Source organism: Solanum dulcamara, chromosome 1 (assembly GCF_947179165.1).
Source record: "Solanum dulcamara chromosome 1, daSolDulc1.2, whole genome shotgun sequence".
Lineage (NCBI taxonomy): Eukaryota > Viridiplantae > Streptophyta > Magnoliopsida > Solanales > Solanaceae > Solanum > Solanum dulcamara.
Genome location: NC_077237.1, coordinates 4,417,301 through 4,532,300, shown reverse-complemented (window position 1 = coordinate 4,532,300; position 115,000 = coordinate 4,417,301). Strand labels below are relative to the sequence as shown.

The 115,000-nt window shown below is 32.9% G+C and overlaps 7 protein-coding genes and 2 long non-coding RNA genes across 16 annotated transcripts; 5 read left to right on the top strand and 4 right to left on the bottom strand.

The window, feature by feature from the left end:
- The first annotated feature begins 7,025 nt into the window (after nt 1-7,025).
- On the top strand, nt 7,026-10,589 carry LOC129898894 (acyltransferase GLAUCE). Its single transcript, XM_055973613.1, has 2 exons — nt 7,026-7,622; nt 9,434-10,589. Exons 1-2 carry the CDS (start codon nt 7,041-7,043, stop codon nt 10,358-10,360), a joined length of 1,509 nt encoding a protein of 502 aa, XP_055829588.1. The 5' UTR covers nt 7,026-7,040; the 3' UTR covers nt 10,361-10,589.
- Nucleotides 10,590-13,283: 2,694 nt separating this feature from the next.
- LOC129898937 (protein FLOWERING LOCUS T-like) lies at nt 13,284-17,339 on the bottom strand. The gene is made up of 4 exons (XM_055973653.1): nt 17,120-17,339; nt 16,154-16,215; nt 14,784-14,824; nt 13,284-13,727 (listed from the first exon to the last, which is right to left on the bottom strand). The coding sequence occupies exons 1-4, from the start codon at nt 17,318-17,320 to the stop codon at nt 13,504-13,506; spliced, it is 528 nt and encodes a 175-aa protein (XP_055829628.1). The 5' UTR covers nt 17,321-17,339; the 3' UTR covers nt 13,284-13,503.
- Nucleotides 17,340-30,246: 12,907 nt separating this feature from the next.
- LOC129898919 (protein FLOWERING LOCUS T-like) lies at nt 30,247-33,794 on the bottom strand. The gene is made up of 4 exons (XM_055973633.1): nt 33,527-33,794; nt 33,192-33,253; nt 32,827-32,867; nt 30,247-30,667 (listed from the first exon to the last, which is right to left on the bottom strand). The coding sequence occupies exons 1-4, from the start codon at nt 33,728-33,730 to the stop codon at nt 30,441-30,443; spliced, it is 534 nt and encodes a 177-aa protein (XP_055829608.1). The 5' UTR covers nt 33,731-33,794; the 3' UTR covers nt 30,247-30,440.
- Nucleotides 33,795-39,591: 5,797 nt separating this feature from the next.
- Nucleotides 39,592-45,249, bottom strand: LOC129898930 (protein FLOWERING LOCUS T-like). Its single transcript, XM_055973640.1, has 4 exons — nt 44,978-45,249; nt 44,506-44,567; nt 43,851-43,891; nt 39,592-39,905 (listed from the first exon to the last, which is right to left on the bottom strand). The coding sequence occupies exons 1-4, from the start codon at nt 45,179-45,181 to the stop codon at nt 39,679-39,681; spliced, it is 534 nt and encodes a 177-aa protein (XP_055829615.1). The 5' UTR covers nt 45,182-45,249; the 3' UTR covers nt 39,592-39,678.
- Nucleotides 45,250-50,820: 5,571 nt separating this feature from the next.
- LOC129898884 (chromatin assembly factor 1 subunit FAS1) lies at nt 50,821-60,448 on the top strand. Its single transcript, XM_055973603.1, has 12 exons — nt 50,821-51,548; nt 53,276-53,375; nt 53,996-54,143; nt 54,231-54,354; nt 54,586-54,950; nt 55,045-55,365; nt 56,041-56,122; nt 56,189-56,326; nt 58,545-58,958; nt 59,071-59,208; nt 59,840-59,885; nt 60,036-60,448. The coding sequence occupies exons 1-12, from the start codon at nt 51,087-51,089 to the stop codon at nt 60,197-60,199; spliced, it is 2,502 nt and encodes an 833-aa protein (XP_055829578.1). The 5' UTR covers nt 50,821-51,086; the 3' UTR covers nt 60,200-60,448.
- Nucleotides 60,449-63,903: 3,455 nt separating this feature from the next.
- On the top strand, nt 63,904-68,490 carry LOC129898904 (stearoyl-[acyl-carrier-protein] 9-desaturase, chloroplastic). Its single transcript, XM_055973617.1, has 3 exons — nt 63,904-64,130; nt 66,773-67,277; nt 67,728-68,490. Exons 1-3 carry the CDS (start codon nt 64,015-64,017, stop codon nt 68,286-68,288), a joined length of 1,182 nt encoding a protein of 393 aa, XP_055829592.1. The 5' UTR covers nt 63,904-64,014; the 3' UTR covers nt 68,289-68,490.
- Nucleotides 68,491-86,676: 18,186 nt separating this feature from the next.
- On the bottom strand, nt 86,677-113,539 carry LOC129898946 (uncharacterized). Of its 8 annotated transcripts, XR_008769453.1 has the most exons (10): nt 113,370-113,539; nt 109,514-109,783; nt 109,312-109,428; nt 108,586-108,656; nt 107,397-107,890; nt 98,871-98,932; nt 95,663-96,665; nt 95,447-95,579; nt 94,403-95,017; nt 86,677-89,352 (listed from the first exon to the last, which is right to left on the bottom strand). XR_008769453.1 is itself a non-coding variant. In XM_055973671.1 (4 exons), exons 3-4 carry the CDS (start codon nt 107,442-107,444, stop codon nt 96,198-96,200), a joined length of 516 nt encoding a protein of 171 aa, XP_055829646.1. In that variant the 5' UTR covers nt 107,445-107,890; nt 108,586-108,656; nt 113,370-113,539; the 3' UTR covers nt 96,144-96,197. The 8 variants fall into 8 exon arrangements, 5 of the variants coding, with proteins under 5 accessions (XP_055829646.1, XP_055829639.1, XP_055829656.1 ...); XR_008769452.1 differs by having other exon boundaries at nt 86,679-89,352; nt 109,312-109,783; XR_008769454.1 differs by lacking the exons at nt 86,677-89,352; nt 94,403-95,017; nt 95,447-95,579; nt 95,663-96,665; nt 98,871-98,932 and adding an exon at nt 97,010-98,049 and having other exon boundaries at nt 109,312-109,783.
- LOC129898982 (uncharacterized) lies at nt 92,647-93,223 on the top strand. The gene is made up of 2 exons (XR_008769457.1): nt 92,647-92,735; nt 92,935-93,223. It is a non-coding gene; the product is annotated as an uncharacterized LOC129898982 (long non-coding RNA).
- On the top strand, nt 104,522-106,803 carry LOC129898975 (uncharacterized). The gene is made up of 4 exons (XR_008769456.1): nt 104,522-105,558; nt 105,758-106,039; nt 106,114-106,256; nt 106,353-106,803. It is a non-coding gene; the product is annotated as an uncharacterized LOC129898975 (long non-coding RNA).
- Nucleotides 113,540-115,000: the final 1,461 nt, after the last annotated feature.

Sequence of the window (115,000 nt, the reverse complement as noted above, 5' to 3'; positions counted from 1 at the left end):
CTAGATAAGAGGGTGTGGAGGACCCACATTAGGGTAGAAGGCTAGTATATAGTCTCGTTATTCTTTCTTATTAGTAGGCGCACTAGCGCACTATAATTTCTTGTGCTCTAATTTCTATTATTATCTATTACTTTCTGTACTTTGATTACTCTATTTTATCCTTGTCGTTCTCGTTATTTGCTTTCTCATATATGCCTTATCTAATCTCTTTTATGTTTTTATTGAGCCGAAGGTCTTTCGAAAACAGCCGTTCTACCTTGGTAGGAGTCAGGTCTGCGTACACTTTACCCTCCCCAAACCCCACGTTGTGGAATTTCACTGAGTTGTTGTTGTTGCTATCTTTAATTTAAGTGTTTGGATAAACGGCTATTTCGATTAATTCTTTTTTTAAACAATTATACCAATACAACAACAAACATGTAATTGGGCTTTTTCCATTTGGGTTGGACTAACAGACCAAGCCATAGGCCCTCACTTTTTGATGGATAATCTCATAAGCCCATATTCCAATGGTAGATACTAACTACGATAGTTACCAATCAGGGTTAAGAAGTCTTGAATTTGAGTTTTGAGTATGAAATCATCTTAGTAGGGCACGTTTTTCCTCCACCCCCATTAGTTACCTTCTTTAAAGTCATTTTTTCTTTAAAAATATTTTTATTTCTATAATTACTAGTACACATAATCCTTAATGTTCTAAACTCTATTCTACATCAAATAAACATAAATTCCTACATAACGCAATACGATAATATTCCCTTAATCAAATGTTGCATTAGTTATACGGGGATTATCTTTAATTTCTCGTACGACCACCAAACACTGCATTAAAGCATAGATTATATTATTAGTCCTAATCCCCCAATCAAACGATGCTAACTATCATTTTAATGTATTTTTTTGTGATTATAACCATAAGCATCACTTGTCTCCATCAAAGGAGCTGTTATATGTTGAAGATTGATGCATCAAATTAATTAGACCTCATTTTGTTGGCAGATGTCCAGTCACCGTCGTAGTAGTGGGATGAATATAATCTCTTCATTCTTAATTATATGTTTTGATGAGTTCCTAGGTTATTGAATAAGAAAATTATCGGATTTTTTCCCTTTTATTCTTTATATTGGTACTTTTAAAAAAAATTATAAAAATATATGACATTATGTATTTTTATAGCAGATATACAAGATACATGTATATGTGTATCTAAAAAATTGTAGTAGTGAGCGATCTCTCAATAAAGACGACAAATCTGATACACATACTTGACATACACGCACAACTTGATATCTTCACATACATTCACATACATCTAGCTAATTTCTGCTTTGAAACACATATATACACATAAAATTAAATCATATATTGTATTCACGCGATTTCAATTAGAATTAGACATCTATTATATATAGTGTATGTTGCAACATTTTAAGAGAAAAATGATGCTACGTTTTGAATAAATAAATAAATAAATAAATATATATATATATATATAGTTAGTTAGTTAGTTAGTTATAACTTATATATATCAAAAAGATATGCATGAATACCTCTACTTATAAAAATTTCCAAAAAAAATATGTTGTTGAACACTTTTTCTTTAAATGGACCTTACACATATTCAATCTAAATTAATCAAGAATACTTTATAAATATATCAAACACCAAATAAAAACACGCATGCAAAAAATAAATATATTGTCGTCTAGCACTTGAAGAAGTTTGTTGAAATAGGGTCCCAAATAGCCCTATAACACTACTTTTAATTACTTCTTGGCCTTTCATTTTATTATGAGTAATTTGTGGCAAAAGAGTCTTGCATATCCAACCCCCAACTCCCTAGTAGACTGGTATCTTTCAATGTCAAATTAAAGCTTAATATCAAATTTCACAATGAAAAGGGCAAAAATTTATTCGTATCGAATATTTTATTTATGTACTATTGTTAAATATTTAATAAAGTAAAAAAATAAATTATTTTTTGCTTATTAATCATAATTAAATGAAATAAGTCTTTATGCAAATACATGTATATCATGCATTTTATTAGAAAAATAATTGAAATTAGTTAAAAATGTTACCGCGGATCTGTATATCTAATATCATTTTTTTATTAAGTAAACAACGGATGTGGATATGTTATTACACTTGGTACGAAAATAATTTCATTTAAATACTCTTTGCGGGAAAATAATATTGTATATATGATAAACTTTTATATGTATATCAAATATACACCGGATATACAGTCACATTTTCATATAGCAGTCCTTATATATAGTCCTACTACCATAGAGCAATATGACATTATCGCTATGTATTTACGTTTGATAAATGATTAAACTTTTTTTGGTCATATAATAATAACGTTACAAAATTATTCTGCTATATAAAAAGTAATTGAAGTTTATCCATAATAATGATAAATTCACAATTTAAGTTAAGCAGGTGAAAAGGGGTGCACAGATTAGGAGTGGTAAAATCAAATTCAATCTGCTCAGTTTTTTTAAGTTTGGGCTAGTTATTGACTCATCCATTCATTAGCTCAACCCATTAAAAATTGAGTTGATATGTAATCTAAATTGGCTCATGAGAAAGTTTGTTAAAATATTTTTAATTTATTTTTTTTGATTTGATATGTTATGTATAGCCATAATAAAGGAAAAAAGTTACTAGATACTAAAATAGTTTAAAAGAACAAATAAAATAATTAAGTTTATTAAAAATTGAGTTGGTTGAGTCTTGACATGTTATATAAGCAATTTTGACCTAATCCATTTTGACACAAACAAACTTGGGTTGGGTTGGGTCTTGACCCAATTATTGTTTTAACCCATTATGATCCGTTTAAATTTGACCTAACCCGCTCATTTGCCACCATCTCTAGCAGAGATGCACCAGTTAGGAGGTGTGAGAGGTTAATTGTAGGCGCAGGAGTTATGAGAGGCAGAGGTATGCGAAAAAAGGATTGGGGGAGGTGATTAGACATGATATGATAACTTCAACTTATTGAGGACACGATCCTAAATAGAAAAGTTTGGAGATCGAAGATTAGGGTAGACGGTTAATAAGCCAAGTATTGTCGAACTTTATGTTGTCACCTCCTTCTCTCCGCTATTCCTTATTAATAGTTGTGTAGTCTCTTACATATATTCTTCAATGTGTACATTATTATTTCTTATTTCATTGCATTGTATTTTGCTATTTTTTGGTGGCAAATTTTTCTTACAATTTTACTTTAAAAATATATTTTTAAGTAAGTCGAGTATCTATATAAATAATTTTTCTATTTCAAATAAAAGAAAAATCTATATATATTTTATCCTTCTTGAATATTTATCTTTTTTAAATTCCACCTATAAGACTATATGGGATATGTTGTTGTTTTGACACATTAAATTGTGGTACAAAACAATACTTTACTAGTAAGTGGCCGTCACAATAATTGATTGAAAATATAAGCACTATATGAAATGGCATTAATTAGAGTATTTAATAATATAGTTGGACTTTGTCCCTCAACTTATTAGGTCTAATTAAATTCAAGAAATGAAAGTTCTTTGTCTTTCAATATACAACCATGTGCCATTGCAAAAGAGGTCACATCCTAAAGCCCTCTTTTGTGATTCAATGTTTCCTTTTTCTTTTTTTTTCTCATTTTCATTTTATTTTTTTTAATTTTCCATTTCACATATGATATTTGTATTGGAGTTCGACTAAATCTAGATTTGTGTGGAAAAGTTCCACATTAAAGAGTAAAGTGCTTCTTGATAAAGGCGACTATGTATCCAAGGTGACTCGAATATGAGATATCTAATTAAGGATGAAATTTTTTTTACTACTTTACCACAACTTTTGATTAGTTTTTCATTTTCATTTATAGTTTGTTAATTTGGTTAATTAGTTAGTAAAAAAAACAAACAAATCCTTTTCTATTTTTAAAAAGCGCTTTTTAAAGAGAATTAAAGTGTTACGTCAAGTTTTTAATTAAAAAAATAAGTGCTTTGAACAGTTGAAAAACAAATAAATAAATTAGAAGCCGAAAAAGGCAATTTCTTCCTAGAAGTATTTTTAGAAATCTCGGCGAAACACAAATTTTTCTTTAATAATAGAAAAAATATTTTTAAAATTGACTAACCAAACACAAACTGTTATTTTCGTGTGAGCAAAGTTCCTTTTTTGAAAAATATTCTTGACAAAATATATTTTTCAAAATAAATAGATTTTGAAAGCTTGGTCCTGATAAACTATTAGTAATAGTTTTGATTTAATAGACTGACAAATGCAATTTTATTCGTTCTCGCTATTAAGGACATAGTAAAATAAATGAAAGCTCTCTCCATCCTTTAATCGAAAGTCTTGAATTTGAGGTTTTAAACCCTACAAATAGAAGAATTTTTAATAATAACATGTTTTCCTTTAAATTGTATCATACAATAAATTTTGAATATCAGATAAATTTTGATGTAGGGTTCAAATCCTATCGAACTATATTTCTATAAATTATCTTTCTTTTTTTCCACCTATCAATTTAGGGGATCAACTTTTTCAAAAAAAATATTAAATAATAATAAATGAAAAATTAATAAGGAAAAATGTAGATAGTTTCAAAAGTCAAATTAGCCATTGACTAATACAACAAAATTTTGTGGTAGTATATGACACTAATTAAAGAGGAAATAATTTGTATGTCCCAAAATTAGGAAGGACTTAGATTTAGATGAAAAGTTGGTTGAAATATTAATTAGCATGAAGAATAATATATAGTACACACACTTTTTCAATATAAATGACTTTTTTTTTTTTTATGGTTCAAAATGAATAATTTTTCAAAGTCTAATTATTAATTAATTTTTAAAAAAATTATCTTTCTCTTGAAGAGGTTTTTCAATTATTTTACATTTTTTAGAAAGTATAATATTAAAGAGAGTATTTTTCTAGACATGAAATTGCACTAACTATAAGAAGGATAATATTGATATATTATCCGTTAATTAATATCTTTTCAATATGGATGTATATATATAACTTAATAAAAATAATGACTAACATAACATAATGAGCTAAAAAAACTCTATCGTACAAAACTTCTTTTCAATATCGATGTATATAATTTAAATTTATGTCATGAATTGTGGAGTTTTAATTATATTGTAATAACTCTTAATAGCAACAATATTTTTTTCAACCAACTTCTCAAGCTGTTTAATAGACAATCATTTTCATAAACTGTTAACTCAACCAATTCTTAAAAGTTAGTAATTAATTATAAAGTAGAAAGGATCATGATGGAGTTCTCATGACTCTTTTATTGTAGGAAAATCAAATAATAATTGATAAGTTAGAACCTTAATTTTTCCTTTTATTTTCTACAAAAGTATTTATAGAAAGTTGAAGAACTCACATAAAATAATAAGTTTTTTTTCGATTTCTTGCTTGGTGTCCGAAGCTCGTGGAGCTCTGACTAAATCCAGACCACGCAGGGTCCAACAGAATCTATATCCAAGGCTCGAACCTCAAACATTTGATTAAGAGTAAAACAGTCTCATCACCATATCACAATCATGTTGGTCATATAAAATAATAAGTTTCAATATAGTAACCTCAGTATAAATCATAGTAATTAATATGGTTGATAAAGTAGGTGGAGACACTACATGATACAGAAAAGATCTATTTTCAAATTGATAGCTAGTGTAAATTGATAATCATAAATAATTAATATGATCTTCTTCTTTTCTTTTCTTTTTTTCAAAAATTAAATATTAATTTTTCAGAAAGTTACTTTTTTTATTAGAAAAAAAATTAGAATCAAGGAGAAGGATAACTCTCTGAAATAATAATTATTAGTTGAATAATAATCTGAAAAATTATTGTTTTGTCTTTACCTAGAACATCTAATTTAAATTTTACAAAATGAGATGTTAGGTTACTATAAAATGGCTCATTATATGCCTATGTGATGCCTTAAATTGGTGAAAAAATTCACTACAATTTAACCAAATTTCTTCATAAATGTAATTTTATAAGTTGTTGCATAATTATCGTTAGAAGCTAAATTCGACCAAATATGTCTAACTTATATGTGTAGGTTGGTCCAATATACCCTTAAAATACGTATGTAAGTCCAAATTAATATGTTCTTATTAGTCTTTTGTTAAGTCTTGTATGAAATATGAACATCTTTGGCCCAATTAAGTAAGGTAAAAGCATAATTGGGTCAAATTATTAACGGAAGACAAATTTAATAATGAAAAAATTCCAAACAAATACCATTCAATCATCTAATTTACTAAATATGTACATAATATATATGCAATGTGCACTTTATACTAGATATACATATAATATAAATACGTATACACAACATATACATATCATATACAATCGGAGTATCTAAGTCTATACTTCAGCCATATTAGAAAACTAGATATATGAAGAATACATTTTTATAAGTTTCATTTTAATAAATTTCACATACTTTAAAAATATTTTTGACCCTTTTCCGCAATTAAAACTATATAGGCAATTGTCAATAGTATGACATCCTTGAGAAGAAATTGAAGGCCAGTTGTACTGATAATGAAAGGCACATAAATGTAAACATATTAGATTTAAACCAGTACACTTCTTACAATTGCCACATATCTAGCTTTATTTATCTTTATGAAATTTTTTTCTTATTTACTTTTTTTTTTTAACCTAAAATACACGTGCAACCCATGTAACTGAAAAAGATCTAATCACTTCCTTTCCCCTTCCCCCTCTTTTCGAAATTCAATGGTTCAACTAATTCAGGTTCATATTGATAATTTTAGCGAAAGAGTAAAATAACGCTTCCAGCTATAAAGAATAAAGGTAAATTTAAAATATAAAGTTTATGAATTCTCATTACGATCTCAAGTTGAGAAAAAATTACTAAATTTACATAAACCTGTATATTATAATCTAGATACTCTTCTGACAAAAAATTGAAGTTCCCTATCGAATCGAAACCTCTCATTAATTAAGGTGACGGGATCGAAACTATATATGACCCCATGCACACATTGGTGGTCCCTTTCACTTTATTTAATTTTAGTATAAATACACAACTCCTAGCCACCAAAACAAAACACACCACACACCACAACAAAGAAACAAAAATTCAATATTTCAATATGGGAACCCTATACCAACCCCTTGAATCAACAATCCAAGACCTAAAAGTCACAATCCATGACACTAGCTTAGTCTTCCCATCTCAGGAAACTCCAAAAAAACCTATGTTCTTATCAAATATTGATCAAGTCCTCAATTTTGATGTCCAAACACTACATTTTTTCAATGCAAATCCTGAATTTCCACCAGATATTGTCATAGAAAGGCTTCGAATCGCGTTATCAAGAGTCCTAGTCCATTATGATTTTTTGGCTGGGAGACTTACGATGAATCAAGAATCAAAAAGATTGGAATTTGATTGTAATAGTGATGCTGGGGCTGTATTTATGGTTGCTTCAAGTGAATTAACATTAAAGGAGATTGGTGATTTGGTTTACCCTAATCCTGCTTTTAAACAACTAATTGTTCATGAGAACATTGATCACTTGGAAAAGGATGATAAACCACTTTGCATTATCCAGGTATAAATAAATTCATGATACTCATCCTTTAATTACTAGTGCTTTAAATATATTATATTCTCTCGTGTCCATATTATCTGTCTTCTAAGATTTTTACACATGTCTTCAAAAAAATATTTAATAGTTGGGATTGATGTAGGTTTTGAACGATAGATTCAACTAAACCTTATATTATATTTTTGACACGAAACACACACAAAAGCGTGCACATGCACACACATATACATGTTAATATGAAAAAAGTATTGTAAATTCTGGATCTGCCTCTGGTCATAAAAGATATTTATCTAAACTATCTTTTATCTCTCCTTTGAACGTTTCTCTTAATTAATTAACATTCACTAGTTGGTGTAATAAAGGTAGATTTGAAGGGGGGAAAGATAACAATGATTTTTTTTTTTTGATTTTTCTAAAACGTCAAGCATTTTGAAACATAACAAAGCTAATGAGTTCTATCCAACTTGTACTGCAAATAAAGGTGAATGTAGACTTTTGGTGATGGGTTAATTTGGACACAATATATCTGTCCTTATATATTAGTCATTAATTAATTCCTTTCGACTTTTCACCATATGTACAACTACTCAATGCAATAAGTAATGTGCCAATGTTTTTTTTAAATGGGGGTCGGGAAAGAAGTGATGGGGGAAGAAATTACAATGTGGAGAATCGAACCCTTATCAACAGAATGGGTGAAAGTTAGAATAAGCTACTATAATTACCATAATGCCAATGCTTTGGGCTGCCTTCAATCAAGAAAAATAAATGATGTTCATCACATCCTTTGATTCAAATAATAGTAATAGGTTCAATCTTTTTCTTTTTTTTTCTGGTAAAAAAGATATTTATATTAAAAACTTAATATACGCCATTACAAGAAAGTGACAGTGCTAGACTGCTATTAGTTTTTGGTAGAGGAGGGGTTGATATACTACTATTACTATTACAAAAGTTTCCATCACCAGGCGACTTTGTAAGTCCAACAAAAAAAAAGCTCAATCTTTTTCAACTAAACTATGTGAAAAATTGTCATTCTTTTTTGGCTAGCTCCGGCATTCGGGTACTCACGTGGAAGCCTAACTAATTCAAATTTGTATTGAAAAATACTATTTCGGATAGTACAACAATCTTTTACCAAAGACGATTAGTTCATTTTAGTGCTCAAACTTAAGATCTATAATTAAAAATAAAGGAATACTTAACGATTATCTTTGGTATGTAATTGCTAGTCTTTAGTTGAGTTTAAACATTAGTTAGAAAGGATAAAAGTGCACAAAATTGTCACTTATTAATACTAAATTTAGCCATTTACTTTTTCATAGAACAAATAGAGGGGTAATATGTACTTTTCAAATAATTAAGCGTTCACCTACCCCAGCAGTACTTTTCAAAAGTTAAAATAAACACAAAGATTAATGACAGACAAGCATGAATCTAACATTTATATATAATCAGTGAGTTCAGAATGAATTTAATTTGTATATGTATTCGTATTTTATTTTATTTATTTCATATATACTTATAGATCGAGTTAAAAACAATATTGTATTCCGTTGAATTCATTGAATTCGCTCTATATCTGCCTCTATTTATTGGTGTTGAATGATATAAATCCAAATTAAACACATTTTTTTAGATTACTAATTCTAACTTTTTGTAGACAGTTACTTATAATTATCTTTTAGGTGATTTGATAACACAAAAGTTCTCATAATATATAGTCAACATGCATGTATAAAAGTTGAATTCTTCTTTAATAATATATTTGGTCCATGACAACTATAACCATTTAATTTTCTTACTTTTTTTAGGTGACATCATTTAAGTGTGGTGGTTTTGCAATGGGCTTTTCAACAAATCACATAACCTTTGATGGAATAAGCTTCAAGACTTTCTTACAAAACTTAGCTTCACAAGCATTTGATCACGATGACAACAATAATCCTAAGCCCTTAGCCATTGTCCCATGCAACGATCGTACCCTCCTAGCTGCTCGTACGCCACCACGTGTCACGTTCCCACACGTTGAATTACTCAAATTGGAAGTCCCCATTGGTGAAGAACTAAACCCTAAAGTATTTGAAACTCTACAAGAAGAACTCGACTTCAAAATATTTAGTCTCAATTCAAGTGACATTAATTCCTTGAAGGAAAAGGCAAAAGACAAAAATGCCCCCAATGCAAAAATTACGAGTTTTAATGTGGTGACTTCTTACGTATGGAGGTGCAAGGCGTTATCGTGCGATGTTGAGAACAATTCAGAGCGGATTTCAACAGTTTTATTCGCAGTTGATATTAGACCAAGACTAAATCCGCCGTTGCCACAATCTTACGCTGGCAACGCTGTGCTGACGTCCTATGCGTCAGCCACGTGTCACGAGCTAGAAGAAGGGCCTTTTGGTAAAATTGTGGCTTTGGTGTCACAAGGGGGTAAGAGAATGAATGATGAATATGCGAGAAGTGCAATTGATTGGGGTGAGATTTATAAGGGATTTCCAAATGGGGAATTCTTGCTTTCTTCATGGTGGAAATTAGGGTTTTCACAAGTTGAATACCCTTGGGGCAAACCAAAGTATAGTTGTCCTGTGGTTAGTCATACAAAACATATTATTTTGTTGTTCCCAAATATTGATGATGGTATGAGCAACAACAATGATGGGGTTAATATTTTGGTTGCTCTTCCTCCCAAGCAAATGAAGAAATTTGAGTCCTATTTTCACAAGTTCTTGTTGGATTGATATATATATATGTATACTTTTTTTTTAAACAAGTCTTTTATATATGTTCTAAACATGATGATGTGAGTGCTGAATTTTAATAATCTTGTATGGTAATGCTAAAAGTGTAATAAATGATTATATTTGTATATCTTTTGGATCGAATGGGCTTTTGTGAAAGACGACAGAATGGATATTAATGTAGTAACGATTTAAGTGACTATATATGGAGTGAAGTGATTATTCTTAATTTTATTTTTCTATTTCTCTCTTTTTTTTCCTTTGGATATTACCAACTGACAAGGCTTGACCCAACATCGGATTCGTTTGAAATCTACAAAGGTGTCAATAACTGTAACACCCCAAAAAAAATTACGCTAAGACCCGAATCATTTTTTGTATGCGTATAGGATCGAATCCAATAAATTCTATTGTAGTATAATTGTTATGACTTATTCTTTAGTATTTGAGGTGTATTTGAAGTGAATTTGGATCACAATGATCTTCCAGCACCAAGTTGTGTTGAAAGATTTCTCACCGATAGAGTTTCGACATAAGATTTTACTTAGGTCAACTTTAAACGACCATATATCCTAGAATATGATGAATTAGGTGGCCCATTATCTATCAAATTAAAGGTCTTTGAGTCTTCTTTCCAACTCTACCAAATTTGCCTCATTTCGAGTTTGGAGTAAAAAGTTATGACCATTTTACTAGAGGATGTCAGATCATCAGAAGTTACGGATCAACATTACGATCCATAGATTTTTGTATGGGTCATAGAAACGACCCGTAAAACCTTGAAACTATTAGAAAAATTTCAGTTTTTGGGGTCTTTTCTACAAGGCTTGATTAGGCTCGTAGAAATTTTGACGACTCGTAAAAAGGACCCGTAGAACCTCCAAAACACTTAGAAAAAATCCAAAAGTAAAGTCATTCCCACGAGTGATGATGAAGACTTGTCAAAAAGTCTACAAGTCGTAGAAGGAGAGATTCAGAGACCCAATTTTCAGAGTTTGACAGGACGAGTGGATCCTATGACTCGTCAAAATTTCTACGAGTCGTAGAAACGACCCATATACGACCAAAATCATATTTTTGTGAAGGGTAGCTTGGTATTTTTCTACCCTTTTTCAATTAAAATCTCAACGTTTTGGTACTATTTTGAGTCCCTTAACAGTACCCTATATGCCTACGCTCTCACTAACACTTAGTTTATTTGAGAGCAAGGATTGAAGAAGAGAAAGAGGCTAAGGTTCAAGTGTTCACTCCTACCTTTCAACTTTTAATTTTTCTTCGATTTCCAGGTATGTAACGCTACTCAGAGCATTGGGTTGAGTCCACCCACACGTCCAGCATGTAATTCTTCAAAGGTGAGTTCGAGTTAAGTTTACCCTAAATCTAGAATAGAGTTCTTGATGTCCATTGATGCTTCCTTGAAGTTTTCTGAATTTATCTATGTATTGATAATGTCTCTGATGTTGGGTAGTCATTGAGACGTATATCCATGTATTCATCCACATGAACCTTAATTGAGTCATGGTCATATTTTTTCCATGTATTACTTGAGGTCGAGATTGATTATTTCTTGCATAAAATAAAGTATTATTTTCAAATTGAGATGAAGCATATTTTAAATGAGTTTGATGAAATAAAAAATAGAGCTAAATGAGGATTTTGAACAAGATGTTTTGATGACAACGTAAATGATGTTTTCTTTTAACCAAGCAGTGTAATGATTAATGAAGAAAGAATGATGATTTTTTTTCTCTTTATTCAAAGTAAGCAGATCGAAAGCACGAAAAGGAATGTCTTAGCGTGCCCTTACTCGATGTTTTGAGATGAGTTTGAGGTTTAAATAAAAAGTCCAATGAGACTAAATGATGATGTTAATATGAGAAAATGTTTTGGGAGTAGTATTGAGCACTAAGTTGGGTAAGAGTTTGATACACTCAAACCCCATAACTGCATAGCCAATGTAGGATAGAGGCTACACCTCTCTTGTCCCAAAAGAGGACTTGATGATTGGATCCATAGTTTTTTATGTCCATTACTCTAGCAAGGTATTGGATGAATGTATCAACGACGTCGCTTCGTTGTATCATCACTAGCTCATAAGTGATGGTTGTCGGTTAGAGAAACTCCCTAATAAAATAAAATATTATATTTATTATATATACTGAGTTACATTTACTTATTCCTATCTTTTAAAGAGTTCTTTGTACATATGGCTTGATTATTTGAGTTTAACTATTTCAGAGTGAGTCTTTGAGTTGAGTTGAGTATCTTTGAGTAAGTTTCTTTCAGCTATATTACATATTCGTACATTCCATGTACTGATGTCATTTGGCCTGCATTGTTTTATGATGCAGATATAGATGATAGAGGTCCTCAATAGACGCATTGTTGAAGACTAGGTCCCACTCAGCTTTTGGTGAGATCTTCTTGCATCCGGATGGCTTCTTTTATGTTCTTTCATTCGTTATTCTTGGATGGTCATTTGAGATAGCCTTGGACTTGTCTTGACACCTTTCTAGTATTGAGTTAGAGGCTTCATGGATAGAGTCAAAGTTGAGTTAGATGGGTCTCTTTCAGTGTTTTTAAAACATAATTTCATTACTGAGTATATGACATTGAGTCACTTCATGCTTGATTATTTTTTTCAGCATATTATTTTATTATTCATGATGTTTTGAGTGCCCACTTGAGTTATCTGTCTTTTGAGTTATATTAAACTTTTCGCTGAGAGTTTGGATGTGTGATTGGACCAAGTGGTTCGCTTGAGGACCAGAAATGGTCTTCAAGTGCTGCCCACGTCTAAGGTACCCTCCTGAGGCACAACAATAACAATATGTAACAAAACTATTATTGATTTATAAAGATTGAAATACAAGATATATAGAAGAAAGATTCTTCTTTAATTTTCTTTAATGATATTCTAAACATGTATATAGTAATCACCAATAATTGATATTGCATGATATGATGACTACTAAGGACTTTATAGTTATTATTGGATACTAATTAACTAGCAAGCTTCTATATTTATTGCTCTGACTCTTGAAAAATATTGATAGGTGAACATCAAATAATCCTCCAAAAGTCGCGTGTTTGTTTTAGGATTCAACACAACCAGTATTATTTTTAACGACTCTGAGGCAAGATTACATTCGACGGCCACCGGTACCATTTTCTCTTTGGCAATTGAAATAAACAGCAGCTACCGGCAATCCAAAATTATTGAGTTTTGCAAAATCTCTCGTATCGAAATTGTGGCGATTTTCAGGAGCATGGACGATTTCTCGACGCAATTGACGAAATAAAACAAGAACAAGTCGATGTATTCCCATTGTAGGACTTGGGCACTCATAAGATACCACTTCATTGCCTATATGACACAAAATAAACAATCAAATATATAAAAGATAAAAGAAATTTCAAATGCGATCTAAATATTTCTTGAACAAAACTTCAATAAGCGAGAGGCATCACACATCATTAATTGAATTAAATCTTATTTAATTTGCTAGCTACTACTATAAAAGGAACAAGTCTTCCAACTTTCCCCTCAACAACTCCCATCATCCATTATTAGTCCCAAAATTTTGAAATGGATATATCATCAAAAGATCAAAGCAAGAAAATTATGTCCAAAGAAGCATAAGACATTTTAAGTGTTATGCAATTACCAATTGGTTTAGCCCTAAACATGGTCTTGAAAGTCACTATGGAACTTGGTATTTTTGATCTATTGTCACCAAATGCACAATTATCCTCTTCTCAAATTGCATCCAAAGTTCCAACAAAAAACCCTCAAGCTCCAATTATGATTGAAAAGATTTTGAGATTTCTTGCTAATCAATATTTGTCGAAATTTACTCCTTGCAAAGAGGATGAAAATGGACCATTTTATAGTTTGACACCTTTGAGTAGAAATTTTGTCTCTAATAAAGATGGGGTGTCAATTGCTGCCACATTTCTCTTCATTAATGACCAACCCATGGTTAATTCTTGGTACAAACTACAATTTTTTTTATACTCTTTTCGTCTCAATTTATGTGTTCGTGTACAAATTTTGATAATTAAATGAGTTTTTCTTTAACCTAATTTTTTTATGTCTTTTAAATATTGTAAATTATTAATTATTGTGATTTATAGTATTTTTTCGTAGGCTTAAAATATGTCAATTTAAAGATTGTATGTCCAATTTTACGATCAAAGTTAAAAAAAATTAACTTTCAAAATTCAAATCAAAATACATAAATTGGGACAGAGGATTCTTGTCTTTGTATTTAGCATGTTATAGTGTATAGATACACAAACTTGTTTTTAATATATTACTAATCTCACTCTTTTATGGTAAGTTAGCTATAAATATTTTTTATTTGACTTGATAGCATAAAAACAATCGGTATCTCATTATTAGTATGAAGAAAAGACTTACCAAAGGTTACTCCTGTGGTTGCTGGGATATCAGTGACCAACCTAACAAATTTACTCAGAGAATTAGATGTTGTAATTATTATGTATTTTGAATAATGATTAAATATATGTTTAATTCAAAGAATTGAAATGAAAAATAAAATATTGAAGTTCAAAAAAGAAAATCTAAAATATTTGCAAAAAGAGTATTAATATTCTGGGGCGGAGCTAATATAGTCATTGTGGTTCGATAAAACTTAATAATTTTGATTCAGATCATGTATTTGTATTGCTTAGGAATTTTATTTAATCATACAAATAATTAATTTGGAACAATAAAAAAAAAGTATGATCCAAAATTCTTGATAATTATTAAATTCTGATTTCACATCTGTTAATGATATGTAATATATGAATATGTCATTTGACAATCTTTCAAATTTAACAAGTTTTTCCATTTCAAAATTTGCCAATGTAATAAACGAGAGTCAAAATTTCAAGATCACCCATTTTTAAACTCATTGAACACGATTTTCTTCTTTGGACACAAGGTGCTAGCCTTGCCCACGGGCCAAAGACTAGTTTGCCTTAGAAGGAGTATCGATCGCTTTGGGCCTTTATCAAGAATTTAATGAGCCTATAATTGGTATAGCGCCACTCATTACGGGGCTGATTTATGTAACTAATATTTATTCTCAACTCATTAAATCACTTAATTGTGATTTTTTTTGGAAAAATTTCTAGGAAAAATATTTTTTAATAAATCATTACTGATTTTAGCTATAATTTTTATTTATTATCATTTATAGTAATATATAGCAATATTATGATATATCTACTATGTATTAAAAGTGAATCATGCATGCAATATAAATGTTTCATAATGTATTATAAGTGTATTAAAATATGTGATAATTAAATTATCCATGAATAAAACTTGTATTATATGAGTATTATAAATTATTCTCGTTAATATGTATTAAAATTGTATTATAAGTATTCAGTGGGAAAAAAATATTATTGCTATAAATGATAAATATTTTCTTAATATAGTACGTTAATGTAAATTTCCCATTTTTTTCATTTTCCAACCCAAAACTGTATTTTCTTATGCAAGAAAATCCACTTTAAGGAGTAAAACACTTCATGTATCAAAGACGCAATTTCATCGCCTAAAGTTTGAACCTCAAATCTCTGATCAGGAACTTACTTTCCCACCATATATTTAGAGGTACTTAACTATGATAAGTTAAAAACTTCATGTAGTTTGTTATGTTTTTACTTAAATGGAAAATTGAATAAAGCCATCACACATATTTGACAATTACTACGGATCGACGTTTCTAATATGAAAGTTAATATTAAAATTTAAAAAAGAAGAAAAAAACTAACCAGTGCAAATACTCCTTGTGGTATGGGTTGCTTGGAGTTGGAGCATCAGGATCCACCATAACCTTCACAAACAAGAGTGATCTTATTATATAAATATTTTTTATCCCATTACTTATTACACAAAACTTACAATTTTCCTCACAACAATCTTAACGTTCAATTTTATATTACTATTCTTCCAACCAATGCTTAAACATTGTTATCTATTTTTAATGCTCAAAAAATTCATCACAACACTCTCTAATTTCTAATATCATTATTATTTTTTTAATAATATACTCTTTCAAAAAGTATTTTCACTCATTAATTAATCAAATCCTAAAAAGCACATTTTCTAAGAAAATGCTTGATTCCGATCAAGAAAAATTTTCATTAAAACGATTTTTTGTCTCATTTGTGGAAGATACAATTAAAAATAAGTGGGCTCATATGAAAATAATCATACACTTCAACTAAGTATTAGAACATGCATATATCATAAATAAAAGCCTCAAGACTCGCCCATCAACAAAGCAATGTAATTTTATATGTCAGGTTTGAAGAAAAGTGGTGTATACGTAACCTAAATTCTATCTTGTGAAGGTGGAGATACTGTTACCGATAAACCCTCAGTTCAAGTAAAACATATTAAAATGAGTAAGAAAGTAAGAGAGTAATAATAATAATAATATTAATAAGGAAAAACTAGACAACACTAGATTATCTACTAACCCTCTATCCTAATCATCGATATTCATATCTTCCTATTTAGGGTCATATCCTCAGTAAATTTCTAGAGTGTCATGTCTTATTCAATCATCTCTCCTCAATACTTTTTCGATCAGCATCTACCTCTCCTCAAACTCGCCATCATAAAAAATAAAACAAGGAAAACAATGACAATAATTTGTATATCAAAGCAATATAGCTAGTGCAATATATATTAAGTGTATGATTGTATATAAATTGTGTATATATAGTATATACCAGAGTGTAAAAAGTTCGAAGATCATCCCCTCCAACTTCAACCCTAGGTTGGTTGATAACCATAGAAGGCCTCAAATCACAACCATTTCTAACCTCCTTATTGTTATAAACAACTCGTAGATTAATAGACGTTGTGAATGGATCCAAAACATCCCCTATCACTCTAGCAAGTCTCAATGTGTCTCTTTGATCTCTTTGCATGATGAATAATTGATGAATACTATGCAATGAGTCAATGATCATCATATGAGCTAGAACTAAAGGGTATTTATACAAGCTAGTTTTTGGTATATCCACTTGTATTGTAGTTTTTAGTACATTCCAACTTCCAATATTCTAAATCAACCTCATTCTTTTTGTTCATTTGGTATATCTTTTTTTCTCCAACTTGATGATAGCCCTTTTGCATATGTGACACTTTGATCCACTTGCAATTTTAAAGCACAAACAAGAATCTTATTTGTAATGACCTATTAGGTCGTTTTGAGTATAAGAATATTTCATAAAAGACTCATAAAGTAAATATTTAATGGGTGTTTTGGACTATTCGATAATTACTATTAATTAGTTGACGGACGATTTTAGATAACTAATTTAATCAGTGGGCTAAATTGATAATTTATTTTATATCTTATACCACTTATCTCATATATATTAAAATATAATAGAATAGGATTTAATATTTCTATTGTCCATTGCTACGCACGAACTGCAAAATAGAAGGGACAGTTCGGCGGCACAAAGAGAAGCAAGCGCTTCAGGTAATGGCTAAAATTTCATTCTTGTTCTACATATTAGTTGCTAGGATATACATTATATATTAGTATATTATTTGGTAATAAAACAATATTGACAGGTGAGTGGATACTTATGACATTATGATGAGCAAAGAAGTGATTGGCCTTAAAATTGCATCTAGTGCCATTTTTCAGGCTGAAGTGGAATCCTCGTTGACTTACTTAATGCATGTTGTATTACTTGGATTGCAGCTGCTTCTTGTTGCACAGCAAGTTGGTAGAACTTGATGTGTCATCGGTACAGGTGGCTAAGATGAAGACCCAACCTCTAAGTATATCACATTATGATTTATGTTTTGATATATTGATATAGGTAATTAAATATTAGGTATACTCTATTATATAAATATCATTAAATTTATGTTATTTGGAGGAATTGAGACTTAACCATGGACTTGAATTTAAGAAATATGAGACTTGACAAATTAATTGGCATCAAAAAATTAGGAACGTGATTTTATAGATTCATACTGTAGGATTTTTGGAATTTAGGATTGAAGTATAGTAATATAGGTGTCTACGAACTCGTTACTTACGAATTATGCATACTTGATAGATTGAAAACATTCAGAGACATGGAAAAGGGGAAAAACATTGGTAAATTAACTTGCTTGACTTCGGTTCTTTGGTTGAGGTATGTTATGATTTATTCTATATCATAAATAGACTATTAATAGCGATTGATAGTCATTGAGTAATGTGTGAAGTTTACTATGCATTTACTATGGTTTGAATGGTTAATATGTTGTTGCGATTGGTCTGCAATTCCAAGACCGTGAAATCCATAATCTTGAACTTGTCCCATCAAAAGTGATGTCTTGAATAAAGAAGGCTTGATGAAATATTGTTAATGAAGTGGAATGTGATAATAAAGAATGATAAGTTAATTATATTTGGATCGGGTGTCACCTTCCGACATGGTATATTTGGATCGTGTGTCACGTTCCAACACGATATATTTAAATCGGGTGTCACATTCCGATACGGTATATTTGAATTGGGTGTCACATTCTGATACGGTATATTTGAATCGGGTGTCACGTTCTGACATGGTAATATTAAAGGAAAATATTTTAAAATTACTTAATCTACTCAATCCCAAAGAACTCATTTCCCAAAAGAGCATGGCGTGGAGGCCTGAGTTCTCATGTATACTTTGGATATTGTTGACTGATTACGTAATTGTTCCATTGTGTTGTCACTTGATCTTAATCTTGTTGTTTGCCACATGTTAAGTGTTATGGTTGATTTCCCTCTATTACTTTATGCATATTGATTTTTATTTCGAGTCGGCCAATGATACCTACTCAGTACATGTTGCCTTGTACTAACCCCTACTTGTATTTTTCTTTATTTTATTTTGTGGACTGGAGCGAGTATACCATCGACTTCGACTCGACCTCAGCTATAGCCAGTGTCCAACACATCAGGTTCCAGAGTGAGCTTTTCCTTCTAGCTCGTGTTGGATTCTCTCAGTCTTGACATAATGTCCTTAGTTTTGGACACGAACTATGTTATTTATTTTATTCTAGCGTTTGATATTTTTAGACTTAGTATTTTAAAATTTAGATGTTCTTGATGTGATGACTTTTAAATTTTGGGAAACGTATGTAATAGACTTTAGTGGTTTTGTTATATCTTGCTTTCATAAGTTGAGCTTCCACATTATTATCGTATTTTATAAGTTAAGTCGCTAGTATAAGTTGGGGTTGTATTGTTGGTTCTCTCACCTAGGAGATTAAGTGTGGGTGCCACTCATGGCCTATTTTGGATCGTGACATTATCAATTCCACAAGTTTGATTTTGGGGTAAAGTCAAAGTGTCATGCATAGTGATTTAATGAGCAATCACTTTATTTACTTGCATTTGTATTGTGTTGTATTGTATCGTATTGTATTCTATAGTTTTTAATGAATACAATGTTTGCAGATTATATCATCCTCCGTTGTTATGTAATGTCATACATCAATAATTTGAACAATAAATTTATAGAAAAAGTAGAATATGGAATAAAATTACTATAAAAAGATAAAATAAAAAAATATATAATTATTAAATAACAAACAAAGACAAAAATCTTATCAATTCCACAATTTTGATTTTGGGATAATGTCGAAGTGTCATGCATAGTGATTTAATGAACAATCACTTTATTTACTTGCATTTGCTTATACTAATTAATTGAGTTTTTAATCCACCTCTTTATGAAATTGGCAAAATAGTTGTTTTAGCTTTGGGAAACACTATCGTGATTTTTTATCAAAAACACAAGTCAAAAACTTGATTGCATGATTTGCCTTTTTTTAGCAAGTTGAGTTCTAATTTTTATGTTTCAAGTGGACTGATTTTTAATTTTTATTTTTAACAATCGAACTTGTATCTAGCAAAGCATAATTTTTTTCAAAGGCGCGAAACATAACGTATAGAATATTAAAAATCTAAACTTTTTCCAAAAAAAAAATTGATTTGAATTTTTTTTTGCTCAAAACCATATTACAATATTCAATGTCTCAATCAATGTGGAATAATCTAAACGGTATTGGTGAAGTTATAATGGGTCAATTGGAATCATTATAACTACAATATATATATATATATTAAAATTTGATTTCAAATTTTTTTAAAAGTGTCCTAAATTCTGAATTAAGAACAAAATTAGTAGTGCTGATCTTTCGATAAGAAAAGAGGGAGTTGGTTGTAATTGAGACATTTTTTGAATGAACAATATGAATTTTTTTAAATGCATCTTTATATAAATTAATAATGGTCCATATAATAATATGAAAAAATAGGAATAGTTGGCTTGCAAGAATTATTAACATTATTCTAAACGTGCTTAAGACATTCGAAAAGAATTTAAAAAAATTGTCTGTTTCATTATTAGGAGTAATTATTTTCCCATCAACTACAAAGTCATTTTCCTCTTTACGTAAGGATAGCAAAGAGGATAAAAACAATACTTTTGTACAATTATTTCCTTTTTAGATTATCCTATAGATTTCTAATTTTTATATATATTGACACTGTAAAAATTTATATTTATTTTAACATATTCTAAAAGTTAGTTTATCTTATTTTTCACTTTATTAGTTCATTTTTTATGAACATTTTTTTTTTGATAATTATATTTTGATGACCTGATTGTATAAAGAAAAAAAAGTGCTAATATATGAATGTTAATCTTTTTTATTTTGTAGTCACTAAATAATGGGTGAGATTTATTTGGACGATGCATTACACCTGAAAAATATTTTTAGGCAGTCCCTGGATAGGTCTTGATTCTTGAGGGTGAGTTTAGCACACCCCTCCAAACAAATGACTCCGAAATAAATAAAAAGATGTGTGCCGCACTCGCAAAAAACTGCCAATGATATATTGGAGGAAGGTGAGAATGACGTCAAGTCCGCACGGTCCTTATGCGCATTTTCCAAATGGAAGGAGGAACATTGGTCCCATTTTTCTTTAGGATATTATTCGTTTGATCATAAAAAATATTATTTATTTTTTGGAATATTTTTTACATTCAGTATCTTATATGGCATATTTAAAATTATAAAATTTAATAAATATTTTGGTACACTATACACATATTTAATTTATGATCACAAGATTAAGAATTTTTTTTATTTTTTAAAATTTCATATCAAGTCAAATGAAAGACAAACAAATTAAAATTCCCCCATTTCTGACAATCACATTTTTTTTTCTAATCTATCTAATATTTCGACTGTGCATTGTTCCATTATTCGACAATAAAGTATTTTCTAAAATCTTGGTAAATGACAACAAAGAACCTCTTTTCTTTGATTCTGGATAAAAAAAGTTGAAATTTTTGTCAAGAATATTATTTTGAAAAGCATGATAGGGATCGTCAAACAAAAAAAATGAGGGGGTGGGGGGGTGGGGGGAGGGGAATTTTATGATAATATGCCGCTAGATATAATCAGCGATGTAGTATGATGAAGACGATGACGATGATAACAATAATAATAACAATAACAATAATAATAATAACAACGTCACGTCAGTACACAGAATGTACGAGTATGTAAAATGGTAGGAAGGAGAAACAGTCAACAAATACTTACCTGTTGAGTTGATTGATGAGCTTAAGGTAAGTATTTGTCGATTGTTTATCCTTCCTGCCATTTTACATACTCGTACATTCTGTGTATTAATTTCATTTGATCTGCATTATTTCATGATGCAGATACAAGTGTTAGAGATCCTCAACAGACTCATCGTTAACGATCACTTCTACTCTCAGAGTTGGTGAGTCCTCCTTGCATCAGGAGGCACTCTAGATTAGTTATCTTTTCTTTGAAGTATTTCTTTTGGGTAACTATGAACTTGTCATTGGCACCATCTAGCTAGTGATAGAGGTTTCATAGATGGATACTGATGATGTTGAGTCTTCGTTCTGGTTTTCAAACTTTTTCCTTGAGTTGAAATTAAGTTGAGATTGAATTTAAATTGTTTTATACTTCTTCAAAATATTAAGTTGGTTAGCCCATCCGAATGCCTTTTAAATTGCATTGAGTCTTCCACTGAGTGCATGAATGAATGAATGAATGGATGTGTATTTGGACTAAGTGGTTCGCTTGGGGACCAGCAATGGTCTTCGAGTGTCGATCACGCCTAGGATACCCTCCCGGGGAGTGACAAGATACCAATTGGAATCAAGTTATAGCATGAAGAAAAGAAAACAATGAAACTTTTCCTAAAATCTGTAGCCTCTTGAAGAAAAGTACAAACGTCTCTGTACCGTTTCGCAAGACTTTACTAGACTCATTTTGGTACGACGAGATCAACGAATCTAGGCTCTGATACCAACTTTGTCACGACCCCGACCCGTCGTGACTGGCACTTACACTAACTCTTGGGTGGGAGAACCATTCTAAACAGCCCAACAATACTAATCGCAAAGAAATCCCAAATTTAAAGATTCCAAACAGGTGTAAAACAAGAATAAATGATGAGTTCTCATAAACGCAGAAAAACAACTAGTTATCAACCCAAAATATGCGGAAGTAAATACACCCTAGGAACTGAAAGTCGTCCGTACCAAAACTCTAACCAAATATCAGTATAGAAAAAGGGAAATACTCTTAAAATAAAGTAACAATACTAAAACAGTTGTCTGAACATCTGATTCCCGAATGAAGGACTAAGATAAATAACAAAGTCCACGACAGCATGACAGAATAGCTCACCCTTGGACTTGAACAAGATTTCTATTTCTCTAGGTGAGGTCTCTCCGCAGCTGGCTGAATATGCCCTGTACTCAATAAAAGGTAGAGCAAGAGTAGTATCAGTACACAAAGACAATGGTGTACTGATAGGATCACACGGTTAGGCAGTAAGCGGATCATAGACAAGTAAACTCAACATAACAAACATATAGATATATATATATATATATATATATATATATATATATATATATACAAAAAAAGTTAACTAATCTCACCTCCAACCATATTCAGGAAGAACACAATCAATATTTTCAACATGCTATAACTTCACATGAGGGTCCTCTCACGGGACCTACAAATAATCAACCGTGTGTCGGAACGTGATACCTGATCCAAATATATGTAGAAACTATGGTATAGAGTGTAATTGAGAAGAATCAATATGGAATTTAGATAAAATTTACTATATTTTTTACACATAAAATAGCCCACTTAAAAAAATAAGTCATTTATTATCATGAATGGTCATTCGACACTTTGTCCTAGCAAAATTTGGCCCGCTTCTTTTTCTTCTTCTTGTTGTTTTACTGCTGCTTCTTCTTCTTGCTGCTGATTTTGTTGTTGCAACTTCTTTTTTTCTTGCTGCTTCTTCTTCTTCTTTCTCTTTTTTTAAAAGATAAAAATAAAAATTGGTGTATCATAAACGTAAATCGTTTCAAGTGAATTATATATCAAAATATTCAAAATATCAAGAGTATTTCATATCTAAAATTTGGGATGGTTTAGAGGTGATTTCGACTTGATCGAGATTGAATAGTCAATGTATATTTCATGTACAGTTAAGCTTTCTTCAATTTTTTGAGTGTATCATAATGTATAGTCAATGTATAGCTCATATATAGATACACTATATTGTATAGTCAGTTTATGTATACTTCCTAAAACATTTATATATTTATTTATTTTTGTAAATTAATACCTTAAAACATATCATGGTGAAAACCCAAAGGCAAAGATCAATAGCTCATTTTAATACACAGCCCATTTAGAAATGAAAAAAATAAAAATGTTCTACCAAAAGATGGTAAATAGTGTGTGAAGGCCCATGACTATGATCCAGCCCAACAAAGCTAAACCAAATTATCAGCTCATTTCTCAAGCCCATTATACGAGTAAACCAAGGGAAAATTACGTGATATAACGACTTAAGCTCATTAATTATCCGTTTTAGTAATTCCTAGTTTTTTAAAATAAAAAATAGTTTAATTTTCATTTTTGTATGTATGTATGTATATTTATATATGTAAAAACAATTGGTATATTTATAGAGTGTAATTTCGATTAATGAATGTCAATTGACTCCGGTTGAACAAGAATAGCTCTGCTCTATTTTCAAGGGCTTCCTATTGCAACAATTTTAGCAATCATGATCTTCCAAACAAACTGAACTGGGGATATTCATGGGGGCATGAAGGAGGGTTTTACTGTTATTATTCTAAGAAGTTTTTTCAGTTAAAACGTGATGCAACTCGAATGACATTAGATTTCTGCCTCATCGGATCCTTCTGCCCCCACCGTAAGGAGTGATTAATCAAGCATAATCTCTTGAAGTCCATTATATTCAAATAAATCTTTATAGCAACTATTTAGTTAAGAAATTAAATACTGTGTTAATTCAACTATTTATACCTATTGTGAGCCTCAAATTATAGTTAGGGTTAAAGCCAGTTGTTTATTAATCCATGTCTTGTTAAAATAGTAATATTTAAATTATTGCTTCAGAATATGGATATATTCAAATTGTCCAAACATGATGTTTTTGGACAATTCAATATGAACGATCTCTAGAAATATCAAATTGTCTCTAATGGCTTGTCCCTAGTGCATTTGAAGAGAGGGGAAACCACCAAAGGCATTTCAAAGAATTAAAAGTATTTAAGAATATTATTATTTTTTATTTGAATTGAATCTTACACATGTGGAGCTCCTCAAATATCAAAAAAGTTTATGCGCTCTCTCTATATACTTTCTAACACGAATATGAATATAGACAATACTTCTTAAAACTCTTAGGTCAAAGGCGAATGTAATGTTTTAGTTACGAGTTTAATGGACTAGATAAGAAAATTTTCGGATGAGAAAATAGCCAAAAGCCCTCTCAATTTATATACGGATTTTTAACTATATATTTAAATTTTACTGGGATCATATCACCCCCTGAAGTGTTTAAAACTGAAATTATTACACCCTTAAAAAGTCATAACCACATCTATATTGACACGTGAGTTTCGCAGGTTTGATAGATAATTTTGTTTTTTATTTTATTTTATAATTTTTTATCCTTTTCGCTTATATTCTCGTCATTCCTTCATACGATACTTTCACCATTAATATAAACACCAAAATTTATTGGAGTTGCACTTGTGAGGAAGAGATGTGAATAATGACGGTGGAATTCATTGGGGGATATTCGAGCTTTGCTCGTCTGAGAAATTGAAAAACAAACTTTAAAAAAGTGAGGAAAAAGAAAAGAGAAAGGACAAACGGAGGGAGTGGTGCTGCCATTAATGGAGGTCTCAGCATTATCCTCTCAAGGAAGATGAAGAGAAGCCGACGATGTGCTCCACGTCATCGTTATCAACTCCGGCGGCAGAAATTCACCGGCAATTGAACAATTAATAAGATTGATAACATGCCGATTCTAAGATGTAATTGATTGATTGAGAGTTGAGATTGATAATTAAAGGATCTATAAGTTTTATAAATAAAAAAAAAAGTTTTTCGGGTTCAATAGAGGTTCAAATGGATTTAATTAAACCCAGATCAATTTCTTCCAAATTCGATCCAAAGCCTTTTGGGTTGATATAAATATATGTTATTTTATCTACAGTTGATTAAATTGATTTTGTAAGTTTTTTTACATGAGAGTTTGAAAACTTGTTTGGAATCAACAATGGTGAATCTGGTGGAGATGGTAGAGCGGCGGAGGCTTAGAAATGGTGAGTGATGGAGAAATTTAGTCTATGTTGCTATGGAGAAGAAAGAAAATATTTTTTTTTTCAAAAAAGGATAATTAAAAATACATATATTTATGAAAAGAGCTATTAAAAATAAAGTTTTCATATTTATTTTTTGTGCTCACTTTTTCAAAGAGAGTGAAATACACTCACCTTGGCAGCTAAGCATTTAAAGAAGTAATAATTTCAATTTTAAATACTTCAAAACGATAATAAAACACTCGTAAAATTTAAATATATAATTGAAAATCCGAATATAGGTTGAGGGGATTCTGGCTATTTTCCCTTTTAAGTATAGAGTGATACCTAATTATCACCCCCACCACGATCATACAAATTTATGTATTGCAAGTCCCTATTCGAGAGCTAATTTCCTCTTTATATTTCTGTTTTCTTTTGTTATTTCATAATGGTGGGACCCTTCTATATCCAAAGAAAATTAAAGTAACTTTTAGAACAAAATCTTTAGAGGAAGAAAACAAAAGGTTGGTGGGGCGAGGGTTAAAGTATTTTGTGACTTGTGAGTGTTTTAGACACCATTGAAATGTAGGTTCGATTCTATGGAAAAGTTAATATTTTTTTCAATGGTCCTATGAAACATCACATAGAGACCATTATCAATATGGATTGTGGTACACTGATGGGATTATTTCATTCTTAATTCCAGAAATTTCGGATTCGAGCCTTGAATCTGAAAAAAATCATGTTGGGAGCGTCACCCTCATATGGACCCTGAAAAGCACAATCTAAATTTAGTCAGAGTATCACAGGTTTCGAACACCGAATGAGAAACTGGGGAAAAATTGACATAGAGAACATCAAGATTTTGGAAGTAAAGATGGTTAGGAATAGAGCTATAAGTATGGACACGGACGAACCCAATAATTATGTTTAGACCCTATGTTTACTAAATATGTATACATATTAAATTATGAATCTAATAATTAAAATGGGCCATGAATTCAATAGCAAATTCGAAATCAAATAAACTTTAAATTCTAATTTCGACTCTGAACATAATGATTATTACTATCACACTCACTTGTCAAGATTCCTTCAAATAATTATACAATTTATTAATGGGAGAAAAGGGTTTATTCTAAACCTTGAGAATGATTAATCAAGGTTCCTCTTTTAGTCAATTATCTAGTCTTGCATAACAGAATGTAATAGAAATAAAGACATGGAATAAGTTATTTATCTTAACGAGCGAAACAATTTTTTTTATTCTAACTCAAAGAATTTAAAATCAATCAAATCATCATAAAAAGGAATTAAATCTATGACCAATCAATCAACAATTGTTTCTTAAATTAAAGCTTGAATTTTTCTTTTAAAAAAAAGTGTGTTTGTCCTTTGGGAGGAGGGCCAACTTGTAATCCAAGAGTTGGACTACTTGTATTCATGACTTGAATCCAATAAAATATAGTACTTCATTAGACAATGGAATTGATGTAACTAACCTAAATAGTTAGGTTGATGGCTAATTACACTACAAAAAAAAAATAGTTATTTTTTGACCATGTTTCTTAAAATAGTTTATTGGAATAATTACAGTTGATGGTCATTCGGTTATTTTAATTACCAAAACAATGATCATTTGGTGTATATTCGGTATATATGTATACTCAATATATATATATTTTATGTATAAAATGTATCATAATATATATTCAGTGTATAGCTCATATATAAGTAATCTATATTATATAGCAAGTATATATTGTTGACACCCAATTTTGGCCTGACCTTGTAAAATTAATACTTTTAATTTTTATTTTGTTAAATAGTTCAAAAGTGCATTTTTATAATTTTAAATCAATTTTATCGATAATTATCCTTAGATGAGGATTTTATCAGGTTATTTTTTTAAAATTTTAGTTATAGCTATTTTTATCATAGTTTGTTAAATTGCATTTTTACATGTCATTTGTTATATTTGTTCATATTCATTTTAGTATTTTTAGCACAATCTAAAAATACATTAAAATACATATAAATATTAAATTTTCCCCACAATTATACCTACCCCACTAATCACATAAATTTTTCACACAATTTTACCTACCCCACTAATCACACAAATTTTTTCACAATTTTTAGTTAATTTGGACGTCTTTAATATTATTCTTTTACCTCAATTTTGTTTGTTTCATTTTTAAACTGTGTGCAGATCCATCGCCAATGAAAAAATCTCTCCATCGGTTTTTGAGGTCTCCCCATTTTAAAAGACAGAAATTTAATTTAAGTTTACATATGTTGTATTGTTTGAACGGACTAATTTATGTTTTTATTTAGTTATAACTTTTGCTAATTGACTAATTTTAAATTTTCTTCATTTTCTAATGAAGTGTCTAGTTATAGAGCATTAATTTTGTTTTGTTTTATGTAAAGTGATATATGTTGTGGGTAAAATTATTAATTAATTCATAATTTCACATATATGATATTTTTATTGATATGCGTTTATTGTATCATTGTTTGTTCTTGTTTTTTTATAATTACTGCTATTACTGCTATTACTTTCCATATTGTTAGACTATTTATTAAAGGGTTTAAAATTATTATTATTTTTCTTGTCCTATCATTAATGATATATGTATATTTTATTGCTATGATTAATTTTGGGTTGACCCACTTTGGTTATTGCTTTGTATTTAGGGAATTGTTTACCCTTTGAAATTTTTATTTAAATCAACCGTAAATATATATTATATTTTTGTAAGTTAAAATTGACCAATGAAAAAATCTCTTCGTCGATTTTCGAGATCTATCCATTTTTAAAGACGGAAATTTTAGTTTAAGTTTACATTACATATTATATATTACAAGTTGAAATTGGCCGATGAAGAAATTACCGTCGATTTCCAAGGCCTGCCATGTTCATAATACGAGTTTTATTTTTGTATTAGTGTTATTATTATTATTAATATTATTATTATTTATTCATTATTAACAGGTTTATTAAGGGTCTTTACAGATGTTGGAGCACAAACCGACCGATATACAGTTACTGTATATCTGATATACGAGAAAATGGGTGGATGTATACGCTGATATACGGTATATATACAGCTGTGATATACAACAGAATTGAGCCGAAAGCTCAAAACGCAGATGGCCCAACAACTTAGTCCAAACGTATAGAAACTAAGTGTCAGGCAATATTTTTTATTGTTTATTTATATTGATTCGAGTTGTAATAATTTATTTACTTATGTTTTTTATGCTTTTTTAGATATTAATTTTAATTTGTTTAAACTTAATTAGATTTCCCTAACGATAAACCAATTCATATTAATTTACTTTTTAAATGATTTCTACCTTTACTTAGTCATTTCATAAACTTTTCACTTTATTTTTATACACATGTATATTATTTTCAAATGTTTAAGTTTGATCATTTTTCTAAAACAAAATAATTTTAAAGTTTTCGTGTCCTTTTAAATTAATATTTTCAAAAGTTAGTCAAATAATTTTTCAAATCGTCGGATAAACGTGCGTTAGCGGCCACTTTGAATGCTTAACACCTTTTCAAAGTGGAAATAAGAACTTCGTAACTTTTTTTATGAATTTTTAATACTTAAATCTGTTAGGGTTTTTTAAATTAAGTTTTCTTAATTTCTTTAAAAAATTAAGTGGTGACTCTTCTTTTCTAAAAAAAAAATTTCTCTAAAAAGTTGAAATTAATTTTAAACCGTCTTTTTCCGACATAACATATACTTTTTATGACTTTTGACAAGCTATATTATATAGTCACTGTATATTTTCTATAATTTTTGGCTATTTTTATGTAAATAAAATATGACTACATTTATTATAAACTAATTAATTTATGGAATTGTATATATTTAAAATTGTCCTAGTTTATTCAATAATTTCAAATTCCACAAGTTCGAATATACTGAATTTCTCATGTGAATTTTGAAACTTTAGGATAGCGCCTACTTTTTAGTTGTATGTGTCGAAAAGTGGCCAGTAATAGCTATTTTTATACTATGATTTATTTAAAACTGTAGAACAATAACTACAAGTACTTTTCAATTGCAACAATTGAAAATAATATACATAAGTAAATCGTATCGATGAATATCATTATATATTAATACTTATTCAAATTTGAGAAAATAAAGATTATAATATATATTAAAAAGGCATCACAATTAGAACTTATTTCTCAAATGAATTTTTAATTTGCAACAATAAGAAGCTTTTAATTCGAGATCGACATTTGAGTACGATAATTGAGATTGTTTTTTTTATTATATGATATTTCTCTCTCGTATCACATTTGAGATTGCTCCTGTTATAATTATCCACCGCGACGACCGCCTGTGCCATTTTCCCTTTGGCAATTGAAATAAACAGCAGCAACAGGTGATCCAAGATTGTAGAGTTTAGCAAAATCTCTTGTATTGAAATTTTGACGCCAATTTGGTGCATAAACAGTTTCTCTGCCCAATTGACGAAATAGAGAGAAAACAATCCGATGTATTCCCATTGAAGGCCCTGGGCTCTCATAGCATATAACTTCATCGCCTGTAAAGCAAAATAAACATTAAATTTTTTATAAATAACACTATTTTATGCCCTTAATAACAAATAAACATTAAAAATTTTATAAATAACATTATTTTCGATGAACACCCTGTGAACCCCAGACCCGTCCATGCATAAGGTGGTTGTGATGAATGGAAGAAGAACGGTATATGGACGGGACAAAAAGGTAGAAGTAACAATATTAAATGGCAAAATAATTTGTAGGTGACATAAAATTAAATTCTATAATGTCTCAAAATTTGATAACCAACAAAGAATTTAAATCAAGGGGGGGGGGTGAGTATCATTAAAAAGAGTATATCGTCCCCTACCTAATATTTTTGTTTGTTCAATAGACTATATTCTTTTTTATTTAGTACGTAGAATCTATAATAATTGTACCCAAAAAAAAAAGGTGCATTATGTTAAAGTTGTACCCCAAAAAGTAGAATATATAGTAATTGAGAATCCTTTTTTACTTTTTAAAAGTTCCATCAATGGAATTTATTTTGACTTAGTAAAAATAGAATCATTCCTCCTATAATTTTTCTCTTTTTTCAGAGTTCGAAATCGAAAATTCTATTAAAGATGAAGAAATATGCGTTTGACATATGTTCATACAAATATCATAAAAAATCACATTGTTGGCAACATACATTATTATTGCAACTTAAAGAGGAAACACATAAAATCATCCTCAAATTTGACAGTCAGATTTACTTTAACATTTTAATTTTACGGATAATTTTTTATTCCTTTAATTGTATTTCAAGTGAATTTAATATCACTTGCACAGCTGAAATGAAAAAAAAAATAAAAAATAAGCTTATAAAAAGCTAAAAAATATAGAGAAATCAAAAAACAAGTGGACCCTTTTCTTTTCTTTTCAGCCAATAGGTTTTTCATTTTGCGTCCTCACACCCACGCATAGCCACCCCCATCAATTTTTTCCATTTTTTCTTTTCTTTTCAATCACCACCTACATTCCTTCTTCTTCCTCACAACCTCCAAACATCTGCCACCACAACCAACGGGTGTTTTTTCAACGATCAATGTGGCTAGCGATCGATCCTCTCGGTCAACTGATCGTACCCCAAATCGACATACGGGGAAACTACGAAAAACACGACTTATTTAAATAACTCAGTAACCTATCAATTGTAGAAATAGAATTTTTGGCCCATTACAAATATTGAATAAAGAAACGACCGATTCAGTTTTCTCGAAATCAACGAGTGCCCCCCTCCCCCCTCTTCCATTTCAACCATGTTTTCTTCTTCTTACCCTCATTCCCTTTCTTCTTCTTTAAACCACACCACATATAAAAATATTATCAATTTTCATTAAATACACATAAAAGTCATATGTAATTTTAACACCCGCATAATTTTTTTATTCTATAATTTCAAAATTTGATTATTTTTTTTTTGAAAGTTTTAAATTTCTTGAAAAATAAAGACTCCCAATAGAGAAAAACGAGATTCTATCGAACAATTCAATATTAAGAACTGATGGCGGCAATGACGTGCAAATGATGAGTAGGACTATATCCAAACAAGAACAAAGTTTGAATCTATTTTCCTATTGCATTTAGCAAGCTATCGGATTATTATTTTTTTTTAAAAAAAATCTCTATTTTTTCTTAAATTAATTAGCTTTGAAAAATTTAAATAAACAAAAAGAAATAACAAAATCACAATTAAAATAATTTTTGACATGATAATGATGTGGCAATAACGTAGCCATGATATGGCGTGTGTGTAATGTATTTTCTATTGTGAGAGTGGTATTATATTTTTAGGGTGATATTTAATTCACTTCAAAGTTGTTAAGACGATATTTAAATGTCCGTTTAATTAAAATGCTAAAGTAAATTTTATTATCAAGTTCAAAAATGATTTAACGTACTTTCTCCAACTTAAAACACACACACATATGTATATTTGAATGGAGATAAAAGTCATTACAAACACATTTCCTATTAAAAATTGTATAGATTACTCATCATACACATATTTCAATATTATTTATGTTATTTTAGGAAAAATTGTACTAATTGACATGAATACACACTTATATATATATATATATATATATAAACTCAAATTTGAATGAAATGAAATATATAAATATTGCATTATTAATATAAAAAGACTTACCAAAGGTTACTCCTGTGGTTGCTGGGATATCAGTGACCAACCTAGTTAACAGAGTTGATCATAGCATCATATTAAATTTGAGTGAATTTTATATTTCTCTAATTTTAGAAATTACATATAAAAAAATTATATAAAAATCTTCTGCAAATGAATTAAAAAGATTTGCGAAAATTTTGAAAAAAGATTTAAGTTATATATACGAATAATATAAAAAGTTTTATATATCTTAGTGTAGAATTGCAAATTGGAATTAGTCTCTATAATTAATATTAATCCTAATTTGAATATTTAAAGTGCAGTAAATCACTTGTTTTAACTATCTAGAATACATTAATAATGTAAAAAAAATGAAATAAATGACTGACCAATGTAGATATTCCCTCAAATTTGGATTGCTCGGACTTGGAGCATCAGGATCCACCATAATCTTTTACGATGAAATAACAAAAAAGTACAAGTCTTAAATATCATTCCAAGATTAAAAATATTAAACTAAAAAAAGTCACATGTCAATATTTAATGAATCTTATTTATCTCACATTTAATCAAATTAATATCTTTGTTTATCTCGCATATAATCACATAACTGAATTAGTGATTTTAGCTTTAAGAATCTAAGACCTCTTGATAGAGAGTGCATTACGAAAGTTATTCTGGACGAATTCAAAGAAAATAATAAAAAATATGATATGAGATTTACCAGAGTGTAAAAAGTAGAAAGTTCATTTCCGCCAATCTCAACCTTAGGTTGCTTTGTAATTTGAGAAGGCCTCAAATTAGTGCCATTGATAACTTCCTTACGGTTGTAAACAACACTTAGGCTAATAGACCTTGTGAATGGATCCAACACATCACGTATAACTCCACAAAGTTCTAAAGTGTCTCTTCCTCTTGTTGATGACATGAAAGATTGATAGAAGAAAAAATTAAAACATATATAATTAATACACAAGTCATAACTCTAGTGAGTGAGCTAACTATGGCTATTTGTACTAGAATTTTGATACTTCATCATGTGTTATTGGGTATTTATTCTTTTTGTCTTCTTTTAATTTGTGAAATCCATATCCCAAGAATCTAAATACTTTATTATTGTCTTCTGTGTCCTTTCTCATTTCATATTGCAAAACAATAGAGAGGTTGAGAATAAGATAGATTCACAAATAGGAAGGAAAGTCTTATTCTTAGGTACGTTAAATTCTAATTCATGTGTTATTGGGTATTTATTCTTTTTGTCTTCTTTTAATTTGTGAAATCCATATCCCAAGAATCGAAATACTTTATTATTGTCTTCTGTGTCCTTTCTCATTTCATATTGCAAAACAATAGAGAGGTTGAGAATAAGATAGATTCACAAATAGGAAGGACAGTCTATTCTTGGGTGCGTTCAGAAGTAAAGGAAAATATTTTTCAATTTTCCCATGTTCAGTTGGTTAAATATTTTTCAACTTTAATAAATAGTTTTTTTTTCAAAAAATATCCACCAATCAAACGTCATAAATATCACAATCTAAATAATCGTAAATGGTACTTGCGCTAACCCTTCGATGGAGAACTAACGAATCTAAAATTTATCCTACTTTAGACCATTTAGAATTAAATAATATCCAAATCCAAACAAGTTTTTCATAAACAAATATTACGGTCTAAGGAATGAATTATATCAACAACTAAACAACTTCCCAAGAATTGAAAATCATCGTACAAGAACTTCTAATTGATCAAGTTTAATAGAAATGTTCAACAACTAAAATAAGATAGAGTGTCTCTTGGTCCGGAAGATGGACAAGGACTGCTAAGATGATCCTTCGTAGCATGAAAACGGAGTGTTCATCATTGGATCGAAATCAATTGACTATGTTAAGTAGCACTGGGTCTCGAAGGAACCTCTGGAACACAATTTGCACTCAACAAAGAAGAGTACATGATCGTATTAGTACAAATCACTATGTATTGATAGGCATCATAGGCCGATTCAAATTAAAAACAAGCAACACGTATGCCAAATAGCAAGTAAACTACACTTTAGCACATAGTAACAACTCATAATAGACAAGTATAGTCAACACAAGCTCAACCATATCAATAACAGATCACACAGTCATTCAATACTCAATGCACCATGAATTCACACAACAATAGTAGTGTGTACATATATGCTAAGGATCTTATTTATGCCAATAGTCATGACCTACAAGGGACCAGCTATGTCCATGTATTGTACCGATGTGGTACCTATTCCATAATAATAATATTTTTTGTGTGTGTATATATATATATGTATGTATGTATATATGTATATATATACGTACCGACGTAGTACCCAATCCGCTCTTGCATCTCAAGCATTCAATTTATATCATCAAGTTCACACATGTTCGAAGGTCAATCAACAAGCATTTAACTCAATAGTATTCACATACATGCATATATTTTTATTAGATACATATACACTTAATCACATATATTGATAAAAATTAGATAATGTATCATATACATCAATAATATACCAGGCATCATGTTTGTCACGATCAAACACATCGGATCGTGCGGACACCTACTCTAATATCTAGACAGGAGAAGCCTCAACCGCTAAGTGGTTACAACATGCAGAAAATGAACGAATTGTGAGATACACCTTAAATGATTATTAAATTACCATGAGTTGAATTAAAACTCCAGAGTTAAATTATAAAGAAACATATTAGCGCCCCCAAGGAACTAGTCTAAACAGGTACAAGAGCTTCTAAGAATACAATTTAGAAAATAAATAGAAACACAACTCTCACCACAAGGAAGAAATGAGTAGAAGCTGCCAGAGATCATCATCGTCTTCACCTATGAGACATCATTGATCTTACAATCAGATTATGCCAAATGGCATAGCAAGAGTAGTATCAGTACAACAACACGTACTGATAAGTATCATCGATCGTTCTGAAACGTACCACATAATATAAAGTAAACATTCAGAAGAAGCATGCAATACGAGAAAATACTACCCTAACTACTCTAGTTGTCACCCGCACACTTGAATTCAACTCTTGTCTTATTCCGCTATGGACTTTGATATTTATCATACCACCTCTCTTAACCTTCTAATACTTTTTCAAGTCTAGCACTTATCAGATCATAGCCTAACTCTTCTACCACATAGAGGAGTTTTCGAATACTGGTCACCACTAACTCTATCTAACTAGTTTACCTCTTCTACTCACACTCTCACACCAACACTCTAGCCCTTGGCTATTTAGTAAACTGCAAAGAGACCCATCATGTAATAAGCAGACAATACATTACCTCATCATGAAAATAGACCACTCGGACTTTTAGTCTCTACCTTTATTTTATTATACACACATAAGCATGATCAATCATAATATAGTAGTGTCAATTAATGGTCCTCTCACGTAACTCACATCTAAACTATTAGTGTACCGATGTGGTGTCCAATTTCAAATATAAGTAGTGTATCGATGTGGTGACCGGCCTAATATATTGCCATGACACCCGTTTCAATTGTACCATTGTGGTAATTCAAATATGTGACGGCATGGCACCCGATCAACATGAAATCACACATCACAATCACAACTACAACCATACTTGAAACCGCAAATAAATCATACAAGTTCAATGCAAGAGATTATTAACATGATGTTATTCGCATTCAATAATTATTCCCTAAGTATGCATTACACCAATATTCACATGGGCAGTAACATAAACACACACGTATGTGCATATCATATGTCTACACATAACCATAGGCTAGTAATGGACCCCTTTATAGACACGCTCTTGTTCTCAAGAATTACCAACCATCTCAACAAGAGTTATTGAGGTTATCAATCAAGAACTAGCTACCTACTTCTAGTTAGAAGGAAGTCATACCCACATAATATATTCCCGCCATAGGCAACAATAAATAGCAACCTTTAACTATTTAATCTCCATACTCGAGGGCCTAAACATGAAATATCTCGTCAATCTATGATATATTATGCAATGAAAAATGGGTCTATAACTACTCAATTAAAAAAACCTAACCTACCTTAGCACCAAGCAGTTGCTGAAGAATTCTAGCATAATTTCTAACTTCCAGAAGGTGAAATATTGAAGGTAGGCCTGAAATCCGTGGGTTGTAACCTTTTTGCGCTAAGATTCTTTCTCTCTCTTGTTTTCAAGCCTAGAGAAGCTTTTTGAGAGTTTTTAGGGTGACCCCTGTCTATTTTACCACTGAAAGAAAGAAGGAGAATAAAAGGATTCGCGCTTCGGAGTTTCTGCCCCGACGACCCCGCTATAGCAACCTAGATTCCGCTATAGAGGCATCTCCATAGCGGGTGTAAGTCTGCTATAATGAGACAATCCCAGTTCAGAATAACCTAATATAGTAAATTCCCGTTACGTCATTCCAATTGCTTTCACATAAAGTGCCCTTTTTTCATAACGACGGTTCAGGTCGTCACAATGTTTATCAAATACAAAAAATTTACTCAATACAAATATATATATTGTCAGATACATATTCAAATTCTTACTCAGATACAAATATATATATTTTGTCAGATACATATTCACTTAGTTTGATACATTGATTGAAAAAAAGACTAAAATATATTTTTTTGTCTTAACTCAGAAACATGTACACTTTATCATATTCATGAGCTCTTATTCAAATACATACGTATATTTTGTCAAATACAAGTATACTTAATCGCATACATTAATAAAAAATAGATATGCATAATCTTAATTCAATAATGTGCTAGATACATGATAATGTGCCCAATATATGTTGGCAGCATATTTTGTCATATATCAACAGATGGACTAGGAGGACCAACAACAGAAAAGAACTCTGTAATAGAGTGTTCTTGAGTGAAATTCAAAATATAAAAAGGTCTATTTTTGTTAGATTCATGATAGTGTGATGTACCTATATTAATAATCATCTTGATTGAAGATTCTTTAACCATCAAATTAGATTAAGAAAAAACAAAATCAGTGGACTTTCAAAAAATAATATGGTACAACTATCCAAAATTAGAAGAAAATAACAATTAAAATCTATAAGAAATCAGATACATGACTTAAATAATGGTTAAATCAGTAACAAACCTCAATAATTTGATTTGTAGCGCTTGAATTTCCATTCAATTTTAGGTGAGTTTAGCATAAGAAGATCGTGTGAGGGAGAAGGAAGAGAGAAATGATGAATAACATGGGAGGGGAAATTTGGAGAAAGAGTAGGCTACTTGGGGTGAAAGTGTGATTTGAGGGTTGGGGTTGGGTGATTAAGTGGATATATATATAAGGGCTCTATTTTAAGCTAATTTTAAGAAATGATGTATCTCAATGTATCTCGCTCTAAATTTGATATAAAATTATTAAATAGTGAATAATATGCGATTATTTAAAAATATATTAGATCAGTAGGTATGATATATAAATGTATTTCTAATTAGGTAGTTTATCAACAAAATATAGTTCATTACAAAATGGGCTAGAAAAAGAGCATCGAATATGACACATCAATTTGGATCTTGGGACATTATATCCTAATTAGGTGATGATGAAATTTATACCATGCTTGTGTGTAGTAATTGATGTTACTAGAGAAATTTTATGAATAGTTAAGAGTAGAAACATAATCGGGACAAATAACTATAGTTTGCTTAATTATGATTTGTAGCTACACGTTAGAAGGGAAGAAAGGAGAGAGAGATTGGGAGAGGGAGGAGAGAGGCGAGTGAGAGAGAGCGCAAAGAGGGGAAAGAGGCTAATTGTATTTGTATATCTGCTGGATAATTATATATAACTGCTGAAATATACAAATCAAATGTATAAAAATAATAAATACTAGACATAAATATACAAATTAAATATATACAAAAACATTCACAGATAGAATCGTAAAATATATATAATTTAAAAATACTAGACAACTATTATATATATACAATTGATGCATAAATACAAATAAGTAAATGTATATAATTATCAAAAATATACAAATAAGACCTAGAATGTATAATTGCTGAAAGTATACAATTAATATAAAATACAAAAAGATACAATAACACTGATACAACAAATTCATAAAATTGTATACAACATAATGTGAAAATTATTGATATAAAAACAGCTCACAAAAATATTCAATTTGTATTTGTATATTGATTATTAACATTTGTATAAATGAATGACACTTTTATTTGTATATTTATATTTATTACCATTTATTGCCTTGAGAAAGTTACCATTTGTATATTGATTGTTAACATTTGTATTTATATCATTAACAATTACTATTTATATTTATATTAAGAGAGAAAAAAGGAGAAGAGAGAGGAAGAGAGGAGAGATAAAATTGCTATAAAGTCGTAACTATAGCTACAAATATTAATTCTTTCATCACATATTCGCCTTAATACATAGGATAGGTTTGATACTCAACTACACTATAAGACTAGCTATTTTTCAATTATCTTTTTGAAATAAAATATTCTTTTCAAATTTCACAAGTGCTGATATATTGAAAAATCTCGCGTGACCGCTAATTTCATAGTATAGCTAGTTTGAAATTTTAGAAAAATAACTACTTTTCAATTGCAACAACTGAAAGATGATAGATATAGCTAAATTGTATCGACAAGTATCATCATATATCAATCATCGTAGCCAGAGGTTGATCTCTTATTAAAAGCTTCTTGTTGTTTACAAATATATATATTTGAAAACAACAAGAAGCTTTTAATAAGAGATCAACCTCTGGCTACGATGATTGAGATTGCTCCTGTTATATAATTATCCTCTCTTGTATGATAACTGATATTGCTCTTGTTATAATTATTCGCTTCGACGACCGCCAGTGCCATTTTCTCTTTGACAATTGAAGTAAACAGCAGCAGCAGGTAAGCCAAGATTATAGAGTTCAGCAAATTGTCTTGTATTAAAATTTTGACGCCAATTTGGTGCATAAACAGTGTCTCTGCCCAATTGACGAAATAAGGAGAAAACAATTCGATGTATTCCCATTGATGGCCTTGGGCTTTCATAGCATATAACTTCATTGCCTATAATGCAAAATAAACATAGATGATCAGGCACTCATCATCTATTTTCATTGTTAAATTTTTTAACAATACGAAAAAAAAAACATTGTTCAACTCTTTAACATAATGAAAAAAATCAAAAACTCTACCCTCCTTCTATCTATCCCAGGGATAGAAGAGCAGAGGCTGAATTTCATAAATAACATTATTTATGCCGCCAATAACAAATTAAAGTCATATTATTACGAGAAAATACATAAAATTTCTCTTGAACTTGTCCACTAAATTTACTTTAGTACTGTAATTTTACGTGGTAACTTTTCATCTCTTATTTTCATTAGTGAAATTTAATGCCTCCTTAAAAGTACAGAACAACAGTTGTGGTGGGAGGTATTCTACATGCACCTCCCCCTGTCAAAAATATATTTATTTTTTATATTTTCTTAAATTATTATTTTATTTTTTTCACCCACCCTAGCCTACGTCCTTCGGCACAACCCACAAGTTGAGCAGTTGGAAAGCTTTCTGGTAATCAATAACCAACAATCAAATTTTCAAGGGGTTCGAAAAATAAAAATATAGTATTTAATTTTTTCAAAGAGTTCGAAAAATAAAAATATAGTATTTATTTTTTTGAACTTGAAATTTCAAAGTAAATGTTTGAACCCTTTATCAAAGTCTTAAAGGGGTCGAAAAATATAATTATTATTATTTTTAATTTTTTTTTAAAAGGAGCTGGTCAACACATTATCCCCTTTTTTCCTTTCCACACGAATTTGGAATTAAGAATGATAACACTTCCATTGTGTATATAATTTTTTGAGAAGGAATTAAATTCACTTGAAATTACATGTAAAGTTATAGTACTGAAGTAATTAAAGTTCATAGATACATATACACTAGCGGGTATACAACTATACATGCATACAGTCATACGGTATCAAAAATTTCACTAACTTGATTTTTTCGAATTCATATAGCACATGACTCGAGTAAAGGCGTAAGTGTAACGATCGAGCCCGTCTTTACCTAAAACTATCTGCTATAAAGGTATACGAATCTCATTCAACATAAGGTTAGGATCAATACCTTGGTATGTGAGTGTATTAGTTGTGAATTAAGGTTGTGCTATGCTCCTATCTCAAAGTTGTGCTAAAAGTGTCTTTCCGATTTAGTTTTAGACTTGAGTTTAAACTAAGGTCAAATTCAAACGACCATATCTCTCAGCTTATAATGAATTAGGTGGACCATGATGTATCAAATTAAAGGTCTTTGAGTCTTCTTTCTAACGCCACCAAGTTTGTGTCATTAGGAGTTCAAATTAAAAAGTTATGACCTTTGTACTGAACACTGTCCGGACTGAGCTGTCAGAGCGGGACTTAGGCCGTTGTAGCGGGACCGCCAGAGTGGGCTACGCGTAGTTAAATATTATTTTCAGACCTAAAACGTTAATTTACTCCCAAAACTCATCCAAGGTCAGGTTAGGACAAGGGAGGAGTGATTTCTTCAGTTTTCCATTAATTTCCTCCTTCAAGGTAAGTCATTTCATCAATCTAACACTCATTTGATTATTTAGTCCTTAGAAAACATAATTGTGGCATTAGGAGATGGTTTAAATTCATTCTAAGGTGGGAAAAATATGGTTTCATGAGGATTTTAGGGTGTAAAATCTTGAGCTAATCTTAAGAATGGTTAATCACGATTTATTTATCACAATTCTCTAATATTACCATGAAATTGGTAGTTTAGGTAAATTAATGGTAGAAAAAATCTAGTTTGGCCGGAAAAATCATGAGTTTGGCCTAGGTTTGGGATTTGCATATAATCTCAAAATATTTAGGCCATTTGTGATTGATTTTGTATTATACCATTATTTTAGACCAAGAACAAGCTAAAGTTTTATTAAAGGAGTCAAGGTTCGCAATCAGCCTTCTGCAGCAGTTGATTGGCGCCTAAGTAGGCTAGGTTTCTCAATTGAGTAGTTATGAATCTGTTTCCGTTGCATAATGTATCGTAGATCGATGGGAGATTTCATGTTTAGGCCTTCAGACACAGAGTCTGGATGGCTGAATGTGTTGCTATTGTTGTTTATGTAGGAATGTGCTATGTGGGTTATGATTATACTGTGACTAGTGATGATAGTTTAGTTCTTGATTGTTAACATTAATACTTTTCGTTGATATGATTGATGGTCCTTGTAAAGTTAATGTGCAAGAAAATTGCAGGAGAAGAGTGAGATCCTGAGACTTGTGATAATCAAGAGGGGTCTAGTATGGGACTATTGATCAATATAAATATAAAATATATATATATATATAATTATATACGTGGGTGTTCATAGTGACAGTTACATGTGAAATGTTTGAGTAATGCGCGTTCATGCAATAAAGTGAAATAAAACTAATGAAATGATTATTTGTGAACAACTACATGCAATGAGCCTGATTATTTAATTGTGCAAGTATGTGAACTATTGTTGTGGACTGTGATTATGCATTGTGATTGTGATATTGGATTAGGTGTCGCATTCCAACATATATATTGGATCGGGTGTCACATTTCGACACATATTAAATCGAATGTCACGCCGACACATTAATTGTTTGGGTATGGGTTCCATGAGAGAGCCATTATGTGGCTATCATCTGTAAATTGATCTTGACTATATGTATGATGATAGAGAAACTGACTTGATGAATATTTGAGCATGCCCATTTTGTATAATAATTGATATGAAAGGACCGAAGGTCCAAGTGTTGTCATGTTAACAGTTGTAATTGAGAATTACACGGTGAAATGTATATTGCTCTTAAAATGGTAAATTGGTAATGTGCTTCTATAAATATGCATGTTCAGTTATGTTATGGTGGCTAGATGTATCTGTATCATAGGTGTGAGACTGTGGTAAACAAGAGGAGAGCAATTAATGTGTGGTTTAATAAAATTAGTGACTTAGAGTCAGATATTGATGGTGTCCTGTTGGTATATGTGAAAAAAGGGGGATTGAGGGAGAAGTCAGAGTTATGGTCTCCGGCCAGGCCACTCTGGCGGGAGAAATACCGTTGTGGCGAGGCCGCCAGAGCGGGATAGGTCCCGCCACAACGGGCCAGTACAGTTAAGGGGAAAGTCTTAGTTCGCTCAAATGTTTACCTCTTCCAAGTGAGATGTTAATTATTCTAGGGACAGGTGTTGGTGTGAAAGCTAAAGGTAATAGACTTGTTAGACAGAGTTGTCGTGGCCCGTAGTTTGGAAACTCCTCTATGTGATAGAAGAGTTAGGCCTTGATTTGTATTAGAGTTGGCAGCGGACCAACTAGAAGGGATGAGAGTTAGGCTTGAACAAATTTAATTAGGTTATCGAGAATAGTAAGAGTTGCACATAAAGGTTTGGCTGTGTATTTCTTAAGAGCATGTTTTCTTCTCGTTGATTTCCTTATATTATGCGGTGGGTATCAGGTTGACCGATGATGCCTACCAATACGTATTGTTTGTACTGATACTATTCTTCATATGCCACTTGCATAGTCTGGTTGTAGGGTCAGTGATGTTTCTTAGGTAAAGACGAAGATGATTCTCCAACATCTTCTACTTTTCCTTTCTTATAGTTGGAGTTGTGTCATTACTTTATTTATACTTTGTATCTTTAGAAGCTTTTGTACCTGTTTAGACTAGTACAAGAGCATGTGACCGCACGGCCCGATGGTTTGGATCGTGACAGTAAGCACCTCCTTCATGCATTTCTCTATTTTCAGAAATTGAAATTGAAATTGAAATTTTTAATTAAGAGTGGAGAGCTATTCGTTGGACACATGTTCATAAAAATATCATAAAAGATCAACATACATTATTACTGCAACAACAACAAAATAAATAAATATATCTATAAATATATATATATATATATATATATATATATATATATATATATATATATATAATATTGTATGATTAATATAAAAAGACTTACCAAAGGTTACTACTGTGGTTGCTGGGATATCAGTGACCAACCTGGTTAACAAAGTTGATCATAGCACCATATTAAATTTGAGTGAATTTTATATTTCTCTAATTCTAGAAATTACATTAAAAAAGAATAATATAAAAATATTTTGCAAATGAATGTAAAAATATTCTCGAACATTTTGAAAAATAATTTAAGTCATATACGGATAATGTAAAAAATTATATATCTTATTGTAGAATTTTAAATTGGAATTAGTCTCTATAATTAATATTACTAACTACATTCAGTCATTTTAATTATCAAAAAAATGGTTATTTGGTGTATATTCGATATATATTTATGTATACTCGGTGTATATTTTATGTATAGAATGTATCATAATGTATATTCAGTGTATAGCTCATGCATAAATAATTTATATTGTATAGTCAGTGTATATTTTCTATGACTTTTTGCAAGCTATATCGTATAGTCACTGTATATTTCTTATGATTTTTGGTTATTTTTTTATGTAAATAAAACATGACTATATTTGTTGTAGACTAATTAGTTTATTGTATATATTTAAAACTGTCCCTGTTTAAAATCCAATAAATAACTTATTTTTAAATAACTAAAATACATTAATAGCATAAAAAAAATCGAATAAATGACTGACCAATGTAGGTACTCCCTCAAATTTGGATTGCTTGGACTCGGAGCATCAGGATCCACCACAATCTTTCATAGTGGAATAACAAAAAAAAAATATCACAAATCTTGAAGAACATTCCAAGATTAAAAAAAAAAAAAAAGATCACATGTAATAGTTAAAATCTTATTTATCTCGTATATAATCAAAGTAAGACCTTTGTTTATCTTGCATATAATCATATATTAAGGATATCCCTCATATTTTATTCATAACTCAATCAAGTCAATAATTCATTATATATAACATAAGTCCAGATTTCAACATAAACCACTTAATAGTGTGATAGTGATTGAGTGATTCATTTCATCCCTAATCAAATCAGTAGTTCTAGATTGTAAAATGTAGAACCTCTTGATAAAAAAACACATTACGTAAATTATTTAGCGTGAATTTAAAGAAAAAAAGAAAAAAAGAAAAAGTATAGTACGAACTTTACCAGAGTATAAAAAGTGGAAAGATTATTTCCGCCAATCTCAATCCTAGGTTGATTTGTAATTTGAGAAGGCCTCAAATTAGTGCCATTGATAACTTCCCTATTGTTGTAAACAACACTTAGGCTAATAGACCTTGTGAATGGATCTAACACATCACTTATCACTCCACCAAGTTCTAAGGTGTCTCTTCCTCTTGTTGATGACATGAAGACTGATAGAAGAAGAAAAAAAAACAATATAATTAATAAACAAGTCACAACATTAGTTAGTGAGCTAGCTATGGCTATTTGTACTAGAATTTTGATACTTCTATCATGTGGTATTGGGTATTTGTTCTTTTTGCCTTTTTTTAATTTGTGAAATTTATATCTCATGGCTTGATTTTGAGATATGTGATGGTTATTTTCTGTTTGTGCTATATGTGTTTGTTACTGCAATTGATAGTATTGTTTGTATGTATGAGACTATGGAAAGATGTGATGAATTTAATGAAAAAACTATTGTGATCAATTACATGCACTGAATCGGATAATTGATTGTGCAAGCTGTGAACTACTCATTGTTGATTGTGATTGTGGTTGTTGGATCGAGTACCACGCGGGTACATATTGAATCGGGTGTCACACCGACACAAAATAAGACCGGGTACCGCATCGGTATATATTGGATCGGGTGTCACGCCGACACAAAATTAGATCGGGTACCGCATCGGTACATATTGAATCGGGTGTCACACCTACATATATTGGATCGGGTACTACGCCAGTACAAACTGACAGTTTGGATATAGGTCCTATGAGAGGACCATTGTTGACTATTGTATTTGAGATTTGACACTATGAAACTGTTATTGCTCATAAAGTGATAATCGGTAATGTATTTTTGTATATGTCTGTCTTTACTATGTTGTGGTTATTTGTGTATGCTTCACTTACTGAACTGGACGCGTGATTCTACCAGTACACTGTTGATTATGTGTACTGATACTGCATTTGCTCTTTTCTTGTTGAGTACATGACATCTTTAAGCTGCTGCTGACATACCTCAGCTAGGAGACCAGTGATCGTTCGAATTTAAGGGTGAGTCAGTTCTTTAAGGCTCCCATAGATTCTTCTATGATCTTAGTCCAATCCTGACTTTATTTTATTTTATTATTTTGGGGTTGCATCCCCTTACTCTTAAACTTGTTATATAGTAATTTTGGTACAATGACCTTCGGGTCCTTTTGGGGGGTGGGGGGGTGGGGTGGGGGGCATATACTTCTACATGTTTGACTATTTCATGATTGTTTGTTTATTCCTGAGTTTATGGGAACTCAGCCTAAAACTTATATAAAATATATGTTTTCACATCCTAAATTGTTTGTCTTTTGTTGGTATTGCTTAGTTGGGTTGTAGTAATTGTTTTTCCACCGGAGGATTATTGTGGGTGCCACTCACGAGGTTTGAGTCCTAGCCTATTGAGATACGACAACTCATATCATGTCTCAAACCATATTATGTGAATAGAAAGGACAAACCTAGTCATCTATCCACTCTTCAAGCAACAAAAGATATTGTTCCTGGAGATCACTTTGCTTTTAATTTTGAGCATTAAGCCATTAACTACAAACATGATAATATGTGTCGGTGGTAAAATTAAAAATTATGATAAATATAAAAATTGTAGCCTATTTGGTTAGGACTTTTGGTATCCTTTTGGGTATGGATTAAGTTATGTTCTTATGGATAAATAGATGGTATTATTACTAATGAGAAAAAGCACACAAATTCTCCCAAAAATAGATGGTATTATTACTAATTAATTGTGTGTTTGGTATGACAAAAAATATTATAATGTTTTTTTATTTTAAAAAAAGTGTTTTTCATGAACTAGATCTTTTGTTAGTATTTGGTTGTAAACAAATTCTTTTCACCAAATGCGAGGATGACTTTAGTCCACATATAATCATATCAACTCAATTTTATATAATCATATCAACTCTAATTAATATTAGACATTATTATCAAATTTAGAACTCTGAAAATTCTTGAATTCACTTACGAATTCAAATTTTTAGTAGTGTTATCAAACAATTTTGATGAATATTTGCTTTTTCAAAATAACAATTAAAAAAAATCCACTAATTAGACCCAACAAATGATCAAGACTAGTTTATTTTGTTGTAGGGGCCATCTCTCATCTTACGGAGACGTGTCAGCTCCTATTACGTCTCATATCATATTGTGTAACTAGAAAATACAAGCTTACTCATCTATAAGCTTTTTAAACGACAAAAGATATTATGTCGAGACGTCTTCAAGGTTATTCAGAACCACTATTATTTCGAGCGAAAGGAAAAGCAATGGTCCACACAACTTTTGCATATTTTTATGAGTTTACGTGATAAAGCTCCACTAAAAATGTTCTTGTTCAAAACATCTTCAAAGATTCACAAGGAGAGGTGTGTGTTTAATTTTTTTCCTTTTTTGTTATTTTTATGCTTTTTTGTCTGTTTTTTCTTTTCAATTCCAAATTTAGGAGACTTGAACTAGTCAGAGGTGGATTCAAAAGTTAAGTTTTGTGGATTCAATATTTGTAGTTGTATATTTAATTCATTATATTTTAAAGTTATGAGTTCATCATAGTTAAAATATTTGTTAGTATAATTTTTATAAAAATTTACGCATAATCTATATTTCGCAACAAAAATACTGAATTTGAATTATTTCGACTACGAAAGGCTACATTTGCATCCGGGGAATTTGTATGAACGGATACTTTGTTGTCTTATTCATGTTTGCATTATTTTTTCGAATTGACGTAAATAAAGTTGGAAAATTTTGAGAAATTATAAAATATGATTGAATTAGTATTTTTCATGAACTAAATGCATACCGTTATTTCAACCTTTTTTTTTCTTTGGGGTTAAGGGAGGGGGTGGGGGTTATTTTTATTTTGTGTGTGTATGAAACTATTCTAAAATTAGAAACTTAAAATGCAATTTAATCAAATAAGTTATTTTGGAATTGATTTTTTCCCTTCTAAATTATTTAGTTGCTAGGCATGCTCCTCTCTTGACTTTTTATCTTTTAATCTTATTCAATATAATTTCAATTGAGGGATAACAAAATTTGAATTGAACCAAATTAGTCTATTGATTCATCTATTTACAAATTAAAAAGAAGTAAACTGATTAACTCAGAATTATTTGCCGTTCGCAATCATGATTTATTCTCCTTTTCAAATTAAAAATTTGATTAATAAATCAGCCCCTTATATTGTAATATGTGGTAGGTCTGAATTGTAAGTCATGGCACTTTCTTAACCACGGGTTTTGTGTTCATCACACGAAAAATGGAAAAATAAAGAATAATCAACATTTTTGAAGCTATTTCCTAATATCGTAAATTTCATTTTAGAATTTTTGTTAAAGATATCCAATTTCTAGAATATCATGACTTTTATTTTGTGGCCATAACACAAACACAAAGGAAATGACACTCAAGACAATGTGGTGGACCTAAATAATTTGGGATGTTTAACTTGAACATGACATTGGTACAAATATTCCTTTCATTTCTTCACTATCTCATGTCCTAATTTTAATCATATTTTGGCATGAATTCTTTTGATTATCTTTATTTATATGTATATTAGATGAATATGATTGATGTTGAGGTGATGCGTTATTTAAAAGCAATTTAATAATACAGTGACAAAATTCTCAATCGATGATAGAAATGACGAATCTTTCAATAGAGATGAGATTTTTAGGATTGAACTATTTATACAGATTCGTATTCTGCCTTTCATATCAAACACGTAGGAATATCTAGAAAACTAAAAAAGATCAAATCAATTAATAAAACAATCGACACATATTCATATTTGATGCTAAACCTTTTTTAAAAAGACTAAGCAACATTTGATTTAATTCTACCTTAAGCAACGGCAAAATGTCAATCCAATCAATATCAATACACACCGCAAGCACACTATTTTATGAATATATTGGAATTATATTTTTTTTAATGATCACTAAGTTTCATCATTAATTATTAGACCACGTCTTTAGATGCTCTTTATCACATGTTATCTTTTAAAGATTTACGTGCTTAATATATATATATATTACTATATAAGAAATGAGAATAAACACACAATCGAACGTCAACATGTCTGCTTCAACTGTGTGCTTCTCTCATATGTGGCCTATTTGGCCTGACGGACAGGGCTTTATGTTTCAAGCTAAACGTCTTAGGGATCAAACCCAAGTAACATCATTTTTTTAATTTCTGAAATTGTGAACCCCAAATTTATTTATTTAAGATTTATCATTTTATTTATTCATCTAAAAAACGAGGCCCATAAAAAAAAATTCTATCTTAAAAAATAATTGGAAAAAAACAAGTAATTAATATTGAGGATAAAACATAAAAAATAAATTACAAATAAAATAAATGGGTTTTTATAAAATAATCTATGTAATTTTATGTAAATATTAGTTATGAAAAAATAATTATTTATGTATTACTTGTTCATATTTTAGTTATTTTATATTCTATCTCACATACAATAATATATAAATTTTTATAATTTATACATATATTAATTATGCGTGTTTCTAAATTTTAAATCAAACATCGTATCAGTGCTTCCTAACCAGAAGAATAACTATCAAACGATCCACTATTAATTACGTATAGCAACTTGTTTAACTCTTTCTCAAAGTTAACTAATTAACTTTAATTGATTTTAACCTAAATTAGATATTTTCTCCGATTCATATTATATAGTATATTTAGATAAGCGAATTTTTACATTATCATAAAAAATCATATTAAATAAGTACTACTTAATTAAGTTAGCAAATATCCATGATGTTTTAAATTTAAGTTTTTTGGTTCAATTGTCCAAAATTATATTATATTTTATTGTTATTAACAGAGTAATACATGTGATTATTTAATTTTTCGATCTTTTTATCTATAAATTATTTTTGATTTCTAATATTAATGTTAGATCGTTAATATTCTTAATAGAAAAAAAATATCACTATATTTAAAAATTTAAAAGTATCATAAATAAAATTACGAATTTTAAATAATGATGATCAGGCCCATGCATAGCATGGGCTTCCCCTTTTCTAGTATGTATATAATTTGGTAACAATCATTAGAAAAATCGTAATTAAAAAATGTGATAATTTTAGATCTTTTAGAAATAGAAGTAGCAATATATCACAAAAAGAAGAATCATTTTCTTATCTTGGATAACAGTCAGGACATTTTCTTATCTTGGATTTCGTTTGTGACATCTTAAAGGTTGGTAATTTGTGAATTTATGGCGTTTGGAGTGTCATTCGTGTAGATATCTTCGATGGAAGAATAAGTGATCTGCTTATCTGCGGATCACAGTATTATCACTCAGTTTTTGATGACCATCAAAAAGTTCAGCATAACTAATGTTTATTTGCGCTAAGTATTTTCGCTTGATACATGATTTTTGTAGTAAGTATGACTATGAAAGTGAGTTTTATTCGTCAGTTCAGACTCTATTAATATTTTTGCTATCACCTAATATTACGTCACGTCGCTTTCACTGACGTTACATGATTTTTATAGTAAGTATGATTATGAAAGTGAGTTTTATTCGCCAGTTCAGACTCTATTAATATTTTTGTTATCCCTTAATATCACGTCACGTCGCTTTCACTGACGTGCATCTATAGACAATGTCCTCGCTATCTTTGAATTCTAAGTCCATCTCTTCTTGAGTACCCACATACCATTCTTCTTAGACTTATTTATACAATTACACTAAATATATTTGCTACGTCTCTAAGGACCGTTTGGATATCGAAATCGAAACCTTTCATTTTTTCCCGAATAGGCGCGAAAACCAAAAAAATTCCAGCAAATTATTCCCACCAACAGGCGGGAAGCAAAAATAGAAAATTTTAAATTCTACAAAACAAACACGCGGCAGCACTCTTCTCTACACCCCTACCCCCTACCCCTCACCCCCACTATTTCATTTCTCCTCATTTTTTAGGGTTTTTGATTGAATCTTCCTCTAGAAGTTTCTCGATTCGGTTCTAGAACTTGCATTTTCAGTTGAATCAGAGCAATGTCGGAGCCGATGATGATCGACGGTGTTGATGAAGTGAAGATGGAAGTAGTTTCAGATCGATCAGTGAAGAAGACAATGAAGAGAAAGAGGGTTAGTTTGGTAATGGATAGTCCGGAAGAGAAAGCGGCGAAAATTGAAGCGTTGAAAGAGGAAATGAAAGGATTGTTGGAGTATTATAAGGAAGTGGTGGAGAAGAAAGTGGTGGAAGTAGAGAATACGAAAGGGTTGGGGTTGGGATTGAACTCTGTGATTGCTTGCATGTTGGAGGAAAGTAATCTTTCGTTATCGAAATTGGTGGATGTGATTTTTGAGAAGATTAGTGATAGCGAGTTTAGTAGTAGTAAGGTTAGTGTTAAAAGTGCTGTGATTTTAGTTGGGCAGAGGATGCTTTACGGAATTCCAAATGCAGATGTTGATGTTTTGGAGGATGAATCTGAGTCTGCTCTTTGGTGTTGGGAGGTAAAAGTTTCAACTTTATGTTTTTTAAAAAAATAATAGTTTGGGTTATCTAAATTCTAGCAACTCTTGAATCGCCAGATTTTTGGGTGTCTTTTTACATGAATATTGAAATTGGCAATTGAATCTTTTAACGATGAACTATTAGAGAAACTTTGCTTTCCTAGTTTATCGATATTGTAAAATCTCTTTTATTTTTTTGGCATGTGGATGTTTCATTATGGTAAGTTTTAGTGTTAATAGATGGTGGAAATGCTTGTTGTAGATTTTTAATCCAGTGTGTTAATGTTGATTGTTGCTTCTAATGTTTAGATTGTATCCATTATGTTGCTTTTTGTGTGGAATGAGTGTCTTGTTTCAATAGTATATCTGCTAGGTTTTAATGACTATATAGTGATTAGATTTAATGTTGATATGGAAATTTCTAGTAATGATGCATAGATATGCTAGTTACTCAATATTGCGAATTTAGTGAATGGATTTGATTCTAGAAAGTGGAATTTCTATTAATCATGCATAGATATGCCCCCGCTATCTTCAACTTTTGGATCCACCTTTCCTTGAGTACATACTATCCTTCTTAGACTTATTTGTAGGATTACACTTAATATGTTATAACATACTAGAGTAATGGAGTAATTTGCTAGGTCTCTAAGAACTTTTTGGATGTCTAAACTGAAACGATTCATTTGTTTTCCAACACTTGCCAAAACTAAAAAAATCCCTACATATTGTTCTCACCAACAGGCGGGAAGCAAAAATAAATCTCAAAATTTCCAGAAATTTTAAATTCTACAAAACAGACACGCGGCACCGCTATTCTCTATCTCCCCACCCCCACCCACTATTTCATTTCTCCTCATTTTTAGGGTTTTTGATTGTATCTTCATTTAGGGGTTTCCTAAATCGGTTCTAGAATCTTCGAGACCTTGCATCTTTAGTTGAATTGGAGCAATGTTGGAGCCTATGGTGATCGACAGCGAGAATGAATATTGAAATTGACAATTGAATCTTCTAGTGATATTACTACTAGAGACACTTCGCTTTCTTAGTTTATCGATTTTCTAGAAACTCTTATATTGTTTTGGCATGTGGGTGTTTCATTATGGTAACTTCTAGTGTTAATAGCTGGTGCAAATGATTGTTGTGGATTTTTCATTTTGTGTATAAATGTTGATTGTTGCTTCTAATGTTTAGATTGCATCCACTGTTTTGCTTGATGTGTCAAATGAGTGTCTTGTTTCAATAGTATATCTGCTCAGCTTTTATGACAATTCAGCTATATTGCTCGGACTCTTCAAAAATGTCAATGAGTGCGTGTTGGATTCTCCAAAAGTAGTGTGTTTTTGGAGAATCCGTCACTAGTGTGACATCAAAAGTGAAGAGTCCGCACAACTTAGCTATTCATTGATTAGATTTATCGTCTTTATGGAAATTTCTAGTAATCATTCATAGTTATGCTAAGCTCACCAGTTTCCAATTATTTTTCCCTAGTTATGCTAGTTACTCAATATTGTACGTGCTTCGACCTTTCAAGCAGGTGATTGAACTTTTGTATGCGAATTTGGTGAATGGATTGGATTCTAGAAAGTGGAAACCCATATACAACTCTGTCCTACAATTTATTTATTTCAATGTGTTCACGATACAGTTTTCTCTCACCTGTTTCAATCTACAATTTAGCATAAATAATGCTAATGCTAATGCTAATGCAATTCCTTATTTTATAGACACGAGACCTTAAATTGTTGCCCAAATCAGTCCGGGCTACTCTGAAGATTCGTCGGACTTGTCGGAAAAAAATCCATGAGAGAATTACTGCTGTCTCTGGTGAGTGAATACTAATAACTGTACATGTTAATCTGTTTGTGGTGAAGAAGGCATTCTATTGAGCTTGCAATATTTTGTGTACTTCATATATGGGTCTCATGCTAAGGTGTCAATATTCATTTATTGCATAATTTGTGGTACTGCTGCTTCTAAACATTGACTTTTTTTGGTTTGCTTATATTCTGGATATACTTGGTTAGGCTTTCAGTGAGGCTGAGTATTTCCAGTCGTGTTGCCACGGATATATGAACTGAAAATGGATGATTCAGAAACATGATCATATATATAATTTTCTATGGGTTTAATCCACTATTCTTATCCATTTGATATCATGTGAATCAGAGTACATATCATTATCATTTAATTCATTCAATGCAATTTCCTTAAGATATCCAGTTGATATCATGTGACTAAGAGCTCATCATTATTCATTTGTTTCATTCAATGCAATTCCCTCAGATCTTTTTGGTCTAATGATTTCTGTTCATCTTATTTCCTCTATGGAAACATTTGTTGGTTGGTTTGCTTTGTATATAAATAATTAACAAGTGAATGATCTATTTGGTTGTCTTTCAACAAGCTAGATTCTGATAAGCTGAAATATTTGTGTTGTGTTGCAGCTTTATTGACTGCGCTAAAAAAGTTGGAAACTGATAAAAACCTCACCCAAGAACAGATGAAGACTTCTGAAAAGCTTGGCAAAGTATTAAATGAGGCAGATATCCGCCTGTTGGTTGCAAGCATGGAACAGAAAAATGGCGCTGAAGTGTATGTGATATCTATTTCTTCTCTAGTATTGTTTTTCTGTATCTCTCTTCTTTCCAATTGTTTACTCAAATCTCTTGATTGATAAAGGGCTGAGAAGTCAGTAAAACTGGAGGAGAAACTTTTGATCAAGCAGTTAGAGAGAAACAAACGAGAAGCTGAAAAAGAGAAGAAAAGGATGGAGCGTGAGGTTCAGAAAGAAAAACTGAAAAGTGTGAGTCGTTTGATTCAACCTGTTGGTTAAATGCTTGTTGCTGTTGGCATATTCTTTAGCAGTGTGTTATCGGTGGTTTGATACTATGCACAAAACTACTTGTGCTGTACTGTTGGATAAGAGAAGCATATCAAGACTTACTGATTTTATGCTATCCTTGTTTTCTGATACTGTCCATGCCTTTAAATAAGATCCCGATTGATCCTTTTTGATGGCTAAATCTCTGTGCAGGAAAAAGAGTTAAAACGGCTACAAAGTGAAGCAGAGAAAGAAGAAAAGCGGTTTGAGAAAGAAGAATCTAAACTGAAAAAACAGATAATGAGAGAACAAGAAGAAACTGAGAAAGATCGACGTCGCAAGGAAAAGGAAGAAGCTGAAGTTAAAAGGCAACTTACTTTACAAAAGCAAGCTTCAATGATGGAGCGCTTTCTCAAAAGAAGCAAAACTAACTCTTCTTCCCAGAATAGCCGGTCCGTAGATGAGCAAGCTTCCGATTTTGCCCTTAGCAAGTGTGAAAAGATGCCTGAATCTGTTACTCTGTCAATGGACTCAGTCCTTACACAAAATGATGACTTTAATGCTGATGATTTATGGAAGTTAGTCCTTTTTTGTTCTTTCATTTTAATGTGGTGATTTTCTATATATTTTTTCTTGATATTTATATAGATGCTGCTTGGATTTACTTTACAGGTCACACTTAACTTCATGGCATTGCTTAGGTCGTTCTATTGTTTCAAAAGGAAAAGTTCATTGGGGAATCCGTCGAAAGCCCAAGACTAATGTAGTCAAGGAAATTAAGCTAACAGCCAGTAGAGGACAGACTTGTGACATTGAGGAAAATACAGAGAAACTAGTTGATGGATGGGCTGAGCCTAATAGTACTACCAGATCATGTAATTCTGGGGAGGTCAATGTTACTCCTTGTTGCCAGAAGGGCCTACTGAGGAGGCAATTGTTGCAGTTTGATAAGTGTCATAGACCTGCATTTTATGGTGTTTGGCCAAAGAAAAGGTGAGCTATGTTATGATTCATGTGCTATGCAATTTGAAATTTTATTATAGACCAGATAAAACCTCATAATCAATCTTATTAATGGACCTTTAGTACCTTTTACTTCAGAAGCAGTATTTTGTTGCAAGTCCAAATCGTAGTCTTCCTTATAATGTGTTGGGGCATTTGATCTATTATCAACTACAGTTCTCTGGACCATGATTTAGTTGATTGTCAGAGTTCTTTCTTTGTTGAAGTTTTCAGTGGTGAAATTCTCTTCAGTGCAAGGGAAGATCACACACTGTATGTGTGTGTGTGTATTTTTATAAACAGACAAACAAACACATAATGGTTTTGGTGCTAGGAAAGTTAACCCACAGCACTGGCCTGTATGTGTTTCTGGCAAATATTGGAGTATTATTGGGTCTTCTTTTATGTTTTCAACCTAGTATCATAAGTTTTTCTTTCTAGCAATTGTAATGAAACATTTTCTAGATGAATTTAGTGAGTATTTTCCTTTTGGAGATGGCACTGACTTCAGCTATTTTGATGTGATTTAAATAAATTCAATCTCCATAAGCTGTGACAGTTTATTATTCCTTTATCAATATTTTTCGTGTTCATATGGATGTCAATGGGTGTGTTTTCCCATTTTCTCCTTTCCTCTTTTACTGATACTGTGACTTTTCTCATCAGCCAAGTTGTTGGAGCACGTCACCCCCTCGCAATGGATCCAGACTTGGATTATGAGGTTGATAGTGATGAAGAATGGGAAGAGGTATTTTTCTGATTATTTTCTGTAACATCTGTGAATTTGATGATTACTGACTGTTGATTAAAATAGGAGGAACCAGGTGAAAGTCTGTCAGATTGTGATAAAGATGATAACGAATGCTTGGAGGAAGAATGTTCAAGAGGTGAAGATGAAGATGAAAGTGAAGATGGATTTTTGGTGCCAGATGGGTATCTCTCAGATGAAGAGGTACGCCAGTCTTCAACACCCACTTTTCACATGGAAACTACTGAATATCCCACACATTATGATAAATTGATAATACATTGTGAAATACAGACTGTTTTATTTCCTTGGTTGATCAGTTTGTGCTCTGCTGATTTGCCAATATTGTGTTATAAACAAGCAATAGCTGCAATTTAAAAATCTTAACCCTACTGATGATGCGACACATCTTCCTTAAAATTGTTTTTGCATAGCTTGCATCTTCTGTTCTTACCTGAATCATGATATCTATGAACCATCTATTGTTTTCTATGTACTTGTCTTGGGATAGGGTAATGATGATGATTATGGGAGTCCGGAGCCAAAAGTACACCATTTTTTTGCCAAAATTCCTAAAGGGCAAAGGAATTTAGGATGAAACCAAAAGGGCAAAGGCGCATGGGCCCTTGCGACTTACATTAAATTGTGCCCCCCCCCCTCCTTTATACATTCTCCCCACCCAGCCGACCCCAACCTCCTTAGACCTCTTTCCAGCTCCTACTCATTCATATATGTTTTTACTTGTTTATTTGACAACTAAATTTAAAACCTTCACTTTTAACCCCGTGAACCTATACAATAAAATATTGTACGAAACATAGAATAACTGATCGCATTGAATGGTTTAAGTGAGCAAGTAAAATTGGTAATTAATCCCATGGGAGACATGTACTTCCACAAAAGGTTTACACAGTTATCCAAGATCACAGATGAATATTACAATCAAATATCACTTAAAGAAAGAACAATCATTTGGGTCTTTACACAAGTTTCAATTTTATCAAAATCTAAAAAGAGAACTTTAAGAGCTATCAAGGATACATGGTGCACAAATGGTACAGACAAAGTAGTTGCGTTTCTTAATATGGAAATAAGGGGGTTGGGGTCGGCTGGGTGGGGAAAATGAATAAAAAGAGGGGCCACAATTTAGAGGCCGTTTGGATTGGTTTATAAACTGCTTATAAGTTGTTTTCGGCTTTTTTTAAGTGTTTGACTGGCCAACTTAAAGTCATTTTGTGCTTAAAATAAACCTCAATAAATAGTTGAGTTTATTTGGATGAACTTATTTTAAGCAGTTTATAAGTTGAAAATAGCTTATAAGTCAAAAAAAAAAAGTTGGCATGCACCTACTTTTTTTTTAAAACTTATAAGCTGCTTAAAAATAAGTCAATCCAAACAGACTATTAATGTAAGTCGCAAGGGTCCCTGCGCATTACAAGTCACATGGGACCCTGCACCTTACTTTTGACGTTGTAGTAATGGTTGTTAAGGGACAAAGGGCAAGGCGCAATGGCCCATGAGCCTTTGCTCTTTTGGTTTCATTCAGAATTCCTTTGCCCTTTTGGAATTTTTGTAAAAAAATGTTGTCCTTTTGGCTCCGGACTCATGATTATGGGATATTCAAGTACTTGATCAATTTCCTTTGCTGCATGATTAGTGGTTGAATGGAATTCTTAAGGTCAGTTCATGATTCAAGTACAAATGACTGCACGAAACTGAACATTTCCCATCTTGATAAATAGCCTTGGCTTGGCTAGTTGTTAACTTACTTGTGATGTTTTTGGCCTTAATGTACTGGTGGTATGTCAAACCTACAAAATTAATGATACTCCTTTGTTCCATTTTATATGTTGCAATTTAATTGTGTTCATAGTTTTACTTGGTATTCTTGACTTATATTTTGATGAATTTAAGCATTTGGGATGTCACAACATGGAGAATATTTTTTTTAAAAAAAATTTGGGACTGAGGGTTTTCTTAGTGTATTTGAGAGAACTTTATTTCGCTGCTTACATATAGTGGAAGTAGGCAACCTCTAACTGCAGCAGGAGATGTGTATTTGTATTAATAACACTAGTAATGAATATATCCTACTTTCTGTATATTGATGCTACTGTACCGACAGCTACTTGCTCAAGAGAAGCTGAGAGCTATGATGATTTTTAGTGTTGCATCTGCAGTACCTATAGCCCCACCACCACACCACACACACACACACACTTTTTTCTTTGTGGAGATGAATAGCCTTCCGTGGATATAAATCTAATTAATCCTTGTTTTTCAATCATAAAACATAGGTTTTCCTACTCTCTGACTGCCGATGTGCATGAATATGGCCCTTCCCAAAAGCAAAAAAAGAAACAGGAAACCTAACATTTCTTTATACGAGTCCTTTTGAACTTGTTCACCTTTTGTCATGCAGGGTGTACAAGTTGACAAAGTGGAATCTCATGATGCAGAAGGGTCTAAAATTTTGTCCATTTCTGCACAAGAAGGGCTAGGTGAAGAGTTTGCGGTGTTGCTTCGGCAGCAAAAATATCTTCACAACTTGACTGAACAGGCTCTTAGGAAAAACAGGCCACTTATTATATTAAATCTTATGCATGAAAAAGCTCCCTTGTTATTGGCTGATGAACTGACTGGTAATGAGAAAGTCGAACAAATGTGCCTGGGGGCATTGGCCATCTGTTCATTTCCTGGTCATTCATCTATTCCAATATCCACTTGTAATGACGTGGTTGAGGGGGATTCTGAGGCTTGCCCATCAGGTAGCAAGGCAATTACCCAACAAATAGCATCTTCAGCTGCTCTAGCGGACTCAGATTTACATCAAGTTGTAAGTTTTACCTTTCTTTTATCAACATTTCCCCCTCTTTTTGTGAAATGGTCTCTCTTACCAACCCAGAACCGATTTCTTCTTTACAAGAGTTATTATTATTTTCCTTCAGGTATCTGTTATTCAGTCATGCTCACATGGTATAAACAAGGTGGTGGAGTCTTTACAACTTAAGTTCCCAAGTATTGGAAAAACCCAACTGAAAAACAAGGTGCGGGAGATAGCAGAGTTTATTGATGGTAGATGGCAGGTGATTTTCAACTATCTCTTTTCTCTGTCTGGCTAACTGTCAATAAATTGAGGATAAATTTTATTTACATAATGGAGACCTCTGCAATCTGAAGGGTATAAGATTTGGCAAAAGATTTCAGTTTGTAGGATAGTCCATAAAGAATCACATCCAATATTGTGTAACAGATGATAGTAGTTCTGACTTTTTAAGGATTGACTGCAGAAGCAGTACAGTCCATGTAAGTTTATCGTAAAGCTAATACAACGTTCTAGTTTATCATACAAGTTAAAAGTGTAAACATATCTTCTCAGCTTTGTTCTTTAGTAGTCCATCAGTTATGTTTGAAATTTGTAAAGGTGTCTCATAGATTTTAGACTCTTGAATGTTTGGAAATTAATAAAGGCATCCTGTTCTAGTTTTCTGTGTCATACCCCTCTTTCTACATTCATCTTATCTGATTTATTAGTCTGAATTTTCTAAGCAGCAGACTCATGTTACTTTCTTTTGAATAGTTTCACTTCTTTTTGTTGTGGGTTATTGCCCCTATCTGGGAGGATTTTGGTTCTTATGATATGAAATCTGGTTTTCTATCCTAGTTAGCTGAAGAATACTGCAGTTTCCTGATACTGCATTTTTCTGGCTTTTGCAGGTTAGAAAGGATGTTCTTGTGAAGCTTGGGCTATCAATATCACCTGGTATGAGCCTCTCATGTACTATTGCATTTATTTGTTCCCATGGGACAGTCCAACTTTTTTCTCCCTTTTGGATGAGACATTTAGAGTGTTTGGACTAAAATGAAAACATAAAAATTCTGCTTCTGTTAACTTTCTTTTGATTATTTACAGAAAAAAGCAGCAGGGCAAAGAGCATTGCTACATTTTTTTCGAAGAGATGTTTGCCACCTTCTGGAAAAACCATCAATCTGCATGAGACTTCCCCACAAGCATGCCAGAAGACTTCTTCAGTTTCTATCCAGCCACAGCAAGACTGCACATACAACCATGAATGAGAATCTCTACTCTGTTAAATCTTTTTGGCCCCTTAGTTCATGTCTTTCTAATTTTCGATATAATAGATGCTTGCTCATGTACACCAGGTTTTGTAACTTTAATAATTTGGTCAAATTTTCAAATATGAGAAAATCAAATATCCTTCACAAAGGAAGATGATGACTAGAATGTGTATGTTTTCTTAATTGAATTTACTGTATGTATATATCACCTAGTAATCCTATATTACTTGGTTATGATTTTCTGTTCTTGTGTGTCCTGTTTGTTTGATCTTGATTTCTATTTATCAGTTTTATGTTTTATTGCTTTATGTTCTCTTTATGGTCATATTAGTTGCTGCTATTATCTTTGATTAGATTACAGAGAACAAATCTATATGTACAATATGAAAAGACAAAGAACGTAAATGTCACAAGAACGTACATCTCTTTGCCTATAAAATAGGTATTATCTCTTCTATTGTTAATCATATCCCATTAGTATCTAACAACTGGTTTGGATGGTCGGTTTTGATTTATGATCGGTTTTGATTTCGAGTTTTGAATATAAAAAAAATTCTTGGTTGGAAATGTTACTATTGGCTGAATATTGGATATTGAATGTGATTTGTAAAACCACAAAAAAAAAACTTATTTGGATGGTTGTTAGCTATTGTATTGTATTGTTTGGATGATTTAAATTCAATGTTTGTTTTGATGACTATTTTTGTGAGATATTATGTAATGATGAAAAATAATGTACAATCATCCAAACATAGTGTAGTAGTAGAGCTATTCTTTGTGTGGCCGTAAAATATGACTTTTTTAGCTTAGTACTCCCTCCACCCTATTTTTATATTACATCGTTTGATTGATTTATTGATATTTAAATATTTTTTTTAAAAGTTAAATTATTTTAAATTATAGTAAGTGACATTTTTTTAAGGACAAATTAAAAAGGAGAGGGTGCAGGCTAGTGCCACGTAAAATGGGATGAGGAAATATTTAGTTGAAATAAATTTTGAGATGAGCTCTTTACTTATAAATGGGTATTATCTCTAATGGAAAGAAATTTTGAGTTGATCTCTGCCTATAAATCTGTATAATCTCTAATTGAAGGAAATTTTGAGTTTTTCTCTTTGCCTATAAATAGGTATTATCTCCGAATGAAGGAAATTTGAGTTGAGATAAACTCTCGATTCTAAAGAGAGGTTATCGAAGGAGGGTTGCAAGAATATATGAATAAAATAGTAAGATATTAGATAAATAAAGCAACATACAATAATACATACACATTAAAGAGTAAAAAATTGCGCAACTGCTAAATACTACTACTAATAAGGATCGTAATAAAGTCCCACATAAAATCCGATAAAACTTTGCTACCTACTAACTTTCTATCATATCTTTTGACTTTTATATCTTCTTATTTAAAATAACAATTTCAGTTTACTGAAATTGTTTCATGTCCTATCCACAAGGATGAACAAGATGGATATTTATTGTCCTAATCACTTTTTTAGTCTTAAGCCCGCAAGGAAGAGATTGATCTAGAACATAATTTTGGTGTTGTTGATTCCTGCCAATAAAAAAGAATTTCCCCCCCTTTTTGAATATTATATCTAATAAAATCGAAATTAGATAATCCAAATATTTATCTAAAGGGGTGGAAAATGTGACAATACTTTATTACTTACTAATCTTCTATTATAATCTTTGATATGAATATTTTTGATATTTAAAAGTTTGCCTTGAAATTTTAAAGAAGTTGTTACACTACACATGTATCTAAATTATTTACATTTTCTAGTACTAGCTCTTTAAATGCTCCTAATTCATGTATCACTTTTTAAAACATTTTGGACCAATTTTATATTTTATATCTTCTCTTAAATTAGAATGTTAAGATCTTAGATAATTAGTCTTAATCTATCAATTGATTTAAACCACTTTGGCAATGATATATAAAATTGTCACAATTTAAAAATATTTTGATGTGAAATTTCATATTTTAATTGTTTTTACAGTCTAGATTATATAATTAATCAACCAATTGCAAGTTAAATATTTTATTTATTTAATTGAACCTAATAAATGTACTGAACAACGGATAGGAAACACTTTTTTTTAAAAAAAAAAAAAAGGATTATTTAGCTTTGTTCTGTGATTAAAACGTGATTAGTACGTCCAAAAGCAGATTCATGACTTTTTTCTTTATCAATGTTTAATATTCCTAGCATTGAATTTATTGCATTATTAAAGTTAAGCCTAACATTTGTTATAATTTTAATAATATCTTACATATTAAAATTATATAATGTATTAGATGCTCTAATAGTTTTAAAAAATTAAGTTATACAAACTGAGAGAAAAATCTGAGCTATTTTGATTAAAAAACTAAAATAATTTCAGATCCAGATATTAGAAAAATATTTCTTTTTAATTTGTTTTTATCCACCAGATAAAATTAGTTAGTCAATGAAAATACAAAAATAATATAAAGAAATCTCTCAACCAATGCCACCTAAGTGTATTAACTTTATATACCCACAGAATTATACACCCACGGATTATTAAATTGGTTAGTTTAGAATCCCTGTTTTGTCCAAAGTTTTTTTCTTTTTTAAAAATATTTTACAATCTTAAAAATTATAAAAGAATAATTCAACCGACTGGCGTTATGTCAGCACTAAGTGTTTTCGTGTTGAGGCTTACACCTATTCACTAGCAAAAAACAAAAGTATGCACACTCTTACGTGTATACAATAATTATTAAGGATTGCGATAATTTTTATTTAGAGATTTTGATTTTGAGTTTTAAATATGATTTTTTTGATATAAAATATTTTTTTAAAATTATTTATGAGCTTTTAATATAGATATCGAATGTGGATAAGAAATTGAAAAATATGATTAGAACGATAAATTTTTTTTTGATAGAAGATGCTTTTTCTTAATTATGTCTCATGCTACATGAATCCAAAAATGTAGTCAAAATTTTAATGCGGATAAGTATTGAATGAGAAATTTAAAAACAAAGCCAAACGGACCAAAGAAGCTTAGATATTATTTTCTCTGTTTTAATTTATTTATCCTATTTTTATTCTGTTTTAAAAAAATGTTTTTTTCGTTTTTAACAACTTTTAATTTCAACTTTTTCTATTATATATTTAAAAATATTTGCTTTATTTGACACATCTTCAATTTACGATCACAAAATTCAATATTTTTTTTTACTTTCTTAAACATCACACTAAGTCAAAATAGATCATACAAATTGTATCTAATTGATTTCTCAATTGATCAATCAATTAATAGTATTCTCTCTATCCAAATTTTTATAACTTACTTTCCTTTTTTTTTATTTATATTTAATAACAATTTAACTTTTAAATACCTATTTTATCCTTCATGAAATTATTTACAACACACAAATATCTACAACTTATTTTAGACCATAAATTTCAAAAGTTTTTCATTCTTTCTTAAATTTTGTGCCAAATCAAATTAAGTCATATAAATTGAGAAGGAAAAAATAATTATTATCACAAGGAGCTAATTACATTTTTATTTGAGTATAAATTTAAATTAGTCGGTCTCTAATGCGAATCCGAATGGACAAAAAAAATGGCATTTGAGTAAATGTTCATCTGCTAGAGGGTCAATTAATTTCATTTCCAGTTGGGTTTTGTCGACATATAAGGCTTATATATTTGGCTATTTGTTCCGTTTCTTTCTCTCCACCTTTCACTTCTAAAGTGTACAGTGATCACATCAAATTGCTCAGGCGAAATACTCGAGGTGAAGGAGAAAAATTGAAAAACAGATCATCAAAAATGGCACTGAATGTCAATGCGGCGACGTTACAATCTCACAAAATGTTACCATTTCCTTCTTCTTCAATCAGATCTCATCGAGTTTTCATGGCTTCAACCATTCATCGACATTCTGTGTGAGTATTTTTTTACTCTGTGTTTTCAATTTTGAGCTAATGGGTGTCGCTCAATATGGTTTGTTTTACGTTCTTTTGATTCGTTGTGAAGTGGATCGGTTTTGTTTTTTTCGTTTTGTTTATGTGATTTGAGTTTAGGCTACATTGGGTGTGTTTCAATTTTGAATTTTGAGAAAATGGGTATCTCTAAATGTGGTTTGTTTTTCATTCTTTTGATTTGTTTTGAAGTGGGTTAGTTTTGTTTTTGCGTTTTGTTTATGTGATTTGAGTTTTAGCTACATTGGGTGTGTTTCAATTTTGAATTTCGACAAATGTTTGTATCATGGGAAATGGGTATCTATCAATGTGGTTTTGTTTAATTGTTTCATCTTCTTTTGATTCGTTGCGAAGTGGGTCGGTTTCGTTTTGTTTCATTTGTGTTTTGTTGTTTCAAGGCTTTTTATGACTTGATTGTTAGCTACCTTGTTGCATTTCATTTGAATTTGGAAAAATGGGTATCTGTCATTGTCGTTTTTCCTTGTCATACCTATTTTGATATGTTGTACTCGACGCTCTACCTCTCCGGACTCCACTCATGTGATTTCCCTGGGTCTGTTGTTGTTGTTATTGTTGGGTTTCTCTCAATGTGGTTTGTTTTCAATTCTATTGATTCGTTGGAAAAGTGGGTCCGTTTCGATTTAGTTTCATATGTGTTTTCTTGTTTCATGGATTGTTAGCTACACTTGGTGCATTTTCATATGAAGGAAAGATGTTTGTATCATGGAAAATGGGAATCTACCAATGTGGTTTGTTTCCCCCTTCGTTTGATTCGGTGGGAAATGGATCGATTTTTGGCTTTTTATTGTTTCGTTGTTTCAAGTAACTAGTGTTTATGGCTTGATTTTTAGCTACACTCTGTGCATTTTCATACGAAGGAAAAGTGTTTGTATCATGGAAAATGATTTTATAAAGATTATTTTTTGCTCTGTACCAAACTGCATGTTTCTGGTGTGTGTTTGTAATTGTAATTTTGTTTTTTTTTGTATCTATTAATTGGATTGGTGAATGGTGGTAGTGGTTGGTGTTAAGGATGTTCTTATCAAGAAAAATTCAAAATAAAAATTCACCTTTTTTCTAAATTGGGAAATAGTGTCTTGTTCTTGCTTTATGTGTTGCTTAATTTGTTACAAGGCTTTTATCTTGCAATCTGTCTTCTTTTCTTTTTGTTTAATTATTCATGGCATCGTTGATTTCTAGGAATTTCCTGGTTAAATCAAGGATTTTGTTTTGCTGCCGTTAAATATGTCTTTTTTGGATAGTAATGGATAATCTAATCAAAACGAAATCAATATGTTTTTGATTGTTGTATATATGGATCTGTGATTTTTTCCTTCTATTTGATGTTTGCCTCAAATCTCTCTCCAATGATTCTCTTTTCTGTCAATTCTTCCTTAAGATTAGTCATACTTAAGATTTTGTTGGTTTACTAGCTGTGTTCATGCATGCAGTGCTTGTCTTTTTCTTTTCTTTAGATGATATCTATTCAGGAAGGTCCTAAGGGAAGTCCTACTTGGTGTTTTTTTAGGGGTGGGGGGTGGGGGTGTCCAGGAATTGTACATTTCACCAACTGTGGTTGAGAATTAGGTCTTGCAGTGATGCTCTGTATTTAATTGTCAATTTTTTGCTTATAGTCAATGTTTTCAATTATAGTTATGTGCACTGTTCTTTTCTTGTTTGCAAGTTGGTGGTTTCTTATAAATAGCTGTTTGGTACGGCTCAGCTTCTTTGTTGGCACTTGTATTTTCTGTATTTCCATTGTTAAAAGCTAACTTAAATTTTTGTATATTTATATTGCTTTAGTTTCTGCACACTTATATAAACTAATACAATTTATAGGTGATTGTGCTAAGTTTTATTGTTTGAGTGATGATTAATCTTGTTTGGTGATATAGTATTGCACACTTACAATCTCATTGAGCATTACAATCTCATTGAGCATTCTTCAAATCTCTATATTTTTCCTTCTACAAATATATGAGATAAAGGTATTAGGGTAAGAATAAGCAAAGTGCAAAATGAACTATATGCGCGACAAGTTTAGCCCCTATAAGAAAATTTAAAAGTTAACTGATATTAGACGAAATCTAGTGCCTACTTGGAGATATTTCATATATCTAGACTCAGTCTTCCAATGTTACGATGGACTAAATATATAGGCTCAGTCCTTCAGGTCATATATTTCTCTCTTTCTACAAATATATGTCCCTGTTGTTTATCTTGGAAATTAAATTTTATAATAAATTATTGGTCCTCTCTTCGATCATTTTTCCTGTCAAATTCTGCACACTGCAGTATTATGACACTATCTCTCTGAGAATTTTCTTTTTGAGGATAAGCTTGAATTCAAAGAATCCTTTATATATGAATGGAACTTTGACGTCACTTGCTCTGTAGTTAGCACCAATCATAGATGTATGAACATGAGAGAGGAATAAAGGTTGGGAAATTGTCATGTCATGGGTACCTTTTTAAGCTTTAAGTTTTGGCTTTTTCCCTTAACTGGGATTTTATGGCCTTCCTCCTTATTGTTATTTTCAAGTTATAGCTCATGAGCTCTTCTAAATGAACAGTTTTGAACCTAAGTCTTCTTCTGCTAATTATAGGGAAGTTGGAAGTGTGAAGAAGGCATTCACTCCTCCACGAGAGGTGCATGTTCAAGTAACCCATTCCATGCCACCAGAAAAGATTGAAATTTTTGATTCTCTTCGCGATTGGGCTGCACAGAATCTCTTGGTGAACCTAAAGCCTGTCGAGAAATGTTGGCAGCCTACTGATTTTCTTCCCGATCCTGCTTCCGAGGGATTTGATGAGCAGGTCAAGGAGCTAAGGGAAAGGTGTAAGGAAATTCCTGACGACTACTTTGTTGTTTTAATTGGGGATATGATCACGGAGGAGGCCCTTCCAACTTATCAGACCATGATAAACACCCTGGATGGTGTTCGTGATGAAACTGGTGCCAGCCTTTCTCCCTGGGCTATTTGGACTAGGGCATGGACAGCGGAGGAAAATAGGCATGGTGATCTTCTCAACAAATATCTTTATCTTTCTGGAAGAGTTGATATGAAGCAAATTGAAAAGACAATCCAGTACCTAATTGGTTCTGGGATGGTAAGATTTTTATCGGACCTTAATGTTATCATATTAACTAATTAAGTATTTCATATTTATAGTATAAGCTTACATGCTTAAATTCCAAAGGTTTCATATGGAGTCAAATCATTTACATGCTAAAAAATAGGTTTGTTGATGTTTATAATAAACACTGCAGCTTTGAGCAAGTGTTATACTGTGTGTGGTACTGTCATAAGCTTTCTGATTTTAATTCATAGTTGGTTTATATGGTTAGTTCAGATGTCAAATTACGAAAAGCTCCTGATCGTAGCCTTTCTCGTTTTCCTGGGATAGGGGATGGAAGTAAAAAATTGTAATACCTGACACGGCTAAGTTTCATTAATTGCTAGTTTGAGATTGAACTTGTTATAAAATCATCTTTGCTCAGTTTTGTTTATCATCTTTGCTCAATTTTGTTTGTACTCCCGTGCACTCTTATATTTCCAGGATCCTCGCACGGAAAACAACCCCTATCTAGGTTTTGTCTACACTTCTTTCCAAGAAAGGGCTACCTTTGTTTCACATGGAAACACAGCTAGGCTCGCCAAGGAGCATGGGGACATGAAACTAGCACAAATATGTGGATCAATTGCTGCAGACGAGAAGCGCCATGAAACTGCATATACCAAGATCGTCGAGAAGCTACTCGAGGTTGACCCTGATGGGGCCATAATGGCTATTGGTGACATGATGAGGAAAAAAATCTCAATGCCCGCTCATCTGATGTATGATGGCAGGGATGACAACCTCTTTGAACACTTCTCTGCTGTAGCTCAACGGCTTGGTGTATACACTGCCAAGGACTATGCAGATATTCTGGAATTCCTGGTGGGTAGATGGGAAGTGGAGAAATTGACCGGTCTTTCCGGTGAAGGACGCAGAGCACAAGATTATGTATGTGGACTGGCTCCGCGGATTAGAAAATTGGAGGAGAGAGCACAGGCAAGGGCCAAGCAACGAAGTCCCGTTCCTTTCAGCTGGATTTTTGATAAAGAGATTAAGATATGATTGCACTTGTGTTGGAGGACGATGTCATTTTACTTTGTGATTTGCCATAGATTTATGTTTAAGAAAACTTTGAGGGTATGATATGAAGTCTGTGCAGGGTAGTTGAAGCTACTTCACTAGAGTCTTGGTTTTGCTATTTGCAATTGTGTTTAGGCCATAGGGAAAAACATAGTTTCTTAGCAATAAAGATGAACTTTTGGTACCTCTTTTTTTTTTATTTATAATTATTATTATTTCAAATCTCCCTTTCAAGTCAAGATTATGCATTTATGTATGACTTATTCGATGGATGAATCTAGGATATAAACTCTTTAAGAAGGGCAGCCCGATGTATTATGTTTTCTCTATGCGCTGGTCCTATGCGCTGGTCCAGGAGAAGGGTCGGAAGGGTCTATTATACACAAATTATCATACTATATTTGTACATAGTCATTTACAATTTGAATAAACAAGAAGAAAGTTAAAGGATTTCTTTGACTCCAGGAAAACAAAATTTATGGTGCAAGTACACAGCTATAATCAATTGACCTGAAGGTAACACAATGATTTATTTAGTTTTTTTAAAAAAATAATTCTAAAAACAGTTGGAGTTCTGTGGGAACAAAAAACATTTTACACATTACAAATATTTTGCTTGTTGGTTTGTAATACTAAATGGCAATTAACAATTCAAGGTTACTACAGCATTTTCCTTGATCTGATGTTTACCTTTTTCACCTCTGAAATGTATTCCAAATCAAACCATAAAGTAAAATAGAAGATAGTACTTAGCAAAATATTGCATTTTCAGTTTTTACCCTTCACATGTGAAATGTATTCCAAACCAAATAGACACAAATTTGTTGTATTATTATAGAGAGTTATAATGTATTACATCAAGTTGAGAACATTTTAAAGGAGTTTATACATATTTAATTGTGTTAGAGAGTTTAGATTTTTTCTATTACGACATTCTTTCACTTGAGATAAGTTATAATTAGTTTTACGAGTTTATAAGCACTCTAGAATTTGCATTAATTACATTTAGATTTTAAATTGAAGTGCTTGAATAAATTGGTATGTTAATATGAGGGTGGTGTAGAAGTGAGGCTTGAGGCACATGTCGTTCAAAAGAAAGGAATATTAGCTTATCAAGTATGTTGGTGTAATACCCCAAAAGTGCCTAAGTACACATCATGTTGGGCATTGTTGAAAAATCTGAAGTTTGTAGTATTTTGGCATCTACGAGGAGCTTTTACTGATCATAGATGGAAGTACAATTCGTAGATGAAAGTACGACTTTTACTGGTCATAGATAAGGCTCGTAGATCATATTCAGAAACTTGGAAAATTCCTTGAACAAAATGAGTGAGTATTACGAGTTGTGGTTGGTTTTGCAGATCGTGGATGGTCTCGTAGAACTAAGTCCTCAGAATCTTAGTGAATTTTTTGATTTTCACGGACATATTTTAAGGCTCGTAAAATGATCTATGGACCGTAGATGAGACTCGTAGAATCAAACTTCAGAAACTCAGATTCAGTACTTCCCTTCTACAGACCAACAAGACAGGTCGTAGACTGAACTACAAACCATAGATTGGGTTTGTAGTTCCAAACTTCAGAAAGACAAAACTCAAGTCAGAATTCTACGAATAGACTTCTATGATCGTAAAAGGAACTACGGTTCGTGGATGGCATCCATAGATGCCTTCCGACAGATTTTAATCAGGAGCTTTTCAATTTTTTACCATTTTTTTAATCCCTATGCTACGTCATTTTGGGCTATTCAAAAGAAGATTAAGTAATTTTATCAGCCTAAGTCCCCCGTTCTCTCCTAACTCACCCAAAATATATTTCTTCTCTCTTAAGTCTTCTCTCCAAGCAAGATCTAGGGTTCCAAGCTTCAAGTCTCCAATCCAAGATTCAAGCTAACATTTCATCGTAGGTATGTGTAATTTTATCAACGGGTTTCATTCCACCCATTGAGTCTCAAAGAAATCCTAAATTCTCAACTTTATGAATTTTCCAAACCTAGGATTTCTATGATCTTCATGGGTTCTAATTGAATTTTAATTATTCTTCAAGTATGATCTCTAATTGTATGATTTCAAGTATATTTCCATGTTTTCATTGATAATTTCATGAACCCATAGCATGCAAGTATTTTCATGATCTAGAATTATGTAATTTCAGAAGCATATCAAATTATTAGATTTTCAAGATTTTAGATGCTTTTAAATAAAATATCTTTGAGAACATTATCAGTTATCATGATTTACGATGGTTTCAAATAAAGTGTCTTCAGTTATTATCGATTTTAAATCATGATTTAGGAGCTACTCAATGTATTGTCAGTTATCAAGATTACAATGTTATTAGATTACTATTGTATCAATTTTATGCATGTTTTCCATGGGAGTAATACTTAGTACAAAACAGATTAGGCATGAAGGTTTTCGATCAGCATCCATGGACCTTTGATAGCAATCTCGAAGTCCATATATTAGCATAGTGGGTCCACATTAGCTCAAATTCAACCTTTATACCTTAACAAGTATATTGGGTCCTTTTAGTGGGACAATACACCATACTCCATGTTGTAGCTCGCATGATTGTATGTCGGTTAATAGTATCTCCCACAAGATCAAACCTCTCAAGTCTTTCCAATTTCTCTCCAAGGCAAGAACTAGGGCAAGATCTTCAAGATTCCACTAGAGGGATTTAATTAAAGCTTTCTAAGTCTAGGTATGTGGGAATTCATTCATGGATTTCTTCCATCCATAGATTTCTTCCATCCATAGAGTCCCAAGGTTTCCTCCCTAATTCTATGTTAATTTCACTTACAATTCTCTCAATTCTAGGGTTTTGTTCAAATTGCATATGGTTCAACTCAATTATGTTATTATTCATCAATAATAGTCTATTCATGCATGATTTCAATTGAATTACATGTTTTCAAGGTATTTTTCAATGACCCATGCATTATGCTATCAATTTCAAGGATGAACTATGAATTTATGATCATGAAGTTTATGATTTCTCATGTATGATTTATGGAAGATATGTTTTATGATTCAACTATGTTTCAAGTATAAAACCATGAATTGTTAAAGGTTTTCTCACAATATTTAAGTTATGATGATTTGGATGCTTAGAAAGGCAAGTATCCCAAGTTCAAGTTATGGTCATGATTTTTAAGGAGCTATTCTTATGATATATTTTTCATGATATTGGATTGGTTGAGTACCTTTACTAATGACTATATTTATGTATTCCATTGGGATTAAATTACCACCGAGTGAACTTTATGATGGGGACCCACGAGGGAACCCTAGTAGCAACCATTAGTTCCTAAACTACGTGCCACCGTAGGTTTTGCCTTTATGGCTTAGCTAGTGGATCCACATATAGCTCATGATTATGTTATGTTTATGATACGGAGTCTACCTTGGCAAGTAACCGCTTCTCGGTGTGGGAGTTACATCAATTTTCATGTTATAGCTCACATGGTCTTACATATCAGTTAAGGTTAATATCCCACATATATATATATGTTATGTTCTACAAGCTTTATGATAATATTTTATGATGCATTGACCACATGTTTATGATCCTTAAATATTTTCAAGGTTTTACTCATGTAGTAAGATATTGGTCATGCATCGCATGTTCATATTGATTATGTCCCATTTTCATTTTTCATGCATGCTTCTCACATACTTAGTGCATTCTATGTACTAACACATACTTTTTCCTACATTGTATCATAATGTAGGGTCGGACGATCATCGCGTACCTCCCATTCGTGAGTAGAGTTGAGCTTGTTACTTCCATCGTTGATGATTCCTCATGTTCCGAGGACGTGTCAGTTTACTTTTCATTATGTTCTTATGACTTTTCTTACATATGTTGGGTGAGCTAGGAGCTTGTCTTATGCCCCCATCTAGAATTGTAGACGCATGTTGGATGTCATGGAGTCTATGTTGTCTTTTATTTCGAGTTTGAGACTTATTCTCTTTTATTGAGACTATTCTTGTTGAGACTTTATTTCTGCTTCTATGCTTAAGTTTATTGCTTTAATTACCTTATGTATGCTCACGAATGATATGCTAAGAGGCTTGGTTGGAGTCCTTCGGGGTTATAATCGCCGTGTCATGCCTAGGGCCTAGCTTGGGTCATGACAATTGTATTGGTGTAGGGTGGATGAATGGAGGCTCACATCTGAAGTATTGTGTGATAAAAAGGTGCCAGCAAAACTCAAAGGCAAGTTCTATAGAGTGATGGTGCTTAGACCAACTATATTATATGGGGTGAAGTGTTGATTAGTCAAGAACTCTCATGTTTAGAAGATTAAAGTTGCGAAAATAAGAATATTATGGTGGATGTGTCGACATACTACGAGATATTAGATTAAGAATGAAGATATCCAAAATAAGACATCGATAGAGGACCTCGTGAGGGAAACAAGACTATGATGGTTCAGACATGTGAATAGGAGATGCACAGATACCCATGCGAAAGTGTGAAGGATTATGGATGGCTTTAGAAGAGGTAGAGGTAGAGGTAGACCGAAGAAGTATTGAGGAGAGGTGATTAGACATGAAATGATGCAGTTGTAGCTTACCAAGGAGATACCTTAGATAAAAGATTGTGGAAGATACAAATTAAGATAGGGGTTAATAAATAATAGAACATTCTCTTGCATATCCTTCCATAGTGGTAGCCATAGTATTTCTCCGGTAGTTTCTTATCCTTTAATTTTGTTCCCATCTATTATCTCTTCTCCTTCTATTTGGTTACTATCTATTGTCTCTTGTATTTCGATTAGCAAACTAATTTGTTGTAGTACTAGTCCTTTTTAGAACTGTATTTCACATAACCTTTTTAGGAATATATTTTGCTTGAAAATTATCATTTGTTTGTTATTCTGGCCTTAATAGCAGAAACATTAGGAACTACTTTTGCAATAAACATTACGTCTATGACTTGTTCACGTCACTGATTAATTGGCTATAAAATGCCATAACTAACAACAACACTTTCAATTTAACAAGCCATTTTAAAAAAATTTGCATACAAAATTTACAACATGTCATCAAATTAAACCCCGGACACCGTTTCACTCATTTTCTTTATTTTTAAGTCGATTTATACTATAACCCAAATTCATTTAAACCCATCTTCCCTTTCTCTCTCTCTTATTTTTTTCTTTTCTCAATTTCATATCTCATCTTCTTTCTCTTTTCCCAATTTCAGATCTCATCTTCTTCCTTTTTTTCATTCAATTCACTTTATCTTAATATCTCAAAAAAGTCAAGAACTAAAAAGGATTTTCTAATTCCATTATATTTTCCTCTAAGCTATTAATGTTAGTAGATTCGATTGCTTTCCAATTTCATATCTCACAAAAAAACTCAAGAATCGTAAAAAGGTTTTTTCAATTTCATATATATATGTATATATTTTTTATTTTCAATTCATTTTCCTTCAATTCCAAATGAGGAATTTTATCCTTGATAAAAGCGCATGAACTCTTCAAAAATCGTTGGGATACCATATCCATTTCATTAACTCAAAATTTCAATTGTTATTATCAACTCTCAATGATAGTTTTCTCTACCTAATTTCATTTCTGAAGAATCAATAGCGCGGTGATAAGGTGAAAATAGAGGTGAAAATAAATGATGAGGAAGTGAAGAAAATATCGAAAAATAGTTCTGTTGGAGAATCAGAGGAAATCATGTCGTTAGATGAGAAAAATTATGAGGAGCTGAGATTGATTATATATCTAGAGGAATTATGGTAAAGTAATTTTGAAAATGCTAGTATTGAGTTTAATGCTCCAGAAGTAAAATTATCACCACTCAATGATGGTTCTCTCCTACCTAATTTTACTTCCGGAGCATTAAAATCAATGCTAGCATTTTCAAAATTACTTTACCCTAATTCCTCTAGATCTATAATCAATCTCAGCTCCTCATAATTTTTCACATCTAACGACGTGATTTCCTCTGACTTTCCAACACAACTATTTTCGATATTTTCTTCACTTTCTCCTCATCATTTTCACTTCATCACCACTGCTATTGATCTTCCAAAAAGTGAAATTAGGTAAGGAGAACCATCATAAAGTGGTGATAATAATAATTGGGATTTTGCGCCGATGAAATGGATTTAGTACCGCAACAGTTATGAAGAGTTCCTGCATGCGCTATTATCAAGGATTAAACCCCTCCTTTGGAATGAAACTATGACGCTGCTGAGAGAAGTACTTTTTGTCTATGTCTATGTACATGTATGTGTGGAATGTTGCTCGGCCTTTGAGGTAGATTATGACTTACTTTTTTGAGACTTAGCTCAGATGATGACTTATTGTATACAGTATGTTATGAATTGGGTGAAATGATGGGTTCTTGAGAGTTGAAAGGATTGATTATTATAGTGGAATTCGAGATTTGGATTTTAGCTGATATGCAGTTTATCATTTGAAATTATATCATTGTCGATTTTTATTCAGTTTTGAACATTTTATAACAAACGAGGAGTTGATTTGTCAAAATGAGCGTCGTACTGAAAGCAATCTGCTTAAAGCGGTGAAATTTGGCCTAAGGGCATGACTTGAAAGTTAATTTATTGATGATGAGGCTTGTAGCCTATAAATTTTTTGGTGGAAAGGTGTGTGTATATATATATATATATAGAATAAAAATATAATTATTAAAAAATAGCAATTGACTCTAAAATAAATGTTATAGGTATCTATTTAAATGGTATATCAATTAGTGTTTAACCAAACTTTTTAAAATGTTTCTAATAGACTGTTTCTAAACTCGATTTATTTTGGAAAGTGTAAAAAAAATATTTTAAAAGGAAATCTACCTTTTTAACTTCCGAAAATACCTTCTGCTACTCCCCTAAAACACCTATTTTCCCCCAAAGCTACAACAAAGGGCAGGCAGAAGTAGCTACAAATAGCACCTGTCAACACATAGATGAATATATTTACATGCATAATAAATATAATAAAATACGTAAGAATTACATTGTCTAAATTAAAGCTTTTTAATTGAAAACAAGCTGAATCAAAACTAAATAAAACTACAAAAATGAAGAACGAAAGAAACAAACAAAATAAAAGGATAATGAAAAATTAGAAAAGAAAGACACATGTTAACCTAAAATAAATTGTGTGCAAATTATTAGTTAAATAGAATTGTATCAATTGTATCTTTCAAATAAATAATTATGTAAGATAATATTTAAATTGATTTAGAAGTGTAAATTATTAAGACTTTTCAAAATGGAGTTATGGATTTTTTCTTATAAAAAGTAAAGTTAATTGATTTAGAAGTGTCCCGTAACTTAGGAATTCAAGTGTTAATCCACCTTTTCCTTTCCACCCAATTTTGTCCCCCAAGTTGATCCCTCAACTTGTTACGTTCTCTACATTTGCAATGGCTAGCTGTTATACAACTACATAGAAGAAGAAAAAAAAAATTCTCAACTCTCTCTCTTTCTCTTACTATTTCTCTTAATTTGCTAAATTTAGTTTGTTTTATAACACGTTATCAGCATGAGCCTCCATCACTTTGAGCTATTTTAAAGAGGTAATAAAAGGGTAAGAATTTTATTTTCTTAAAATGTCGAATATATCTAAACTTGAATTTGTTGCTCTTGATATATCTGAAAAAGGCTACTCATCATGGGTACTAGATGCCGAAATATATCTTAGAATCGATGGGTCTGGTAGACACCATCAAAGATCAAATATGAAAATATGACATCTAGTCAAGACCGTGCCAAAGCCATGATATTTCTCCGCCACCATTTTGACGAGGGGTTAAAATTACAGTACCTCACATTAAAAGACCTCCTTGAAATGTGAAAGAATCTAAAAGAAAGATATGACCACCTGAAGTTGGTCATCTTTCCACAGACACGTCATGATTGGCTTAATCTAAGATTAATGGATTTTAAAAATATAACTGAATATAATTCTGCCTTGTTTAGAATTATAGTACAGTTAAATTTATGCGGAGAAGAAATCACTGAGCAAGACAACTTGAAAAAACATACTCCACATTTTCACCCGTGAATATGCTCCTGCAGCAGCAATATCACGAAAAGAGTTTTAAGAAATATTCTAAATTACTTTCTCATCTTTTTATTGTTGAACGACATAACAAACTTTTAATGAAAAATCATGATAGTCAGCCCGTTGGTTCTTTGCCACTCCCTGAAGTGAATCAAGCAAACTATAACCAACGAGAAAGAGGTCATGGCCTAGTCGTCGTCGTCGTCGTCGTGGTCGAAGAGAAAATTATAATCATGATACTTGGCTGGCACCAAAAAATGATCAGCAGTATAAAAAGAAAAGTGAAAAGCAAGAACCTATACCAAAAAAATAATTCAAAATATATATGTCATAGATGTGGAGGTATGGGGCATTGGTCACGGACATGCCGGTCATCAAAACGTCTGATTCAGCTATATCAGACATCCTTGAAGAGGAAAAAAAATAATCCAAAAATAAATTTTATCTCTGAAGATAATATTGAGCCTATGCATCTAGATGTAGCCGATTTCTTCAATTTCTCAGAAGAAAATATGAATATTGATAAGCATGATAATATTTAAATAATTTTCTTTTTATTTGTCTATACTAAATAATATGTTTATATTTTTTTAATTCATGTAAATAAATAAAATTTGTATAATGAGCCATGTTTCAATTATAATATTTACTTTATTTCTTTTTGAAGAAAAATATGGATATGTCTCAAATTTTGTTTGGACCAATGATCAATCACAAGGATATTTGTGTAATTGATAGTGGAACAACTCATGCCCTTTTTAAAGATGAGAAATATTTTTCCTACTTGCTTAGAAGAAAAACAAATGTTACTATAATTTCTAGTAATTCAAAATTATTGAAGGCTCCGAAAGAGCTACTATATTTCTGCCTAAGGGGACAAAGATTGTTATAGAAGATACACTATTCTCTTCTAAATCCCCAAGAAACATGTTAAGTTTTAAAGATATCCCGGATATCATGTTGATACACTAAATGAAATGAATATTGAATACCTTGGCATAACCAAGAGTGTCTCAGGCTAGAAATATATTTTGGAAAAATTATGAACTTTGTCGTCTGGCCTATATTATGCAAAAAATTAGTGCAATTGAAGCACATTTGATCGTAAATCAGAAGTTTACTGATCTAAATATATTTGTGCTATGGGATGACCAAATAGGTCATCCTGAATCAATAATGATGAGACGAATTCTTGAAAATTAACTGGACATCCGTTAAAGAACCTGAAGATTCTTACGAATGATGAATTTTCATGTGCTACTTGTTATCAAGGTAAATTAATTTCCAGACCATCAACCCTGAAGGTTGGCATCGAATCTCCTGACTTTTTAGAGCGTATACATGAGGATATATGTGGATCTATTCATCCACCTAGTGGATTGCTTAGATACATTATGGTCCTAATAGATGTATCATCAAAATGGTCTCATGTGTGCCTCTTATCATCTCGCAACCTGTCATTTGCAAAGTTGTTAGCACAAATAATAAGATTGAGAGCGCAATTTCCAGATTATCCAATTAAGACCATTCGCCTTGATAATACTGGAGAATTTACATCCCGAGCTTTTAATGATTATTGCTTATCAATTGGGATAAAAATTGAACATCCCGTTGCTCATTTTCATACTCAAAATGGCCTTGCAGAGTCATTTATTAAGTGTATACAATTGATAGCAAGACCTCTACTAATGAAAACACAATTGTCAATTATTGTTTGGGGTCATGCTATCTTACATGCAACAACACTTGTACGTCTTAGACCGATAAATTATAATAAATACTCTCCGTCACAATTAATATTTGGTCATGAGCCAAATATAGCCCATCTACGAATTTTTGATTATGCAGTATACGTACCTATAGCACCACCATAACGTACAAAGATGGGCCATCAACGAAGGTTGGGAATATATGTTGGGTTTGAATCACCCTCCATAATTCGCTACCTTGAACCGTTGACAGGAGACTTATTTACTGCTCAATTTGCAGATTGTTGATTTGATGAAACAACTTCCCCGCAATTAGGGGGAGAGAAAAAGGAACTCGAAAGAGAAATTACGTGAAAAGTTTTATCAGTATCTCATTTTGATCCACGTACTCATCCGCTTATAGAAAATAACAAATCAAATGCCAGATGCATTTACTGATTTGAAATAGATAACTAAGTTACATATCCCTGCAGTGAATGTACCTATCCGGATTGATCTCTCAAAAGGACCATTTACTAGTATCATAGCTTCTGAATCCCAAACGCGCCTGAAGCGTGGTAGACCATTCGGTTCAAAGGATAAAAACATAGAAAGAGAAGCGTGAGAAATAATAAAGATGATACTACAAAAGAACCTCCTGAAGAAGGTCAAGATTTGAGTAATCCTGATATTCTTGAAGAACTTAGTGAACCCAAGACTCAAGTGAATTAAGAACTTTCAATAAGTTCTATAGGTGGTGAGATAAATTTAGATCGATCGAAAATCACGACTGATAATATTTTTACATATATTGTTGCACTTAACCTCATGCAAGATAGTGAAAGTCTTGAGCCTAAATCCGTCGAAGAATGTCGACGTAGATGTGATTAGCCAGAATGGCAAAAGACAATTCAATCAGAATTAGACTCACTTGCTAAACATGAGGTTTTTGGACCTGTAGTCCAAACCCCTGAAGGTGTAAAACTAGTTGGCTATAAATGAGTTTTTGTGCGAAAAAGAAATGAAATTGTAAGATACAAGGCACGCCTTGTTGCACAAGGATTCTCTCAAAGACCAGGGTCAACTATGAAGAAACATATTCACTTGTTATGGATGAAATAACTTTTCAATATCTCATTAGTTTAGCTATACATAAAAATCTTGAAATACATCTAATGGATGTAGTTACAACTTACCTTTATGGTTCACTTGATAATGAAATTTACATGAAAATTTCAGAAGGATTAAAATTGCCTGAAGCATGTACTAAGTCTCGGGAGATGTATTTAATCAAATTACAAAGATCATTATATGGTCTGAAACAATTAGGGTGTATGTAGTATTATTGCCTTAATGAGTACTTGATAAATGAAGGTTATATAAATAATATCATTTGTCCATGTGTTTTTATTAAGAAAACAAAATTAGAGTTTGTTATACTTGCCATTTATATTGATGACATAAATCTCATTGGAACCCTTGAAGAGGTCCAAAAGACGATTGAATATCTAAAGAAAGAATTTGAGATGAAAGATCTTGGAAAGATAAAACTTTGTCTGGATCCGCAAATTGAATATTTAGCAGACGAGGTTTTTATCCACCAATCTGTCTACACTAAGAAAATCTTAAAATGATTTTACATGGACAAAGTATCTCTATTAAGTACTCCAATGGTTGTTCGATCACTTGATGTGGAAAAAGATCTATTTCGACCTCAAGAAGAGAATGAAGAGCTTCTTGGTCCTGAAGTACTATATCTCAGTGCTATTGGTGCACTTATGTATCTGGCTAACACAACCAGACCTAATATAACATTTTCTGTTAATTTGCTGGAAATATATAGTTCATCCCCAACGCGAAGGCATTGGAATTGTATCAAACATATATTGTGATACCTAAACGGTACCATTGATATGAGTTTGTTTTATACTGAAAAAGGCTGTACAAGCCTTATTGGTTATGCAAATGCAGGTTATTTATCAGACCACATAAAACTCAATGTCAAACAGGCTATCTATTTACATACGGAGGAACAGCTATATCATGACGATCTATAAAGCAGCCTATTATTGCTACTTCTTCAAATCATGCTGAAATAATAGCAATTCATGACGCAAGTAGAGAATGTGTTTGGTTGAGATAAATGATACAGTTCATTAATGAAAGATGCGGCCTGAAAAATGATGTCAAAGTACCCACAGTTATATTCAAAGACAATGCCGCGTGGATAGTTCAATTGAAATGTGGCTTCATAAAAGGAGACATAACGAAACATATTTCACAAAAAATTATTCTTCACACATGATCTCTAAAAGAATGGTGATATTGATGTACATCAAGTTAGTTCGAATGATAATCTTGTAGATTTATTCACAAAGGCATTACTAACATCAACTTTTGAGAAGCCAAGATATAAGATTGGAATGTGTCGTCTCCAAAATATCAAATGAAGTTTTCATCAAGGGGAGTAAAATAAGCGATGTACTCTTTTTTCCTTAACCAAGGTTTTGTCCTACTGGATTTTCCTGATAAGGTTTTTAATGAGGCAACACTGAAGGCGTATTATCAGATGTGTGTACTCTTTTTTCTTCACTAGGCTTTTTTTCCACTGGGTTTTTCCTAGTTAGGTTTTAACGAGGCTCAACATCTATGGGTGTTCAGAATAACTATGTATATTATTTCTTGTAGAGTTTTTAATAAGGCACATTACACGTGAACATCTAAGGGGGAGTGTTGTACGTAGTGGATGTCCTTATCCACATTTTTCTTCCCACCCAATTTTGTCCCCCAAGTTGATCCCTCAACTTGTTACGTTCTCTACATTTGCAATGACTATAAATAGTCATTGCTGTTATAGAATTACATAGAAGAAGAACTTTTTTTTCTCAACTCTCTATCTTTCTCTTAATATTTCTCTTAATTTGCTAAGTTTAATTTATTTTATAACACTATATTGTTTTGGATGCTTTTTCCTTTTTTTTGGGACGTTTGTCGACTACTTTTTGACCTTTTTGACTATTTTTTGGAGGTTCTATTAAACCTTTTTTTGTCTTTTATTTTTCAAAGGTTTTGACTATTTTTTTGGATCAAGTCTATTTTAGTTGAAAAAAATTTCTTTGTGTAGGAATTTATCTATAATAAGAAAATCTTCTCCATTTAATTTTTATTAGGTTTATTATAGTCAATATTTAATATCATTAAAACAATGGTATAATAATTGAAGAAAAATGGAGAAAATACAATTTTATCTAAAGCGGAGTCTTTTAATGAAGGACAAAAAGTTCAATTACATTTTAAGGGTCTTCACGCTTTTAATATACACACATTGTTGTATTTGAATATTACTTTGTTATCATGATCATGCATACAAATTTATTCTCATAGATCACAAAATATGGTATTATAAAAATAATGTTTGCAAGGAAAATATTGATTTTAGTTCCGGTTCAAGATTAGGCACATTATAATGATTTTAGTTCTGATTTGAGTCCAGATAAATTATTGATGGAAGTCCAGTTTGAGTCCGGACAGATTATGTTGACGAAAGTCTTGGTTCGAGCCCGAGCAGGGTATATGGACCTCACGTAGGGCTGATCAAAACTGAATCATAATCGATAAGCCAACTATAAAATTGGCTTATTGGTATTTAGTTATCGGATTAACTATTGGAACAAATTAAAATTTTATAGTTAATGATTTATCGGTGCGGGCAGGGGTGTTTGAACGAGACCAAAAAATTGATCTGAACCGATAAACTAAGTCAAACCGATTTAATAAATCAAAAACCGGCTCGATTTGGTTTGGCTTTAGATTTTTAAAAACCAACAACATTTGATTTGGTTTGGTGTTACCAATAAAGAAAACCAAACTAAACCGATAAATATGTACATATTTAAAATATTATATATATTTATATATGTTTATTAAACTTTATCTATTTTTTAACTTCTTCGTAATTTAGGACAATTCCAAGAAAAAAGTCTAGCCATGTTCCCCAAGCCATTTACGTTTAAAGTAAAATAAAAAACCCTTACTGAATAATTAGCATAAATAATTTTTTCTCTATTTATTTAAATTTTTGGATACTTTTTTTCAGATGGAAACTACAACTACTCAAAAAGAGGTGGAGCCAGTGGAGGTAACCAACAAAGTATCTCCAACTACTTTGCTGGAACCTGAGCTTGACGGTGATAAAACTCGTGATATTACTCCTAATCATGCTAAAAAGAGGAAACAAACAACTCTTTGCGACCCTGATTGTAGCCTAGTGAGTAGTGACAGGAGAACATCCGGCGTTTGAAAAATACTATACTGAATATCTTGATAAATGGGGTAAGAAAAGGGCGAAATGTAACTACTGTACTAGTAATTTTGCTTCTGAAAGTACGAATAGGACCTCAACGCTATGAAGACATTTAAATGAGGTTTGTCCTAATTCCCCTCTTAGAATTATTGACAGAAATCAATCAAGAATCAAGGTAGTTAAAAAAAGGGAACAAGCATATAGTACATGTACTGTAGAAAAGGTTGTGATTAATGTCAATGAGATTAGGAGAGCCATTGCTGAGTTTGTCATTATTGACGAACAACCTTTTAAAGTTGTTGAAGGGGAAGGGTTTAGGAGATTAATGACAGTTTCTTTGCCTAATTTTCAATTACCTTCTCGCTTGACTGTTGCTAGACAATATTTGAAAATATATCAAGAAGAGAAAGAAAAGCTTAAAAAGCTTATTCATAATTAACGTGTATGTGTTACTAGTGATACATGGATATCACTTCAAAATCTAACTTATATGGTTGTCACTGCCCATTGGATCGATGATGAGTGGAATCTGAAAAAGAAAATTCTCAACTTTTTCCAAACATCAGATCATAAGGGTGAAACAATTGCTAAGGGGATTGAGGCGTGCTTATTTCATTGGGAAATTGATAACATATTCACGGTGACCTTAGATAATACAATTGCTAATGATTCAGCAATTAAACACTTGAAGAGAGGTATCTTAGAAAATGAGTTCTTACATGTTAGATGTAATGCTCATATTCTAAATTTGATCGTGAAAGAAGGACTCGGTGAACAAAATGAGTCTATTTCTCGAGTAAGAAATTCTATCAAATATGTTAAGTCCTTAACTGGAAGGTCTAATTCCTTTAAGTAATTTGTCGAGAAATTAAGATTGACATTCATGGTCTTTTGACTTTAGATATTGAGACTAGGTGGAACTCCACATATATAATGCTGGATACAACTGTAAAATTTGAAAGGGCATTTTCAAGAAAGTATGATGATGATCACAAGTACCTCAAGTATTGTTTAGAAATAAATAATGTGGGAGGGCCTCCATCGATAGATGATTGGAAGAATGTTAAAATTTTCATTAAGTTCCTTGAGATTTTCTACCTGGTAACTTTGAAATTCTCATGAACTTCATATGTTACTTCCAATTCTTTCTTTCATGAGATCTTTAATCTTCAAAAGATAATTTGCAAATATGTTCGTAGTGAAGATTCTATTTTGAGTGGCATGGTTAAAAAGATGGAGCTTAAATTTAACAAATACTGCGGTACTTTTGAAAGTATGAACAAGTTATTATTCATTGTTGTTGTTTTGGATCCTCGATACAAGTTGAAATATGTGGAATATCTGTTTAAAAACTCTTATGGTTGTTTGGTGGGAGCCAAAAAATCGAAAAAGATGATGAATACTTTGAGTCGCTTGTATGATTACTATATGAATTCTTTTTGTGGGACTCATACCGATAAAATTGGTGGTCAAACAAGCTTGAATGATGAAATTGATACTATGCATAGTGACAAGATGTGGCAATCACAATGGGAGAAATATTTAGCAGATGAAGACAATACTGAAAATAAATCAGAACTTGAGAAGTACTTGGTAGATGATTTGGAAAAGACCAAAGAGTTAGATATTTTGTCTTGGTGGAAAGTGTCTTCGGCTAGATATCCAATTATTTCTAGGATGGCAAGAGATGTTCTTTCTATTCTTATTTCTACTATTGCTTCTTAATCAGCTTTTAGCACCGGTGGTCGGATTCTTGACTCTTATCGAAGTTCTTTATCTTCAAAGACAGTAGAAGCTGTTATTTGCACTCAACAATGGTTAATATCAACTTCCAAAGAATGCAAGCTTGAAGATCTTTTAGAAGAAATTCAGAAACTTGAGATAGTTGAAAAAGGTAAATTTACACATTTAACTCTTTATGAATATGTCTTTTATGTTTTAAAAAGTTTTAACGCCTACTTTGTTAAACTTTGTTTTTTCTTTTTTCAGGATATCTGACACAATCTTGAGCATTGATTAGTTTGGATGTTGCAATTGAAATTCGTAGTGCAACTGTTTTGCTCTTTGGTAGTTAATTCTCAGGTTTTTGCTACTGCTTCACCTGAAGTACTTTTGGATTATGCTATTGACTTATTTTTTTTGTATTTAATCACACTTTTATGCAAGCAATTAAGTGATCTTTCTCTGGTGACAGTTGGGTATATGGTTCTTTTGTGTTGAATGTTGATCATTCGGAGGACTGTTTAAAAACCTTGTTATTTTTCTCAACTTGATTAATGAAAAAGTAATGTATATAATTAACCTTTTATGGGCTAGCCTTCTTAATTTTGTTGTTGTGGAGGTTGTACCACTATGCAGTAGTTGCTATCTTCCTCGTGGTGGAAATTTTATAATTTCTTTCGAGGCTATTTTTGCATATGCTGTTGTGCTGATCCGTGCTTTCAGTTTTCTTTCAAATAGTTTCATCTTGGAGAAAGGTAAAGTAGCAAGTTTTCTATTGATCACGGCTGGAATGCTTCAATTACTTCATGCAATAGTGAAAACAATGATGCTTCTTGAAGGACTTCTTTTTGTTCTGGTGGTTCCTCTTCTCAGATTCGGTATCGAACTTGGACAGTCAAAACAGGCTGTCAATTCTTTATTTTTGAAGTCATTTCCTTCGTGGACCGTAGGAGTTGAACAATCCACCAACTTATGAATTTATGTTGCTGATATTTTGCCCTTTTTTGAGCTTATCATTTTAGCTTATATACTTTACAAGAACATCAAACATAATTCCAGTCAGGATATATTCAAGTTTGTTATTGTTGGAACCATATTTGCTTCTCTCTTATAACTCTAGCTTGGACTTTAGATGGTAACTTATTTAGCTTATATACTTTTCTTCTGTCTTCACTATCTCTGAACGAGTTCAGGTATCTTTGAAAACTAATAACAGTTGCTTTGAAATTCTATTGATTTACAGTATGAAGGCAGTAAATAGGTTTGTCAATTTTTTTGCATTATAAAATATATTATTTCAATCCGTAAAAAATAAACCAAACCGACAAAATCGATAAAACCGAAACCGATAGAATTTATACTATAATGATTTGGTTTGGTTTGGTTTGAATATTAAAAAAAAAACCGCCTTAATTGATTTGATTTAGTTTTAGCCAAAAACCGAGTCCAACCGGACCATGAACACCCCTAGGTGCGGGGGCGAATTACTTAACTTTCTTATAGAATAAACAGTTAACCCGTTAAAAATTATCATAATTACATTTTTACTGTAAAGTATATTTGTTTCCATGCACCCGCAAAATTTAGGCTTTCATATGTTTCTCACTGTGATTTACAATTACAAAATTATCAACTTAAGTATATCTAGAAAAATTATTTTGTTTGACGGGAGATCAATTTATTGGTGAGTAAAAGAAAGAAGCATGGAATGATTGAGTTAATACACTGCCCGATAATTACTAATCTAATACTGGACCAACCGAACAACTTATTGTTGGCTTGCGGATTAGTATATCTAAAAGCCATTATCCAATAAGTCAAACTGTTGAAGCATAATTATCTGTCCAATAAGTAGCCCTAACCTCGCGAGTCCTCTATTTGTCCCACCTCACAAAGTACAGTTATATTGAACTGCAGGGACATTTTCTAAGCACGAAGTTTATAACATTCTATATACGGTATAGTTATTAACTTTGACTCGATCAACCTATGATGCTTACAAAGTATACGTGATTTTATACTCATACTAATCTTGCTGCATCTTTTTGAGGCAGATCTCGATGCTAATGATCCACATTGATTCTCACTCGTTCAAGACTGTGTCTATCCTGAAGATGTGGTGAGCTCTTCGCATCCGGAGATTTAACCTAACTTAATCTATATTTTAGTCTATCATTGGTAATATGATGAAGAAAAAATATCTCAATGATCGCTCATCTGATGTATGAAGGCAGGGATGACAACCTCTTTGAACACTTCTCTGTTGTAGCTCAACAACTTGATGTATACACAACCAAAGGACTATGCAGATACTCTGAAGTGAGCTGGGAAGTGGAAATAGGAGGACGCGGAGCACAAGATTATGTATGTGGACTGGCTCCGCGGATTAGAAAATTGGAGGAGAGAGCACAGGCAACGGCCAAGCAGCGAAGTCCCGTTCCTTTCAGCTGGATTTTTGGTAAAGAGATAAAGATTTGAATGCTCTTGTGTTGGAGGGCAATGCTATATTACTTTCTGATCATTAAAATTGCCATATATTTATGTTAAGAAACTTTGAGGGTATTGGTATGAAATCTGTGCAGGGGAGTTTAATGCTACTTCTCTAGAGTCTTGGTTTTTCTTTTTGCAATTGTGTAACAAACCATAATTCTCAACACAAATACCAAGTATTATATAATCACTGATAGCCCAATTACTATGGCAACACTTAAACTATTGAATTACAATAGAAAATATTGAAATAACAAGTACCTAATGATAGAGATAAGAATGGGACGGGAAGTGTAGACTCTAGAAGAAGATGAGAGGAACATACATTTTCTTCATAACACGCATAACCTCTTCTCCCTTTAACCAGATGCTAACTGGGCCTGAATCCCAAATAAAATACTCCAACATTTTACTCGGCCCAATCTTATTCACCACTTCTAACTCATAGGCCTTACAAAGCTAGCTTGGTTCACAACAATACACCCATCCCCAGAAAGAATCTTGTCCTCAAGGTTCATAGGAAATGTCACCTGGCAACTTGAAGTGTTATAAACTAGGCTAAAACAGGCAAAAACCTTTAGGAACAATATCATAATTTGGTTGGCAGCTTTGAGTAGTCTAGCGATAGTTGCATAATTCTTGCTTAGGTCCGGAATAACAAGCCAGAGACTTTTAACAATGTGAGATGTGTCCAAAAGAGCAATGCGCCTAAAGATATCACCCAAACTTCTAGAAGTACCACTAGCAGCAACATAAGGGAACTTTGTCATAATTTTCTAACAGCAACATACACATGGTTAACAGGGGCTGCAATGCCCCTTCTCACTCCATTCTTCCTTAACATCAATTCCTTTATATCAACTGAAATATTCACCTGATAGGCCAAATTGTAGGTAATATTGTCAAATAATGGATACCAAGAATTTCACCAATAGTACTGCTAAGATCAAAGGAAGCTCCAAAAGCACTTGAAATGTGATAAAGACAGTACTCCTTAACATGAGCAGACCTGTAGAAGCTAAAATTATCCACCTTGAAGTATTAGAAAATTATGTTAGAAGTTCACCTTCCACCAAATCTCTCCATTGGAACTGATATCAAGCAATTACAGCCACGTTCTTTCTGACTTACAGTAAAAACTCTTCGGCATTATCAAATGGAGTTCAGTTATAACCAGCCCTGCAACCACACACTTGTTCAAGAGGATAACAAAAATTAGTGCAGCACTTAATCCACGATGTAATCTATGTCACGTGGCCCACTCAAACATCTCAATGACCCCATAAAGTGTGTAACCTGCAGAAGGGTGCTCAACCTGAAGCTTCACATTCTATCCACTCTATAATATTATTACTTTCCACTCCAGTAATATGATAGAAAGTACAATTATATAGTGAAGATGCAAAATTGATGTGTGCTTGAAGTTGGCTGCCAAACTTCATGTTTCATCATCATATTATTCATCTAAGAATAGTGTATATGCAATTGAAGGACATGTGAACGGAATGCAGCTATAGAAAATGGAGCACTCATTCACGTAGGAATTTACACACCATGGTTGTCCGGATCCCACAATTCTACTCATACAGTTTGAATAAACAGTTAAGAAAAACTTGTCAGTACATCCCAGCAATAGCAGTTCCTCCACATGGATCACTGTATAACTTGTTAAAGGCATGAACTTGAAACCTATTCCTGGATCCCAGGCACAAGGATCCGCTGCGGTCACGTGAATGATTACAGTAAGGAAGTTAGCATCAGGGATAAATGAAATTGACTCAAAATATCTTGACCATTGAATCCCTCAGCAGATTTTCCATTTTCAGCTCTAAGATATACTTCAACATAATGCATTTCACTCGTTGGAATGGAAAGCTCATTCTCCGAAAAAGTTATCAAGACATAGAGCTTCAACAATCTTTTCCCCTAGGAAATATATTTTTATCCTTTTGCTAAGCAATGGACCACTATCTACCTTGTCACTCGTCATTCGTCACAGTAGGTGTAGAGTGTAGCAACGCCCTGAAAGAAACCTTCCTTGACCCCATTATCCAACCAAAAAAATGAAACTTCCAAGAGACAAAGCCAGACTGTTGCAGTTCCTGTGAGCACCTATACCAAACAACAAGAATCCCGGAAGAGTGAACTCCTGTCCAGTATCAACCCAATTGCATTTGCGTAAGCGAAAGTCAAGGCAAAGCAACATTCCACTTTGGTTACCCCCGCGAAATACTTCAAGAGAAATATGCCAACAGGGAATTGTGCAAAGTCATAAAGTATTAGCAAACAAATATTCGATTTCAGCGAGCCGCGAACTTGCATTTGATATCATAGTTCCTTGGCAAGAAAAGCAACCAGCAAACCAGATGTATTCAGTGGAGGAGATTTTTTACACAAAGCTACATTATCGTGTGAATTTTTCTCCTCATTATTAGATCCGTCAGTATCATCCAACACCGCAAGAGGTACCTTGATTTCTTTGTAGAAGCTATCGTTGGATACTTTAGTTACAGAGTGCTCAACCTCATGGACTTGTCGAACACGTGATCTTGGGTAATGGAATAAGGTTCATGTATCAAATTTTCTTCTACTGAATTTATATTCCCAATTTGTGGTGTCTCTATGTCTTCACGAGGTTTTTTAGTAATCAATTCCACGGACTCTACATAGTTATACTTCACCGGCAATTTATTGAACACATGGTCCGCCTGTGATCTTCCTGTGTAGTAGGCTGATGCAAAGGAAGAGGTAGCCGGCCCTCCTCGTCAAAGCCGATGGAAGAAAGCACTAATGTAATAGACCACAATTCGCAACACAAATACTCAAGTATTATATAATCACTGATAGCCAAATTACAAAGGCTAACACTTACACTATTGAATTACAATAGAAATTACTGAAATGATAAGTAACTAATTAAGTTTAAAAATAAGAATGAGGATGAGAAGCTTAGACTCTATAAAAAGATGAGAGGAACAGACAGTTTCTTAATAACACGCATAAGCTCTTCTCCCTTTTAATCAGATCCTAAATGACCAAATAAAACACTCCGATATTTTAATGGGCCCAATCTTTTTCACCACTACTAACTCATAGGTCCTTACAAAGTCAGCTTGGTTCACAACAAATTGTGTTTAGGCCATAGGGAAAAACATAATTATTAGCAATGAAGCTGAACCTATTGGTATCCTTTTTTTTCTCCCTTTAAACCAAGATTATGCATTTTATATATGACATATTAGATGGATGAATCTAGGATATAAACTCTTTAAGAAGGGCAGCCGGTGCACTAAGCTCTGACTATATGCAAGGTCAAGATAAGGGTCGGAAGGGTCTATTACTAGGCCTGGGCTATTTGGAACTAGGAAATGGTCACATAATCATTTAAAATTTGAATAAAGAAGAAGAAAGTTTAGGATTTCTTCGACTCCAGGAAAACAAAATTCTAGGTGTAAGAACTCAATAAAAAAACAGTGCAGTAATTCCGAAAAGTTTTCATCTATTTTGTATTTGAGGAACTATAGCATTTTCCTTGATCTGATGTTTGCCTCTTTCACATCTGAAATGTATTCCAAATCAAACCATAAAGTAAAATAGAAGATAGTACTTAGCAAAGTATTGCATTTTCAATTTTTACCTTTCACACATGTGAAATGTATTCTAAATCAAATAGACACAAAAAAATTTGTATTGTTATAGAGTTTTATAGTGTATTCCATCAAGTTGAGAATATTTTAAAGGGTTTATAAATATCTAATTGTGTTAGAGAGTTCAGGGGTTTTCTATTACAACATTCTTTCACTTGTGATAAGTTACGATTAGGTTTTACGAGTTTGTAAATGCTCTAGAATCTGCACTAATTACCTTAGGATTTTAAATTGAAGTGCTTAAATTTATTGGTATGTTAATATGAGGGTGGAGGAGAAGTGAGGCTTGATGCACATGTCATTCAAAAGAAAGGAGGTTTCAAGTATCTTGGGTCTATTATCCAAGGAATTGGCAGAGTGATGATGATGTCACACATCATATTGGTGCAGGATGGATGAAATGGAGGCTCGCATCAGGAGTATAGTGTGATAAGAAGGTGCCGCCAAAACTCAAAGGCAAGTTCTATAGAGTGGTGGTTAGACCAACTATGTTATATGGGGCGGAGAGTTTCCTAGTCAAGAACTATCACATTCAGAAGATTAAAGTTGCGAAAATGAGGATGTTGTGGTGGATGTGTCGGCATACAATGAGAGATTAGATTAAGAATGAAATTATCCGAAACAAGGTAGGAGCGGCCTTGATGGAGGAACTGATGAAGGAAGCGAGATTGTGATGGTTTGGATATGTGAAAAGAAGATGCACGGATGCCCATGCGAAAGTGTGAGGAGTTATGGATTGTTTAAGTAGAGGTAGAGGTAGACCGAAGAAATATTGAGGAAAGGTAATTAGACAAGACATGATGTAGTTGCTGCTTACCGATGACATGACCTTAAAGAATGTTATGGAAGACACGAATTAAGGTAGAAGGTTAATAGTTAGTAGAACATTCTCTTGCATATCCTTCCATAGTGGTAGCTGTAGTATTTCTCCTGTAGTTTCTTGTCTTTCGATTTTTGTTACTATCCATTGTCTCTTGAACTTTAATTAGCCGTTTTCAATTTTCCATAGAGGAATTGCTTCCCGCGTCTGCGGCTGTTGCACATTATTTTGTTGTAGTTACTTTTCTTCTTTAGAAATATATTTCGCAGTTTTAGGAATATATTTTGCTTGACAATTTCTTATTGGTTTGTTGTTGAGGCCTTTATAGCAGAAACATTAGGAACTACTTTTTCTATAATCATTAGAGCTATGAAGTTTCACGCCACTGATTAATTGACTATAAAAATGCCATAACTAACAACAACACATCCTATTTATAAGCCAATTTTTTAATTTTTAAATAACAAATTTACCACGTGTCGCCAAATTAAACCCCGCACACCGTTTCACTCAGTTCATTTATTTTTAACTCAATCCATGTTATAACCCAAATCCCATTTTAACCCATCTGCCTTTCTCTCTCTCCCTTATTTTTTTCTTTTCCCAATTTCAGATCTCATCTTCTTCCTCTTTTCCTTTCAATACCCAATTCATTTCTTTCAAATCCCTCTACCTCCATATCTCAAAAATGTCAAGAACTGAAAAGGATTTTCCAATTTCATGTTTTCCCGTCTAAACTATTAATGTTAGTATATTCGATTGTTTTCAGTTTCATATCCCCAAAAAAACTCAAGAACCGAAAAGGGTTTTTTCAATTTCATTGATTTTCTCTTTCTTTCCAATTCATTTTCCTTCAATTCCCTCTACTTTCATATTCCAAATCAAAATATTTAATTTTCAATTCCTTCAAAAGGAAAAAAAAACAAATAAAGCACAGGTACTTTTCATAACTGTTAGGGTAACAAATCCATTCCATAAGCTCGAAATCCCAATTTTTGTTGTTACCACTCAATGATGATCCCCCTACCTAATTTCACTTATGGAGGATCGGTGAAAAATGATGAGGAGGAAGTGAAGAAAATATCGGAAAATAGTTTTTTTGGAAAGTCAGAGAAAATCACGCCTTTAGATGTTAAAGATTACGAGGAGCTGGGATTGATTATAGATCTAGAGGAATTAGTGGAAAGTAATTTTGAAAATGCTAGGTTAATTTTAATGCTACAGAAGTGAAATTATCATCACTCAGTGATGATTCTCCCCTACCTAGTTTTACTTTTGGAGCATTAAAAAAATCAATACTAGCATTTTCAAAACTATTTTTCCCTAATTCCTCCAAATCTATTATCAACCCCAAATCCTCATAATCCTTAACATCTAAGGGCGTGATTTCCTCTGACTTTCCAAATGAACTATTTTCTGATATTTTCTTCACATCCTCATCATTTTTCATCGCTAGTTTCACCTCATCACCACAACTATTGATCCTCAAGAAGTGAATTTTGGTAGGGGAAACCATCATTGAGTAGTGACATTAAAAATTAGGATTTTGAGCTGATGGAATGGATTTGGTCCGTAACAGTTATGAAGAGTTTCTGCGCTTTTATCAAGATTAAAATTCCTCCTTTGGAATTGAACTAAGACGCTGCTAGGTTAAGTACTCTGTCTATGTGTAGGTATGTGTGGCACGTTGCTTGGCCTTCGAGGTAGGTTATGATTTACTTTTATCAGACTTAGCTCAGAATGATGACTTATTGTATATAGTATGTTATGGTTTGGGTGAAATGATGGGTTTGGAGAATTGAAAGGATTAATTATTGTTGTGGAATCCAAGATTTGCGTTTTAGCTGATATGCAGTTTATGACTTGAAATTGTATCATTTGTCGAGTTTTACTCTGTTTCAGGCATTTTATCACAAATGAGGGGTTGATTTGCCAAGATGAGCATCGTATTGAAAGCAATCTGCTTAAAGGGGTGAAATGTGGCCTTAAGACATGACTTGAAAGTAAATTTATGATGAGGAGGCGTGTAGATTATGAAAATTGTGGTGGAAAGGCATTCATATATATATATATATATATATATATATATATATTTGTTGCATTTGAAATTTACTTTGTCATCGTCATTATGCATACATATTCATTCTCATGGATCATAGAAATGGCACAATGAAACTGACGTTTGGAAGGACCTAGCGATTCCCCATGGGTCCCACCTCACAACGTATTATGTGGAGGGAGTGTATACCAGTAAGGTCCTCGGCTATTGCATCACATTGCGTTGCATATCAATTATTGTTTTTCTTCTCATTGCTTCATATTGACTGTCTTATATTGTTATTGTAGGGACATTTTCTGAGAGCAAGAGTTTATAACATTCTTATAGTTATTAACTCTGGCTTGGTCGGCCTATGATGCCTACGGAGTACGTGCGATTTTTACTCATACTACTCTTGCTGCCTCTTTTTTAGGAAGATGCCGGTGCTAGTGGATTGGCTTTTGTACTGCATCTTTCCAGTGAAGGACGCAGAACACATGATTATGTATGTAGACTGGCTCCGCGGATTAGAAAATTGGAGGAAAGAGATTAAGATATGAATGCACTTGTGTTGGAGGGCAATGCCATATAACTTTCTGATCATTAAATTTGCTATAGATTTATGTTAAGAAACTTTGAGGGTATGGTATGAAGCTACTTCACAAGAGTCTTGGTTTATTCTTCTTTGTGCAATTGTGTTTAGGCCATAGGGAAAAACATATTTATTAGCATATGAGCAATAGAGATGAACCTTTTGGTAACCTCTTTTTTAATCTCCCTTTCAAGTCAAGATTATGTATTTTATATATGACTTATTAGATGGATGAATCCAGGATATAAACTTTTTAAGTAGGGCAGCCCAGTGCACTAAGCTCCCGCTATGTGCGGGGTCCAGGAGAAGGGCCGGAAGGGTCTATTATATGTAGCTTATTATACTATATTTGCAGTAGACCTGGGTAAATGGTCACATAGTCATTTACAATTTGAATATAGAAGAAGAAAGAGTAGGAATTTTTTGACTTTATGAAAGCAAAAAACCAAGTTTTCAAGTATTTTGTATTTGATGACCTATCCCATTTACAAGTTTTTCATACGATTAGAAGCTTTTCCTAATTTGACATCTGAACTAACTTTGGAGAAAAAACAGTAAGCTTATGACAGCATGGGATATGCCAAATGCAGATGGACAGACAGACAGTATAACACTTTCTCAAAGCTGCACTGTTTATTATAAACCTCGCAAACGTATTTTTTAGCATGTAAATGAAAACTTTGGAATTTAATCCTGTAAGCTTATACGAACAATAGCATAAGGTCCGGTAAAAATCTTACCTTGCCAGAACCAAGTAGGTACTTGATTGTCTTTTCAATTTGCTTCATATCAACTCTTCCAGAAAGATAAAGATATTTGTTGAGAAGATCACCATACCAATTTCTCTCCGCTGTCCATGTCCTAGTCCAAATAGCCCAGGGAGTGATGCTGGCTCCAGTTTCATCACGAACACCATCCAGGGTGTTTATTATGGTCTGATAAGTTGGAAGGGCCATATCCCCAATTAATACGACAAAGTAGTCGTCAGGAATTTCCTTACATCTTTCCCTTAGCTCCTTGACCTGCTCATCAAATCCCTCAGAAGAAGGATCAGGAAGAAAATCAGTAGGCTGCCAACATTTCTCGACAGGCTTTAGGAGCACCAAAAGATTCTGTGCAGCGCAATCGCGCAGATAATGAAAAAACTTCAATCTTTTCTGGTGGCATGGAATGGGTTACTTGAACATGCACCTCTCGTGGAAGAGTGAATGCCTTCTTCACACTTCCCACTTCCCTGTAATTAGCAGAAGCCAGAAGCAGACTTTTCATACATCTATGATGTGGTGGTAACTACACAGCAAGTGTCGTCAAGTGTATCAGACATGCGGAAGGCTATATCTCAAATACAGACGCACCTAAAATGCAGAAAATCACCAATGAATTATTTTTTTCAAAAAGCATGTAGCAAATCATACAATCTTCATTTTTAGACTCGTACGTATCTTCAGTCCAAAAATAGACTACAAAATTGAATCCTCTCTTCTTCAACGTCTATCAACAAGAAAATCAAACACTAAAGGATCAAAAGCATTAAAAAACAGCATGTGAACAAACATTGATACACGAAATTGTTCTGATAGATTCAATTGAGCAGAAATTTGGAAATTCTAATTATACGTATGCTGAAACAGATGCGTCATGCGTCAGATATGCTAAATTGGAAATAGATATATGTATCTGATTCAGGTCACTGTGTATCATATACATATATGATACATAATATGCTCAAGACTATTAGCTTTGAACTGATACACAGATGTATTAAACAGATTTTAATATGATACCTCATAATTTCAACATTGCCCGGCAAAAGACGTTTGGTGAAATCAATCGTTTGTAGTGACTAGTTTGACAACAAAATCAAACGATAGAGGAATGATTGTTGATTTCTTTTTGAAGTGCTCGTCCTTATCCCTTCTGAAAGAATTATAATGTAAAAATCAAATGAGTGATTTCTGTCAAAAATAGGCATCAACACGACCGTACTGCCAGAATCGGACCTGAACTCAGGTAAGGAGACTTGTTCCATCAACCAGGTTGCCTATTCCTCTGCATTGGCATGACATAATCAATGCTAGTTTGACAGAATACCACAATCCTTGTTTCTGGAATCAGGATAGGAAGTTCCTTATCATCCAGCTCATATTGATTGGCTATATCGGGATTGGAAACTGCTGACGCCAAAGTGGCAACATTTAGAGGTTGCATCCTGTCTGCGCTATCAACAGGTTGATAATCATGGGTATTTGGCGGTCTATGTCCTGTGATATGGATCTTCTGTGATCTAAATTAAAAGGCTTGGGGGCATCATGTTGCTTGTACGCATTAAGTCCTAAATGAATCCACCAATTGTACAACACTTTATAGTTATGTGCAACTCTTAGGAAATGCCTTCTAAAAATGGAAGCATGAGGCAGTGGTTCCAATAGCAACAACCAAATTGATTTCAAGTAACTAACAAGAATCATGGATTCCCTGGAATTGCTAAAATTACCACTATACTGTAGAGTAGAACTAATATAATTGTTTTGTCAGTTAGTCATAGAAAATTGCTTTAACATGAACCATAGCCTCAAGTTTGGTGTACATATCAATAAGAGATACAATGAAAGATGTGAGTTGAACCAAGATTGGAATCTTAAGTATAACAACATCATAATATTCCAATTTCTCAAGTAGAGAAATTATCATCTTTTTGCAGATCACTCCACCACTATCTTCCTCTTCACTCTTCACCGCAGGTGTAGAGTGTGGCAAGTCCCTTAAAGAACCCGTCCCTGGACTTGTTATCCAATCCAACAAAGTAACATGGCCAAGAGAAAAAATCAGAATGTTACGATTCGTATAAGCACATATCAGACTGTACAAGTCTATTGCAAACGTAGAAAGTGATACCAATTTGCACTGAGAGTACTTGCCCAACAGGAAACTTTGCATCTGGACGTTCAAATAGTACTGTGACGGCACCCTCCTCCACAGATTTTCCATCTCCAAAAGTAGAGTCTGTGCATAGATCGCAATATAATCAAGATAAGGATCAGGATCAAAGACAATATACGACGAAGTCAACCTTGCTCTATGGACTAGACCAAACATAGCAAACAAGAGTCTTAACAGCTCAAGTATATGGTGATTGTTTGGAGGAACTTACAACAATTGCCCGGAGTACTTCCTGCATTTTCTCCTCACTAGCACACCCTCTCGAGTTAGACGACAAGAAAATAGGAAGATTACACTCCTGCCCAGTATCAACTCAATTGCATTTGTGTAAGATAAAGTCAAGGTAAGGTGGCACTCTAGTCTGTTTACACCCCCCCCCCCCAACCACCCCCCTCACCAGCCACCACCACATTTCTTCAAGAGAATTATGCAAACAAGGAATAGTGTGATGCCATAAGACACCATCAAATGGATATTCGTTTGTAGCAATTCGCATACTCACATTCAACATTACAGTACCTTGGCTAGGAAAAGGAACCAGAAAAACCTGATGTATCACGTTTAGGACATTTGTCAAACAAAGCTACATTATCTCATGGACTGTCCTCTTCAGTATTAGATTCTTTCGTATCATCTAACACCGCAGTAGGCACCTTGGTTTGCAAGCTGACATCTTCCCTTGGCTACTGTAGTTGCAAACTTTTTCTCCCTCGTGGACAGTAGTGTTAAGATTATGAATTTCAGAGCTCAGTGTTGTGTGTGAAATTTCGTGGAGCACCTTATCTTCAGCAATGGAAAAAGGTTCTGATACCAAATTCGTTCCCTCTACTGACTTTGCATTCCCAGTATGAGGTGAGTCCTTGTTTTCAAGTGTTTCAGTCCAAGTAATACTTCTAGTAATCAATGCCAAGGAATCCACATATTTATACCTCTCTGCTGATTTATCAAACACATGATCCGCCTTTGATTTGCCAGTTTCATAGGCAGAATCAAGGGAAGAAGATGCCGGAAAATGACTGGAAGAAACCACAGCTGATTGTGAAACCATAGGGACAGAATTAACGCTGTCAAAAATGAACCTGTGATGAATTAGCAAGACACCCCACAACATCGTTGCTGGTTTGTTGTTGAAACTGCTGAGAAAATTTACCCTAGAAATGCTTCCAATCCAAAATTAGCATGTTGTGAAATAACCCATCAAACCAGGCAAGAGCTTCACCATCAAGGTAGAATGAAGGAAGTGGAAACCAGTCTCACTTGAGCCGAGGGTCTTTCGGAAACAACCTTTCTACCTCCAGAAGGTAGTGGTAAGATCTGTGTACACTCTACCCTCCCCAGACCCACTTTGTGGGATTTCACTGGTATGTTGTTGTTGTTGTTAACTCGGCCCGAAAAATCCAGCTCTCTGGGTTGCTGTTGCCATTGAATCTAGGTAGAAACATCCCCGCTGTTGGAATCGAATGGATGAAAGCACCAATGTAATGAACTAAAATCCAATGGTGACAGTAACCAGTTTCTCAACTATATTAATAAGGCTAAAGTTCAATTACAATCCCAGAAAGTAAATGCAACAATTCAAAAGGCAAAAAGCCCAAACGGAAATGCTGAAATATTGAAAGTAAGAACTAGGATTATAATATGCATAGAACTCCTCTCTCTAATACACAATCCTTTTAAACTAGTTGCTAACTGGGCTTGGATCCCAAATAAAACTCTCCAACATTTTACTCACGCCATAATCCCAACTAAATTAGTCTCCTTCACCAATTCTAGCCCATAGCCCTTAGGGATCCAATTCGGTTCACGACAGAAGAGTAGCCAGTCCATCTCATCGAAGCCAAGGTATGTGAAGTACAACTCGGCCCGAAAAATCCAACTCTCTGGGTTACCGTCGCCACTGAATCTATGTCACGCCCCGAGAGGGTACCCTAGGCGTGGCCAGCACTCAGAAGCCATTGCTAGCTCCCAAGCGAACCACTTGGCCTGATCACACATTCATTGATTCAGCGGAAGACTTAGTTTAAGAGAAAAACAAGTCTTAGTAACTCAATCATCAATCTACATCATTCAAATCAAAAACATAATTTGAAAGAAAACTAATCAAGAGTTAAAGACATCAAAATAAATCCATCACTATCTAGTCAATGAAGCCTCTATCTCTACTACCTAAATGGTGCCAATGACAAGTTCATGGCTACCTCAAAAAAAAACTACTCATAAGCAATGGAAAGAATGAATATGATCCCTCCGAAGGCAAGGAGGTCTCACCACTATCAGGAAAGAAATAGATCTTCAACGAAGCGCTTGTTGATGATCTCTAACACATGTCCCTGCTTCATAAAACGATGCAGGCCCAAATGGACGTCAGTACGTGGAATGTACGAATATGTAATATGGCAGAATGAAATAACAATACATCAAAGAAACTCAAGATAGAATGAAATTCACCCAACTCAGTATGATTTGCAAGTATAAAATATAACAATGCTTTAAGAAGGACTCAGTAATATGCAGCTTGTTCAAAACATGTCATATACTTTCATGCACAATCTGGGAGTCTCTCTTAACCGACAACAATCCCACCACCTATAAGTAGGTGATGTACAACGAACCGACGTCGTCGCCACGTCCGTCCAATACTTGCCAAGATAAAGGACGAATCTACCAATCTGGATCCACAAATCAATCAAGTCCTATCTTTTCAGGACAATAAAATAGGGAAACATTCGACTTTAACGGTTCAATCCTCTCCTACGCTGGCTACGTAGTTATTGAGTTTTACTCTCACTCGATTCGCTGTTCGATACTACTCCCCAAACTCAATATGCTCATGCAACTTAAACAATTCAGTTCAATCAAAACTTTAGACTAGTCTAATTGGACTCCCATCGAAACTCAATCTCATCTCAATCATTATGCTCTTTCAAATCAACTTAATCCTATCCACTCATTGGGATTAAATGCTCAACTCTTTTAAATCTCTTTAAAACATGCAATTTTGACTCAAAATAATGCATGGCGAAATCAAGATCAAAACAGTTAAAAATCTTAAAGACTCTTTCAATTCAACTCGGGCTCGACTCATGCTCAACTCATCAAGTTCTTTCAGAAAGATATTTTTGAAAATCAATCACAACTCATTAAAACTATGTCTCAAAACCATTATTTATGCCCAAGATATCCATGTTCAAAATAAAAAAGAAAAATCAACTTATGTGAAAACTCAAACTCTTGTATAATCAATGCTCAAAATCAAATATAATCTTCGATTAGGGTTCATGTGAATGAAGACATGAACATGCATCCAAATCAAATACTCAACCCATGAACAACATTAACACGTATTTTAAATATGTACAAGGAACCCAAAAGACAATAGATAACTCAAGAATTCAATTCAAGGAACTCGAAAACTCCAACTCAACTCAACTTGAATCAATAAAGATGAAGGGGCACGTGGACGAACTCGGTCCAACGTTGTGTTAGCCTTACATAATTGAATCTTAGGAGTAATTGGATAAAAGTGTTGGGTTTGGAACCTTGTAGCTTGAAGTTGAGAAACCAAACTATGGATTTGTGAAGGAGATCTTGAACTTGGAGTCTTTAGATCTCCCAATATTGGAGAAATCCCTTTCTTGAAGTTCTTGATCTTTGGGAGAAGGAGAATTTAAGAGTACCTCTACGTATAAGAATATTATTAGGTTGAAAGATTAAGAAAAATCACCTTTTAATAAATTTTGTCGACAATTTCGGAGAGCTGGAGGTCTCCTTGCCGAACCATTCGGCGAGTCGCCAAAGAGTGTTTGAGCTCGCCTAAAATAACCGTTTATGGAGGATTTCGGATCCATTCGGAGAGCTAAATCGGTTTGTCGCTAAACCATTTGGCGAGTCGCCAAATTGGCTGGTGAGCTCGCCGAATTGTCCTGTCCGAACATGCTTCAGTAAAACGATCATAACTTTCTACTCCAAACTCCAAAAAATGCAATCTTGGTGGCTTGGAAAGAAGACTCAAAGACCTTTAATTTGATAGGTCATGGGCCACCCAATTCGTTATATTCTAGGAGATATGGTCGTTTGAAGTTGACCCTTATACGAACTTATTCGAAAACTTAGCCGATAGAAATTCTTTGGTCTTGGCTTGGTTTTAGGGATCCCTTATAACCCTAAATCACATCTAATATCCTTCAAATACTTAGGAATTTATCCTAACTCATATATAAAATTACAAGTCATTCAATTCGATTCTACACACATATGAAGACTGGTTCGGGTCTTGGCGAAAAAAAATTGGGGTGTTACAATCTAGGTAGAAACATTGCCGTTGTTGGAGTCCAATGAAAGCACCAATGTAACAAATCAGAATTCTCAACACAATTATTCAAGTATTATATAATCACTGATAGCAAAATATATATTTTCGCTATTGTTTCTGTCTTGTAGGCTCTACACTGCTTTTCGTATTAATTGTTATGTTGTCTTCATTGTTTTTCTTCTTTTACTTGGGTTTGATGCACTTGAACCGAGGGTCATTTGCAAACAGTCTCTCTACCTCCACAAGATAGTGGTAAATTCAGCGTACACTCTATCCTCCCCAAAACTCACTAGTGGAATTTCACTGGGTATGTTGTTGTTGTTGTTGTTTACTAATAGCCAAATTACAACGGCAATACTTAAACCATTGATTAACAATATAAAATAATGTAATAACAAGAAACTAAAGATATAGATAAGAAGGGGATGAGAAGCTTAGACACTAGAAGATGATGATAGGAACAAACATTTTCTTCATGAAAGGCATAACCCCATCTTTCAGACCCATTCTCCCTTTTAACCGGATGCTAATTGGGTCTGAATCCCAAATAAAACACTCTAGCATTTTACTCTAGACCAATCTTTTTCACCACTTCTAACTCATAGTCCCTTACAAAGTTAGCTTGGTTCACAACAAATTGTGTTTAGGCCATAGGGAAAAACATACTTATTAGCAATAAAGATGAACCTTTTGGTACCATTTTTTTTATCTCCCTTTAAATTCAAGATTATGCATTTTATATATGACTTATTAGGTGAATGAATCTAGGATATAAACTCTGTAAGAAGGGTAGCCGATGCACTAAGCTCTAGTTGTGCGAGAGGTTCAGGAAAGGGTCTAGTTTACGCAGCTTATCCTACTATATTTCCATTAGGACTGGGCTATTTAGAACTAGGAAGTGGTCACATAGTCATTTATAATTTGAATAAAGAAGAAGAAAGTTTAGGATTTCTTCGACTCCAGGAAAACAAAACTCAAAGTGTAAGTACACAATAAAAAAACAGTGCAGTAATTTCGAAAAGTTTTCATCTATTTTGTATTTGAGGAACTATAAAATCAATTGACCTAAAGGTAACACAATGATTTATTTAGTTTTTCTTTTTAAACAAATTCTAAAACAGCTGGAGTTCTGTGGGGGAAAAAAGCATTTTACACAAACCAAATATTTTGTTTGTTGGTTTGGAAATACTAAATGGCAATTAACAGTTCAAGGCTACTATAGCATTTCCTTGATCTGATGTTTACCTTTTTGACATCTGAAATGTATTCCAAGTCAAACCATAAAGTAAAATAGAAGATAGTACTTAGCAAAATATTGCATTTTCAATTTTTACCTTTCTCACATGTGAAATGTATTCCAAATCAAATAGACACAAAATTTGTTGTATTATTATAGAGATTTACAGTGCATTACATCAAGTTGAGAACATTTTAAAGGGGTTTATACACATTTAATTGTGTTAGAGAGTATAGGGTTTTTCTATTACAACATTCTTTCACTTGTGATAAGTTTCGATTAGGCTTTACGAGTTTGTAAATGCTCTAGAATCTGCACTAATTACCTTAAGATTTTAAATTGAAGTGCTTAAATTTATTGGTATGTTAATATGAGGGTGGAGTAGAAGTGAGGCTTGATGCACATGTCATTCAAAAGAAAGGAGGTTTCAAGTATCTTGAGTCGATTATCCAAGGAATTGGCAGAGTGATGATGATGTCATACATCATATTGGTGTTGGGTGGATGAAATGGAGGCTCGCATCAGGAGTATTATTTTATAAAAAGTTCCTCCAAAACTCAAAGGCAAGTTCTACAGACTGGTGGTTAGACTAACTATACAATATGAGACGGAGTGTTGGCTAGTCAAGAACTCTCACGTTCGAAAGATTAAAGTTGCAGAAATGAGAATGTGGTGGTGGATGTGTCGGCATACAATGAGAGATTAAATTAAGAATGAAGACATTCGAAACAAGGTAGGAGTGGCCTCGATGGAGGATCTGATGAAGGATGCGAGACTTTAATGGTTTGGGTATGTAAAAAGAAGATGCACGGATGCCCATGTGAGGAGTTATGGATGGTTTCAGTAGAGGTAGAGGTAGACCGAAGAAATATTGGGGAAAGGTGATTAACATGACATGATGTAGTTGTTTCTTACGGAGGACATGACCTTATAGAATGTTGTGGAAGACACTAATTAGGGAAGAAGGTTAATAGTAAGTAGAACATTCTCTTGCATATCCTTCCATAGTGGTAGCCGTAGTATTTCTCTTTTTGTCCTTCGATTTTTGTTACTATCTATTGTATCTTGTACTTTAATTAGTCGTTCCCAATTTGCTATAGAAGAACTGCTTCCTGCATCTGTTGTTGTTGCACATTATTTTGTTGTAGTTACTTTTCTTCTTTAGAAATATATTTCGCAATTTTAGGAATATATTTTGCTTGACAATTTTTTATTTGTTTGTTGTTGAGGCCTTTATAGCAGAAACATTAGGAACTACTTTTGCTATATCATTAGAGCTATGATGTTTCACGCCACTGATTAATTGACTATAAAATGCCATAACTAACAACAAGAGATCCTATTTATAAACTATTTTTTTTATTTTTAAATACCAAATTTACCACTTGTCGTCACCCTGCACACCGTTTCACTCATTTCCTTTATATTTAACTCAATCCATGTTATAATCCAAATCCCATTTTAATCCATCTTTCCTTTCTCTCTCTCCATTATTTTTTTCTTTTCCCAATTTCAGATCTCATCTTCTTCCTCTTTTCCTTTCAATTCCCAGTTCATTTCTTTCAAATCCCTGTTATAATCCCAATCTCATTTTAATCCACCTTTCCTTTCTCTCTCTCCCTTATGTTTTTCTTTTCCCAATTTCAGATCTCATATTCTTCCTCTTTTCCTTTCAATTCCCAATTCATTTCTTTCAAATCCCTCTAACTCCAACAACAACAACAACAACAACAACAACAACCCAGTGAAATCCCACAACGTGGGGTCTGGGGAGGGTAGATTGTACGCAGACCTTACTCCTACCAAGGTAGGACGGCTGTTTCCGAGAGACCCTCGGCTCAAAAAAAAAAAAAAAAAAAAAAAAAAAAAAAAAAAAAAAAAGCGGAAAAGGGGGTCAGATAAAGTTAAAAAAATTCAAAGCGCTATAGAAAAATAAATCACGAAGTCATCACAGATAAAATAGAGTAATCAAAAGTACTGAAAGCAATAAATAGTAACAGAAATAGCAGAAATGAGAGTACAAGGAATTGTAATGTGCTAGTGCGCCTATGAATAGGGAAGAATAACGATACTATGTACTAGCCTTCTACCCTAATGTGGGTCCTCCACAGCCTCCTATCTAAGGTCATGTCCTCGGTAAGCTGTAACTGAGCCATATCCTGTCTAATCACCTCTCCCCAATACTTCTTCGGCCTACCCCTACCTCTTCTGTAGCCATCCATAGCCAACCTCTCACACCTTCTCACTGGGTCATCTGTGTCTCTCCTCTTCACATGCCCAAACCATCTCAGTCGCATTTCCCGCATCTTGTCTTCCACCGAGGCCACTCCTACCTTGTCCCGAATAGCCTCATTTCTAATCCTGTCGCTCTAACTCCATATCTCAAAAAAGTCAAGAACTGAAAAGGATTTTCCAATTTCACTTTTCCCCTCTAAACGATTAATGTTAGTATTTTCGATTGCTTTCAGCTTCATATCCCCAAAAAAACTCAAGAACCGAAAAGGGTTTTTTCAATTTCATTGATTTTCTCTTTCTTTCCAATTCATTTTCCTTTAATTCCCTCTACTTTCATATCGCAAATTAAAACATTTAATTTTGAATTTCCTCAAAAGAAAAAAAACCAAATAAAGCGCAGGTACTTTTCATAACTGTTAGGGTAACAAATCCATTCCATAAATTTGAAATCCCAATTTTTATTGTCACCACTCAATGATGATCCCCCTACCTAATTTCTCTTCTGGAGGATCAATAGCGGTGGTGATGAGGTGAAAATAGCGGTGAAAAATGAGGAGGAGGAAGTGAAGAAAATATCGGAAAATAGTTTTGTTGGAAAGTCAGAGAAAATCACGCCGTTAGATGTTAAAGATTACGAGGAGCTAGGATTGATAATAGATCTAGAGGAATTAGTGGAAAGTAATTTTGAAAATGCTAGGTTGATTTTAATGCTCCAGAAGTGAAACTATCATCACTCAGTGATGATTCTCCCCTACCTAATTTTACTTTTGGAGCATTAAAAAATCAATACTAGCATTTTCAAAACTATTTTTCCCTAATTCCTCCAAATCTATTATCAACCCCAAGTCCTCGTAATCCTTAACATCTAACGGCGTGATTTCCTCCGACTTTCCAACTGAACTATTTTCTGATATTTTCTTCACCTCATCACCACCACTATTGATCGTCCAGAAGTGAATTTAGGTAGGGGAAACCATCATTGAGTAGTGAAAATAACGATTGGGATTTTGAGCTGATGGAATGGATTTGGTCCCTAACAGTTATGAAGAGTTTATGTGCTTTTATCAAGGATAAAATTCCTCCTTTGGAATTGAACTATGACGCTGCTAGGAGAAGTACTCTCTGTTTATGTCTCTGTGTAGGTATGTGTGGCACGTTGCTTGGCCTTCGAGGTAGGTTATGATTTACTTTTATCAAACTTAGCTCAGAATGATGACTTTTTGTATATAGTATGTTATGGTTTGAGTGAAACGATGGGTTTGGAGAATTGAAAGGATTGATTATTTTTGTGGAATCCAAGATTTGGGTTTTAGATGATATGCAGTTTATGATTTGAAATTGTATCATTTGTTGAGTTTTACTCTGTTTCAGGCATTTTATCACAAATGAGGGGTTGATTTGCCAAGATGAGCATCGTATTGAAAGCAATCTGCTTACAGGGGTGAAATGTGGCCTTAAGACATGACTTGAAAGTAAATTTATTGATGAGGAGGCTTGTAGCCTATGAAAATTGTGGTGGAAAGGCATTCATATATATATATACTTTGTTATCGTGATTATGCATACATATTCATTTTCTTGGATCATAGAAATGGTACAATGAAAATGACGTTTGGAAGGCAAATATTGATTTTAGTTCCGATTCGAGACCGGGTAGATTATACTGATTTTAGTACCAGTTCGAGTCCTGGAAAATTATACTGATCTTAGTTTTGATTTGAGTCCAGATAAACTATTGATGGAAGTCCAGTTGAGTGGGGCAGATTATATTGATGAAAGTATCGGTTCGAGCCTGAGCATGGAATGTGGACCTAGCGATTTCCCCATGGGTCCCACCTCACAACGTATTATGTGGAGGGAGTGTATACCGGTAAGGTCATTGGCCATTGCATCACATTGCATTGCATATCAATTATTGTTTTTCTTGTCATTGCTTCTTATTGACAGTCTTATATTGTTACTGTAGGGAAATTTTCTGAGTGCAAGAGTTTATAACATTCTTTGTACGGTATAGTTATTAACTCTGGCTCGGTCAGCCAATGATGCCTACGGAGGACGTGCGATTTTGTACTCTTACTACTCTTGCTGCCTCTTTTTTAGGCAGATTCCAGTGCTAGTGGATTGGCTTTTGTACTGCATCTTTCCAGTGAAGGACGCAGAGCACAAGATTATGTATGTGGACTGGCTCCGTGGATTAGAAAATTGTAGGAAAGAGATTAAGATATGAATGCACTTGTGTTGGAGGGCAATGCCATATAACTTTCTGATCATTAAATTTGCTATAGATTTATTTTAAGAAACGTTGAGGGTATGGTATGAAGCTACTTCACAAGAGTTGGTTTTTTCTTCTTTGTGCAATTGTGTTTAGGCCATAGGGAAAAACATATTTATTAGCAATAGAGATGAACCTTTTGGTACCCTCTTTTTTAATCTCCCTTTCAAGTCAAGATTATGTATTTTATATATGACTTATTAGATGGATGAATCTAGGATATAAACTCTTTAATTAGGGCAGCTCGGTGCACTAAGCAGTCTAAGCTCCAGCTATGTGCGGGGTCCAGGCGAAGGGTCGGAAGGGTCTATTATATGTGGCTTATTATACTATATTTGCACTAGACCTGGGCTATTTGGAACTAGGAAATGGTCACATAGTCATTTACAATTTGAATATAGAAGAAGAATAGGATTTTTTTGACTTTATGAAAACAAAAAACCAAGTTTTCAAGTATTTTGTATTTGATGACCTATCCCATTTACAAATTTTTCATATGATTAGAAACTTTTCCTAATTTGACATCTGAACCAACTTTGGAGAAAAAACAGAAAGCTTATGACAGCATGGGATATGCCAAATGCAGATGGACAGACAGACAGTATAACACTTGCTCAAAGCAGCACTGAGTATTTATATACCTCAGCAAACCTATTTTTTTGCATGTAACTGAAAACTTTGGAATTTAATCCTGTAAGCTTATACTAACAAGAGCATAAGGTCTGGTAAAAATCTTACCATGCGAGAACCAATTAGGTACTTGATTGTCTTTTCAATTTGCTTCATATCCACTCTTCCAGAAAGATAAAGATATTCGTTGAGAAGATAACCATACCAATTTTCCTCCGCTGTCCATGCCCTAGTTCAAATAGCCCAGGGAGTGGTTCTGGCTCCAGTTTCATCAGGAACACCATCCAGGGTTTTTATCATGGTCTGATAAGTTGGAAGGGCCATATCCCCAATTAATACAACAAAGTAGTCGTCAGGAATTTCCTTACATCTTTCCCTTAGCTCCTTGACCTGCTCATCAAATCCCTCGGAAGCAGGATCAGGAAGAAAATCAGTAGGCTGCCAACATATCTTGACAGGCTTTTGGCACACCAAGAGATTCTGTGCAGCCCAATCGCGCAATTTATCAAAAAACTTCAATCTTTTCTGGTGGCATGGAATGGGTTACTTGAACATGCACCTCTCGTGGAAGAGTGAATGCCTTCTTCACACTTCCAACTTCCCTGTAATTAGCAGAAGCCAGAAACAGACTTAGGTTCAAAACTGTTCGTTTCGAAGACCTCATGAGATGTAACTTAAAAATAACAGTAAGGAGGAAGGCCATAAAATCCCACTTAGTGAAAAGTCCAACTTAAGCATAAAAAGGTGTCCCTGACACGACAATTTCCCAACCTTTATTCCTCTCCATTGATTATACATCTATGATGTGGTGCTAACTACACAGCAAGTGTCGTCAAGTGTATCAGACATGCGGAAGGCTATATCTCAGATACAGGCGCACCTAAAATGCAGAAAATCACGATTTCTTTTTTCAAAAAGCATGTAGAAAATCACACAATCTTCATTTTTAGACTTGTACATATCTTCAGTTCAAAAATAGATTACAAAATTGAATCCTCTCTTCTTCAACGTCTATCAACAAGAAAATCAAACACTAAAGGATCAAAAACATTAAAAAACAGCATGTGAACATACATTGATACACGAAATTGTTCTGATAGATTCAATTGTGCAGAAATTTGGAAATTCCAATTAGACATATGCGGAAACACATTCATCAGATATGTTAAATTGGAAATAAATGTATGTATCTGATTCAGGTCACTGTGTATCATATACATATATGATACATAATATGCTCAAGACTATTAGCTTTGAACAGATACACAGATGTATTAAACAGATTTTAATATAATACCTCGTCATTTCAACATTGCCCGGCAAAAGACGTTTGGTGAAATCAATCATTTGTAGTGACGAGTATCCCTTCTGAAAGAATTATAATGTAAAAATCAAATGAGTGATTTCTGTCAAAAATAGGAGTCAACACGACCGTACTGCTGAATCGGACCCGCACTCTGTGTGCTGGTCCGGGGAAGGTTCGGAAGGGTCTATTATACATAGCTTATTCTGCTATACTTGCACTAGCCTGGTCTTTTTGGAACTAGGAAATGGTCACATAGTCATGGGATATGCCAAATGCAGATGGACAGACAGACAGACAACACCTGTTCAAGGCTGCACTGTTTATTATAAACCGCAGCAAACCTAGCTATATGATAACATAAGGTCCGGTAAAAATCTTACCATCCCATAACCAATTAGTTACTGGATTGTCTTTCCAATTTATTTCATATCAACTCTTCCAGAAAGATAAGGATATTTGTTGAGAAGATCAGCATGCCTATTTTTCTCTGCTGTCCAAACAACTACCATTCACTAATCCAACTAATAGATACAAGAAAACCAAAATTAGAATATACGTATGCTGAAAACAGATGCATCAGATTTGTTTAATCGGAAATAGATAGATGTATCTGATTCAGGCCAACATTATCAGATACATGTATGATACTTAATATGCTACAAGACTATTAGCTTTGAACAGATACACAAATGTATCAAACAGATTTTAATATGATACCTCAACATTTCAACATTGCCTGGCAAAAGACGTTTGGTGAAATCAATCCTTTCTAGTGACAAGCTTGACAACAGAATGATTGTTGATTTCTATTTGTAGTGGCCATCCTTATCCCTTCTGAAAGAATTCTAACGTAAAAGTCAAATGAAGTGTTTTATGTCAAAAATAGGACTTCAACACGACCATAGTGCCTGAATCGGACCTGAACTCTGTCAGGTAAGGAGACTTGTTCCATCGATCAGGTTGCCTATTCCTCTGCATTGGTGTCACATAATCAAAGCTAGTTTGACAGCATACCACAATCCTTATTTCTGGAATCTGGATAGGAAGTTCCTTATCATCCAGCTCATATTGATTGACTGTATCGGGATTGGCAACTGCTGATGCCAAAGTGGAAACATTTAAAGGTTGCATCCTGTCTTGATCAATATTGTCCTCCATAAGTTTATCAACTTGACCAGAGGTTGGGTTCCTGTAACAACCCGAATTTCTCAACACAATACTAATGTATGTTATACTTGGTGAATCCAAATTACAACTGAGAATTGGAGCACAAAGTAACAGTGAACAATACTAATGAGGAAATCTTAGAATAACAGAGGAAGAAGGTAACTAGAAGAGGATGGGATACTAGACCATGAAAGGGAGATGAGAGAATAACATACTGAGTCAAAGCTACACATAATATGCATAGAACTCTTCTTTCTAACACACAATCCGTTTTAACCAGTTACTATCCAGTCTCCTTCACCAATTCTAGCCCATAGTCCCTTACGAGGCCAACTCAGTTCACAACAATACCCCCGCTTCCAATAAGAACCCTGTCCTCAAGGTTAGGCTCACGGAATGAAAAAGAGTTATGAATATCAAGCCATAGAGTAAGACTAGTCCAGCAGGCGCTACCATGTATCCATGAGTTACCCATTCCTTATGTTGCAACAACTCTTTACATCGTAACTCAAGGAAAATAATGTAAAAAATTACACTGTAAAGCTCTATGTCCTGTGATATGGATCTTCTGCAATCTGAAAATAAAAGTCTTGGGGGCATCATGCTGCTTGTACATGTCAAATCCTAAACGAATCAACCAATTGTACAACACTTTATAGTTATGTGCAACTCTTAGGAAATGCCTTCTCAAAATGGAAGCATGAGGCAGTGGTTGCAATAAAGGCTTCAGGAAGTAAGGATTCTTTGAATTGTTCAATCCTCTCACCAGCAACAACCAAATTGATTTCAAGTAACTAACAAGAATCATGGGTTCCCTGAAATTGCTAAAATTACCACTCTACTGTAGAGTAGAACTAATAAGATTTCTTGTCGGTGAGTCATAGAAAATTGCTTTAACGTGAACCATAGCCTCAAGATTTGTGTACATATCAACAAGTGATACCATGAAAGATGTGCCTTGAACCAATGTTAGTATAGCAGCATCATAATATTCCAATTTCCCCACTAGAGAAATTATCATCTTTTTGCCAATCACTTCACCACTATCTTCCTCTTCACTCTTCACAACAGGTGTAGAGTGTGGCAAATCCCTTAAAGAACCCGTCCCTGACCTTGTTATCCAATCTAACAAAGTAACATGTTCAAGAGAAAAAAACATAATGTGACGGTTCGTATAAGCACATATATCAGATTGTACCACTGGTGCATTGAATTGCTCCAAAACATTAGTAACACCATTATAAAGACGCATGAATGAATTCTCTATAAATCTCCCAGTAGTTTGTAAGTTGCAAAAGAAGTGTTAAAAGCACCATAGCTTTGATTATCAATTTCAACTCCACCGACACTCCCCCAATCATACAACTTTGCAATGTAACCTGAACATCTTTAAACAACTGCTTCAAGCAGTTCATGTACCTTTGATGCAGTATTTAAAGGTTCATTAGCAATCTAGGGACCACCTATATCATCTTGTTGACAAATTGGTCAGAGCGGTTCACAATGGTACTCATACCAGAGTAGTGATTAATAGCACCGCTGCCCTTTTGTACTTCGGTAAGAAGAAGAAGAGAGCATCGAATTTCTACGAGTTCAATACTTTTCCCTCCGAGTCGCATGGCGTTTTAACCGAAAGAACTTCTTGCGCAGCAGCAAGGGACAACCCGCCCATACAGCCAGCGGGGAGTTTCGGGTAGAGGAAAATTGGGACCCTGCGATGGGGCTTCAAGTAGGGCATCGGGCCTCAGCTCTGGGAACAGGAAGGAACTGAGTTCGCCGATTCAAGTGGTACGTGAGTTGGGGAAGCTGTTACGTCAGCTTAGCCGTTACGTCAGCTTAACTAAGAGTTGAATTGGGAAATGTTAATATGCCTCAAGATGAAGAGAGGGAAACTAACCCTGGAACTTCTGATCTTGATCTTACGATTGCAGTCAGGAAAGGGGAAAAAGAGCCTGTGGGGTGCAACCAGGGAACAACTATCAACTACTTTGAAAAGTGTCAAGCTGAGAAAAGGCGGAGAAATTTGGAATTAGCGCACCAGCACCGCTCCGTGGGCTTGCCAACATTCGCTACCGGTGGTCAGAATTTTTTCCCATTCACATCTTAAGGGCGGGTAAGAAAGAGAGGTGAGGTGACTAGCTTAGTAACTTTATTCAATCATAACTCGAAGGTAACCTTGTTGGGGATTCTCCGTGGACAATGCCACCTTAAATCATTTTCAAGGCCAAAAAATGGCTTGTCCCTACCAAAAAGTATTCATATTTCCTGATAATGCTCATTTGACTGTCACGTAGGTAAGAACTTTACTTCTCTGCTGAGGCATAAGCAATAGCAGACTTGTTTCATCGTTTTCAACTGAGCGGCAGACCCGTGTTGAGCTTATTGTCCACAGAACTACAAAAGGGAGCCATCCATAGTATGACATCAGATTCCAAATGGAAATATGTGCATGTCGCCATATGGCAGCAAACATAAGTTCCAAGTCTATTGCAACCGTCAAAAGTGATATCAATTTGCACAGAATGCTTGGACAACAGGAAACTTTGCACCTGGACATTCAAATAGTAATGTTACAGCACCCTCCTCCACAGATTTTCCATCTCCAAAAGTAGAGTCTATAGCATAAATCGCGACATAATCAAGATAAGGACAAGGATCAAAGACAATACATGACGAAGTCAACCTTGCTTTATGGACTAGACCAAACATAGAAAACAAGAGCCTAACGGCTCTAGTATATTGTGACTTCTTGGAGGAACTTACAACAATTGCCCTGAGTACTTCCTGTATTTTCTCCTCACTAGCACACCCTCTTCGAGTTGGACGACAAGAAACTAGGAAGATTGCAGTATGATATCTGGTATGATCCGGATTAACGCATAAAATGAGAAATGAAAATAGGTATTATAGTATATATCATATTATTACTATTATACATTCCCTTTTCTTGCAGGTAATCATAATGTGTTATTAGGCACGCACCACACTCCTACTATACCAGGGCCTTTAGCTTTCACTGAGAAGAAGAGATTACTTCCAGCTAGCTTTTTTCCCTAACCCTAACCAATGAATGATAGGCCGGCTTAGGATAATTGAAAACGAATTCACTTTCAGTAATCGGAGGCAGGTCCGGGGCCGGCGGGCACGCCCCCAGCTTCTTAAGTTTGGGAATTGTGCCGGACCAATGCTACGAGCTTCCGGAATCCAATGGAATCTTCGTAAAGTCGATCATTACGAGTGTTACGACAAGAAACTAGGAAGATTGCACTCCTACCCTATGTTGCTCGGACTCTCCAAAAATTATTGCCGCACCCGTGTGGGATTCTCCAAAATGCACTATTTTTGGAGTATCCGACACACACCGGTCTACATTTTTGAAGAGTCCGAACAACATAGCTCCTACCCAGTATCAACCCTGTAGCATTTGTGTAAGCTAAAGTCAAGGTAAGGTGACACTCTAATTTGTTTACACCCTCCCAACCCCCCCCCCCCCCAAACACACACACACACAGAGACATTTCTTCAAGAGAATTATGCAAACAAGGAATAGTGTGATGCCATAAGACACCATCAAATGGATATTCGATTGCAGCAATTCACATACTCACGTTCAAACCTGATGTAGGCACCTTGGTTTGCAAGCTGACATCTTTGCAGAAGCTGACAATAGTGTTAATATCATGAATCTCAGAGCCCACTGTTCTGTATGACATTTCGTCGAACACCTTATCTTCAGCAATGCGAAAAAGTTCTGATACCAAATTCTCTACCTCTACTGACTTTACTCGGCCCAATAATCCCAACTAAATCAGTCTCCCAACTAAATCAGTCTCCTTCACTAATTCTAACCCATATGCCCTTACCGGCCCAATAACATCCCTGTGGTTTACCTATTATGTGTATCTCCCTTATTTCGATTTACTTTTTTTTTGTAATAATTTGTTTAATTTATTTATTTAAAAGTAAAATTATTAGGAAAAATTATCATATATGACAAAAATTTTAATCATAACAACTCCATATGAGTATAATTTCTCTAACTACTTATAATGACAAATTTATGTTTGTCATTACACAAATGTTGTACACGAATTATATAGCGAAATATACAAACGTTATACAAAAACTGTGAATTGTATAGTAAATTATACAAACGTTATACACAAGAATTATTTGTATTACTGATTGCACCTCTATTGAGTAATGCCTGAGTCGCAGCATCAAGATCTGTATATTTCGCTATACAATTCGTGTACAACGTTTGTATAATTCGCTATATAATTCGCAGTGTTTGTATATTTCCAACCAATAGAATTTTTTGAGAGATGAGACAAATGCAGCCATCATATGATGAGCAATCTGGCTGCATTTGTCTCATCTCTCAAAAAATTCTATTGGTTGGAAATATACAAACACTGCGAATTATACAAACGTTGTATACGAATTATATAGCGAAATATACAAACGCTATATAAAAACTGTAAATTTGTATAGCGAATTATATAAACGATATACCCACTAGTTATTTGTATACCGAAATATACAAACACTGCGAATTGTATAACGAATTATATAAACGCTATACACGAATTATAGAGTACAAACGAATTATAGCAATTCTCAATAAAATATACCCACGAATGGTAATAACATAAAATTATACCTATGTTCAATAATAAACTAGTAATGCTTGCCATCTCGTGGAATTTCCCAAAAAATTACAACCTGAAAAATATTCATTAAAAATCAATGAATTAAAAGAGGTTTATTAACAAGGGTAAATTAGTCAAATTGTAATTTACTTGCATTGAAATCAATAAGTTAAAAGAATTATTACTAAAAGAAAGTTTAAAAAAAAAATAAGTATAATATCATAAACCACTAGAAAGGTTGATAATGCAATGAAATTTAAGGGGAGTTCTTTGAAATTAAGAACAAAAAGAGTATGATCACATAACAATATATAATTTCAATTAGTACCTTTTCATTGTTCCTGTTGAGTGATGATATATTTTGTTTTATGTTAATTTCAGTGCATAATAGCTGGATTATAAAGTAAACCCTGATAAAAAAAAATATTGAATATAACTAAATCACTGTCTTAGCAAGTGGTCAAACTCATATATGCTTTTAGAACATGCTAATTTCAAAAATTGAACGGGTCAGGTACGCTTGTTACACAAAACACTAAAAAGACAGACGGGGCTAATTTGAAAAGCATAAATTATTTACATTGTCA

Coding starts and splice junctions, on each gene's coding strand:
- LOC129898919 (XM_055973633.1), bottom strand. CDS start 33,730: ATGTCATCAACAAGAGGAAGAGACACTTTAGAACTTTGTGGAGTTATA. Junction 33,254..33,526: donor TTTCTACTTTTTACACTCTG/GTAAATCTCATA, acceptor TCATCGTAAAAG/ATTATGGTGGATCCTGATGC. Junction 30,668..32,826: donor AACCACAGGAGTAACCTTTG/GTAAGTCTTTTT, acceptor TTTGCTTTACAG/GCGATGAAGTTATATGCTAT.
- LOC129898904 (XM_055973617.1), top strand. CDS start 64,015: ATGGCACTGAATGTCAATGCGGCGACGTTACAATCTCACAAAATGTTA. Junction 64,131..66,772: donor ACCATTCATCGACATTCTGT/GTGAGTATTTTT, acceptor TGCTAATTATAG/GGAAGTTGGAAGTGTGAAGA. Junction 67,278..67,727: donor ACCTAATTGGTTCTGGGATG/GTAAGATTTTTA, acceptor TTATATTTCCAG/GATCCTCGCACGGAAAACAA.
- LOC129898894 (XM_055973613.1), top strand. CDS start 7,041: ATGCACACATTGGTGGTCCCTTTCACTTTATTTAATTTTAGTATAAAT. Junction 7,623..9,433: donor AACCACTTTGCATTATCCAG/GTATAAATAAAT, acceptor TACTTTTTTTAG/GTGACATCATTTAAGTGTGG.
- LOC129898946 (XM_055973671.1), bottom strand. CDS start 107,444: ATGAAGCAAATTGAAAAGACAATCAAGTACCTAATTGGTTCTCGCATG. Junction 96,666..107,396: donor ACCTAATTGGTTCTCGCATG/GTAAGATTTTTA, acceptor ATCTATGCACAG/ACTCTACTTTTGGAGATGGA.
- LOC129898930 (XM_055973640.1), bottom strand. CDS start 45,181: ATGTCATCAACAAGAGGAAGAGACACCTTAGAACTTGGTGGAGTGATA. Junction 44,568..44,977: donor TTTCCACTTTTTATACTCTG/GTAAAGTTCGTA, acceptor CCACTATGAAAG/ATTGTGGTGGATCCTGATGC. Junction 39,906..43,850: donor AACCACAGTAGTAACCTTTG/GTAAGTCTTTTT, acceptor TTTGCATTATAG/GCAATGAAGTTATATGCTAT.
- LOC129898937 (XM_055973653.1), bottom strand. CDS start 17,320: ATGCAAAGAGATCAAAGAGACACATTGAGACTTGCTAGAGTGATAGGG. Junction 14,825..16,153: donor CACAAGGAGTATTTGCACTG/GTTAGTTTTTTT, acceptor TAAATTTGTTAG/GTTGGTCACTGATATCCCAG. Junction 13,728..14,783: donor AACCACAGGAGTAACCTTTG/GTAAGTCTTTTC, acceptor TGTGTCATATAG/GCAATGAAGTGGTATCTTAT.
- LOC129898884 (XM_055973603.1), top strand. CDS start 51,087: ATGTCGGAGCCGATGATGATCGACGGTGTTGATGAAGTGAAGATGGAA. Junction 51,549..53,275: donor CTGCTCTTTGGTGTTGGGAG/GTAAAAGTTTCA, acceptor CTTATTTTATAG/ACACGAGACCTTAAATTGTT. Junction 59,886..60,035: donor TGGGCTATCAATATCACCTG/GTATGAGCCTCT, acceptor GATTATTTACAG/AAAAAAGCAGCAGGGCAAAG.